The following is a 143,766-nucleotide window of genomic DNA, read 5'->3' on the forward strand; positions in this document are numbered from 1 at the left end:
ATATACTACACCCCTAATGATATAGTGAAGTCTTGTTACCTTCTAGGATCTCTGAGGAATACATTTGAATGTGATTTGACTCGTTGAAACAACGTTTAGGGTGAGATTTTCAGAGATTCCCTTTTTTGCAAATTGAAAGAGTGGAAATACAAAATCGATCGTGCATGATATATGGACCATTTTAGGATATCAAAAAGGATTTGATCTAACAAAATGACACTTCATGTTATCTCTGGGACCCTTTGGATGATAAATCAGAGCAAGATTTCAGAATGTAAGTACGCAATTCACCTTCAGAGGTGAATTTATCAAACCTATCTCGGTGAAAAAAGTGTTTTGTTGTTCGGAGCTCTCCTCAAACAATAGCATGGCATTTTTTCACAGTAATCACTCCTGTAAATTGGACAGTGCAGTTATATTAACAAGAATTTAAGCTATGACCAAGGAGTTAATCAGGGCAATTTTTCCATAAGTTTACTATTGAAATTCATTGTGGAGAGCTCATTTATATATTTTGTGATATGAATACCAAGTATGTCTACCTCACCGTCAGCCCATTTTATAGGTAAACTGCAGGGTAATGTAAAAGTTGTATTTTTTAAAGATCCAATATGTAATATTGTACACTTATCATCATTTGGTTTTAGTCCAGAGAGTCCAGAAAGTCATATAGATCTTCAATGAGACATTGCAGGGATCTAGCTTGCGGACTTATTTAAAACTTGAGTCATCGGCATACATGGATACCTTTGTTTTTAAGCCTTGGATTTCTTATCCTCTAATGTTATTGGATCTGATTTTAATAGCTAGCATTTCGATGGCCATAACGAATAGATATGGTGACAGCGGACAACCTTATTTAACTCCTCTTGACAATTCAAAACTCTCGGAGAAGTAGCCGCTATTTGCTATTTTACACCTGGGGTAGCAATATATTAGTTTTACCCATTTTATAAGAGAATCACCGAAATCGAAAAAAAATCCAGGCATTTATAAATAAAATCCAGTCTTACTTTATCAAAGGCCTTTTAAAAATCCGCTATAAATACCAGGTCTGGCTTCCTAGATGTTTGATGATGTTCTATTATTTCTAGTAATTGTCGTATATTATCTCCAGTGTATAGTCCATGTAAAAAAAACATCCTGTCTGATCAGGATGAACAATATCTGGTAAAACCTTTTTAATTCTAAGTGCTTTGCATTTCACTAGTAAGGGGCCGTCTCCTTTTAAAACTTTTTTAACCTTGGATGCAAGAGAGAAAGAGATTAGAAAGTAGTCAAGGTGACTAGCTTGATTAAGTCTCCTCCATGTATATCTCACTAGGTCAGGGTTTTTTAGTCTCTAAATATCCACTATTTCTAATGTGTCCATAACATTTGTGATTTCCTTAAGGGCACAGTGATGATAGTTTGTAGAGTGATTTCCTTTACGGTCCATTAACTCTTCCCACCATAATGATTTGATCATTTGTTTGCCTGTAAGTTCAATAAATTGGTATAAATATTTTCAAAGAAGTATGGATCAACCTGATTTGGACCATAGAGATTAATGAGCTAAATATCTTTTTCGTCCACTTTCATAATAAAAAATATCCACATTCCTTGCGAATCATTCCTGACTATTTGCTGACTATTTCCTGACTATTTTGTTAATTAATATCATCACAACTTTTGAGTTCCTTTGTCCATGATATAAAATTATTTCACCACCCCATTCCTTTTTACACGCAACTTCATCTAAGGATGTAGAGTGAGTTTCCTGGAAGCACTATATGTTATATTCCTTTTCTTTAAGCAACGTAAAGACTGATCTTTTTTTAATAATCTGCTAAACCGTTAAACCATTACAATTATAACTGGCTATACTTATTTCACCCCTTACCATAACTAGATACTATTCTCAGTATATATTGACCATAATTAGTGCTTGTAAAGTTACTACCATAAGAGGTATTATGACGGTCAAAATTAGAGCTTTCAAATGTTTGATAATTAAAATTCAAGAAATAGGTTCTAGCAATATTTGTTTTATTCCCTTGCCTGTTTGCCTGTGAGCCAATGCCACAGATGTTAGAAAATTGAGACCAGATATTATGTGTCACGTCCTGACCAGTAGAGGGTGTAGTTGGATCAGGACGTGGCATGTTTGTGTTGGTTAAATGTTGGGTGGATGATTGAGACTTCCAATTGAAGGCAGGTGTGTATAGTTGCCTTTGATTGGAGGTCCTATATAGGTGTGTGTGTTTTTCTTTGGGGTTGTGGGTGGTTGTTTTTGCACTGCGTTTCTAGCCTGCAGAACTGTAGCTGTTGTCACTTTGTTTGCATTGTTAAGTGGATGCTTTACTTCTTTATTTTAATTAAAGATGAGTATTCACATACCTGCTGCGCCTTGGTCCATTTCTACAGAAGACAGCCGTTACAGAACCACCCACCAAAGGACCAAGCAGCAGAAGAGGAGGAAGCCACAGGAGAGAAAAAGGGAACAATGGACATGGGAGGACGTCCTGGACGGCAAGGGAGCCTACACCTGGGAAGAGATCCTGGCCGGAAGGGATCGCCTCCCATGGGAACAGGTGGAGGCACTCAGGAGAGTGGAGGCAGCTGGACAGAGGAACCATCGGGAACGTTACGCTGGAACACGGTTGGCTAGGAAACCCGAGAGGCAGCCCCAAGATTTTTTTTGGGGGGGGCACACGGGTAGCTTGGCCAGGCCAGGGAGGAGCAGTAAGCCAGCTACCCGTGACTACAGGGAGGTGCGTACGAGGTGGAGGGCGCCATGTTACGCTGAGGTATGCACCATCTCGCCTATACGGACGCACAGCCCAGTTCGCCCAGTACCAGCGCCCCGCAGGTGCCAGGGCAAGGGGAGCATCGAGCCGGAAGGGGTGATGCCAACCCTGCACTCAAGACCGCCAGTGCGCCCTTTCGGTCCGGTGTTTCCCGCCAGACGCACTAGCATGGAGGTGCGTGTCTCCAGGCTGGCACGTCCTATACCAGCCCCACGCATCAGGAGTCTAGTGTGTCAACCCAGCCTCGCCAGTCAACAGTCGTCAGTGCTGCCCTCCAGTCAACCATCACCAGAGCTGCCCGCCAGTCAACAGTCGTCAGAGCTGCCCGCCAGTCAACAGTCGTTAGAGCTGCCCGCCAGTCAACAGTCGTCAGAGCTGCCCACCAGTCAACAGTCGTCAGAGCTGCCCGCCAGTCAACAGTCGTCAGAGCTGCCCGCCAGTCAACAGTCGTCAGAGCTGCCCGCCAGTCAACAGTCGTTAGAGCTGCCCGCCAGTCAACAGTCGTCAGAGCTGCCCGCCAGTCAACAGTCGTCAGAGCTGCCCGCCAGTCAACAGTCGTCAGAGCTGCCCGCCAGTCAACAGTCGTCAGAGCTGCCCGCCAGTCAACAGTCGTCAGAGCTGCCCGCCAGTCAACAGTCGTCAGAGCTGCCCGCCAGTCAACAGTCGTCAGAGCTGCCCGCCAGTCAACAGTCGCCAGAGAGGTCAGACTGCGCTGAACTGCCGGAGTGGCCAGACTGCCCTGGACGGCCGGAGTGGCCAGACTGCCCTGAGCTGCCGGAGTGGCCAGACTGCCCTGTTCTGCCAGAGTGGCCGGACTGCCCTGTTCTGCCAGAGGTGCCCGCCTGCCCTGATCTGCCAGGGTGCCCGGCCTGTCAGGATCAGCCCGAGTGGTCCTCCTGCCCTCCGGTCCAGCCCGAGTGGTCCTCCTGCCCTCCGGTCCAGCCCGAGTGGTCCTCCTGCCCTCCGGCCCAGCCCGAGTGGCCCGCATGCCCTCCGGCCCAGCCCGAGTGGCCCGCATGCCTTCCGGCCCAGCCCGAGTGGCCCGCATGCCTTCCGGCCCAGCCCGAGTGGCCCGCATGCCTTCCGGCCCAGCCCGAGTGGCCCGCATGCCTTCCGGCCCAGCCCGAGTGGCCCGCATGCCTACCGACCCAGCCCGAGTGGTCCGTCTGCCAGGGTCAGCCCGAGTGGCCCGTCTGCCAGGGTCAGCCCGAGTGGCCCGTCTGCCCGGCGCAGCGATCGGCGCCAACAGAGTGGGCGACGCCGAAGGTGGAGCGAGGTCCACGTCCTGCACCTGAGCCACCTCCAGGATAGGTGGGTTGGGGAGGGAGGGTGTAGCACAGTGCCGTCGGTGACGGCAGCCACCCTCCCTTCCCTCCCTTATTGTTTAGGTGTTCCTTTTTGTTGGGTTTTTTTTTTTTTGTGTGTGTTTTCCTTTTTTTAGGTGCATCCCGGGGTCTGCACCTTGAGGGGGGGGGTACTGTCACGTCCTGACCAGTAGAGGGTGTAGTTGGGTCAGGACGTGGCATGTTTGTGTTGGTTAAATGTTGGGTGGATGATTGGACTTCCAATTGAAGGCAGGTGTGTATAGTTGCCTTTGATTGGAGGTCCTATATAGGTGTGTGTGTTTTTCTTTGGGGTTGTGGGTGGTTGTTTTTGCACTGCGTTTCTAGCCTGCAGAACTGTAGCTGTTGTCACTTTCTTTGCATTGTTAAGTGGATGCTTTACTTCTTTATTTTAATTAAAGATGAGTATTCACATACCTGCTGCGCCTTGGTCCATTTCTACAGAAGACAGCCGTTACATTATGTTTCTAGTAAAACTGATTAGGTGTGTATGATATTGGATGTGATTTAGTGTGTGTGTACGATATCTGTTTAAGAATAAGACTATAATTTGTGATGTCCAAATAAAAAATAACCCCACCAATTTGCATGGTTGAGTGTCTATGTGTGTAACATGTAGTGCGTATAGCCTTAATATTGAGGATGATAATTGCAATCCATATTGTATCAACGTCATAGTTGCATCATAATTACCTTCAACATCATTGAAAAACACAACCCAGCATTTCCATAGCAAATGATGTTTCACATGATCATGAAAGAGGCCTTGCATTACTATAGAGACGGCTTCACTACAGTACAAATGTATCCCGTACAATATGCTATTATTCCCCAATGTCAATATTCTGATATCTTCCCCTTGCTTGTTGTAAACATGTAGACAAAGACATAGAAAAGACAGACAAGAAACATATGAAATTATAGAACAGTCCTCAACATTAGAGAGAGAGGGAGAGAAGAGAGCGAGGTCAAGTCCGTATGTGTAAGCGAGCATGTAATTGAGTACGTATGTGTTCATATCCACTTCATAATCTTCAGATTTTTTTACAGTTTCCATACTTTATTTTCGTAACCTGAAGTCCCTGTAGAATTTAGTACAGCCATGGTGTTATGGAGCTGTCACGGAATAGCTGTCCATCTATAAAGACTTGGTCCACAATGAGAAAGGCACGCTTACCCCTCTACCTCTGTTGCCTCTGTACAGGATACAGCCTCTTGCGACGTTCGTTTATCTCCCGTGGAAATTGGTCATTGAGACCGAATTTGATCCCTTTAAGTTCCCTTCCCCTGCTTTTGATCAACTCCTTTTGTTGGTAGTGTTCAAATTTTGCGATGATAGGTCGGGGACCCTTGGTCTGTCGCTCCGAGCTCCAAGTCTGTGTACTCGGTGGAAAGCCACCTTGTTTACGGTCTCTAGAGGAAGTTTCAAGGTGGATTGCATGAATTCTCTGATCGCACCCTCTGATTATTGGATGCGTCCTCAGGAATCCCAGAAAATATTAGATTTTCACGAATGCTACGGCTTTGTATGTCTAGTAGCGATTCCCTCATCACCCTGTTTTACATGAGTAGACAATCCATTTTGGAATCGTGGATTTTTACCTTGGCAGTGAGTGCCTTGTTCTCCACTTGGAGCGTGAGAATTTCACTCAGGCTAAACTCCAAACACCCCCTCAGCCTTGCAACCTCCTCACACAACTTTTCCAGTGTTGCATGGATTCCAGCCAGAGCACTAGGCTCTACTTCAACGGTAAGTATATCATCCGTGTCTGTAGATGAATATGTCTTTCTTTTTTTGTCGGGTTAGAGTTCTTTTGTGAGGTAGCCATATCTTTCCATGATGGAGTATGTTGTTCCTCCATAGCATAAAGCTGTTGTTACTCGTCGACTTCCCTCAGGATCTCCTTAGTATCCAGGTTGGCTCTTTACTGCAACCAGTTGTTTACAAAAGTTTTTAACAATGCGTCCTTCCCACGACGATGACCGGTGTTTCTGTAGTACAGCCACCTAGCACTGTTGTTTGGTTAGCGGTGTTTCTGTAGTACAGCCACTTAGCACTGTTGATGTTACAAGCCTCAGACTTAATCTTGTGTGTTTGTCTGAAGCACAGTGCTGTTTCCTTGTTGAAGTGCCAGTGTGCATTACGCATGAATGCCAGACATTTATGACAGAGTTTGAAACAAAATTTGCCAACTAGAAGGACCGCTGCGACACCTTCTTTATGATCGGAATCCCGGCAAATGGTCATTACTAGAGTCACAAAGTCATAAACCCTGTCTAGTTCTAAAATGTCTCTTCTTAAAATGAGATTTTAAACCATTAACACATATTATGTTCTCATGAATTGTTACAATATAGCCAATTTAACTTTGTGGCTGTGCTATCTAGTAGAAACCCTGTCAATCTAATTTAGCTTGCTAACTACTCTCCTCCCTAGCTGATAATTTGTCCTCTCGTTCCTTCCTTGATTCTAGCATGCGTTTGTTTACAGTGCCAGATAGCAAGTGAATGAAATCCTCTTTCCTTCCTAATGCGTTTGAGCCAATCAGTTGTGTTGTGAAAAGGTAGGGGTGGTATACAGAAGATAGCCATATTTGGTCAAATACCAAGTCTATAAGAACTGTAAGTCTGTAAGAACAGCTCAAATAAGCAAAGAGAAACAACAGTCCATCAGTCATTTAAGACATGAAGGTCAGTCAATTCGGAAAATGTTAAGAACTTTGAAAGTTTCTTCAAGTGCAGTCGCAAAAACCATCAAGCACTATGATGAAACTGGCTCTCATGAGGACTGCCACAGGAGATGAAGACCCAGAATGACCTCTGCTGCAGAGGATAGGTTTGTTAGAGTTAACTGCACTTCAGATTGCAGCCCAAATAAATACTTTACGGAGTTCAAGTAACAGACACATCTCAACATCAACTTTTCAGGGATGACTGCATGAATCAGGCCTTCATGGTCGAATTGCTACTAAAGGACACCAATAAGAAGAAGAAACTTGGAGGAAGAGTGATGGTGTGGGGGTGCTTTTCTGGTGACACTGTCTGTGATTTATTTTGAATTCAAGGCACACTTAACCAGCATGGCTACCACAGCATTCTGCAGCGATACGCCATCCAATCTGGTTTGCGCTTAGTGTGACTATTATTTATTTTTCAACAGGACAATGACCCAACATTCCTCCAGGCTGTGTAAGGGCTATTTGGAGTGCTAAATCAGATGACCTAGCCTCCGCAATCACCCGACCTCAACCCAATAGAGATGGTTAGGATGAGTTGGACCGCAGAGTGAAGGAAAAGCAGCCAACAAGTGCTCAGCATATGTGGGAACTACTTCAAGACTGTTGGAAAACCATTCCAGGTGACGCTGGTTGAGAGAATGCCAAGAGTGTGCAAAGCTGCCATCAAGGCAAAGGGTGGCTACTTTGAAGAATCTAAAATATATTTTTATTTTAACACTTTTTGGTTACTACATGATTTCATATGTGTTATTTCATAGTTGTGGTATCTTCACTATTATTCTACAATGTAGAAAATAGTAAAAAGAAAGAAAAATCCTTGAATGAGTTTGTGTGTCCAAACTTTTGACTGGTACTGTAGATATTAAATTGTGTTAGATATTTCTGAGCGTAAGGTGCCAGGTCGTACAATCTTGACTTCCTTTGATGTTTAGATGTGCTGGCTGTAATCACCCTCATGAGTCAAACCAATTCATAAAGTGTTAACTTCATACTGATTTGCAAAGTCTTTATTACATTTGTCAAACTGTGTGATGAAGAAACAAGTACTGTATTGCAGTTGAAAATAAGTTAGTTAATAGTTAATCAAAAGAGGAAATAACAAAACTCAAATAAATATTTTAATCTACATTCAATAAATAACTGATAACCGTTTTAGTCAGTGGACAGCACAGCTTGAAACCACATAAAGTACATAGCTAATAAATACATAAACATACATACTGTTCAGCTCAACTGTAACCTTGATTAACAATCAGATGTATAATATAAAATATTGTACAATGCGCAAAAGCCTGTGGATTATTAAGCCCATTATGAATTTTCTTATCATGATAAAAAAAAAATAGATGCAAGCACCCAATGAAGTCTCCTGATTAGCAGATATAGATAGATAATTGGCTGTTCTTGTGATGACAGTTGCCCACTGGTGTTAGTGTTGTCACCTCAGAAGAGTCCGTTTCTGGTTGTGTACTGTACATTGTAAGATCTGCGTCTGTGCCAGCGTCTCCTTACAGCTGCACAGCAGCCACATAGCATACACTGCAAAAGAAAGATGGGGAAGTATGATTCACATGCAAAATATCATTGCACAAAATAAACTGCTTATTTGATGAAATACTATGTAAACTATTTTCATAGTACACATGTGAACACAGGCCTATACGTACACATAGCAGGATCCACAGGGGTACCAGAATGATAGCGATGCCACAAGGAATGATAATGGCCAAAGCCCAGCCAGGAAAACCTCCAACACTTGTGGTATTGAAAGGTGTAGTCAGCAAAAGGGTAGGAAGTGGTGTGGTGCTGATAGTTGTTGTTGGGGCAACAGTGGTGGTCAGAAGACCTAGAATATAAATACAATAACATTTTAGAGGGATTATAAACTTGTAAAATGTCAAAACATAGATATAAAAGTGTTTTCGAATTGAGTATTTTTCATGTTACATGGTGTTTGATAACTCACTGTCATAAAGAAAACATAGAAATGACAACTGTATGGTAACAAAAGCAGCATACCTGAGACTTTTAAGACATCCTGTAGAAAACCACTAGGGTGGCTGACATCTTCCTCTTTGTATACATACGTCACGTTTGCCCTGATTTCAGTGCCATCAGCACTGTGAATGTAAAAATGGATTTTGTGTGAGAGTTGAACATGGTCCCTTCTTTCTGTTTAGCTGTACAAGCAGCAGCTAAATGACATCTGCAGAAATTCTAAAGAGTGCAGTTGAGAAAGATGGGTTGGTTCAAGGTTATGATGTTGTACTTACATGAAGTTGGCGTTGGGAAATTGAAACTGTTTGCCGTCTGGTTCACTGAGAAGTTCACGGAGCTAAAAGGAGACAAAACATCAAGTTGTCAATTACTATCGTGACCTGAACATGACCATGGATGTATCTTAGGTATAGAAGTACAGTATCTTACTAGTGTGTTAATTGAAAGCTGTATCTGGACGTAGGTCTCATTGGTGAATGTGAGTCTATTACTTAGAGACTCCAGGGGTACATTGGTTATTTTGAAACCAAGTTTGATGGCAAATGAAGTATCTGTAAGTTCTGTGAGCACACAAAAATATGGTCACTATAGCAAAATATCAAATGAACTGCTACAATTTAGGAGTTTCAACAACATAAAAAAAAACATTCAAGAAGTATTTAGGTAGCAGGAGCAGTTGAATGTGTACTTATTAAGAAATTATTTTATAGAGTGGAGATAAATGTCTTCATGAAGCCTAATTTCTTAAACTCACTGATATAAGTTGCATTCTGGAAGGTGGTTTGAGTGGTCTTGGATTGAAGAGACAATTGCTGCTTGACGGCACCAAGGACAGCATTCTCAGTGGGGACTGGTGTTTTGAGCTTGAATATCAGTTCAACAAAAACCACGGCTGTGCCAAATCTAAGAGGAAATAATAATACATGGAAAATTACATTTCCTAAAGAAAATGTGTGTGCTGCCTAACTTGTCTTAAAGTATTTATGGTTGTAAAATAAGTTATAGTAGTGGCAGTCACTGCAGTAGTAATGGTAGTGACTGGTTATAATTGGAAAAAGTAGGTAGATGGAAAGATTGATGGATAGGATAGGATAGGATAGCCTGAACATATGAAAGTTGGTTCGGTCTCTCTAGCTTGAACAGTTCAAGAGTTAATATTATTTTTGGTGGGTTATTATATGCTAATTTATACTCATAACGACACAAGCAAGGATATACATGGAAATACAAGGTTCATTGTTGCAAAGGTTCCTTGACTGACAAAGTGTTAATTGAATTGTATGAAATATTTATACAAATGTATCTTGCATACCTAGTTGTTGATGCCATAGAAGTTGAGTTATAAGTTGCAGTTCTGGATGTCGAGTTAGGGAGTACAATTGTGGTTGTACTTGTAGGTGCTGCAGTTGTAGTCGTTGTTGTAGGACCTGCAGTATTAATTGTTGTAATAGGTGTCGTATGACCAACTATTGTTGTCATAGGATTTACAGTTGCTGTAGAAGGTTCTGCAGTTGATGTGGTCATAAGAACAGCAGATGTCATAGGAGCTGCACTGGCTGTCATGGTAGGTTCTGCAGTTGTAGCAGTTGTAGGAGTAGGTTCTGTCGTAGCAGGTTCTGGAGTTGTAGTGGTCGTAGGAGTAGCAGTTGTTGTAGTTAGGGCTGCAGTGGTTGTCATAGGGGCGGCTGCTGTGGTTGAAGTAGATGCTAAAGTTGTTGTAGCAGGAGCTGTAGTTGTGATTGTTGTAGTAAGTACAGCAGGTGTAGTGGTCGTGGGAGCTATATTTGCAGGAATTGCAGGTGTTGTAGTAGCTGCTGTTGTTGTGGTTGTCGTAGGAGCTGAAGTTGTAGTTTTTGTAGAAGGTGCTGCAGTCGTTGTGGTCGTAAGAACAGCAGTTGTTTTAGTAGGAGCTGTACTGGTTGTCGTAGTAGTTTCTAGAGTTGTAGTGGTCGTAGGAGCAGCAGTTGTTGTAGTTAGGGCTGCAGTGGAAATCGTAGGGGCAGCTGCTGTGGTTGAAGTAGATGCTAAAGTTGTTGTAGGAGCTGCAGTCGTTGTGGTCGTAAGAACAGCAGTTGTTTTAGTAGGAGCTGCACTGGTTTTCGTAGTAGTTTCTAGAGTTGTAGTGGTCGTAGGAGCAGCAGTTGTTGTAGTTAGGGCTGCAGTGGAAATCGTAGGGGCAGCTGCTGTGGTTGAAGTAGATGCTACAGTTGTTGTAGCAGGAGCTGTAGTTGTAATTGTTGTAGTAAATACAGCAGGTGTAGTGATCGTGGTAGCCACAGTTGTAGGAACTGCAGGAGTTGTAGTAGGGGCTGTTGTTGTCGTTGTAGTAGCAGCTGAAATTGTAGTAGTCGTTGGAGCAGCAGTTGTTGTAGTTAGAGATGCTGTGGTTGAAGTAGAAGGTACAGTTGTTGTAGCAGGAGCTGTAGTTTTGATTGTTGTAGTAAGTACAGCAGGTGTAGTGGTCGTGGGAGCTACAGTTGTAGGAACTGCAGGTGTTGTAGTAGGTGCTGTTGTTGAGGTTGTCGTAGGAGCTGATGTTGTAGAAGGTGCTGCAGTCGTTGTGGTCGTAAGAACAGCAGTTGTTGTAGTTGGAGCTGCACTGGTTGTCGTAGTAGGTTCTGGAGTTGTAGTGGTCGTAGGAGAAGCAGTTGTTGTAGTTAGGGCTGCAGTAGATGTCATAGGGGCAGCTGCTGTGGTTGAAGTAGAGGCTAAAGTTGTTGTAGGAGCTGCAGTTGTCGTGGGAGCTACAGTTGTTGTAGGTGTTGCTGTTGTAGTTGTCGTAGGAGCTGAAGTTGTAGTTATTGTAGAAGGTGCTGCAGTCGCAGTGGTTGTAAGAATAGCAGCTGTTGTAGCAGGACCTGCAGTGGTTGTCGTAATAGGTTCTGGAGTTGTAGTGGTCGTTGGAACAGCAGTTGTTGTAGTTAGAGCTACAGTGGTTGTCATAGAGGCAGCTGCTTTGCTTGGCGTAGAAGATACAGTTGTTGTAGCAGGAGCTGTAGTTGTGATTGTTGTAGTAAGTACAGCAGGGGTAATGGTCGTGGGAGCTACAGTTGTCGGAACTGCAGGTGTTGTAGTAGGTGCTGTTGTTGTGGTTGTCGTAGGAGCTGAAGTTGTAGTTGTTGTAGAAGGTGCTTCGGTCGTTGTGATTGTAAGAACAGCAGTTGTTGTAGTAGGAGCTGCACTGGTTGTCATAGTAGGTTCTGGAGTTATAGTGGTCGTAGGAGCAGCAGTTGTTGTAGTTAGGGCTGCAGTAGTTGTCGTAGGGGCAGCTGCTGTGGTTGAAGTAGAGGCTAAAGTTGTTGTAGGAGCTGCAGTTGTCATGGGTGTTGCTGTTGTGGTTGTCGTAGGAGCTGAAGTTGTAGTTGTTGTAGAAGGTGCTGCAGTCGCAGTGGTTGTAAGAATAGCAGTTGTTGTAGTAGGAGCTGCACTGGTGGTTGTAGTAGGTTCTGGAGTTGTAGTGGTCGTAGGAGCAGCAGTTGTTGTAGTTAGGGCTGCAGTGTTTGTCGTAGGGGCAGCTGATGTGGTTGAAGTAGATGCTAAAGTTGTTGTGGGAGCTACAGTTGTTGTAGGTGTTGCTGTTGTGGTTGTCGTAGGAGCTGAAGTTGTAGTTGTTGTAGAAGGTGCTTCGGTCTTTGTGGTTGTAAGAACATCAGCTGTTGTAGTTGGAGCTGCACTGGTTGTCGTAGTAGGTTCCGGAGTTGTAGTGGTCGTTAGAGCTGCAGTTGTTGTAGTTAGGGCTGCAGTAGTTGTCGAAGGGGCAGCTGCTGTGGTTGAAGTAGAGGCTAAAGTTGTTGATGGAGCTGCAGTTGTTGTTGGAGCTACAGTTGTTGTAGGTGTTGCTGTTGTGGTTGTCGTAGGAGCTGAAGTTGTAGTTGTTGTAGGAGCTGCAGTCGTTGTGGTCGTAAGAACAGCAGTTGTTGTAGTAGGAGCTGCACTGGGTGTCGTATTAGGTTCTGGAGTTGTAGTGGTCGTAGGAGCAGCAGATAATGTAGTTAAGGCTGCAGTGGTTGTTGTAGGGGCAGCTGATGTGGTTGAAGTAGATGCTAAAGTTGTTATGGGAGCTACAGTTGTTGTAGGTGTTGCTGTTGTGGTTGTCGTAGGAGCTGAAGTTGTAGTTGTTGTAGAAGGTGCTTCGGTCGTTGTGGTTGTAAGAACAGCAGTTGTTGCAGTAGGAGCTGCAGTGGTTGTCGTAGTAGGTTCTGGAGTTGTAGTCGTCGTAGGAGCAGCAGTTGTTGTAGTTAGGGCTGCAGTAGTTGTCGTAGGGGCTGCTGCTGTGGTTGAAGTAGAGGCTAAAGTTGTTGATGGAGCTGCAGTTGTCGTTGGAGCTACAGTTGTTGTAGGTGTTGCTGTTGTGGTTGTCGTAGGAGCTGAAGTTGTAGTTGTTGTAGAAGGTGCTTCGGTCGTTGTGGTTGTAAGAACATCAGTTGTTGTAGTTGGAGCTGCACTGGTGGTTGTAGTAGGTTCTGGAGTTGTAGTGGTCGTAGGAGCAGCAGTTCTTGTAGTTAGGGCTGCAGTGTTTGTCGTAGGGGCAGCTGATGTGGTTGAGGTAGATGCTAAAGTTGTTGTGGGAGCTACAGTTGTTGTAGGTGTTGCTGTTGTGGTTGTCGTAGGAGCTGAAGTTGTAGTTGTTGTAGAAGGTGCTTCGGTCGTTGTGGTTGTAAGAACATCAGTTGTTGTAGTTGCCGCTGCACTGGTTGTCGTAGTAGGTTCTGGAGTTGTAGTGGTCGTAGAAGCAGCAGTTGTTGTAGTTAGGGGTTCAGTAGTTGTCGGAGGGGCTGCTGCTGTGGTTGAAGTAGAGTCTAAAGTTGTTGTAGGAGTTGCAGTTGTCGTGGGAGCTACAGTTGTTGTAGGTGTTGCTGTTGTGGTTGTCGTAGGAGCTGAAGTTGTAGTTGTTGTAGAAGGTGCTTCGGTCGTTGTGGTTGTAAGAACATCAGTTGTTGTAGTTGGAGCTGCACTGGTGGTTGTAGTAGGTTCTGGAGTTGTAGTGGTCGTAGGAGCAGCAGTTCTTGTAGTTAGGGCTGCAGTGTTTGTCGTAGGGGCAGCTGATGTGGTTGAGGTAGATGCTAAAGTTGTTGTGGGAGCTACAGTTGTTGTAGGTGTTGCTGTTGTGGTTGTCGTAGGAGCTGAAGTTGTAGTTGTTGTAGAAGGTGCTTCGGTCGTTGTGGTTGTAAGAACATCAGTTGTTGTAGTTGCCGCTGCACTGGTTGTCGTAGTAGGTTCTGGAGTTGTAGTGGTCGTAGAAGCAGCAGTTGTTGTAGTTAGGGGTTCAGTAGTTGTCGGAGGGGCTGCTGCTGTGGTTGAAGTAGAGTCTAAAGTTGTTGTAGGAGTTGCAGTTGTCGTGGGAGCTACAGTTGTTGTAGGTGTTGCTGTTGTGGTTGTCGTAGGAGCTGAAGTTGTAGTTGTTGTAGAAGGTGCTTCGGTCGTTGTGGTTGTAAGAACATCAGTTGTTGTAGTTGGAGCTGCACTGGTGGTTGTAGTAGGTTCTGGAGTTGTAGTGGTCGTAGGAGCAGCAGTTCTTGTAGTTAGGGCTGCAGTGTTTGTCGTAGGGGCAGCTGATGTGGTTGAGGTAGATGCTAAAGTTGTTGTGGGAGCTACAGTTGTTGTAGGTGTTGCTGTTGTGGTTGTCGTAGGAGCTGAAGTTGTAGTTGTTGTAGAAGGTGCTTCGGTCGTTGTGGTTGTAAGAACAGCAGTTGTTGTAGTAGGAGCTGCACTGGTTGTCGTAGTAGGTTCCGGAGTTGTAGTGGTCGTTAGGGCTGCAGTAGTTGTCGAAGGGGCAGCTGCTGTGGTTGAAGTAGAGGCTAAAGTTGTTGATGGAGCTGCAGTTGTTGTTGGAGCTACAGTTGTTGTAGGTGTTGCTGTTGTGGTTGTCGTAGGAGCTGAAGTTGTAGTTGTTGTAGAAGGTGCTTCGGTCGTTGTGGTTGTAAGAACATCAGTTGTTGTAGTTGGAGCTGCACTGGTTGTCGTAGTAGGTTCTGGAGTTGTAGTGGTCGTAGGAGCAGCAGTTGTTGTAGTTAAGGCTGCAGTGGTTGTTGTAGGGGCAGCTGCTGTGGTTGAAATAGATGCTAAAGTTGTTGTAGGAGCTGCAGTTGTCATGGGAGCTACAGTTGTTGTAGGTGTTGCTGTTGTGGTTGTCGTAGGAGCTGAAGTTGTAGTCGTTGTGGTTGTAAGAACAGCAGTTGTTGTAGTTGCCGCTGCACTGGGTGTCGTATTAGGTTCTGGAGTTGTAGTGGTCGTAGGAGCAGCAGTTGTTGTAGTTAAGGCTGCAGTGGTTGTTGTAGGGGCAGCTGATGTGGTTGAAGTAGATGCTAAAGTTGTTGTGGGAGCTACAGTTGTTGTAGGTGTTGCTGTTGTGGTTGTCGTAGGAGCTGAAGTTGTAGTTGTTGTAGAAGGTGCTTCAGTCGTTGTGGTTGTAAGAACATCAGCTGTTGTAGTTGGAGCTGCACTGGTTGTCGTAGTAGGTTCTGGAGTTGTAGTGGTCGTAGGAGCAGCAGTTGTTGTAGTTAAGGCTGCTGTGGTTGAAGTAGATGCTAAAGTTGTTGTAGGAGCTGCAGTTGTCATGGGATCTACAGTTGTTGTAGGTGTTGCTGTTGTGGTTGTCGTAGGAGCTGAAGTTGTAGTTGTTGTAGAAGGTGCTGCAGTCGCAGTGGTTGTAAGAATAGCAGTTGTTGTAGCAGGAGCTGCAGTGGTTGTTGTAATAGGTTCTGGAGTTGTAGTGGTCGTTGGAGCAGCAGTTGTTGTAGTTAGAGCTGCAGTGGTTGTCGTAGAGGCAGCTGCTGTGGTTGATGTAGAAGCTACAGTTGTTGTAGCAGGAGCTGTAGTTGTGATTGTTGTAGTAAGTACAGCAGGTGTAGTGGTCGTGGGAGCTACAGTTGTAGGAACTGCAGGTGTTGTAGTAGGTTCTGTTGTTGTGGTTGTCGTAGGAGCTGAAGTTGTAGTTGTTGTAGAAGGTGCTGCACTGGGTGTCGTATTAGGTTCTGGAGTTGTAGTGGTCGTAGGAGCAGCAGTTGTTGTAGTTAAGGCTGCAGTGGTTGTTGTAGGGGCAGCTGATGTGGTTGAAGTAGATGCTAAAGTTGTTGTGGGAGCTACAGTTGTTGTAGGTGTTGCTGTTGTGGTTGTCGTAGGAGCTGAAGTTGTAGTTGTTGTAGAAGGTGCTTCGGTCGTTGTGGTTGTAAGAACAGCAGTTGTTGCAGTAGGAGCTGCAGTGGTTGTCGTAGTAGGTTCTGGAGTTGTAGTCGTCGTAGGAGCAGCAGTTGTTGTAGTTAGGGCTGCAGTAGTTGTCGTAGGGGCTGCTGCTGTGGTTGAAGTAGAGGCTAAAGTTGTTGATGGAGCTGCAGTTGTCGTTGGAGCTACAGTTGTTGTAGGTGTTGCTGTTGTGGTTGTCGTAGGAGCTGAAGTTGTAGTTGTTATAGAAGGTGCTTCGGTCGTTGTGGTTGTAAGAACATCAGTTGTTGTAGTTGCCGCTGCACTGGTTGTCGTAGTAGGTTCTGGAGTTGTAGTGGTCGTAGGAGCAGCAGTTGTTGTAGTTAGCGGTTCAGTAGTTGTCGGAGGGGCTGCTGCTGTGGTTGAAGTAGAGTCTAAAGTTGTTGTAGGAGCTGCAGTTGTCGTGGGAGCTACAGTTGTTGTAGGTGTTGCTGTTGTGGTTGTCGTAGGAGCTGAAGTTGTAGTTGTTGTAGAAGGTGCTTCGGTCGTTGTGGTTGTAAGAACAGCAGTTGTTGTAGTTGCCGCTGCACTGGTTGTCGTATTAGGTTCTGGAGTTGTAGTGGTCGTAGGAGCTGCAGTTGTTGTAGTTAAGGCTGCAGTGGTTGTTGTAGGGGCAGCTGATGTGGTTGAAGTAGATGCTAAAGTTGTTGTGGGAGCTACAGTTGTTGTAGGTGTTGCTGTTGTAGTTGTCGTAGGAGCTGAAGTTGTAGTTGTTGTAGAAGGTGCTTTGGTCGTTGTGGTTGTAAGAACATCAGCTGTTGTAGTTGGAGCTGCACTGGTTGTCGTAGTAGGTTCCGGAGTTGTAGTGGTCGTAAGAGCTGCAGTTGTTGTAGTTAGGGCAGCAGTGGTTGTCGTAGGGGCAGCTGCTGTGGTTGAAGTAGATGCTAAAGTTGTTGTAGGAGCTGCAGTTGTCATGGGAGCTACAGTTGTTGTAGGTGTTGCTGTTGTGGTTGTCGTAGGAGCTGAAGTTGTAGTTGTTGCAGAAGGTGCTTCGGTCGTTGTGGTTGTAAGAACAGCAGTTGTTGTAGTAGGAGCTGCACTGGTTGTCGTAGTAGGTTCTGGAGTTGTAGTGGTCGTAGGAGCAGCAGTTGTTGTAGTTAGGGCTGCAGTAGTTGTCGTAGGGGCTGCTGCTTTGGTTGAAGTAGAGGCTAAAGTTGTTGATGGAGCTGCAGTTGTCGTTGGAGCTACAGTTGTTGTAGGTGTTGCTGTTGTGGTTGTCGTAGGAGCTGAAGTTTTAGTTGTTGCAGAAGGTGCTTCGGTCGTTGTGGTTGTAAGTACATCAGTTGTTGTAGTTGCCGCTGCACTAGTTGTCGTAGTAGGTTCTGGAGTTGTAGTGGTCGTAGGAGCAGCAGTTGTTGTAGTTAGGGGTGCAGTAGTTGTCGTAGGGGCTGCTGCTCTGGTTGAAGTAGAGTCTAAAGTTGTTGTAGGAGCTGCAGTTGTCGTGGGAGCTACAGTTGTTGTAGGTGTTGCTGTTGTGGTTGTCGTAGGAGCTGAAGTTGTAGTTGTTGTAGAAGGTGCTTCGGTCGTTGTGGTTGTAAGAACATCAGTTGTTGTAGTTGGAGCTGCACTGGTGGTTGTAGTAGGTTCTGGAGTTGTAGTGGTCGTAGGAGCAGCAGTTCTTGTAGTTAGGGCTGCAGTGTTTGTCGTAGGGGCAGCTGATGTGGTTGAAGTAGATGCTAAAGTTGTTGTGGGAGCTACAGTTGTTGTAGGTGTTGCTGTTGTGGTTGTCGTAGGAGCTGAAGTTGTAGTTGTTGTAGAAGGTGCTTCGGTCGTTGTGGTTGTAAGAACAGCAGTTGTTGTAGTAGGAGCTGCACTGGTTGTCGTAGTAGGTTCTGGAGTTGTAGTGGTCGTAGCAGCAGCAGTTGTTGTAGTTAGGGCTGCAGTAGTTGTCGTATGGGCTGCTGCTGTGGTTGAAGTAGAGGCTAAAGTTGTTGATGGAGCTGCAGTTGTCGTTGGAGCTACAGTTGTTGTAGGTGTTGCTGTTGTGGTTGTCGTAGGAGCTGAAGTTGTAGTTGTTGTAGAAGGTGCTTCGGTCGTTGTGGTTGTAAGAACAGTAGTTGTTGTAGTTGCCGCTGCACTGGTTGTCGTATTAGGTTCTGGAGTTGTAGTGGTCGTAGGAGCAGCAGTTGTTGTAGTTAAGGCTGCAGTGGTTGTTGTAGGAGCAGCTGATGTGGTTGAAGTAGATGCTAAAGTTGTTGTGGGAGCTACAGTTGTTGCAGGTGTTGCTGTTGTGGTTGTCGTAGGAGCTGAAGTTGTAGTTGTTGTAGAAGGTGCTTTGGTCGTTGTGGTTGTAAGAACATCAGCTGTTGTAGTTGGAGCTGCACTGGTTGTCGTAGTAGGTTCCGGAGTTGTAGTGGTCGTAAGAGCTGCAGATGTTGTAGTTAGGGCTGCAGTAGTTGTCGAAGGGGCAGCTGCTGTGGTTGAAGTAGAGGCTAAAGTTGTTGATGGAGCTGCAGTTGTCGTTGGAGCTACAGTTGTTGTAGGTGTTGCTGTTGTGGTTGTCGTAGGAGCTGAAGTTGTAGTTGTTGTAGAAGGTGCTTCGGTCGTTGTGGTTGTAAGAACATCAGTTGTTGTAGTTGGAGCTGCACTGGTTGTCGTAGTAGGTTCTGGAGTTGTAGTGGTCGTAGGGGGAGCAGTTGTTGTAGTTAGGGCTGCAGTGGTTGTCGTAGGAGCAGCTGCTGTGGTTGAAGTAGATGCTAAAGTTGTTGATGGAGCTGCAGTTGTCGTTGGATCTACAGTTGTTGTAGGTGTTGTGGTTGTCGTAGCAGCTGAAGTTGTAGTTGTTGCAGAAGGTGCTTCGGTTGTTGTGGTTGTAAGAACATCAGTTGTAGTTGGAGCTGCACTGGTTGTCGTAGTAGGATCTGGAGTTGTAGTGGTCGTAGGAGCAGCAGTTGTTGTAGTTAGGGCTGCAGTGTTTGTCATAGAGGCAGCTGATGTGGTTGAAGTAGATCCTAAAGTTGTTGTGGGAGCTACAGTTGTTGTAGGTGTTGCTGTTGTGGTTGTCGTAGGAGCTGAAGTTGTAGTTGTAAGAACAGCAGTTGTAGTTGGAGCTGCACTGGTTGTCGTAGTAGGTTCTGGAGTTGTAGTGGTCGTAGGAGCTGCAGTTGTTGTAGTTAGGGCAGCAGTGGTTGTCGTAGGGGCAGCTGCTGTGGTTGAAGTAGATGCTAAAGTTGTTGTAGGAGCTGCAGTTGTCATGGGAGCTACAGTTGTTGTAGGTGTTGCTGTTGTGGTTGTCGTAGGAGCTGAAGTTGTAGTTGTTGCAGAAGGTGCTTCGGTCGTTGTGGTTGTAAGAACAGCAGTTGTTGTAGTAGGAGCTGCACTGGTTGTCGTAGTAGGTTCTGGAGTTGTAGTGGTCGTAGGAGCAGCAGTTGTTGTAGTTAGGGCTGCAGTAGTTGTCGTAGGGGCTGCTGCTGTGGTTGAAGTAGAGGCTAAAGTTGTTGATAGAGCTGCAGTTGTCGTTGGAGCTACAGTTGTTGTAGGTGTTGCTGTTGTGGTTGTCGTAGGAGCTGAAGTTGTAGTTGTTGCAGAAGGTGCTTCGGTCGTTGTGGTTGTAAGAACATCAGTTGTAGTAGTTGGAGCTGCACTGGTTGTCGTAGTAGGTTCTGGAGTTGTAGTGGTCGTAGGAGCAGCAGTTGTTGTAGTTAGGGCTGCAGTAATTGTCGTAGGGGCTGCTGCTGTGGTTGAAGTAGAGGCTAAAGTTGTTGATGGAGCTGCAGTTGTCGTTGGAGCTACAGTTGTTGTAGGTGTTGCTGTTGTGGTTGTCGTAGGAGCTGAAGTTGTAGTTGTTGTAGAAGGTGCTTCGGTCGTTGTGGTTGTAAGAACATCAGTTGTTGTAGTTGTACTTGCACTGGTGGTTGTAGTAGGTTCTGGAGTTGTAGTGGTCGTAGGAGCAGCAGTTGTTGTAGTTAGGGCTGCAGTGTTTATCGTAGGGGCACTTGATGTGGTTGAAGTAGATGCTAAAGTTGTTGTGGGAGCTACAGTTGTTGTAGGTGTTGCTGTTGTGGTTGTCGTAGGAGCTGAAGTTGTAGATGTTGTAGAAGGTGCTTCGGTCGTTGTGGTTGTAAGAACAGCAGTTGTTGTAGTAGGAGCTGCACTGGTTGTCGTAGTAGGTTCTGGAGTTGTAGTGATCGTAGGAGCAGCAGTTGTTGTAGTTAGGGCTGCAGTAGTTGTCGTAGGGGCTGCTGCTTTTGTTGAAGTAGAGGCTAAAGTTGTTGATGGAGCTGCAGTTGTCGTTGGAGCTACAGTTGTTGTAGGTGTTGCTGTTGTGGTTGTCGTAGGAGCTGAAGTTGTAGTTGTTGTAGAAGGTGCTTCGGTCGTTGTGGTTGTAAGAACAGCAGTTGTTGTAGTTGCCGCTGCACTGGTTGTCGTAGTAGGTTCTGGAGTTGTAGTGGTCGTAGGAGCAGCAGTTGTTGTAGTTAAGGCTGCAGTGGTTGTTGTAGGGGCAGCTGATGTGGTTGAAGTAGATGCTAAAGTTGTTGTGGGAGCTACAGTTGTTGTAGGTGTTGCTGTTGTGGTTGTCGTAGGAGCTGAAGTTGTAGTTGTTGTAGAAGGTGCTTCGGTCGTTGTGGTTGTAAGAACATCAGTTGTTGTAGTTGCCGCTGCACTGGTTGTCGTAGTAGGTTCTGGAGTTGTAGTGGTCGTAGGAGCAGCAGTTGTTGTAGTTAGGGGTGCAGTAGTTGTCGTAGGGGCTGCTGCTGTGGTTGAAGTAGAGTCTAAAGTTGCTGTAGGAGCTGCAGTTGTCGTGGGAGCTACAGTTGTTGTAGGTGTTGCTGTTGTGGTTGTCGTAGGAGCTGAAGTTGTAGTTGTTGTAGAAGGTGCTTCGGTCGTTGTGGTTGTAAGAACATCAGTTGTTGTAGTTGTACTTGCACTGGTGGTTGTAGTAGGTTCTGGAGTTGTAGTGGTCGTAGGAGCAGCAGTTGTTGTAGTTAGGGCTGCAGTGTTTATCGTAGGGGCACTTGATGTGGTTGAAGTAGATGCTAAAGTTGTTGTGGGAGCTACAGTTGTTGTAGGTGTTGCTGTTGTGGTTGTCGTAGGAGCTGAAGTTGTAGTTGTTGTAGAAGGTGCTTCGGTCGTTGTGGTTGTAAGAACAGCAGTTGTTGTAGTAGGAGCTGCACTGGTTGTCGTAGTAGGTTCTGGAGTTGTAGTGGTCGTAGGAGCAGCAGTTGTTGTAGTTAAGGCTGCAGTGGTTGTTGTAGGGGCAGCTGATGTGGTTGAAGTAGATGCTAAAGTTGTTGTGGGAGCTACAGTTGTTGTAGGTGTTGCTGTTGTGGTTGTCGTAGGAGCTGAAGTTGTAGTTGTTGTAGAAGGTGCTTCGGTCGTTGTGGTTGTAAGAACATCAGTTGTTGTAGTTGTACTTGCACTGGTGGTTGTAGTAGGTTCTGGAGTTGTAGTGGTCGTAGGAGCAGCAGTTGTTGTAGTTAGGGCTGCAGTGTTTATCGTAGGGGCACTTGATGTGGTTGAAGTAGATGCTAAAGTTGTTGTGGGAGCTACAGTTGTTGTAGGTGTTGCTGTTGTGGTTGTCGTAGGAGCTGAAGTTGTAGTTGTTGTAGAAGGTGCTTCGGTCGTTGTGGTTGTAAGAACAGCAGTTGTTGTAGTAGGAGCTGCACTGGTTGTCGTAGTAGGTTCTGGAGTTGTAGTGGTCGTAGGAGCAGCAGTTGTTGTAGTTAAGGCTGCAGTGGTTGTTGTAGGGGCAGCTGATGTGGTTGAAGTAGATGCTAAAGTTGTTGTGGGAGCTACAGTTGTTGTAGGTGTTGCTGTTGTGGTTGTCGTAGGAGCTGAAGTTGTAGTTGTTGTAGAAGGTGCTTCGGTCGTTGTGGTTGTAAGAACATCAGTTGTTGTAGTTGCCGCTGCACTGGTTGTCGTAGTAGGTTCTGGAGTTGTAGTGGTCGTAGGAGCAGCAGTTGTTGTAGTTAGGGGTGCAGTAGTTGTCGTAGGGGCTGCTGCTGTGGTTGAAGTAGAGTCTAAAGTTGCTGTAGGAGCTGCAGTTGTCGTGGGAGCTACAGTTGTTGTAGGTGTTGCTGTTGTGGTTGTCGTAGGAGCTGAAGTTGTAGTTGTTGTAGAAGGTGCTTCGGTGGTTGTGGTTGTAAGAACATCAGTTGTTGTAGTTGGAGCTGCACTGGTGGTTGTAGTAGGTTCTGGAATTGTAGTGGTCGTAGGAGCAGCAGTTGTTGTAGTTAGGGCTGCAGTGTTTATCGTAGGGGCACTTGATGTGGTTGAAGTAGATGCTAAAATTGTTGTGGGAGCTACAGTTGTTGTAGGTGTTGTGGTTGTCGTAGGAGCTGAAGTTGTAGTTGTTGTAGAAGGTGCTTCGGTCGTTGTGGTTGTAAGAACAGCAGTTGTTGTAGTAGGAGCTGCACTGGTTGTCGTAGTAGGTTCTGGAGTTGTAGTGGTCGTAGGAGCAGCAGTTGTTGTAGTTAGGGCTGCAGTAGTTGTCGTAGGGGCTGCTGCTGTGGTTGAAGTAGAGGCTAAAGTTGTTGATGGAGCTGCAGTTGTCGTTGGAGCTACAGTTGTTGTAGGTGTTGTGGTTGTCGTAGGAGCTGAAGTTGTAGTTGTTGTAGAAGGTGCTTCGGTCGTTGTGGTTGTAAGAACATCAGTTGTTGTAGTTGCCGCTGCACTGGTTGTCGTAGTAGGTTCTGGAGTTGTAGTGGTCGTAGGAGCAGCAGTTGTTGTAGTTAGGGGTGCAGTAGTTGTCGTAGGGGCTGCTGCTGTGGTTGAAGTAGAGTCTAAAGTTGTTGTAGGAGCTGCAGTTGTCGTGGGAGCTACAGTTGTTGTAGGTGTTGCTGTTGTGGTTGTCGTAGGAGCTGAAGTTGTAGTTGTTGTAGAAGGTGCTTCGGTCGTTGTGGTTGTAAGAACATCAGTTGTTGTAGTTGGAGCTGCACTGGTGGTTGTAGTAGGTTCTGGAGTTGTAGTGGTCGTAGGAGCAGCAGTTGTTGTAGTTAGGGGTGCAGTAGTTGTCGTAGGGGCTGCTGCTGTGGTTGAAGTAGAGTCTAAAGTTGTTGTAGGAGCTGCAGTTGTCGTGGGAGCTACAGTTGTTGTAGGTGTTGCTGTTGTGGTTGTCGTAGGAGCTGAAGTTGTAGTTGTTGTAGAAGGTGCTTCGGTCGTTGTGGTTGTAAGAACAGCAGTTGTTGTAGTAGGAGCTGCACTGGTTGTCGTAGTAGGTTCTGGAGTTGTAGTGGTCGTAGGAGCAGCAGTTGTTGTAGTTAGGGCTGCAGTAGTTGTCGTAGGGGCTGCTGCTTTTGTTGAAGTAGAGGCTAAAGTTGTTGATGGAGCTGCAGTTGTTGTTGGAGCTACAGTTGTTGTAGGTGTTGCTGTTGTGGTTGTCGTAGGAGCTGAAGTTGTAGTTGTTGTAGAAGGTGCTTCGGTCGTTGTGGTTGTAAGAACAGCATTTGTTGTAGTTGCCGCTGCACTGGTTGTCGTAGTAGGTTCTGGAGTTGTAGTGGTCGTAGGAGCAGCAGTTGTTGTAGTTAAGGCTGCAGTGGTTGTTGTAGGGGCACTTGATGTGGTTGAAGTAGATGCTAAAGTTGTTGTGGGAGCTACAGTTGTTGTAGGTGTTGCTGTTGTGGTTGTCGTAGGAGCTGAAGTTGTAGTTGTTGTAGAAGGTGCTTCGGTCGTTGTGGTTGTAAGAACATCAGTTGTTGTAGTTGCCGCTGCACTGGTTGTCGTAGTAGGTTCTGGAGTTGTAGTGGTCGTAGGAGCAGCAGTTGTTGTAGTTAGGGGTGCAGTAGTTGTCGTAGGGGCTGCTGCTGTGGTTGAAGTAGAGTCTAAAGTTGTTGTAGGAGCTGCAGTTGTCGTGGGAGCTACAGTTGTTGTAGGTGTTGCTGTTGTGGTTGTCGTAGGAGCTGAAGTTGTAGTTGTTGTAGAAGGTGCTTCGGTGGTTGTGGTTGTAAGAACATCAGTTGTTGTAGTTGGAGCTGCACTGGTGGTTGTAGTAGGTTCTGGAATTGTAGTGGTCGTAGGAGCAGCAGTTGTTGTAGTTAGGGCTGCAGTGTTTATCGTAGGTGCACTTGATGTGGTTGAAGTAGATGCTAAAATTGTTGTGGGAGCTACAGTTGTTGTAGGTGTTGCTGTTGTGGTTGTCGTAGGAGCTGAAGTTGTAGTTGTTGTAGAAGGTGCTTCGGTCGTTGTGGTTGTAAGAACAGCAGTTGTTGTAGTAGGAGCTGCACTGGTTGTCGTAGTAGGTTCTGGAGTTGTAGTGGTCGTAGGAGCAGCAGTTGTTGTAGTTAGGGCTGCAGTAGTTGTCGTAGGGGCTGCTGCTGTGGTTGAAGTAGAGGCTAAAGTTGTTGATGGAGCTGCAGTTGTCGTTGGAGCTACAGTTGTTGTAGGTGTTGTGGTTGTCGTAGGAGCTGAAGTTGTAGTTGTTGTAGAAGGTGCTTCGGTCATTGTGGTTGTAAGAACATCAGTTGTTGTAGTTGCCGCTGCACTGGTTGTCGTAGTAGGTTCTGGAGTTGTAGTGGTCGTAGGAGCAGCAGTTGTTGTAGTTAGGGGTGCAGTAGTTGTCGTAGGGGCTGCTGCTGTGGTTGAAGTAGAGTCTAAAGTTGTTGTAGGAGCTGCAGTTGTCGTGGGAGCTACAGTTGTTGTAGGTGTTGCTGTTGTGGTTGTCGTAGGAGCTGAAGTTGTAGTTGTTGTAGAAGGTGCTTCGGTCGTTGTGGTTGTAAGAACATCAGTTGTTGTAGTTGGAGCTGCACTGGTGGTTGTAGTAGGTTCTGGAGTTGTAGTGGTCGTAGGAGCAGCAGTTGTTGTAGTTAGGGGTGCAGTAGTTGTCGTAGGGGCTGCTGCTGTGGTTGAAGTAGAGTCTAAAGTTGTTGTAGGAGCTGCAGTTGTCGTGGGAGCTACAGTTGTTGTAGGTGTTGCTGTTGTGGTTGTCGTAGGAGCTGAAGTTGTAGTTGTTGTAGAAGGTGCTTCGGTCGTTGTGGTTGTAAGAACAGCAGTTGTTGTAGTAGGAGCTGCACTGGTTGTCGTAGTAGGTTCTGGAGTTGTAGTGGTCGTAGGAGCAGCAGTTGTTGTAGTTAGGGCTGCAGTAGTTGTCGTAGGGGCTGCTGCTTTTGTTGAAGTAGAGGCTAAAGTTGTTGATGGAGCTGCAGTTGTTGTTGGAGCTACAGTTGTTGTAGGTGTTGCTGTTGTGGTTGTCGTAGGAGCTGAAGTTGTAGTTGTTGTAGAAGGTGCTTCGGTCGTTGTGGTTGTAAGAACAGCAGTTGTTGTAGTTGCCGCTGCACTGGTTGTCGTAGTAGGTTCTGGAGTTGTAGTGGTCGTAGGAGCAGCAGTTGTTGTAGTTAAGGCTGCAGTGGTTGTTGTAGGGGCACTTGATGTGGTTGAAGTAGATGCTAAAGTTGTTGTGGGAGCTACAGTTGTTGTAGGTGTTGCTGTTGTGGTTGTCGTAGGAGCTGAAGTTGTAGTTGTTGTAGAAGGTGCTTCGGTCGTTGTGGTTGTAAGAACAGCAGTTGTTGTAGTTGCCGCTGCACTGGTTGTCGTAGTAGGTTCTGGAGTTGTAGTGGTCGTAGGAGCAGCAGTTGTTGTAGTTAAGGATGCAGTGGTTGTTGTAGGGGTAGCTGATGTGGTTGAAGTAGATGCTAAAGTTGTTGTGGGAGCTACAGTTGTTGTAGGTGTTGCTGTTGTGGTTGTCGTAGGAGCTGAAGTTGTAGTTGTTGTAGAAGGTGCTTCGGTCGTTGTGGTTGTAAGAACATCAGTTGTTGTAGTTGCCGCTGCACTGGTTGTCGTAGTAGGTTCTGGAGTTGTAGTGGTCGTAGGAGCAGCAGTTGTTGTAGTTAGGGGTGCAGTAGTTGTCGTAGGGGCTGCTGCTGTGGTTGAAGTAGAGTCTAAAGTTGCTGTAGGAGCTGCAGTTGTCGTGGGAGCTACAGTTGTTGTAGGTGTTGCTGTTGTGGTTGTCGTAGGAGCTGAAGTTGTAGTTGTTGTAGAAGGTGCTTCGGTCGTTGTGGTTGTAAGAACATCAGTTGTTGTAGTTGTACTTGCACTGGTGGTTGTAGTAGGTTCTGGAGTTGTAGTGGTCGTAGGAGCAGCAGTTGTTGTAGTTAGGGCTGCAGTGTTTATCGTAGGGGCACTTGATGTGGTTGAAGTAGATGCTAAAGTTGTTGTGGGAGCTACAGTTGTTGTAGGTGTTGCTGTTGTGGTTGTCGTAGGAGCTGAAGTTGTAGTTGTTGTAGAAGGTGCTTCGGTCGTTGTGGTTGTAAGAACAGCAGTTGTTGTAGTAGGAGCTGCACTGGTTGTCGTAGTAGGTTCTGGAGTTGTAGTGGTCGTAGGAGCAGCAGTTGTTGTAGTTAAGGCTGCAGTGGTTGTTGTAGGGGCAGCTGATGTGGTTGAAGTAGATGCTAAAGTTGTTGTGGGAGCTACAGTTGTTGTAGGTGTTGCTGTTGTGGTTGTCGTAGGAGCTGAAGTTGTAGTTGTTGTAGAAGGTGCTTCGGTCGTTGTGGTTGTAAGAACATCAGTTGTTGTAGTTGCCGCTGCACTGGTTGTCGTAGTAGGTTCTGGAGTTGTAGTGGTCGTAGGAGCAGCAGTTGTTGTAGTTAGGGGTGCAGTAGTTGTCGTAGGGGCTGCTGCTGTGGTTGAAGTAGAGTCTAAAGTTGTTGTAGGAGCTGCAGTTGTCGTGGGAGCTACAGTTGTTGTAGGTGTTGTGGTTGTCGTAGGAGCTGAAGTTGTAGTTGTTGTAGAAGGTGCTTCGGTCGTTGTGGTTGTAAGAACAGCAGTTGTTGTAGTAGGAGCTGCACTGGTTGTCGTAGTAGGTTCTGGAGTTGTAGTGGTCGTAGGAGCAGCAGTTGTTGTAGTTAGGGCTGCAGTAGTTGTCGTAGGGGCTGCTGCTGTGGTTGAAGTAGAGGCTAAAGTTGTTGATGGAGCTGCAGTTGTCGTTGGAGCTACAGTTGTTGTAGGTGTTGTGGTTGTCGTAGGAGCTGAAGTTGTAGTTGTTGTAGAAGGTGCTTCGGTCGTTGTGGTTGTAAGAACATCAGTTGTTGTAGTTGCCGCTGCACTGGTTGTCGTAGTAGGTTCTGGAGTTGTAGTGGTCGTAGGAGCAGCAGTTGTTGTAGTTAGGGGTGCAGTAGTTGTCGTAGGGGCTGCTGCTGTGGTTGAAGTAGAGTCTAAAGTTGTTGTAGGAGCTGCAGTTGTCGTGGGAGCTACAGTTGTTGTAGGTGTTGCTGTTGTGGTTGTCGTAGGAGCTGAAGTTGTAGTTGTTGTAGAAGGTGCTTCGGTCGTTGTGGTTGTAAGAACATCAGTTGTTGTAGTTGGAGCTGCACTGGTGGTTGTAGTAGGTTCTGGAGTTGTAGTGGTCGTAGGAGCAGCAGTTGTTGTAGTTAGGGGTGCAGTAGTTGTCGTAGGGGCTGCTGCTGTGGTTGAAGTAGAGTCTAAAGTTGTTGTAGGAGCTGCAGTTGTCGTGGGAGCTACAGTTGTTGTAGGTGTTGCTGTTGTGGTTGTCGTAGGAGCTGAAGTTGTAGTTGTTGTAGAAGGTGCTTCGGTCGTTGTGGTTGTAAGAACAGCAGTTGTTGTAGTAGGAGCTGCACTGGTTGTCGTAGTAGGTTCTGGAGTTGTAGTGGTCGTAGGAGCAGCAGTTGTTGTAGTTAGGGCTGCAGTAGTTGTCGTAGGGGCTGCTGCTTTTGTTGAAGTAGAGGCTAAAGTTGTTGATGGAGCTGCAGTTGTTGTTGGAGCTACAGTTGTTGTAGGTGTTGCTGTTGTGGTTGTCGTAGGAGCTGAAGTTGTAGTTGTTGTAGAAGGTGCTTCGGTCGTTGTGGTTGTAAGAACAGCAGTTGTTGTAGTTGCCGCTGCACTGGTTGTCGTAGTAGGTTCTGGAGTTGTAGTGGTCGTAGAGCAGCAGTTGTTGTAGTTAAGGCTGCAGTGGTTGTTGTAGGGGCACTTGATGTGGTTGAAGTAGATGCTAAAGTTGTTGTGGGAGCTACAGTTGTTGTAGGTGTTGCTGTTGTGGTTGTCGTAGGAGCTGAAGTTGTAGTTGTTGTAGAAGGTGCTTCGGTCGTTGTGGTTGTAAGAACATCAGTTGTTGTAGTTGCCGCTGCACTGGTTGTCGTAGTAGGTTCTGGAGTTGTAGTGGTCGTAGGAGCAGCAGTTGTTGTAGTTAGGGGTGCAGTAGTTGTCGTAGGGGCTGCTGCTGTGGTTGAAGTAGAGTCTAAAGTTGTTGTAGGAGCTGCAGTTGTCGTGGGAGCTACAGTTGTTGTAGGTGTTGCTGTTGTGGTTGTCGTAGGAGCTGAAGTTGTAGTTGTTGTAGAAGGTGCTTCGGTGGTTGTGGTTGTAAGAACATCAGTTGTTGTAGTTGGAGCTGCACTGGTGGTTGTAGTAGGTTCTGGAATTGTAGTGGTCGTAGGAGCAGCAGTTGTTGTAGTTAGGGGTGCAGTGTTTATCGTAGGGGCACTTGATGTGGTTGAAGTAGATGCTAAAATTGTTGTGGGAGCTACAGTTGTTGTAGGTGTTGCTGTTGTGGTTGTCGTAGGAGCTGAAGTTGTAGTTGTTGTAGAAGGTGCTTCGGTCGTTGTGGTTGTAAGAACAGCAGTTGTTGTAGTAGGAGCTGCACTGGTTGTTATAGTAGGTTCTGGAGTTGTAGTGGTCGTAGGAGCAGCAGTTGTTGTAGTTAGGGCTGCAGTAGTTGTCGTAGGGGCTGCTGCTGTGGTTGAAGTAGAGGCTAAAGTTGTTGATGGAGCTGCAGTTGTCGTTGGAGCTACAGTTGTTGTAGGTGTTGTGGTTGTCGTAGGAGCTGAAGTTGTAGTTGTTGTAGAAGGTGCTTCGGTCGTTGTGGTTGTAAGAACATCAGTTGTTGTAGTTGCCGCTGCACTGGTTGTCGTAGTAGGTTCTGGAGTTGTAGTGGTCGTAGGAGCAGCAGTTGTTGTAGTTAGGGGTGCAGTAGTTGTCGTAGGGGCTGCTGCTGTGGTTGAAGTAGAGTCTAAAGTTGTTGTAGGAGCTGCAGTTGTCGTGGGAGCTACAGTTGTTGTAGGTGTTGCTGTTGTGGTTGTCGTAGGAGCTGAAGTTGTAGTTGTTGTAGAAGGTGCTTCGGTCGTTGTGGTTGTAAGAACATCAGTTGTTGTAGTTGGAGCTGCACTGGTGGTTGTAGTAGGTTCTGGAGTTGTAGTGGTCGTAGGAGCAGCAGTTGTTGTAGTTAGGGGTGCAGTAGTTGTCGTAGGGGCTGCTGCTGTGGTTGAAGTAGAGTCTAAAGTTGTTGTAGGAGCTGCAGTTGTCGTGGGAGCTACAGTTGTTGTAGGTGTTGCTGTTGTGGTTGTCGTAGGAGCTGAAGTTGTAGTTGTTGTAGAAGGTGCTTCGGTCGTTGTGGTTGTAAGAACAGCAGTTGTTGTAGTAGGAGCTGCACTGGTTGTCGTAGTAGGTTCTGGAGTTGTAGTGGTCGTAGGAGCAGCAGTTGTTGTAGTTAGGGCTGCAGTAGTTGTCGTAGGGGCTGCTGCTTTTGTTGAAGTAGAGGCTAAAGTTGTTGATGGAGCTGCAGTTGTTGTTGGAGCTACAGTTGTTGTAGGTGTTGCTGTTGTGGTTGTCGTAGGAGCTGAAGTTGTAGTTGTTGTAGAAGGTGCTTCGGTCGTTGTGGTTGTAAGAACAGCAGTTGTTGTAGTTGCCGCTGCACTGGTTGTCGTAGTAGGTTCTGGAGTTGTAGTGGTCGTAGGAGCAGCAGTTGTTGTAGTTAAGGCTGCAGTGGTTGTTGTAGGGGCACTTGATGTGGTTGAAGTAGATGCTAAAGTTGTTGTGGGAGCTACAGTTGTTGTAGGTGTTGCTGTTGTGGTTGTCGTAGGAGCTGAAGTTGTAGTTGTTGTAGAAGGTGCTTCGGTCGTTGTGGTTGTAAGAACATCAGTTGTTGTAGTTGCCGCTGCACTGGTTGTCGTAGTAGGTTCTGGAGTTGTAGTGGTCGTAGGAGCAGCAGTTGTTGTAGTTAGGGGTGCAGTAGTTGTCGTAGGGACTGCTGCTGTGGTTGAAGTAGAGTCTAAAGTTGTTGTAGGAGCTGCAGTTGTCGTGGGAGCTACAGTTGTTGTAGGTGTTGCTGTTGTGGTTGTCGTAGGAGCTGAAGTTGTAGTTGTTGTAGAAGGTGCTTCGGTGGTTGTGGTTGTAAGAACATCAGTTGTTGTAGTTGGAGCTGCACTGGTGGTTGTAGTAGGTTCTGGAATTGTAGTGGTCGTAGGAGCAGCAGTTGTTGTAGTTAGGGGTGCAGTGTTTATCGTAGGGGCACTTGATGTGGTTGAAGTAGATGCTAAAATTGTTGTGGGAGCTACAGTTGTTGTAGGTGTTGCTGTTGTGGTTGTCGTAGGAGCTGAAGTTGTAGTTGTTGTAGAAGGTGCTTCGGTCGTTGTGGTTGTAAGAACAGCAGTTGTTGTAGTAGGAGCTGCACTGGTTGTCGTAGTAGGTTCTGGAGTTGTAGTGGTCGTAGGAGCAGCAGTTGTTGTAGTTAGGGCTGCAGTAGTTGTCGTAGGGGCTGCTGCTGTGGTTGAAGTAGAGGCTAAAGTTGTTGATGGAGCTGCAGTTGTCGTTGGAGCTACAGTTGTTGTAGGTGTTGTGGTTGTCGTAGGAGCTGAAGTTGTAGTTGTTGTAGAAGGTGCTTCGGTCGTTGTGGTTGTAAGAACATCAGTTGTTGTAGTTGCCGCTGCACTGGTTGTCGTAGTAGGTTCTGGAGTTGTAGTGGTCGTAGGAGCAGCAGTTGTTGTAGTTAGGGGTGCAGTAGTTGTCGTAGGGGCTGCTGCTGTGGTTGAAGTAGAGTCTAAAGTTGTTGTAGGAGCTGCAGTTGTCGTGGGAGCTACAGTTGTTGTAGGTGTTGCTGTTGTGGTTGTCGTAGGAGCTGAAGTTGTAGTTGTTGTAGAAGGTGCTTCGGTCGTTGTGGTTGTAAGAACATCAGTTGTTGTAGTTGGAGCTGCACTGGTGGTTGTAGTAGGTTCTGGAGTTGTAGTGGTCGTAGGAGCAGCAGTTGTTGTAGTTAGGGGTGCAGTAGTTGTCGTAGGGGCTGCTGCTGTGGTTGAAGTAGAGTCTAAAGTTGTTGTAGGAGCTGCAGTTGTCGTGGGAGCTACAGTTGTTGTAGGTGTTGCTGTTGTGGTTGTCGTAGGAGCTGAAGTTGTAGTTGTTGTAGAAGGTGCTTCGGTCGTTGTGGTTGTAAGAACAGCAGTTGTTGTAGTAGGAGCTGCACTGGTTGTCGTAGTAGGTTCTGGAGTTGTAGTGGTCGTAGGAGCAGCAGTTGTTGTAGTTAGGGCTGCAGTAGTTGTCGTAGGGGCTGCTGCTTTTGTTGAAGTAGAGGATAAAGTTGTTGATGGAGCTGCAGTTGTTGTTGGAGCTACAGTTGTTGTAGGTGTTGCTGTTGTGGTTGTCGTAGGAGCTGAAGTTGTAGTTGTTGTAGAAGGTGCTTCGGTCGTTGTGGTTGTAAGAACAGCAGTTGTTGTAGTTGCCGCTGCACTGGTTGTCGTAGTAGGTTCTGGAGTTGTAGTGGTCGTAGGAGCAGCAGTTGTTGTAGTTAAGGCTGCAGTGGTTGTTGTAGGGGCACTTGATGTGGTTGAAGTAGATGCTAAAGTTGTTGTGGGAGCTACAGTTGTTGTAGGTGTTGCTGTTGTGGTTGTCGTAGGAGCTGAAGTTGTAGTTGTTGTAGAAGGTGCTTCGGTCGTTGTGGTTGTAAGAACATCAGTTGTTGTAGTTGCCGCTGCACTGGTTGTCGTAGTAGGTTCTGGAGTTGTAGTGGTCGTAGGAGCAGCAGTTGTTGTAGTTAGGGGTGCAGTAGTTGTCGTAGGGACTGCTGCTGTGGTTGAAGTAGAGTCTAAAGTTGTTGTAGGAGCTGCAGTTGTCGTGGGAGCTACAGTTGTTGTAGGTGTTGCTGTTGTGGTTGTCGTAGGAGCTGAAGTTGTAGTTGTTGTAGAAGGTGCTTCGGTGGTTGTGGTTGTAAGAACATCAGTTGTTGTAGTTGGAGCTGCACTGGTGGTTGTAGTAGGTTCTGGAATTGTAGTGGTCGTAGGAGCAGCAGTTGTTGTAGTTAGGGGTGCAGTGTTTATCGTAGGGGCACTTGATGTGGTTGAAGTAGATGCTAAAATTGTTGTGGGAGCTACAGTTGTTGTAGGTGTTGCTGTTGTGGTTGTCGTAGGAGCTGAAGTTGTAGTTGTTGTAGAAGGTGCTTCGGTCGTTGTGGTTGTAAGAACAGCAGTTGTTGTAGTAGGAGCTGCACTGGTTGTCGTAGTAGGTTCTGGAGTTGTAGTGGTCGTAGGAGCAGCAGTTGTTGTAGTTAGGGCTGCAGTAGTTGTCGTAGGGGCTGCTGCTGTGGTTGAAGTAGAGGCTAAAGTTGTTGATGGAGCTGCAGTTGTCGTTGGAGCTACAGTTGTTGTAGGTGTTGTGGTTGTCGTAGGAGCTGAAGTTGTAGTTGTTGTAGAAGGTGCTTCGGTCGTTGTGGTTGTAAGAACATCAGTTGTTGTAGTTGCCGCTGCACTGGTTGTCGTAGTAGGTTCTGGAGTTGTAGTGGTCGTAGGAGCAGCAGTTGTTGTAGTTAGGGGTGCAGTAGTTGTCGTAGGGGCTGCTGCTGTGGTTGAAGTAGAGTCTAAAGTTGTTGTAGGAGCTGCAGTTGTCGTGGGAGCTACAGTTGTAGGTGTTGCTGTTGTGGTTGTCGTAGGAGCTGAAGTTGTAGTTGTTGTAGAAGGTGCTTCGGTCGTTGTGGTTGTAAGAACATCAGTTGTTGTAGTTGGAGCTGCACTGGTGGTTGTAGTAGGTTCTGGAGTTGTAGTGGTCGTAGGAGCAGCAGTTGTTGTAGTTAGGGGTGCAGTAGTTGTCGTAGGGGCTGCTGCTGTGGTTGAAGTAGAGTCTAAAGTTGTTGTAGGAGCTGCAGTTGTCGTGGGAGCTACAGTTGTTGTAGGTGTTGCTGTTGTGGTTGTCGTAGGAGCTGAAGTTGTAGTTGTTGTAGAAGGTGCTTCGGTCGTTGTGGTTGTAAGAACAGCAGTTGTTGTAGTAGGAGCTGCACTGGTTGTCGTAGTAGGTTCTGGAGTTGTAGTGGTCGTAGGAGCAGCAGTTGTTGTAGTTAGGGCTGCAGTAGTTGTCGTAGGGGCTGCTGCTTTTGTTGAAGTAGAGGATAAAGTTGTTGATGGAGCTGCAGTTGTTGTTGGAGCTACAGTTGTTGTAGGTGTTGCTGTTGTGGTTGTCGTAGGAGCTGAAGTTGTAGTTGTTGTAGAAGGTGCTTCGGTCGTTGTGGTTGTAAGAACAGCAGTTGTTGTAGTTGCCGCTGCACTGGTTGTCGTAGTAGGTTCTGGAGTTGTAGTGGTCGTAGGAGCAGCAGTTGTTGTAGTTAAGGCTGCAGTGGTTGTTGTAGGGGCACTTGATGTGGTTGAAGTAGATGCTAAAGTTGTTGTGGGAGCTACAGTTGTTGTAGGTGTTGCTGTTGTGGTTGTCGTAGGAGCTGAAGTTGTAGTTGTTGTAGAAGGTGCTTCGGTCGTTGTGGTTGTAAGAACATCAGTTGTTGTAGTTGCCGCTGCACTGGTTGTCGTAGTAGGTTCTGGAGTTGTAGTGGTCGTAGGAGCAGCAGTTGTTGTAGTTAGGGGTGCAGTAGTTGTCGTAGGGACTGCTGCTGTGGTTGAAGTAGAGTCTAAAGTTGTTGTAGGAGCTGCAGTTGTCGTGGGAGCTACAGTTGTTGTAGGTGTTGCTGTTGTGGTTGTCGTAGGAGCTGAAGTTGTAGTTGTTGTAGAAGGTGCTTCGGTGGTTGTGGTTGTAAGAACATCAGTTGTTGTAGTTGGAGCTGCACTGGTGGTTGTAGTAGGTTCTGGAATTGTAGTGGTCGTAGGAGCAGCAGTTGTTGTAGTTAGGGGTGCAGTGTTTATCGTAGGGGCACTTGATGTGGTTGAAGTAGATGCTAAAATTGTTGTGGGAGCTACAGTTGTTGTAGGTGTTGCTGTTGTGGTTGTCGTAGGAGCTGAAGTTGTAGTTGTTGTAGAAGGTGCTTCGGTCGTTGTGGTTGTAAGAACAGCAGTTGTTGTAGTAGGAGCTGCACTGGTTGTCGTAGTAGGTTCTGGAGTTGTAGTGGTCGTAGGAGCAGCAGTTGTTGTAGTTAGGGCTGCAGTAGTTGTCGTAGGGGCTGCTGCTGTGGTTGAAGTAGAGGCTAAAGTTGTTGATGGAGCTGCAGTTGTCGTTGGAGCTACAGTTGTTGTAGGTGTTGTGGTTGTCGTAGGAGCTGAAGTTGTAGTTGTTGTAGAAGGTGCTTCGGTCGTTGTGGTTGTAAGAACATCAGTTGTTGTAGTTGCCGCTGCACTGGTTGTCGTAGTAGGTTCTGGAGTTGTAGTGGTCGTAGGAGCAGCAGTTGTTGTAGTTAGGGGTGCAGTAGTTGTCGTAGGGGCTGCTGCTGTGGTTGAAGTAGAGTCTAAAGTTGTTGTAGGAGCTGCAGTTGTCGTGGGAGCTACAGTTGTAGGTGTTGCTGTTGTGGTTGTCGTAGGAGCTGAAGTTGTAGTTGTTGTAGAAGGTGCTTCGGTCGTTGTGGTTGTAAGAACATCAGTTGTTGTAGTTGGAGCTGCACTGGTGGTTGTAGTAGGTTCTGGAGTTGTAGTGGTCGTAGGAGCAGCAGTTGTTGTAGTTAGGGGTGCAGTAGTTGTCGTAGGGGCTGCTGCTGTGGTTGAAGTAGAGTCTAAAGTTGTTGTAGGAGCTGCAGTTGTCGTGGGAGCTACAGTTGTTGTAGGTGTTGCTGTTGTGGTTGTCGTAGGAGCTGAAGTTGTAGTTGTTGTAGAAGGTGCTTCGGTCGTTGTGGTTGTAAGAACAGCAGTTGTTGTAGTAGGAGCTGCACTGGTTGTCGTAGTAGGTTCTGGAGTTGTAGTGGTCGTAGGAGCAGCAGTTGTTGTAGTTAGGGCTGCAGTAGTTGTCGTAGGGGCTGCTGCTTTTGTTGAAGTAGAGGCTAAAGTTGTTGATGGAGCTGCAGTTGTTGTTGGAGCTACAGTTGTTGTAGGTGTTGCTGTTGTGGTTGTCGTAGGAGCTGAAGTTGTAGTTGTTGTAGAAGGTGCTTCGGTCGTTGTGGTTGTAAGAACAGCAGTTGTTGTAGTTGCCGCTGCACTGGTTGTCGTAGTAGGTTCTGGAGTTGTAGTGGTCGTAGGAGCAGCAGTTGTTGTAGTTAAGGCTGCAGTGGTTGTTGTAGGGGCACTTGATGTGGTTGAAGTAGATGCTAAAGTTGTTGTGGGAGCTACAGTTGTTGTAGGTGTTGCTGTTGTGGTTGTCGTAGGAGCTGAAGTTGTAGTTGTTGTAGAAGGTGCTTCGGTCGTTGTGGTTGTAAGAACATCAGCTGTTGTAGTTGGAGCTGCACTGGTTGTCGTAGTAGGTTCTGGAGTTGTAGTGGTCGTAGGAGCAGCAGTTGTTGTAGTTAGGGCTGCAGTAGTTGTCGTAGGGGCTGCTGCTGTGGTTGAAGTAGAGGCTAAAGTTGTTGTGGGAGCTACAGTTGTTGTAGGTGTTGCTGTTGTGGTGGTCGTAGGAGCTGCAGTTGTTGTAGTTAGGGCTGCAGTGGTTGTCGTAGGGACAGCTGCTGTGGTTGAAGTAGATGCTAAAGTTGTTGTAGGAGCTGCAGTTGTCGTGGGAGCTACAGTTGTTGTACGTGTTGCTGTTGTGGTTGTCGTAGGAGCTGAAGTTGTAGTTGTTGCAGAAGGTGCTTCGGTCGTTGTGGTTGTAAGAACAGCAGTTGTTGTAGTAGGAGCTGCACTGGTTGTCGTAGTACGTTCTGGAGTTGTAGTGGTCGTAGGAGCAGCAGCTGTTGTAGTTAGGGCTGCAGTAGTTGTCGTAGGGGCTGCTGCTGTGGTATAAGTAGAGGCTAAAGTTGTTGATGGAGCTGCAGTTGTTGTAGGTGTTGCTGTTGTGGTTGTTGTAGGAGCTGAAGTTGTAGTTGTTGTAGAAGGTGCTTCGGTCGTTGTGGTTGTAAGAACAGCAGTTGTAGTTCGAGCTGCACTGGTTGTCGTAGTAGGTTCTGGAGTTGTAGTGGTCGTAGGAGCTGCAGTTGTTGTAGTTAGGGCTGCAGTGGTTGTCGTAGGGACAGCTGCTGTGGTTGAAGTAGATGCTAAAGTTGTTGTAGGAGCTGCAGTTGTCGTGGGAGCTACAGTTGTTGTAGGTGTTGCTGTTGTGGTTGTCGTAGGAGCTGAAGTTGTAGTTGTTGCAGAAGGTGCTTCGGTCGTTGTGGTTGTAAGAACAGCAGTTGTTGTAGTAGGAGCTGCACTGGTTGTCGTAGTAGGTTCTGGAGTTGTAGTGGTCGTAGGAGCAGCAGTTGTTGTAGTTAGGGCTGCAGTAGTTGTCGTAGGGGCTGCTGCTGTTGTTGAATTAGAGTCTAAAGTTGTTGTAGGAGCTGCAGTTGTCGTGGGAGCTGCAGTTGTTGTAGGTGTTGCTGTTGTGGTTGTCGTAGGTGATGAAGTTGTAGTTGTTGTAGGAGGTGCTTCGGTCGTTGTGGTTGTAAGAACAGCAGTTGTAGTTGGAGCTGCACTGGTTGTCGTAGTAGGTTCTGGAGTTGTAGTCGTCGTAGGAGCTGCAGTTGTTGTAGTTAGGGCTGCTGTGGTTGTCGTAGGGGCAGCTGCTGTGGTTGAAATAGATGCTAAAGTTGTTGTAGGAGCTGCAGTTGTCGTGGGAGCTACAGTTGTTGTAGGTGTTGCTGTTGTGGTTGTCGTAGGAGCTGAAGTTGTAGTTGTTGTAGAAGGTGCTTCGGTCGTTGTGGTTGTAAGAACAGCAGTTGTTGTAGTAGGAGCTGCACTGGTTGTCGTAGTAGGTTCTGGAGTTGTAGTGGTCGTAGGAGCAGCAGTTGTTGTAGTTAGGGCTGCAGTAGTTGTCGTAGGGGCTGCTAATGTGGTTGAAGTAGAGGCTAAAGTTGTTGATGGAGCTGCAGTTGTCGTTGGAGCTACAGTTGTTGTAGGTGTTGCTGTTGTGGTTGTCGTAGGAGCTGAAGTTGTAGTTGTTGCAGAAGGTGCTTCGGTCGTTGTGGTTGTAAGAACATCAGTTGTTGTAGTTGGAGCTGCACTGGTTGTCATAGTAGGTTCTGGAGTTGTAGTGGACGTAGGAGAAGCAGTTGTTGTAGTTAGGGCTGCAGTGTTTGTCGTAGGGGCAGCTGATGTGGTTGAAGTAGATGCTAAAGTTGTTGTGGGAGCTACAGTTGTTGTAGGTGTTGCTGTTGTGGTTGTCGTAGGTGCTGAAGTTGTAGTTGTTGTAGAAGGTGCTTCGGTCGTTGTGGTTGTAAGAACATCAGTTGTTGTAGTTGGAGCTGCACTGGTTGTCGTAGCAGGTTCTGGAGTTGTAGTGGTCGTAGGAGCAGCAGTTGTTGTAGTTAGGGCTGCAGTGGTTGTTGTAGGGGCAGCTGATGGGGTTGAAGTAGATGCTAAAGTTGTTGTGGGAGCTACAGTTGTTGTTGGTGTTGCTGTTGTGGTTGTCGTAGGAGCTGAAGTTGTAGTTGTTGTAGAAGGTGCTTCGGTCGTTGTGGTTGTAAGAACATCAGTTGTTGTAGTTGGAGCTGCACTGGTTGTCGTAGTAGGTTCTGGAGTTGTAGTGGTCGTAGGAGCAGCAGTTGTTGTAGTTAGGGCTGCAGTGTTTGTCATAGAGGCAGCTGATGTGGTTGAAGTAGATCCTAAAGTTGTTGTGGGAGCTACAGTTGTTGTAGGTGTTGCTGTTGTGGTTGTCGTAGGAGCTGAAGTTGTAGTTGTAAGAACAGCAGTTGTAGTTGGAGCTGCACTGGTTGTCGTAGTAGGTTCTGGAGTTGTAGTGGTCGTAGGAGCTGCAGTTGTTGTAGTTAGGGCAGCAGTGGTTGTCGTAGGGGCAGCTGCTGTGGTTGAAGTAGATGCTAAAGTTGTTGTAGGAGCTGCAGTTGTCATGGGAGCTACAGTTGTTGTAGGTGTTGCTGTTGTGGTTGTCGTAGGAGCTGAAGTTGTAGTTGTTGCAGAAGGTGCTTCGGTCGTTGTGGTTGTAAGAACAGCAGTTGTTGTAGTAGGAGCTGCACTGGTTGTCGTAGTAGGTTCTGGAGTTGTAGTGGTCGTAGGAGCAGCAGTTGTTGTAGTTAGGGCTGCAGTAGTTGTCGTAGGGGCTGCTGCTGTGGTTGAAGTAGAGGCTAAAGTTGTTGATGGAGCTGCAGTTGTCGTTGGAGCTACAGTTGTTGTAGGTGTTGCTGTTGTGGTTGTCGTAGGAGCTGAAGTTGTAGTTGTTGCAGAAGGTGCTTCGGTCGTTGTGGTTGTAAGAACATCAGTTGTAGTAGTTGGAGCTGCACTGGTTGTCGTAGTAGGTTCTGGAGTTGTAGTGGTCGTAGGAGCAGCAGTTGTTGTAGTTAGGGCTGCAGTAATTGTCGTAGGGGCTGCTGCTGTGGTTGAAGTAGAGGCTAAAGTTGTTGATGGAGCTGCAGTTGTCGTTGGAGCTACAGTTGTTGTAGGTGTTGCTGTTGTGGTTGTCGTAGGAGCTGAAGTTGTAGTTGTTGTAGAAGGTGCTTCGGTCGTTGTGGTTGTAAGAACATCAGTTGTTGTAGTTGCCGCTGCACTGGTTGTCATAGTAGGTTCTGGAGTTGTAGTGGTCGTAGGAGCAGCAGTTGTTGTAGTTAGGGGTGCAGTAGTTGTCGTAGGGGCTGCTGCTGTGGTTGAAGTAGCGTCTAAAGTTGTTGTAGGAGCTGCAGTTGTCGTGGGAGCTACAGTTGTTGTAGGTGTTGCTGTTGTGGTTGTCGTAGGAGCTGAAGTTGTAGTTGTTGTAGAAGGTGCTTCGGTCGTTGTGGTTGTAAGAACATCAGTTGTTGTAGTTGTACTTGCACTGGTGGTTGTAGTAGGTTCTGGAGTTGTAGTGGTCGTAGGAGCAGCAGTTGTTGTAGTTAGGGCTGCAGTGTTTATCGTAGGGGCATTTGATGTGGTTGAAGTAGATGCTAAAGTTGTTGTGGGAGCTACAGTTGTTGTAGGTGTTGCTGTTGTGGTTGTCGTAGGAGCTGAAGTTGTAGTTGTTGTAGAAGGTGCTTCGGTCGTTGTGGTTGTAAGAACAGCAGTTGTTGTAGTAGGAGCTGCACTGGTTGTCGTAGTAGGTTCTGGAGTTGTAGTGATCGTAGGAGCAGCAGTTGTTGTAGTTAGGGCTGCAGTAGTTGTCGTAGGGGCTGCTGCTTTTGTTGAAGTATAGGCTAAAGTTGTTGATGGAGCTGCAGTTGTCGTTGGAGCTACAGTTGTTGTAGGTGTTGCTGTTGTGGTTGTCGTAGGAGCTGAAGTTGTAGTTGTTGTAGAAGGTGCTTCGGTCGTTGTGGTTGTAAGAACAGCAGTTGTTGTAGTTGCCGCTGCACTGGTTGTCGTAGTAGGTTCTGGAGTTGTAGTGGTCGTAGGAGCAGCAGTTGTTGTAGTTAAGGCTGCAGTGGTTGTTGTAGGGGCAGCTGATGTGGTTGAAGTAGATGCTAAAGTTGTTGTGGGAGCTACAGTTGTTGTAGGTGTTGCTGTTGTGGTTGTCGTAGGAGCTGAAGTTGTAGTTGTTGTAGAAGGTGCTTCGGTCGTTGTGGTTGTAAGAACATCAGTTGTTGTAGTTGCCGCAGCACTGGTTGTCGTAGTAGGTTCTGGAGTTGTAGTGGTCGTAGGAGCAGCAGTTGTTGTAGTTAGGGGTGCAGTAGTTGTTGTAGGGGCTGCTGCTGTGGTTGAAGTAGAGTCTAAAGTTGCTGTAGGAGCTGCAGTTGTCGTGGGAGCTACAGTTGTTGTAGTTGTTGCTGTTGTGGTTGTCGTAGGAGCTGAAGTTGTAGTTGTTGTAGAAGGTGCTTCGGTCGTTGTGGTTGTAAGAACATCAGTTGTTGTAGTTGTACTTGCACTGGTGGTTGTAGTAGGTTCTGGAGTTGTAGTGGTCGTAGGAGCAGCAGTTGTTGTAGTTAGGGCTGCAGTGTTTATCGTAGGGGCACTTGATGTGGTTGAAGTAGATGCTAAAGTTGTTGTGGGAGCTACAGTTGTTGTAGGTGTTGCTGTTGTGGTTGTCGTAGGAGCTGAAGTTGTAGTTGTTGTAGAAGGTGCTTCGGTCGTTGTGGTTGTAAGAACAGCAGTTGTTGTAGTAGGAGCTGCACTGGTTGTCGTAGTAGGTTCTGGAGTTGTAGTGGTCGTAGGAGCAGCAGTTGTTGTAGTTAAGGCTGCAGTGGTTGTTGTAGGGGCAGCTGATGTGGTTGAAGTAGATGCTAAAGTTGTTGTGGGAGCTACAGTTGTTGTAGGTGTTGCTGTTGTGGTTGTCGTAGGAGCTGAAGTTGTAGTTGTTGTAGAAGGTGCTTCGGTCGTTGTGGTTGTAAGAACATCAGTTGTTGTAGTTGCCGCTGCACTGGTTGTCGTAGTAGGTTCTGGTGTTGTAGTGGTCGTAGGAGCAGCAGTTGTTGTAGTTAGGGGTGCAGTAGTTGTCGTAGGGGCTGCTGCTGTGGTTGAAGTAGAGTCTAAAGTTGTTGTAGGAGCTGCAGTTGTCGTGGGAGCTACAGTTGTTGTAGGTGTTGCTGTTGTGGTTGTCGTAGGAGCTGAAGTTGTAGTTGTTGTAGAAGGTGCTTCGGTGGTTGTGGTTGTAAGAACATCAGTTGTTGTAGTTGGAGCTGCACTGGTGGTTGTAGTAGGTTCTGGAATTGTAGTGGTCGTAGGAGCAGCAGTTGTTGTAGTTAGGGCTGCAGTGTTTATCGTAGGGGCACTTGATGTGGTTGAAGTAGATGCTAAAATTGTTGTGGGAGCTACAGTTGTTGTAGGTGTTGCTGTTGTGGTTGTCGTAGGAGCTGAAGTTGTAGTTGTTGTAGAAGGTGCTTCGGTCGTTGTGGTTGTAAGAACAGCAGTTGTTGTAGTAGGAGCTGCACTGGTTGTCGTAGTAGGTTCTGGAGTTGTAGTGGTCGTAGGAGCAGCAGTTGTTGTAGTTAGGGCTGCAGTAGTTGTCGTAGGGGCTGCTGCTGTGGTTGAAGTAGAGGCTAAAGTTGTTGATGGAGCTGCAGTTGTCGTTGGAGCTACAGTTGTTGTAGGTGTTGTGGTTGTCGTAGGAGCTGAAGTTGTAGTTGTTGTAGAAGGTGCTTCGGTCGTTGTGGTTGTAAGAACATCAGTTGTTGTAGTTGCCGCTGCACTGGTTGTCGTAGTAGGTTCTGGAGTTGTAGTGGTCGTAGGAGCAGCAGTTGTTGTAGTTAGGGGTGCAGTAGTTGTCGTAGGGGCTGCTGCTGTGGTTGAAGTAGAGTCTAAAGTTGTTGTATGAGCTGCAGTTGTCGTGGGAGCTACAGTTGTTGTAGGTGTTGCTGTTGTGGTTGTCGTAGGAGCTGAAGTTGTAGTTGTTGTAGAAGGTGCTTCGGTCGTTGTGGTTGTAAGAACATCAGTTGTTGTAGTTGCCGCTGCACTGGTTGTCGTAGTAGGTTCTGGAGTTGTAGTGGTCGTAGGAGCAGCAGTTGTTGTAGTTAGGGGTGCAGTAGTTGTCGTAGGGGCTGCTGCTGTGGTTGAAGTAGCGTCTAAAGTTGTTGTAGGAGCTGCAGTTGTCGTGGGAGCTACAGTTGTTGTAGGTGTTGCTGTTGTGGTTGTCGTAGGAGCTGAAGTTGTAGTTGTTGTAGAAGGTGCTTCGGTCTTTGTGGTTGTAAGAACATCAGTTGTTGTAGTTGTACTTGCACTGGTGGTTGTAGTAGGTTCTGGAGTTGTAGTGGTCGTAGGAGCAGCAGTTGTTGTAGTTAGGGCTGCAGTGTTTATCGTAGGGGCACTTGATGTGGTTGAAGTAGATGCTAAAGTTGTTGTGGGAGCTACAGTTGTTGTAGGTGTTGCTGTTGTGGTTGTCGTAGGAGCTGAAGTTGTAGTTGTTGTAGAAGGTGCTTCGGTCGTTGTGGTTGTAAGAACAGCAGTTGTTGTAGTAGGAGCTGCACTGGTTGTCGTAGTAGGTTCTGGAGTTGTAGTGATCGTAGGAGCAGAAGTTGTTGTAGTTAGGGCTGCAGTAGTTGTCGTAGGGGCTGCTGCTTTTGTTGAAGTAGAGGCTAAAGTTGTTGATGGAGCTGCAGTTGTCGTTGGAGCTACAGTTGTTGTAGGTGTTGCTGTTGTGGTTGTCGTAGGAGCTGAAGTTGTAGTTGTTGTAGAAGGTGCTTCGGTCGTTGTGGTTGTAAGAACAGCAGTTGTTGTAGTTGCCGCTGCACTGGTTGTCGTAGTAGGTTCTGGAGTTGTAGTGGTCGTAGGAGCAGCAGTTGTTGTAGTTAAGGCTGCAGTGGTTGTTGTAGGGGCAGCTGATGTGGTTGAAGTAGATGCTAAAGTTGTTGTGGGAGCTACAGTTGTTGTAGGTGTTGCTGTTGTGGTTGTCGTAGGAGCTGAAGTTGTAGTTGTTGTAGAAGGTGCTTCGGTCGTTGTGGTTGTAAGAACATCAGTTGTTGTAGTTGCCGCTGCACTGGTTGTCGTAGTAGGTTCTGGAGTTGTAGTGGTCGTAGGAGCAGCAGTTGTTGTAGTTAGGGGTGCAGTAGTTGTCGTAGGGGCTGCTGCTGTGGTTGAAGTAGAGTCTAAAGTTGCTGTAGGAGCTGCAGTTGTCGTGGGAGCTACAGTTGTTGTAGGTGTTGCTGTTGTGGTTGTCGTAGGAGCTGAAGTTGTAGTTGTTGTAGAAGGTGCTTCGGTCGTTGTGGTTGTAAGAACATCAGTTGTTGTAGTTGTACTTGCACTGGTGGTTGTAGTAGGTTCTGGAGTTGTAGTGGTCGTAGGAGCAGCAGTTGTTGTAGTTAGGGCTGCAGTGTTTATCGTAGGGGCACTTGATGTGGTTGAAGTAGATGCTAAAGTTGTTGTGGGAGCTACAGTTGTTGTAGGTGTTGCTGTTGTGGTTGTCGTAGGAGCTGAAGTTGTAGTTGTTGTAGAAGGTGCTTCGGTCGTTGTGGTTGTAAGAACAGCAGTTGTTGTAGTAGGAGCTGCACTGGTTGTCGTAGTAGGTTCTGGAGTTGTAGTGGTCGTAGGAGCAGCAGTTGTTGTAGTTAAGGCTGCAGTGGTTGTTGTAGGGGCAGCTGATGTGGTTGAAGTAGATGCTAAAGTTGTTGTGGGAGCTACAGTTGTTGTAGGTGTTGCTGTTGTGGTTGTCGTAGGAGCTGAAGTTGTAGTTGTTGTAGAAGGTGCTTCGGTCGTTGTGGTTGTAAGAACATCAGTTGTTGTAGTTGGAGCTGCACTGGTTGTCGTAGTAGGTTCTGGAGTTGTAGTGGTCGTAGGAGCAGCAGTTGTTGTAGTTAGGGGTGCAGTAGTTGTCGTAGGGGCTGCTGCTGTGGTTGAAGTAGAGTCTAAAGTTGTTGTAGGAGCTGCAGTTGTCGTGGGAGCTACAGTTGTTGTAGGTGTTGCTGTTGTGGTTGTCGTAGGAGCTGAAGTTGTAGTTGTTGTAGAAGGTGCTTCGGTCGTTGTGGTTGTAAGAACATCAGTTGTTGTAGTTGGAGCTGCACTGGTGGTTGTAGTAGGTTCTGGAATTGTAGTGGTCGTAGGAGCAGCAGTTGTTGTAGTTAGGGCTGCAGTGTTTATCGTAGGGGCATTTGATGTGGTTGAAGTAGATGCTAAAATTGTTGTGGGAGCTACAGTTGTTGTAGGTGTTGCTGTTGTGGTTGTCGTAGGAGCTGAAGTTGTAGTTGTTGTAGAAGGTGCTTCGGTCGTTGTGGTTGTAAGAACAGCAGTTGTTGTAGTAGGAGCTGCACTGGTTGTCGTAGTAGGTTCTGGAGTTGTAGTGGTCGTAGGAGCAGCAGTTGTTGTAGTTAGGGCTGCAGTAGTTGTCGTAGGGGCTGCTGCTGTGGTTGAAGTAGAGGCTAAAGTTGTTGATGGAGCTGCAGTTGTCGTTGGAGCTACAGTTGTTGTAGGTGTTGTGGTTGTCGTAGGAGCTGAAGTTGTAGTTGTTGTAGAAGGTGCTTCGGTCGTTGTGGTTGTAAGAACATCAGTTGTTGTAGTTGCCGCTGCACTGGTTGTCGTAGTAGGTTCTGGAGTTGTAGTGGTCGTAGGAGCAGCAGTTGTTGTAGTTAGGGGTGCAGTAGTTGTCGTAGGGGCTGCTGCTGTGGTTGAAGTAGAGTCTAAAGTTGTTGTATGAGCTGCAGTTGTCGTGGGAGCTACAGTTGTTGTAGGTGTTGCTGTTGTGGTTGTCGTAGGAGCTGAAGTTGTAGTTGTTGTAGAAGGTGCTTCGGTCGTTGTGGTTGTAAGAACATCAGTTGTTGTAGTTGGAGCTGCACTGGTGGTTGTAGTAGGTTCTGGAGTTGTAGTGGTCGTAGGAGCAGCAGTTGTTGTAGTTAGGGGTGCAGTAGTTGTCGTAGGGGCTGCTGCTGTGGTTGAAGTAGAGTCTAAAGTTGTTGTAGGAGCTGCAGTTGTCGTGGGAGCTACAGTTGTTGTAGGTGTTGCTGTTGTGGTTGTCGTAGGAGCTGAAGTTGTAGTTGTTGTAAAAGGTGCTTCGGTCGTTGTGGTTGTAAGAACAGCAGTTGTTGTAGTAGGAGCTGCACTGGTTGTCGTAGTAGGTTCTGGAGTTGTAGTGGTCGTAGGAGCAGCAGTTGTTGTAGTTAGGGCTGCAGTAGTTGTCGTAGGGGCTGCTGCTTTTGTTGAAGTAGAGGCTAAAGTTGTTGATGGAGCTGCAGTTGTTGTTGGAGCTACAGTTGTTGTAGGTGTTGCTGTTGTGGTTGTCGTAGGAGCTGAAGTTGTAGTTGTTGTAGAAGGTGCTTCGGTCGTTGTGGTTGTAAGAACAGCAGTTGTTGTAGTTGCCGCTGCACTGGATGTCGTAGTAGGTTCTGGAGTTGTAGTGGTCGTAGGAGCAGCAGTTGTTGTAGTTAAGGCTGCAGTGGTTGTTGTAGGGGCACTTGATGTGGTTGAAGTAGATGCTAAAGTTGTTGTGGGAGCTACAGTTGTTGTCGGTGTTGCTGTTGTGGTTGTCGTAGGAGCTGAAGTTGTAGTTGTTGTAGAAGGTGCTTCGGTCGTTGTGGTTGTAAGAACATCAGCTGTTGTAGTTGGAGCTGCACTGGTTGTCGTAGTAGGTTCTGGAGTTGTAGTGGTCAAAGGAGCAGCAGTTGTTGTAGTTAGGGCTGCAGTAGTTGTCGTAGGGGCAGCTGCTGTGGTTAAAGTAGGGGCTAAAGTTGTAAGAGCTGCAGTTGTCGTGGGAGCTACAGTTGTTGTAGGTGTTGCTGTTGTGGTTGTCGTAGGAGCTGAAGTTGTAGTTGTTGTATAAGGTGCTTCGGTCGTTGTGGTTGTAAGAACAGCAGTTGTTGAAGTAGGAGCTGCACTGGTTGTCGTAGTAGGTTCTGGAGTTGTAGTGGTCGTAGGAGCAGCAGTTGTTGTAGTTAGGGCTGCAGTAGTTGTCGTAGGGGCTGCTGCTGTGGTTGAAGTAGAGGCTAAAGTTGTTGTGGGAGCTGCAGTTGTCATTGGAGCTACAGTTGTTGTAGGTGTTGCTGTTGTGGTTGTCGTAGGAGCTGAAGTTGTAGTTGTTGTAGAAGGTGCTTCGGTCATTGTGGTTGTAAGAACAGCAGTTGTTGTAGTTGCCGCTGCACTGGTTGTCGTAGTTGGTTCTGGAGTTGTAGTGGTCGTAGGAGCAGCAGTTGTTGTAGTTAGGGCTGCAGTGGTTGTTGTAGGGGCAGCTGATGGGGTTGAAGTAGATGCTAAAGTTGTTGTGGGAGCTCCAGTTGTTGTTGGTGTTGCTGTTGTGGTTGTCGTAGGAGCTGAAGTTGTAGTTGTTGTAGAAGGTGCTTCGGTCGTTGTGGTTGTAAGAACATCAGTTGTTGTAGTTGGAGCTGCACTGGTTGTCGTAGTAGGTTCTGGAGTTGTAGTGGTCGTAGGAGCAGCAGTTGTTGTAGTTAGGGCTGTAGTGGTTGTCGAAGGGGCAGCTGCTGTGGTTGAAGTAGATGCTAAAGTTGTTGTAGGAGCTGCAGTTGTCGTTGGAGCTACAGTTGTTGTAGGTGTTGTGGTTGTCGTGGGAGCTGAAGTTGTAGTTGTTGTAGAAGGTGCTTCGGTCGTTGTGGTTGTAAGAACAGCAGTTGTTGTAGTAGGAGCTGGAGTTGTAGTGGTCGTAGGAGCAGCAGTTGTTGTAGTTAGGGCTGCAGTAGTTGTCGTAGGGGCTGCTGCTGTGGTTGAAGTAGAGGCTAAAGTTGTTGATGGAGCTGCAGTTGTCGTTGGAGCTACAGTTGTTGTAGGTGTTGCTGTTGTGGTTGTCGTAGGAGCTGAAGTTGTAGTTGTTGTAGAAGGTGCTTCGGTCCTTGTGGTTGTAAGAACAGCAGTTGTTGTAGTTGCCGCTGCACTGGTTGTCGTAGTTGGTTCTGGAGTTGTAGTGGTCGTAGGAGCAGCAGTTGTTGTAGTTAGGGCTGCAGTGGTTGTTGTAGGGGCAGCTGATGGGGTTGAAGTAGATGCTAAAGTTGTTGTGGGAGCTACAGTTGTTGTTGGTGTTGCTGTTGTGGTTGTCATAGGAGCTGAAGTTGTAGTTGTTGTAGAAGGTGCTTCGGTCGTTGTGGTTGTAAGAACATCAGTTGTTGTAGTTGGAGCTGCACTGATTGTCGTAGTAGGTTCTGGAGTTGTCGTGGTCGTAGGAGCAGCAGTTGTTGTAGTTAGGGCTGTAGTGGTTGTCGAAGGGGCAGCTGCTGTGGTTGAAGTAGATGCTAAAGTTGTTGTAGGAGCTGCAGTTGTCGTTGGAGCTACAGTTGTTGTAGGTCTTGTGGTTGTCGTGGGAGCTGAAGTTGTAGAAGGTGCTTCGGTCGTTGTGGTTGTAAGAACAGCAGTTGTTGTAGTAGGAGCTGGAGTTGTAGTGGTCGTAGGAGCAGCAGTTGTTGTAGTTAGGGCTGCAGTAGTTGTCGTAGGGGCTGCTGCTGTGGTTGAAGTAGAGGCTAAAGTTGTTGATGGAGCTGCAGTTGTCGTTGGAGCTACAGTTGTTGTAGGTTTTGCTGTTGTGGTTGTCGTAGGAGCTGAAGTTGTAGTTGTTGTAGAAGGTGCTTCGGTCGTTGTGGTTGTAAGAACAGCAGTTGTTGTAGTTGCCGCTGCACTGGTTGTCGTAGTAGGTTCTGGAGTTGTAGTGGTCGTAGGAGCAGCAGTTGTTGTAGTTAGGGCTGCAGTGGTTGTTGTAGGGGCAGCTGATGTGGTTGAAGTAGAGGCTAAAGTTGTTGATGGAGCTGCAGTTGTCGGAGCTACAGTTGTTGTAGGTGTTGTAGGAGCTGAAGTTGTAGTTGTTGTAGAAGGTGCTTCGGTCGTTGTGGTTGTAAGAACATCAGCTGTTGTAGTTGGAGCTGCACTGGTTGTCGTAGTAGGTTCCGGAGTTGTAGTGGTAGTAAGAGCTGCAGTTGTTGTAGTTAGGGCTGCAGTGGTTGTCGAAGGGGCAGCTGCTGTGGTTGAAGTAGATGCTAAAGTTGTTGTAGGAGCTGCAGTTGTCGTGGGAGCTACAGTTGTTGTAGTTAGGGCTGCAGTAGTTGTCGTAGGGGCTGCTGCTGTGGTTGAAGTAGAGGCTAAAGTTGTTGATGGAGCTGCAGTTGTCGTTGGAGCTACAGTTGTTGTAGGTGTTGCTGTTGTGGTTGTCATAGGAGCTGAAGTTGTAGTTGTTGTAGAAGGTGCTTCGGTCGTTGTGGTTGTAAGAACAGCAGTTGTTGTAGTAGGAGCTGCACTGGTTGTCGTAGTAGGTTCTACAGTCGTAGCAGTTGTAGGAGTAGGTTCTGTCGTAGTAGGTTCTGGAGTTGTAGTGGTCGTAGGAGCAGCAGTTGTTGTCGTCAGAGCTTCAGGTGTCGTGGGAGCTACAGTGGTCATTGTAGGTGTTACCTTTGTAGTGTCCGTAGGATCTACAGTCGTAGTAGGGGCTGTAGTTGTAGTAGTAGTAGGAGCTACATTTGTTGCTGTAGGAGCTACAGTTGTCGTTGTAGGTTCTACTGTTGTAGTGGTCGTTGGAGCTACAGTTGTATTAGGAACTGCAGTTGTGGGTGTTGTATTAGGTACTGCAGTTGTCGTTGGAGCTGCAGTTGTCGTTGGAGCTGCAGTTGTCGTAGGAGCTACAGTTGTTGCCATAGGAGCTGCAGTTGTTGTTGTCGTAATAAGATCTGCAGTTGTAGGAGATGCAGTTGTGGAAGATGCAGTTGCGGTAGAAACTCCATGGATAATCCAACATAAGAACACTGTGGTTTGTGAGATGAAGGGTTAAATTGTTTATTGCACACAATATCAATATTTCCAAGATTACTCTTCATCAGGATGGTGCAATTTTTATCAATATTCTGCTTATTTTCATATAAAATAAATAATTATAATATGTAGCCACACTCCTTTTTTTTCAGAAAATAAATAATGATGTAAAAATGTTCAAATGTAATTGATTGTCAAGAATATTACCTACAATGCCTTAAGTGTTCATACCACTTGACTTATTCCACATTTTGTTGTGTTACAGCCTGAATTTAAAATGTATTAAAAAAAAAAAAAATCTTACCCATCTACACACAATAAGCCATAATGACAAAGTGAAAACATGTTCAAGAAAATGTTTTTATATGTATTGAAAATAAAATACAGGAATATCTCATTTACATAAGTGTTCACACCTGAGTCAATACTTTGTAGAAACACCTTTTGTCAGTCTAAGAGCTTTCCACACCTGGATTGTGCAACATTTGCTCATTTTTATTTTCAAAATTCTTCAAGCTCTGTCAAATTGGTTGTTGATCATTTCTAGACAACCATTTACATAGATTTTCAAGTAGATTCAAGTCAAAACTGGAACATTCACACTGTCTACTTGATTACGAACTCCAGTGTAGATGTGGCCTTCCTTTTTAGGTTATTGTCCTGGTGAAAGGTGAATTCATCACCCAGTGTCTGGTGGAAAGCAGACTCAACCAGATTTTCTTCTAGGATTTCGCCTGCGCTTAGCTCCATTCCATTTATTTTTTATCCTTAAAAACTCCCCAGTCCTTAATGATTATAAGCATACCCATAACATGATGCATCTACCACTATGCTTGAAAATATGGAATGGTACTCAGTAATGTGTTGTATTGGATTTGTCCCAAACATAAAACTTTGTATTCAGGACAAAAAGTGAATTGCATATTCTGTATAGGTTTCTGTCTTTTCACTCTGTCAATGTCACAATTGTCGTAGGGTAAAGTGGACCAAGACGCAGCGGGGAAATGTGCACTCATCTTCTTTTTATTACATGGATAAGAAGGTGAACCAAAACAACATGTACGCAAAAAAACACAACGACTAATAACAGGCCGGTAAGGCACAAAGCTATACACAGCACAATCTCCCACAAATACTAAAACAAACACATACCTATTTATAGAACCCTCAATCAGAGGCAACGGGAAAACACCTGCCTCCAATTGAGGGTTCAACCCCCAATAAACTAAACATAGAAATGCAAAGAACTAGACTAAATATAGAAACACATTAACATAGAACAGTGCCCAAAACCCCGGAATAATAAATCAAACACACCACTAAACACACAACCACCCCGAACCACATAAAATAAATACCCCCTGCCACGTCCGGACCAAACTACAATAACAAATAACCCCTATTACTGGTCAGGACGTGACAGTACCCCCCCCCCCCCCCCCCAAAGGTGCAGACCCCAGATGCACCTCACACAAATAAACAAAAAAAACTAAAATAAATCCCCTAAACTAAAGGGAGGGAAGGGAGGGTGGCTGTGCTACACCCCCCCCCCCCCCCTCCCCAACCAACCTATACTGGAGGTGGCTCAGGCTCAGGTCTACTTCCCCCACCCAACCTGTCCACCCCTGCTGAATGCTCAGGGCTGTAGAGTGTCTCTGGGAGCTCCGGACCGTAGGGCGACTCACCCGGTTCCGGACCGTAGGGCGACTGAATACTTATGAACTCAAGACATTTCAGCTTTTCATTTTTTATTAATTTCTTTGAAAAAATTGAAAAACATGACTCCACTTTGACATTATCGGGTATTGAGTCGAGGTCAGTGACATAAAAATCTCAATTTAATCCGTTCTAAATTCAGGCTGGAATTCAACAACGTGGAAAAAGTGAAAGGGTGTGAATACTTTCTGAAGGCACTGTATAATACCTTACTGAGATTAACACACTTGAGTTGTATTTTTTGTTTGTTTACAAGATATCACATTTTTCATTACAGTAAGTAGTGTGTTAATATAATTGAAGTAATATATAGCAGTGTGATTATGTTTACCTCTTACACTTTAGTAATTTTCCCTTTTAATATGTATGTATTTAATCGAGGTGTGACATTTGACAGTAGATTAGGCAACATTTCAAATTTCCCACACTAAATGTCAAAATATATAACATATGCATTGTAACATCATATGCAAAAAAAAATACATCATTGCTCATTAGTATAATTACATTTTATGTCACCATCCTGCCTTTTTGATCATTTATATTTTGATTTCGGATTAATACACATGAAGTTAGCATTTAGTAAAACATTAGTTGGAAACATCACCACAGAATGAAATTCAGTGTACTACATACCCATGGTGAAAGTAGCTGTCACTTTCTGTGCCTTCATTTTGAACCCAGTTGATGCAGTTGTTTTCTGAACAGAAAGGAAAATATCAATTTTATTGACTCCATTCAAGTTAAACTTAATGTGTAACTTGGTAAGGAAACGTATGCACTTGAACTCATTTAGGTGTGCCAGATCAAGAGGCAGGGGCGGAAATCGCGGGGGGGACGGGGGGGACACGACCCCCCCATCCTGGGAAAAATATGATTTGTCCCCCCCAATATATCACTGAAACATAACTATGTAATTTAAATAATATTAATAATACGCAATGAAAGCAATTGTGCTGAATATAGACATTTAATAGCACGTTTTTATGTTTCAAAAGATTGCGAACCCCCACCCTTTTCCTCACAATGGTTTGATCCACTGGCAAGGTAACAGAGGGGTCGTATCTACTGTCTGAAAGGCACTCAATGAACGTAACAGACGTGAGGTTAATCCAGTCAATAGCGCACACACACTAGCTGAATATGCAGAGCTAGCGCACAAATATTAACTATTAAGCTAGCTAGTACCTATTCCATTTATGTGGCCTCGTCAAAGATGGAATCTTTGCTATCGTCAATTTATTCCGAGATCAGCATGCAGATGATGTAAGTTAGTGCTTCAAAGTCCCTGTGATAAGGTTAGCGATAAACTGAAGTCCAAACTGAACAGAACTACACTCTCTTCTACCATTCTCTTAAATATATTTAATGGTCTCGTTGCAAAAGCTAAATTGTCGCAAGGGAACTTTTATTTATTTATTTTATTTAACCCGGGTAGCAAAGATTATAGCAAACACCACTGAAACTGAATTGGTGCTCGCTAGCTTTGCAAATTCAGCTATTGTTGGAAGCCAGCCAATATGAAACAAACTATTAAAATTACAAAAGGTTGCAGCATATGTTGTGTAAATGGTGAACTCATACAGCTGTCAACTCTTGTCATTTTAATCCGTTTCACATTTGCTAGCTACCTTTTAGATCGAAGCCCAAATAGAATGATAAAAGATAAGATGATAGAAGCCCATCTCCTACTGTAAATAACCTACACACTGTGTGTGTGTGTAGCCAGCCAGCCAGGTAGAAAAATGGCAGAAAAATAAAAGACGGACCTCAGAGTATTTTTCAGTACACCAAAACGCAAAGTAAGAACCCTAGTAGCCTAATATCTCAAAGACTAGTTGATAAAATGTTCATAAGAAAGAAATGAAATTCTAATGGAAATGTTTCACAATGATGTCATTAGGCAGAGCAGGCAACAGATGGCACACAGACAGCAGAGTTGGGGACAGATATGCAGGGACAGACTCGCAGAGACAGGGAGTCTCAGGTAAGTTTGTTGAGTCTTTGTTTGGCAACATTATGAAAGGTTCTCCATTTTTTTGACTTGTAAAATAGGAACATAATTGGAAAATGCCATGGATACCCCCACTCTCAACTTAAACTGGTGACTGAACTAAGATTTGTTAAAGGCAATGGTATTGCTGTTGTGAGTAGTTGTGTAGTTTTGGGTACCGGTAGTTAGGAGTACGGCAAACACCTTATTTCTTTGGTTCCTCAATATACATTTACCATATTACAATGTAGGCTATGTGTTACAGCACTACTTTTGGTGTCCCCCTCAGGAATTGCTCTTGAGAAAATTTCATGTAATTGTCCCCCCCAAAGTTGATATCAGATTTTCGCCCCTGTCAAGAGGTATAAAGATCTCAAAAAGTGTTCTATAATTTTTTGTGAAGTAGGCTCTATAACTGCTGTAAAAATGGATTTATACGCCCTAGTGAAATTATATAGGAAAATCTACATTTGTGTTGTATTTTTTCTATGAGAAATCTGCATTTTACTGCAGCACGTCAATGATGTTACTTCATAAAAGAAGAAAAGTCATTTCTAGTTTTCAAACAGTCTACCAGCACCCAGCAATTCACTCTGAAACCTATACATATTCTGTGACAGTAATAGGTTCAGTTCATCAAAAGTGGAGTGTTTTTCCAAATATAACACATAATACATCAAATAATATAGTAAAATCTACATTAGGGTTGCATTTTCTCAAGAGAAATCAGCCTTTTACTGCTTAAAAAATATATGTATTTAAACTTGGCTATCATAAAGCTCATAAATCCAATTTCTATATTCTTTAAAAGGAAAGGTGGTAAATTTAGATGGGAGACATGTTTGTGTCATTCATTATGACAGCACAGGACTTGGCTACATGTTATTGTATTCGTATAAAGAAGACAGGGGGATAGATAATTATGCTTAATATCCTCTCACACATAACAATACTGTAAGCGTACTTAATTATTGTCACGTCGTGGCCAGTATAAGGGTTAATTGGTATAGTAGTTTGGTCAGGACGTGGCAGAGGGTATTTGTTTTATGTGGTTAGGGGTGGTGTTTTTCTAAAAAGGGTATTTGATTTAAGTATTCCGGGGTTTTTGGGCACTGTTTGATTTTCATGTATTCTATGTGCCTATTTCTATGTTTGGGGTTCATTGGGGTTGGGACTCTCAATTGAAGGCAGGTGTTGTCTATTTGCCTTTGATTGAGAGTCCCATATATGAGGGTGTGTTTGTGTTTTGTGGGAGATTGTTTTTGCACTGCGTTAGGATAGCCTGCAAAACTGTTGCACTGTCATTGTTTATTGTTTTTGTATAGTGTTCACTTGAGCGATTAATTAAATTCAAAGATGAACACGACATCCGCTGCGTATTGGTCTACATTTTCAGACGACGATTTCGCTATATCGTCAGAAGACGAAGACAGCCGTGACAATTATTTTGAAAGGAATCCACATCCATACATTATACTGATGAATGTATATCACTTAAATCATGTAACCGTTACTTCATAAAAGAGGAAAAGTAATTTCAAGTTTCCAAACGGTCTGACAGAAATTCTGAATCCTATATATATTCTGTGACAGTAATAGTTGTAGTTCATTAAGTGGATGGGTTTTCATAAATAACACATACATAACCATAATCTTCATAGTTCATACATAACCATAATCTTCATAGTTTCAATGTTTTTTCATAGTTTCAACCCATTTGGGTTTCTCTTCCTCATGTGACATGTGTACATAACTGTGCAAATAAAATATGTTTAAAAAAAATCTAAGCTTTTCCATGTATATATTACATTATACAGTAAAGGTCATTACTTACCTACAGAAAACACTTTACTGCCAGTCTCCTTATTTCTGTAATTTCTCCAAAATATCAATTGAGGAAGGAATTGGTCAATGACAATAAACCATCACAATATCTAGCTTCTATCCACTCTAAAATGTTATTATCCTTGTAGTTGTGTTTGCCATTTCAAGCTTACAATTGAACTGTTCATATGTATACTGTCATGCCAATGCATTTCTAGTTTCTATTTATATTACTCTAGGGCGGTTTTGATGCCACAAATTCTTCACCTTTCAAGTGACGTAAATATTTTGGGAGGCACAAAATATAAGATAAAGATTATGAAAAAAGGGAGGGACAATGGATGGGCGGGTGAATGCATGTGAAAGGTCTTGTGGATAATACTGTTTTTGTTTTTTCCCAAGATACTGACGTGGTATTGAAAACTGGTCAGGTGAAAAAAAACTGGTTAGGTGTTATGACAAAAAATTTTGGGAGGGACAAAAGATAATATGAAAAAAGGGAGGAACAAAATATGGGCAGGTAAATCTGTTTGCGAGTATGATAACAATTTTGTTTTCCCAGTTACTGACCTTATTGTTTTGAAAACTGGTCAGGAACAATTACAATTTTTCAACATTTTCTATAGTCAAAAACACTTTTATTTAGTCAGTGGCCTAAGGTTATAATTTAGCCTTTTTCTATTTAACAGTCCTACACTCACACACCTGCTAATTCGTATATATATTATTAACATAACCTAGCTTTTTCTTTTAACAGTAGATTCAGTTTATGAATCTCTAACAAAAGAGATGTCAAGGTTCTTTGTAGTCAGCTGCTAACTATGACCGAGGGCCACAATGACCCCACATGGTGAACCCAACAATGGAGAAAATCATCTTGGATTTCCAGATTTCAGTTGGACTTCATTAATTGTATTAATAAGAATAATATATTTGTATGGCACTTTTTTTTCAGACGCTAAAATTATTTAACATTGATTACTTAAACTGAAGGTTGACACCAAAACATCCGTGTACCTGCTGAAAAGCAATGCATTTTTAAAAATAATAATTCTGACATTCTGTCTATTACTTTTGTGTGCAAACGACGCTTTATTTTTTGGACTTCGCAGATAATATTTTATGAGAAATTAATATAACTCTTTATCTTGTGGCTGAGTAAAAAAAATGTATTAAAAAAGTGATTGGGCAGAGTCTTTAAATGGACAATCCGGGATTGGTAAATATGAATTCCTGCATCCATAACAGTCTATGAATTTGAGTGGTTACATTTCCCCAGGTCAGGGGACAACCTAAGGATGTGAGCCCTACAAAATGGCTATTGAGAGACCATTTTGAGACCGCCAACCTATGTTGAACTCCGAACCAAACATATTGCAGGAACCCCAATTGTAACAATCCGCAACAATTTATATTTATCAGATGTGAATTGTACAACCTACTCTTACACTCTTTGGATATGTGAACTGTGATTTCATGTTATCATTTACTGTTGTCTTAGCTGTTGCTGTCCATCAGATTACTAATTCTGTGACTAGCCAAAGCCTTTATAATCATGGTTGATTGAACACCGGTTTGGTTTGTTATAATATTACACATCAGAAGATTGCATGTTTATTTAAAGACTTGTATCTCTGCCTGACAAACACTATAATGATGAGAAAGGTGTTCAAATATTTTTTAAATTTGTTCTATTGAACATGAAACTACACTACAATAAAGGCATTTCAATATTTTGAAGACTGCCTTGGTCCTCATAATTTTTACTTAATTGATGGTCATTCCTTGCATCCATGAATTTGAGAGTGGTTACATTTATCCAGCCTCATTCCCCAGCTGTTTACTAAAGTGGTGGGATGACTGCTTTGTTATATAATAATATACAGTATATAGATAATATTGCTTTTGTTTTTTCCCAAAGATACTGGCGTTTCACCGATCAGGTGAAAGAAAACTGTTTAGGTGTTCTGAAGAAAACTTGTGGGAGGGTCAAACGATAATGTGAAAAAGGGAGGGACAAAAGATGGGTAGGTGAATCTCTTTGAGAGTATAATTACAATTGTTAGTTCCCCAGTTACTGACCTTCTTGTATTGAAAACTGGTCAGGTGACAAACATTTTTCAAGGTTTTCTGTAGCCCAAAACTTGCTTAATTACTCTTAATTTACTTAACTTTTGAGCCATTAATTTGATTTAGTCAGTGGCCTAAAGTGATCACTCAGCCTTTTTTATTTAACAGTCCTACACTCACATACTTGCTAATTCCAATATATTTTAACTAACATAACGTAGCTGTTTCTTTTAAAAGGTAGATTCAGTTTATGAATCTCTAACAAAAGAGATGTCAAGGTACTTTGTAATCAGCTGCTAACAATGATTGAGGGTCACAATGACCCCACATGGTGAACCGAACAACAGAGGAAATCATCTTGGATTTCCAGATTTATAGTTTTATAGTGAGTTGAACTTGTGTTAATAAGAATAATATACACTGTACAAAAAAATAAACGCAACATGCAACAATTTCAAATATTTTACTGAGTTACACAGTTCATATAAGGAAATCAGTTAATTGAAATAAAATCATTAGACCCTAATCTATGGATTTCACATGACTGTGAATACAGATATGCATCTGTTGGCCACAGATACCTTAAAAAAGGTAGCGATGTGGATCAGAAAACCAGTCAGTATCTGGTGTGACCACCATTTGCATCATGCAGCTCAATACCACTCCTTCACATAGAGTTGTGGACACCTACACCACCCGATGTCACAGGAAGGCCAAAAAGATCATCAAGGACAACAACCACCCGAGCCACTGCCTGTTCACCCCGCTATCATCCAGAAGGCGAGGTCAGTACAGGTGCATCAAAGCGGGGACCGAGAGACAGAAGCTGTTTTTCAATCTCAAGGCCATCAGACTGTTAAACAGCCATCACTAACATTGAGTGGCTGCTGCCAACATACTTAATCAACTCCACCCACTTTAATAATGGTAAAATTGATGTAATCAATTTATCACTAGCCACTTTAAATTATATAATGTTTACTTACCCTACATTACTCATCTCTTATGTATATACTGTACGCTATACCATCTACTGTATCTTGCCATCTGATGTAATTAAATGTATCACTAGCCACTTTAAACAATGTCACTTTATATAATGTTCTCATACCCTACATTGCTCATCTCATATGTATATACTGTACGCTATGCCATCTTGATGTAATGTATCACTAGCCACATTAAACAATGTCACTTCATATAATGTTTTCATACCCTGCATTGCTCATCTCATATGTATATACTGTACTCTATACCATCTACTGCATCTTGCCTATGCCGTTCGGCCAGCACTCATTTATATATTTTTATGTACATAATCATATTCATTCCTTTACACTTGTGTGTATAAGGTGGTTGTTGTGAAATTTTTAGGTTATATTACTTGTTAGATATTACTGCATGGTCGGAACTAGAAGCACAAGCATTTCGCTACACTTGCATTAACACCTGCTAACCATGTGTATGTGACAAATACATTTGATTTGAGTTGATCAGGCTGTTGATTGTGGCCTGTGGAATGTTGTCACACTCTTATTCAATGGCAGTGTGAAGTAGCTGGATATTGACGGGAACTGGAAGACGCTGTCGTACACAACGATCCAGAGCATCCCAAACAAGCTCGATGGGTGACGTCTGGTGAGTAAGCAAACTCTAAAACGATGTTGGAGGTGGCTTAGGGTAGAGAAATGAACATTAAATTATCAGGAAACAGTTCTGGTGGATGTTCCTGCAGTCAGCATGCCAATTGCATGCTCCCTCAAAACTTGAGACATCTGTAGCATTGTGTTGTGTGACAACACTGCACGTTTTAAAGGCCACTCTAATTTTCCCCAGCACAAGGTGCATCTATGATAATGATCATGCTGTGATATGCCACACCTGTCAGGTGGATGGATTATCTTGGCAAAGGATAAATGCTCACTAAAAGGTAAGTAAACACATTTGTGCACAACATTTGAGTGAAATAAGCTTTTGTGTGTGTATAGAACATTTCTGGGATATTTTATTTCAGCTCATTAAAACCGCTTAAGGATCGGACCCTTTTTTTCAATTTTCACCGAAAATGACATACCTGTAGCTCAGGCATTGAAGCAAGGATATGCATATTCTTGATACCATTTGAAAGAAAACACTTTGAAGTTTATGGAAATGTAAAATGAATGCAGGAGAATATAACACATTAGCTCTGGTAAAAGAAAATACAAAGAAAAAAAACAACAATATTTTGTATTTTTTTGTACCATCATCTTTGAAATGCAAGAGAAAGGCCATAATGTATTATTCCAGCCCAGGCTCAATTTAGATTTTAGCCACTAGAAGGCAGCAGTGTATGTGCAAAGTTTTATACTGATCCAATGAACCATTATAATTTCTGTTCAAAATGTTCTATCAAGACTGCCCAAATGTGCCTAATTGGTTTATTAATAACTTTTCAAGCTCATAACTGTGAACTCTCCTCAAACAATACCATGGTATTATTTCACTGTAATAGCTACTGTAAATTGGGCAGTGCAGTTAGCTTAACAATATCAGATATGTCTATGTCCTGCGAAATGTTCTTGTTACTTACAACCTCATGCTAATCGCATTAGCCTACGTTAGCTCAACCGTCCCGTGGGGGACCCACCAATCCTGAAGAAGCTTTAAACATGGTACCAACACTTTACATGTTGCATTTATCATTTTGTTCAGAATGTATACAGTGCATTAGGAAAGTAGTCAGACCCCTTGACCTTTTCCACATTTTTTTACGTTACACCTTCATTCTAAAATGGATTAAATAAATAAAAAATCATCAATCTACACACAATACCCCATAATGACAAGGCGAAAACTGTTTAAGTATTCAGACCCTTTGCTATGAGACTCGAAATTGATAATCCTTGAGATGTTTCTACAACTTAATTGGAGTCCACTTGTTGTAAATGAAATTGATTGGACATGATTTGGAAAGGCACACACCTGTCTATAAGGTTCCACATTTGACAGTGCATGTCAGAGCAAAAACCAAGCCATGAGTTCAAAGGAATTGTTTGTAGAGCTCCATGACATGATTTAGTCGAGGCACAGATCTGAGGAAGGGTACCAAAACATTTCTGCAGCATTGAAGGTCCCCAAGAACACAGTGTCCTCCATCTTTCTTAAATGGAACCACTAAGACTTTTCCTAGAGCTGGCCACCCAGCCAAACTGAGCAATAGGGGGAGAAGGTCCTTGATCAGGGAGGTGACCAAGAACCCGATGGTTCCAGAGCTCCAGAGTTCATCTGTGGACATGGGAGAACCTTCCAGAAGGACAACCATCTCTGCAACACTCCACCAATCAGGCCTTTATGGTAGAGTGGCCAGACGGAAGCCACTCCTCAGTAAAAGGCACATGACAGCCCGCTTGGAATTTGCCAAAAGACACCAAAAGGACTCTCAGACCAACAAGATTATCTGGTCTGATGAATCCAAGATTTAACTATTTGGCCTGAATGTCGAGTGTCACGTCTGAAGGAAACCTGGCACCATCCCTACGGTGAAGCATGGTGATGGCAGCATCATGCTGTGGGGATGTTTTTCAGCGGCACGGACTGAGAGACTAGTCAGGATAGAGGGAAAGATAAACAAAGCAAAGTATTTTGGTATTTCATTAGGATCCCCTTTAGCTTTGCAAAAGCAGCTACTCTTCCTGGGGACCACACAAAACATGACATAATATAGAACATTAATACACAAGAACAGGTCAAGGACAGAACTACGTTATAAAAAAATAAATGTAAAAAAGGCACACGTAGCCTACATATCAATACCAATACATACACACTAACTATCGACGTCAAATAGGGGAGAGGCGTTGTGCTGTGAGGAGTTGCTTTATCTGTTTTTTTTAAACTAGGTTTGCTGTTCACTTGAGCAATATGAGATGGAACGGAGTTCCATGCAATAATGTCTCTTTATAATACTGTACACTTTCTTGAATTTGTTCTGTATTTGGGGACTGTGAAAAGACCACTGGTGGCATGTCTGGTGGGGTAATTGTGTGTGTCAGAGCTGTGTGCAAGTTGACTACGCAAACAATTTGGGATTAATATTTATTATAAAAAGAAGTGATGTAGTCTGTCTCTCCTTAACTCTTAGCCAAGAGAGACTGGCATGCATAATATTTATATCAGGCCTTCTGATTACAATGAAGAGCAAGACGTGTCGCTCTGCTCTGGCCAGCTGCAGCTTAACTAGGTCTTTCCTTGCAGTACTCGAGCACACGACTGGACAATAATCAAGATAAGACAAAACTAGAGCCTGCAGAACTTGCTTTTTGGAGTGTGGTGTCAAAAATGCAGAGCATCTCTTTATTATGGACAGATCTCTCCCCATATTTACAACCATTGAATCTATATGTTTTGACCATGACAGTTTACAATCTAAAAGGTAACACCAAGTAATTTAGTCACCTCAACTTGTTCAACAGCCACACCATTCATTACCAGATTCAGCTGAAGTCTAGAACTTAAGGAATGATTTGTACCAAATACAATGCTCTTATTTTTTTTTTGAGATGTTCAGCACCAGTTCATTACTGGCCACCCATTCCAAAACAGACTGCAACTCTTTGCTAAGGGTTTCAGTGACTTCATTAGCTGTGGTTTCTGATGCGTATATGGTTGAATCATCAGCATACATGGACACACATGCTTTGTTTAATGCCAGTGGCAGGTCATTGGTAAAAATAAATAGAGTATAGGTTCTAGAGAGCTGCCCTGCGGTACACCACACTTCACATGTTTGACATTAGAGAAGCTTACATTAAAGAAAACCCGTTGAGTTCTATTAGATAGATAGTTCTGAATCCATGATATGGCAAGGGTTGAAAAGCCATAACACATAAAAAAATGTCAACAACAGGATACAATATCAAAGGCTGCACTGAACTCTAACAGAAAAAAATCTAATCAAATGTTCTTGGTCACATACACATGGTTAGCAGATGTTATTGCGAGTTTAGCGAAATGCTTGTGCTTCTAGTTCCGGCAGTACAGCAATATCTAACAAGTGATCTAACAATTCCACAACAACTACCTAATAGACAGAAATCTAAGTTAAGGGATGGAATAAGAATATATACATATAAATATATGGATGAGCAATGACCGAGTGGCATAGGCAAGATGCAATAGATGGTATAAAATACAGTATATACATATGGGATGAGAAATGCAAGATATGAAAACATTATTAAAGTGACTAGTGATCCATGTATTAAAGTGGCCAATGATTTCAAGTCTGTATGTAGGCAGCAGCCTCTCTGTGTTAGTGATGGCTGTTTAACAGTCTGATGGTCTTGAGATAGAGACTGAAAAATAGCTTCTCGGTCCCAGCTTGGATGCACCTGTACGGACCTCGCCTTCTGGATGGTAGCGGGGTGAACAGGCAGTGGCTCGGGTGGTTGTTGTCCTTAATTATCTTTTTGGCCTTCCTGTGACATTGGGTACTGTAGGTGTCCTGGAGAGAGGTTGCTTGCCCCCGGTGATGCATTGTGCAGGCCGCACCACCCTCTGGAGAGATCGGCGGTTGTGGGCTGTGCAGTTGCCTACCAGGCGGTGATACAGCCCGATACAGTGCTCAATTGTGTGTCTGTAAAAGTCTGAGGGTTTTACGTGACAAGCCATATTTCTTCAGCCTCCTGAGGTTGAAAAGGCGCTGTTGCGCAGTCTTCACCACACTGTCTCTGTGGGTGGACCATTTCAGTTTGTCCTTGATGTTTATGCCGAGGAACTTAAAACGTTCCACCTTCTCCACTGCTGACCTGTTGGATGTGGATAGGGGGGTCCTCCCTCTGCTGTTACCTGAAGTCCACGATCATCTCCTTCGTTTTGACGATGAGGGAGAGGTTGTTTTCCTGACACCACACTCCTCTAGGCTCAGATTAAAGATATGACAGATAGGAGTGGCTATAGTCAGCTACCATCCTCAGTAGCGTTCCATCTAATTTGTTAATGCCAGGAGGTTTGTCATTATTGACCGTTAACAATTATTTTTCCACCTCGACCACACAAACTTTACAAAATTCAAACTTGCAATGTTTTTCTTTCATCATTTGTTTTTTTTAATGCATGAATACGATGGCTCACTGTTCATTGCTGGAATTTCCTACCTAAGATTGCCCACTTTGCAAATGAAGTAATCATAAAAATAATTAGCAACATCAAATGGTTTTGTGATGAATAAGCCATCTGAATAGATGAAAGATGGAGTTGAATTTGTCTTTCTGCCCATAATTTCATTTTAAGTACTCCAAAGTTTTTTCCACCCCTCTTTACATCATTGATCTTGGCTTCTTTTTCAGTTTCTTCTTTTTTTGTCACATAATTAGTTACATAATTTCTCAATTTGCAGTAAGTCAGCCAGACTTATTAGCCACTCCTTTTGCTCCATCTCTTTCAACCAAAATTGCTTCAATTCCTCATCAATCCATGGAGCCTTAACAGTTCTCACAGTCAGTTTCTTAAAAGGTGCATGTTTATCAATAATTGGAAGAAGCAATTTCATAAATTCATCAAGTGCAGCGTCTGGATGCTCCTTATTAATCACATCAGACCAATAAATATTTTTAACATCATCCACATAAGTCACAGCAAAATCTTTTCTATGATCTCTTATACAGTATTTTAGACCCAGCTTTTGGAACTTTGTCCTTCCTGGATATAGCCATTATATTGTGATCACTGCATCCAATGGGTACGGATACAGCTTTAGGACAAAGTTCTACAGTATTAGTAAAAATGTGATCGATACATGTGGATAATCTTGTCCCTATAGTGTTTGTAAACACCCTGATAGGTTGATTAATAACCTGAACCAGATTACAGGAACTGGTTACAGTGAGAAGCTTCCTCTTGAGCAGACAGCTTGATGAAAACCAGTCACTATTCAGGTCCAAGAAAGTAGACCCATCTGTTTATATCACATACACTATCAAGCATTTCATAAATTATTTAGATACAGACTGTTAGCACTTCGTGGCCTATAGCAACACCCCAAAATAAAAGGCTTTAGATGTGCCAAGTGAACCTGCAATCACAACACTTCATTAACACTTGACATAAGATCTTCTCTAAGCATTACAGGGATATGGCTCTGAATATATACAGCACCACTTCCCCCATAAGCGTTTCTGTCTCTTCTATAGATGTTATATCCTTGTATTGCTACTGCTGTATCATCAAATTAATTATCTAAGTGAGTCTCAGAAATGGCTAATATATGAATCTTATCTGATGTTAGCAAGTTAGAGTTCATTAACCTTATAAGGCTACTGTAACGGCTGTCGTCGGGAATAGAGGACCAAAACGCAGCAGGAATGTGGATGCTCATCTTGTATTTATTTTAAATCAAGAGAACACCAAAATAACAAAACGAAGAACGCACGAACAACAAAACAGTCTTGTCATGCTCACACAGGCAAAACAAGAAACAACCTCCCACAACACCAAACAATTACCCATATATAGGACTCTCAATCAGAGGCAACGAGAAAGCACCTGCCTCCAATTGAGAGTCCAACCCCCCATCAACCTAAACATGGAAATACAAAACATAGACCAAAACCCGGAAATAATAAATCAAACCCCCTACTACATACACCACCACGCCGAAACACATAAACAAAATACCCTCTGCCAAGTCCTGACCAAACTACAATAGCAAATAATCCCTAAACTGGTCAGGACGTGACATTACCCCCCTAAAGGTGCAAACCTCGGATGCACCTTACACACACAAAAAAAAAACATAATCCCCAAAAACAAACAAAAATCCCCCTAAACTAAAGGGAGGGAAGGGAGGGTGGCTGCCGTCAACGATGGCACCTGTGCTACACCCCCCCCCCTCCCCAACCCACCTAAACTGGAGGTGGTTCTGGCTCAGGCCTACTGCCCTCCAGACTGCAGACAGACTTGCTCAGTTCCGGGCCGTAGGCAGACTCCCCTCGTTCCGGATCGTAGGCAGACCCATTCCGTTCCAGATCGTAGGCAGACCCATTCCGTTCCAGATCGTAGGCAGACCCATTCCGTTCCAGATCGTAGGCAGACCCATTCCGTTCCAGATCGTAGGCAGACCCATTCCATTCCACGCTGTAAGCAGACTCATTTTGTACACAGTTAATCACATTTAGCTCCGGATCGTCAACAGACTTACTCAGTTCCGGGTTGCTGATAGATTCCCTTGGTTCCGGGCCGCAGGCAGTCTCCCTCGGTTCCGGGCCGCAGGCAGTCTCCCTCGGTTCCGGACTAGACACTGGTGCCGGATACTCTGGACTGCACACTGGTGCCGGATACTCTGGACTGCACACTGGTGCCGGATACTCTGGACTGCACACTGGTGCCGGATACTCTGGACTGCACACTGGTGCCGGATACTCTGGACTGCACACTGGTGCCGGATACTCTGGACTGCACACTGCTGCCAGATATTCTGGACTGCACACTATTGCCGAACTCTCGAGGCTGGGCTGACGCACTGGAAGCCTGATGCGTGGTACTGGATGTGCCAGTCTGGGGACACGCACCTGAGGGCTAGTGCGGTGAGCGGGAACAGGCCGAGTCGGACTGGGTTGACGCACTGGAAGCCTGATGCGTGGTGGTGGTACTGGAGGTATCAGCCTGGGAACATGCACCTCAGGGCTAGTGCGGGGAGCGGGAACAGGACGAGTCGGACTGGGCTGACGCACTGGACCGTAGAGGCTTACTGGCGATCTCGAGCGCAGAACTGGCATCGCTCTTACTGGCTGGATGCCCACTTCCCCCTGGCAAATGCGGGGCGCTGGTACTGCGCGTACCGGCCTAAAAATACTTGGCCTCGCCACAGTACCCATTACGCCGAAGCACGGTACCTGTCCAGTCACTGGTTGCCCAAAAAAGGTACGGGGATTTGGCCTGGGGCTCACTCCTCGCCCAGCCAAACTACCCGTGTGCCCCCCCCAAAAAAAAATCTTGGGGCTGCCTCTCGGGCTCCCTTAAATCCTCCACAGCCCTGGAAATGCCTCTCCTCAACTCTGCCCATGTCTCCTTTTCCCGACAGTCCATATCATATTCCCATCGCTCCCTTCTCCGCTGCTTGGTCCTATTGTGGTGGGAGATTCTGTAACGGCTGTCGTCGGGAATAGAGGACCAAAACGCAGCAGGAATGTGGATGCTCATCTTGTATTTATTTTAAATAAAGAGAACACCAAAATAACAAAACGAAGAACGCACGAACAACAAAACAGTCTTGTCATGCTCAAACAGGCAAAACAAGAAACAATCTCCCACAACACCAAACCAAACAATTACCCATATATAGGACTCTCAATCAGAGGCAACGAGAAAGCACCTGCCTCCAATTGAGAGTCCAACCCCCCATCAACCTAAACATAGAAATACAACAAACCAGAAAGAACATAGACCAAAACCCAGAAATAATAAATCAAACACCCTACTACATACACCACCACCCCGAAACACAAACAAAATACCCTCTGCCACGTCCTGACCAAACTACAATAGCAAATAATCCCTAGACTGGTCAGGACGTGACAGCTACATATATTAATATGGGCAATTATCAGCCCTTTCCTGGGTAGCTTATCAGAGATAGACAAAGAGCAAACAAAGCAAGAGAAAAAAAATAAACATTCAGGAGTCCATTAATCAATTGGTGTGTGTGTGTGTTGCGGGGTTGAATCTATGAACCCACAGACTTGGCTCTCTCATCCCTTCCAGGCTTCTGGGAGGGAGGGTGGACAATGAGCCTGTTATGCGGATGTAAGCAATGTCCCCACGCGCTCTGACAGCTTTCATGACTGGGATAAGTTATTTTCTCTTCTGCCGCACAGCTTCAGGATAGTCCTTGTTGAGGAAGATATACGTTCCTCAGACTTCATCCAGGTCTCATGTGGGGATTCTGCAATTCCGTCCACAACCATTTCATTCCGCCTTGATTGTCCCTCAAGATTTACCCGTCATTGTTATCATGGATTCACACACAGAACTGATGTCCTCTCTCAATGACTTATGATTGCTGTCATCTTGCCGTTCTCCTGTTTCACCTCATCGAGCTGACCCTGGGAGAACTGCAAACTGTTCTTCAGGTCCTGGACTCTTTTTTTGTTTAAAAGATCCTTCAACTGTGAGAGAGAGACACCACTGTCCTCAACAATACTCCCGCCGGCTTTTGTCTTTGTCATGGTAGCTAGCAACGTAGGTTACGCTGTTACTTCTCGCAGTTCCAGACATGGCAGGTCACAGGGAAGATTGAACACAACAAACAGCAGGGATCTAGATAGCCACAAACCTGGGACAAAATCGTGGTCCCAGCCACAATGGCTAACCGCGTCATAGGCTACAATGAAGTCCTCAATGAACCCTGCTAGCTTGATAGGCAGCTATTAAGCAGCTAGGCTAGTTGCTACGCCAAATAGCTCCTCAGACCCGGCCTTGGTCGGCAGGATCACTGGACAGAGAGTAGCAGTCCCAGTAACTGATGTCAAATGCATCGCGGGATCCAAACTAAAAAGTTAGTTAGCTACTAAGAAACTTCCCAATACACTTTCAACACAACAAACTTTTCAAAACAACAAACTGAGCTCTCCCACATTCCGCGTTCAACAGGAAGTGTTCAACAGGAACTTATAGAGAGACTTATAGAGAGATCCTTGATGAAAACCTGCTCCAGAGCGCTCAGGACCTCAGACTGGGGCAAAAGTTCACCTAAGCACACAGCCAAGACAATGCAGGAGTGGCGTCGGGACAAGTCTCTGAATGTCCTTGACTGGTACCCAGGTCCTTGGACTGGTACCCAGGCTAACTGCTTTAAATTTTGAACGCATTTATTTTAATTGTTAGAGCGGCCACTTGAGTATCTGGTCAATATATTGGATAAAATGCGGCCCAGCCAGAGCCCGGACTTGAACACAATCGAACATCTCTGGAGAGACTGGAAAATAGCTGTGCAGCAACACACCCCATCCAACCTAACAGAGCTTGAGAGGATCTGCAGAGAAGAATGGGAGTAACTCCCCAAAATACAGGTGTGCCAAGTTTGTAGTATCATACCCAAGGCGACTTGAGGCTGGAATCACTGCCTAAGGTGCTTCAAAGTACCGAGTGAAGGGTCTGAATACTTATGTAAATGTGATATCAGTTTTTTTAGGTTTTATACATTTGCTAAAATTTCAAAAAATATATTTTTGCTTTGTCATTATGGGGTATTGTGTGTAGATTGATGAGGGAAACAACAACTTAATCAATTTTAGAATAAGGCTGTAACGTAACAAAATGTAGAAAAAGTCAAGGGGTCTGAATACCTTCCAAATGCACTGTATATAGACATAAACTGTACACATTCAGTACCGATCTAAAGTTTGGAGACACCTACTCATTCAAGGGTTTTTCTTTATTTGTACTATTTTCTACATTGTAGAATAATAGTGAAGACATCAAAACTATGAAATAACACATATGGAATCACGTAGTAACCAAAAAAACGTGTTAAACAAATCTAAATATACTTTATATTTGAGATTCTTCAAAGTTTCCACCCTTTGCCTTGACAGCTTTGCACACTCTTTGCATTCACTCAACCAGCTTCACGAGGTAGGTGTGCCTTGTTAAAAGTTAATTTGTGTAATTTCTTGAAAGACAAGCTCACTTTTATGAGTAGACTAAAACAACTGGACACACACACAACACACAAAAAGGAGAGGAAGGTAATGTTTTCCGGGATGTTCTTCCTCAGAGGGAGCAGAGGGAGTGTAGCAGGTTAGCGCCCTCGCACACTCACCTCTTCAGGACAGAGGGTACGACATGTTCCGCCTCCTCACCACCTACACATATCTCCTCCCTCATCCCTTCTTTCTCCCCATCTTACCAGTAACGGCTGTACCACAGGGAGTGTTCTCGATAGCTCCATTGCGGTGTGCATGCAGTATAAGGGTTGCTCACTGCCGCTCTGGCCCTCTCCACAGTCACCTTAAAAACTCTCTCAGCCAACCTCTCAGACACTGTCACCGGAGAGTCTTCATACACACTGCTGCATCTCGGCATCTCTTTTTTTGTTAATCTGCAAAAAACGAGATAACAACAACCTATGTGTTTTATGTAAGAATGAAAAAGAAAGAAAAACGTGCCTTTTTCACGTTGCTGACGTTTCCATTTTACATCAGAAAACCATTGTCTAAGATGTACACGGACCGGGTCACAACCTTGAGTATCTGGCATGACAATAAAAAAAGTAACCACGGGAAGTATGTTGGCCATTTTAATTCATAAACATTAGGCCTATACTCTCTGTAAAATTCACACAATTACCCTGTATTTATAAACACTGTAAAAATCACATGATTTTATTATGTGATTTTATTATGCAAATGAAATCACTCACAATTGAAATGACCTGAATGTCAAGCCTTGCACTGGTACCCAGGCTAACTGCTTTCTATTTTGAACACATTTATTTTAATTGTTAGAGTGACCACTTGAGTATCTGGTCAATATATTGGATAAAATGCGGTCACACATGATAACCTACATTTATTAGTTGGAGGACATGTTTAATGTTGCCTTGTTAATCAGAACAACGAAAATGTGTATTCCACCTGTCATAGTACCCAACCCTCTGACATACTATCCACGCAACAGTCTGGGAGCATCAGGTAAGCCTCAGAGCAGTACCCAGGTAGCAGTTCAGGGGTTTATGTGCCTTGCTCAAGGACACAATGGCAGAAGGGGTTGGAACCAGACATGGATAAATAGTATATTTCAAATACTCTAATGAGCTGTGGTCGATGATTGAGCTTGCCTGGCACAATGGGACCATTGTAATAGTCCCAAAAGAGCAAACAACATCTTTCTGGCACTCTACTCCAGACATGCTCAATACTATTTGAACTCAGGTCAGAGCAATTGATGACATTGTAATGTGTTCAGTAACCTTGCCTGATACCTGAAGACATGTATTAGCTCCAATCAAATCAATCACATTTATTTTATAAAGCCCTTTTTACATCAGCGGTGGTCAGGAAGCACTTTACAGATACCCGGCCTAAAACCCATTGAGCCAGAAGCTTATGCCTTGGCTTTAGCTCAGCAGAGTCTAATACAGCCTTGTGGTGCACAGGACTAATCCTGTCAGCAACACCGGCAACAATACTACAACTTAATACTGTAATGGAAAAAAATACTTATTCTGCTTTCTTTTGAATTATTTTTAAATATTAGGTTGTTATGGCACCTTTAACATTCACAAAGTGTTATCCAAATTATTTAGTTAAGAAATTCGGGTGAGTTTCTTTCAAAATGTGAGTATCACTTTTGAACCTGTACATCCCTGAGAGTGATGCCTGACTCAACATGTCTAATTGTTACTATCAGAACCTTCTTGACTAATAAGGACTGTTTATAGGGATGTAATGTCTGTGCATTTCCGTTGTACTTGCTAAGTGCAAACACAACACAAGTTTGAGAGAGTATGTTTATCTTCGAGGGTGTGACTTTTTAGGGTGTGACCAGATTTAAGACTCATATTGTATACCAACCTACTTAGAGACAGTGCAGGGAAAGAAGATATTTGTGTTCATATGACATTTCACAAATCCCGAGGCATGGTCCGTGTCCAATATCTGTCTTGCCTACTACTTACTAAAAGTACATACTTCTGTGTACTAATCGTACTACATATTATTTAGAACATACTGTTTAGTAAAAACATATGCAGTAAGCAATGAATATCAACACACTAGGCTTACTCATACTGCAAAGGCATCTAATGCGTGATTTCCTGCCATTTGTTCATTTTGGTATCATCAGCTGTTGAATCTATGCATTTAAATTATACACGTTTTACCAGTGTCTGCAATGTGTTTCATGAGACACTCGTTCTACAACACCTTGCTATGAAAGTAGCTTGCAACTTGAAGTTTGAAATTTAATGTAAAGACAAAACATTTTCTGCTGTAATATTGATGTGGTTATAAAGACAGTATGCCTACACTACTTAGCAAAAATACAAATAAGTTGTGTGTAAAGGAGAACCACAGATAGAACAAGTAGCATACAAATCTTCGGTACAACTTCAGCTGTCCCAGAAATAGCAATGTATTCAATTCTATTTCTATTGTATATTCTAAGGATTTGGCTGTCTAACCACATACCGACATTCACAGGTCTCTGGGTGAGGTTCTGTCTTCATGTACGTACGTGTATGTACGTGCAGTCAGGTGGCAGGAGGGGTGTAGTGCATGACACTTCATCCTGGATATGACAGAGTTTGCCTCAACCCATGGGTCCAGCAGAAGCCTACAAAGTAATATCAGAATAGTGCAAATTGCTGAACTTGTGTAGATATTCTAAACAAAGTGTTTTGATAACTTTCAAGTGCAACGGTTCCATGTAGAATAAACCATCCTTAGTGTTCTGCTAATACAACAATGTGCAAATATTGCAATTGTCTTTCATAACCAATACTGATACAGTACCTATCAGCATTTTTTTCTGGTGGTAGACGTTAGTCGTCATCCCTTCATTCGGTGTTACATATAAGATGCAACGCAGGATCTGACATGTTTGAAGAACACACAGATTTTAAATCGGTCATTAGTATTGTCATTCCCAACTAATACAGATACTGCAGCTGTAAGCATTTTTTTCTCATGGCATATGTTATTCGTCATCCCTTTCGTATGGTGTCCCACATAAGACAGTTCCCTGACATGCTTGAAGAACACATTCATTTTTAATAGGTCAATAGCCAGTGATGCTGACGCCGTCACTATTTCCGTGTTTAAAACAACTGGGAACTGGGCACTCAGAAAAGAATGGGAGAAACTCCCCAAATACAGGTGTGCCAAGCTTGTAGCGCCATACCCAAGAAGACTCGAGGCTGTAATTGCTGCCAAAGGTGCTTTAACAAAGTACTGAGTAAAGGGTCTGAATACTTCTGTAAATGTGATATTTCAGGTTTTTATTTTTTACAAATAGCAAAAAAAATCTACAAAACTGTTTTTCTTTGTCATTATGGGGTATTGTGTGTAGATTGATGAGGGAAAACATTTATTAAATACATTTTAGAAGAAGTCTGTAACGTAACAAAATGTGGAAAAGGTCAAGGGGTCTGAATACTTTCCGAATGTACTGTGTAGCGAATGTGCCCACTCTGGTATTGGCACGTGTGCTCTAGCTAACAGTTAGCTGATACTTTGTGGGTATAGCCTACATCAGGGGTATTCAACTTTTATTCTACGAGGTCCAGAGCCTGCTGGTTTTTTGTTCTACCCGATAATTAAGTGCACACACCTGGTGTCCCTAAATCAGTCGCTGATTAGAGGGGAACAATGAAAAAATGCAGTGGAACTGGCTTCAAGGTCCAACGGCAGCATCGATCATCATGTCACCAGAATAAGACCTTTGATATTTATTGAAAGGAGAATCATGCTCATCACTGTGCACTTTCACCACACTGTGAAGTTCATCATAACTTATTTAATTTGTAGCCTAATAAACTGCATACTTTCCCGAGTTGTATTGGGAGAACCACAGAACATATCATCACATGAATCCAAGTTTACTTATTTAACGTACTTTACTCGCATAAAAAGGAACCACAGCTCACACAGCCGCGAGCTGCCCAGTGACACGAGCCTAACAGACGAGCTAAATTAATTATATGCTCGCTTCGAGGCAAGCAACACTGAAGCATGCATGTTAGCATCAGCTGTTCCGGACGACTGTGTGATCACACTCTCCGTAGCCGATGTGAGTAAGACCTTTAAACAGGTCAACAATCACAAGGCTGCGGGGCCAGACGGATTACCAGGACGTGTACTGCGAGCATGCGCTGACCAACTGGCAAGTGTCTTCACTGACATTTTCAAACTGTCCCTGACTGAGTCTAATACCAACATGTTTCAAGCAGACCACTATAGTCCCTGTGCCCAAGAACACTAATGTAACCTTCTTAAATGACTACCGACCCGTAGCACTCATGTCTGTAGCCATGACGTGCTTTGAAAGGCTGATCATGGCTCACATCAACACTATTATCCCAGAAACCCTAGACCCACTCCAATTTGCATACCGCCCCAACAGATCCACAGATGATGCAATCTCTATTGCACTCCACACTGCCCTTTCCCACCTGGACAAAAGGAACACCTATGTGAGAATGCTATTCATAGCCTTCCCTGTAGCTCAGTTGGTAGAGCATGGTAGAGCATGGTGTGTGCAACGCCAGGGTTGTGGGTTCGATTCCCACGGGGGGCCAGCACGATTCCCACGGGGGGCCAGCACAAAAAAAAGAAGAAATGTATGCATTCACTACTGTAAGTCGCTCTGGATAAGAGCGTCTGCTAAATGACTAAAATGTAAAATGTAAACTCAGCGTTCAATACCATAGGACCCTGGGACTAAACACCTCCCTCTGCAACTGGATCCTGGACTTGCTGATGGGCAGCCCCCAGGTGGTAAGAGTAGGTAACAACACATCTGCCATGCTGATCCTCAACATGTGGGCCCCTCAGGGGTGTGTGCTCAGTCCCCTCCTGTACTCCCTGTTCACTCATGACTGCATAGCCAGGCACGACTCCAACACCATCATTAAGTTTGCTGACGACAACAGTTGTAGGCCTGATCACCGACAACGATGAGACAGCCTATAGGGAGAAGGTCAGAGACCTGGTCATGTGGTGCCAGGATTAGAGGTCGGCCGATTATGATTTTTCAACGCCGATACCGATTATTGGAGGACCCGAAAAAGCCGATACCGATTAAATCGGACAATTTTATTTATTTGTAATAATGACAATTACAACAATACTGAATGAACACTTATTTTAACTTAATATAATACACCAATAAAATCAATTTAGCCTCAAATAAATAATGAAACATGTTCAATTTGGTTTAAATAATGCAAAAACATAGTGTTGGAGAAGAAAGTAAAAATGCAATATGTGCCATGTAAGAAAGCTAACGTTTAAGTGCCTTGCTCAGAACATGGGAACATATGAAAGCTGGAGGTTCCTTTTAACATGAGTCTTCAATATTCCCAGGTAAGAAGTTTTAGGTTGTAGTTATTATAGGAATATTTCTCTCTATACGATTTGTATTTCATATACCTTTGACTATTGGTTGTTCTTATAGGCACTTTAGTATTGCCAGTGTAAAGGTATAGCTTCCGTCCCTCTCCTCGCTCCTACCTGGGCTCGAACCAGGAACACATCGACAACAGCCACCCTCGAAGCAGCGTTACCCATGTAGAGCAAGGGGAACAACTACTCCAAGTCTCAGAGCGAGTGACGTTTGAAATGCTATTAGCGCTCAACCGCTAACTAGCTAGCCATTTCACATCGGTTACACCAGCCTAATCTTGTGAGTTGACAGGCTTGAAGTCATAAACAGCGCAATGCATTGCGAAGAGCTGCTGGTAAAACGCACGAAAGTGCTGTTTGAATGAATGCTTAAGAGCCTGCTGGTTCCTACCACCGCTCAGTCAGACTGCTCTATCAAATCATAGACTTAATTATAATATAATAAACACACAGAAATACGAGCCTTAGGTCATTAATATGGTCGAATCCGGAAACTATCATCTCAAAAACAAAACTTTTTTTCTTTCAGTGAAATACGGAACCGGTCCGTATTTTATCTAACGGGTGGCATCCCTAAGTCTAAATATTCCTGTTACATTGCACAACCTTCCATGGTATGTCATAATTACGGAAAAATTCTGGCAAATTAGTTCGCAACGAGCCAGGCAATGAACGCAAGAGCAGTGACACAATTTCATGTTAGCAGGCAATATTACCTAAATATGCAGGTTTAAAAATATATACTTGTGTATTGATTTTAAAGAAAGGCATTGATGTTTATGGTTAAGTACATTGTTGCAACGACAGTGCTTTTTTTGCAAATGCGCTTGTTAAATCATCACCCGTTTGTCGAAGTAGGCTGTGATTCGATGAGAAATTAACCGGCACCGCATCGATTATATGCAACGCAGGACACGTTAGATAAACTAGTAATATCATCAACCATGTGTAGTTAACTAGTGATTATGTTAAGATTGATAGTTTTTTTATAAGATAAGTTTCATGCTAGCTAGCTAGCAACTTACCTTGGCTTCTTGCTGCCCTCGCGTAACAGGTAGTCAGCCTGCCATGCAGTCTCCTTGTGGAGTGCAATGTAAGGCAGGTAGTTGGAGCGTTGGACTAGTAACCAGAAGGTTGCAAAAGCGAATCCCCCCTGAACGAGGCAGTTAACCCCCGTTCCTAGGCCGTCACTGAAAATAAGAATGTGTTCTTAATCTGACTTGCCTAGTTAAATAAAAGGTGTAAAAAAATGTTTTTTTAATTAAAACATTTGTAAAAAATAATATACATATTTTTTTAAATCGGCAAATCGGTGGCCAAAAATACCAATTACCGATTGTTATGAAAACTTGAAATCGGCCCTAATTAATCGCCCATTCCGATTAATCGGTCGACCTCTAGCCAGGATAACAACCTCTCCCTCAACGTGATCAAGACAGAGGAGATGACTGTGGACTACAGGAAAAGGAAGACCGAGCACGCCCCCATTCTAATAGAAGAGGCTGTACTGGAGCAGGTTGAGCGCTTCAATTTCCTTGGGTGTCCACATCACCAACAAACGATCATTGTCCAAACACACCAAGACAGTCATGAAGAGGGCACGGCAAAAACTATTCCCCAATGGGTCTACAGATCCTCAAAAAGTTCTACAGCTGCACCATCGAGAGCATCCTGACTGGTTGAATCACTACAGAGGGTAGTGCATACGGCCCAGTACATCACTAGGGCCAAGCTTCCTGCCATCCAGGACCTCTATCCAGGACCCGTTAAACCTCTGTGAAGTGGATTATTTCGATAGAACTCCTCCCTGCTTATAGGATGGCTACTTGCCACAGTAATCAAAACACATGTACAGGTAGAAATGTATTCAGTTAGAGAAAACGTGTCATCTTGCGAAGAGCAACATCCCCAGTCAGTGTGTCAGTGTTTTGACCAATGATAGAATTTTTTTGTTGCACACATCCCAACTAACGATTTGCAGTGACCCAATCGTAACAAATCCTAACTTATATTTATCAGATGTGAATTGTACAACTTACTCTTACACAACACTATTTGGATATGTGAAATGTGATTTCATGTTTCTGATTATTTATTGTTGTCTTAGTCGTTGCCATCCTCCAATAACTAGCCACACCCTAAACAGTCATGGTTGATTTAAAACTGGGTTTGGTTTGTCATTAGATTTCATATAATAAGACGGCATGATAATTTAAGAGTTGACTCACTCCCTGACATTTCCCTGACTTTTACTATGACGCTGAAAGGTGTTCTGGTTTCATTGAATCTGTTCTATTGAACATGCCATTACATCCATGATAAGGAACATCCTCCTTGTTTTATGTGTGAATGTCATGGTATGACATGAAAGATGAACAATACGTGCTTAGTTTATATTATAATTTTGTAGATGCTTTTATTGAAAGCGAACCACAGTAGAGCATGCATACATTTTTGTATGGAGGACTCCAGTGGGAACCGACACTGGCATTGCAAGCTCCACACTCCACATAATGGCTCTTGGAAAACTTGTAATGTTAGCTTTCACCAATTCAGACATATAAGAATGCATTTTCAATGTATTTGGACCGGGCCTGTATGTTGAACAATAACTAACCAGAACCTGATCATTTGGCCCCCTCTTGCTGTAGAGACAAAATATGACTACAATAGTGAAGTATTCTGACTGAAGTCGTAAGCTCTGCTGATCCGCTACTGCGTAGCATCCCAGCGGTGCCAAAAGCCCTGATCTGCCCTAGAAAGCCTATGTAAATTACAATCGTCAGAACGGCCAAAGTTGTTGTGATTCTATCAACAACGACAAGAAACTGCCATGTGGGGAATCGTAAGTGACTTGTTTCAGATTGTTCTCGATCAGTGATGCCAATTTACCAATTTTGTTGCTAGATTTAGCAACTTTTCAGACTACCCTGGCAACTTTTTTTCAAACAGCACCTAGCAGCAAATGTAGCTACTTTTAAAAATGTATTTGGAACTTTTAGCAACTTTTGAAAAGTGACTCAAACGCTAAAATGCATGCAATTTCCCTCTAAAATGGCACAAAACCGATGTTCTCTGTCACACACTCAGTCACAACACACGTGCCTGGCTGCAAAAGTGCATTGTGAGTGACGTCAGCAGCAGGCGCTCAGCTCGTGCACAGGCAGCAGCAATTTCATCAAATTGCAAATCATTGTTGGCTGACTGCAGCAGCAGCAGTACTGCTTCGACGAGCCAAACCCAATGAATATAGTTGCTCAGGAATGTTTGATCTTGAACATAACTTACAACATCAATCAACATGTCTCAATCAAAATTGTACAGCCAGAAGTACAGAAAAGAGTGGGAGTCTGTACCTGAACAAATGTCAAATCATATTTTTTGCCGAGTGGCCAGTCAATTTGAGTAACGTTATTGTGTATTCAACGTAATGACACAGTTTTACGTTATCACACATTGATATCACAACGTCATTTAACAACTTTTAGCAACAAATCAACCTGCCTCTAGCAACTTACCCTGAAAATTAGTTGGCAACACTGTTCTCGATACCATGTCTTGTTTTGAGGTGTGTTGACTGATTTCATGTCAATATAACGTTAAATATGTCTACATTTGGCTAGCTAGCTAAACAACTGTAACGATGTTTTGAGAGACAAGTGCTCATTGTCCAAACGTATTTTTTGTTGCACGTTGATAAACTGTGGTTCTTAAACTTTTTCAGCCTGGGACCCAAATTAGAAATTCTGTTTTCCTGAGACCCAAGCTTATGAAAATATGCAACTATACGTAAATACTGGTACATTTCATTGCCCTTAAGCCAAAAACAAATAACAATGAAATACCCTTATAAATAGCTGTGTATACTTAATTTTTCCCATTAAAAACACTCTCTACATCTGTCTAGGTTGAAACTGTTGTTGTTAAAATACAATAAATAATGTTACATTTTAACTGGAATAAACTCATTGATCACATCACAGGTTGAGTATTTGATAGTGCAACCCTAAGTAACTGTACAGATAAAAAAAATAAAAAAAAAATCAGGCCTACTGTACATCTTACTGTAGAAAGTATTGTTGAAAAAAAGTCTAGGTTAGAACTGTTGCTGTTAAAATACAATATAGCTTTTTTATTCTGAACTGTAATAAACTGATTGATCAAATCACACAGGTTGTCTATTCTGGGTTTTTGACAGCGCAACACGGAGGTCATGTTCAGCATTGAGTCTGTTTCTGTACTTGTTTTTTAAATCAAATCAAATTTATTTATATAGCCTTTCGTACATCAGCTGATATCTCAAAGTGCTGTACAGAAACCCAGCCTAAAACCCCAAACAGCAAGCAAAGCATGTGAAAGAAGCACGGTGGCTAGGAAAAACTCCCTAGGAAAAACTCCCTAGAAAGGCCAAAAACCTAGGAAGAAACCTAGAGAGGAACCAGGCTATGAGGGGTGGCCAGTCCTCTTCTGGCTGTGCAGGGTGGATATTATAACAGAACATGGTCAAGATGTTAAAATGTTCATAAATGACCAGCATGGTCAAATAATAATAATCATAGTAGTTGTCAAGGGTGCAACAAGCACGTCTGGTGAACAGGTCAGGGTTCCATAGCCGCAGGCAGAACAGTTGAAACTGGAGCAGCAGCACGGCCAGGTGGACTGGGGACAGCAAGGAGTCATCATACCAGGTAGTCCTGAGGCATGGTCCTAGGGCTCAGGTCCTCCGAAAGAAAGACAGAAAGAGAGAATTAGAGAGAGCATATTTAAATTCACACAGGACACCGGATAAGACAAGAGAAATACTCCAGATGTAACAGACTGACCCTAGCCCCCCGACACATAAACTACTGCAGCATAAATACTGGAGGCTGAGACAGGAGGGATCAGAAGACACTGTGGCCCCATCCGATGATACCCCCGGACAGGGCCAAACAGGCAGGATATAACCCCACCCACTTTGCCAAAGCACAGCCCCCACACCACTAGAGGGATGTCTCCAACCACCAACTTACCGTCCTAAGACAAGGCCGAGTATAGCCCACAACGATCTCCGCCATGGCACAACCCAAGGGGGGGCGCCAACCCAGACAGGAAGACCACGTCAGTGACTCAACCCACTCAAGTGACGCACCCCTCCCATGGACGGCATGGAAGAACACCAGTAAGCCAGTGACTCAGCCCCTGTAAAAGGGTTAGAGGCAGAGAATCCCAATGGAAAGAGGGGAACCGGCAAGGCAGAGACAGCAAGGGCGGTTCGTTGCTCCAGCCTTTCCGTTCACCTTCACACTCCTGGGCCAGACTATACTTAATCATAGGACCTACTGAAGAGATAAGTCTTCAGTAAAGACTTAAAGGTTGAGACTGAGTCTGCGTCTCTCACATGGGTAGGCAGACTATTCCATAAAAATGGAGCTGTATAGGAGAAAGCCCTACCTCCAGCCGTTTGCTTAGAAATTCTAGGGACAATTAGGAGGCCTGCGTCTTGTGACCGTAGCGTACGTGTAGGTATGTACGGCAGGACCAAATCGGAAAGATAGGTAGGAGCAAGCCCATGTAATGCTTTGTAGGTTAGCAGTAAAACCTTGAAATCAGCCCTTGCCTTAACAGGAAGCCAGTGTAGGGAGGCTAGCACTGGAGTAATATGATACATTTTTTTGGTTCTAGTCAGGATTCTAGCAGCCGTATTTAGCACAAACTGAAGTTTGTTTAGTGCTTTATCCGGGTAGCCGGAAAGTAGAGCATTGCAGTAGTCCAGCCTAGAAGTAACAAAAGCATGGATAAATTTTTCTGCGTCATTTTTGGACAGAAAGTTTCTGATTTTTGCAATGTTACGTAGATGGAAAAAAGCTGTCCTTGAAACAGTCTTGATATGTTCTTCAAAAGAGAGATCAGGGTCCAGAGTAACGCCGAGGTCCTTCACAGTTTTATTTGAGACGACTGTACAACCATCCAGATTAATTGTCAGATTCAACAGAAGATCTCTTTGTTTCTTGGGACCTAGAACAAGCATCTCTGTTTTGTCCGAGTTTAAAAGTAGAAAGTTTGCAGCCATCCACTTCTTTATGTCTGAAACACAGGCTTCTAGCGAGGGCAATTTTGGGGCTTCACCATGTTTCATTGAAATGTACAGTAAGTATGCCAGAGTTGAGAACCCTGACTCGCGTAGATACAGTACCAGTCAAAGGTTTGGACACACCTACTCATTCCAGGGTTTTTCTTTATTTGTGCTATTTTCTACATTGTATTGTAATAGTAGAGACGTCAAAACTATGAAATGACACATATGGAATCATGTAATAACCAAAAAAAGTGTTAAATCAAAATATATTGTATTTTTGAGATTCTTCAAATTGCCAACCTTTGCCTTGATGACAAATTTGCACACTTTTGGCATTCTCTCGACCAGCTTCACCTGGAATGCTTTTCCAACAGTCTTGATGGAGTTCCCACATATGCTGAGCACTTGTTGGCTGCTTTTCCTTCACTCTGCAATCCGACTCATCCAAAACCATCTTAATTTAGTTGAGGTCGGGGGATTGTGGAGGCCAGGTCATCTGATGCAGCACTTCATCACTCTCCTTCTTGGTAAAATATCTCTTGCACAACCTGGAGGTGTGTTGGGTCATTGTCCTGTTGAAAAACAAATGATAGTCCCACTAAGCTCAAACAAGATGGGATGGCGTATTGCTGCAGAATACTGTGGTAGCCATGCTGGTTAAGTGTGCATCGAATTCTAAATAAATCACAGACAGTGTCACAAGCAAAGCACCATATTACCTCCTCCTCCATGCATTACGGTGGGAAATACACATGCAGAGATAATCCGTTCACCCACACCACGTCTCACAAAGACACGGCAGTTGGAACCAAAAATCTCCAATTTGAACTCCAGACTAAAGGACAAATTTACACCGGTCTAATGTCCACTGCTCGTGTTTCTTGGCCCAAGCTAGTCTCTTCTCCTTATTGGTGTCCTTTAGTAGTGGTTTCTTTGCAGCAATTCGACCATGACGGCCTGATTCACAGAGTCTCATCTGTTGATGTTGAGATGTGTCTGTTACTTGAACTCTGTGAAGCATTTATTTGGGCTGCAATTTCTGAGGCTGGTAACTCTAATGAACGTATCCTCTGCAGCAGAGGTACTCTTGGTCTTCCATTCCTGTGGCAGTCCTCATGAGAGCCCGTTTTTATTTTAACTTTATTTAACTAGGCAGGTCAGTTAAGAACAAATTCTTATTTTCAATGACGGCCTAGGAACAGCCTTATTCAGTGGCTCAGTTGGTAGAGCATGGTGTGTGCAACGCCAGGGTTGTGGGTTCGATTCCCACGGGGGGCCAGTACAAAAATTAAAAAAATGCATGAAATGGTATGAAATGTTTGTATTCACTTCGGTAAGTCGCTCTGGATAACAGCGTCTGCTAAATGACTAAAATGTAAAATGCAGAACAACAGAAGTTTACCTTGTCAGCTCGGGGATTCGAACTTGCAACCTTTCGGTTACTAGTCAAACGCTCTAACCACTAGGGTTAGTGATCGGTTGAAGAGCATGCATTTAGTTTTACTTGCATTTAAGAGCAGTTGGAGGCCACGGAAGGAGAGTTGTACGGCATTGAAACTCGTCTGGAGGGTAGTTAACACAGTGTCCAAAGAAGGGCCAGAGGTATTCAGAATGGTGTCGTCTGCGTAGAGGTGGATCAGAGAATCACCAGCAGCAAGAGCGACATCATTGATGTATACAGAGAAGAGAGTCAGCCCGAGAATTGAACCCTGTGGCACCCCCATAGTGACTGCCAGAGGTCCGGACAACAGGCCCTCCGATTTGACACACTGAACTCTGTGTCAAAGAATAAAACCAGTTAATTTAGTAAATCTAGCCAAACCTGAGACATAGACCTAATGCCTGAGCCTTATGTAAAAATAGTATTAGTTAGCTTGTCCCCTATAACAACAGAAGTAGTTGTTGAACCAGACGAGGCAATCATTTGAAAAACCAAGGCTGTTGAGTCTGTCAATAAGAATGTGGTGATTGACAGAGTCGAAAGCCTTGGCCAGGTCGATGAATACGGATGAGTAGGTGTTCTAAAACTTTTGAGCGGTAGTGTATTTGGATAAACTCTTCAGAGTTGTGTTCTGTGGGTGTAACTGAGTAGACTGATACCCCATTTCATTGCTTCACAATCCAACCTTGTTTAACATTGTCTAGTCTAAATATGGCATGATTCCACCAATTCTAAACTTCTGCATCACTTTCAAAGAGGTACTTTTATTTTGAAGGTAAACCTCAAATTACACTATTGTGCCTAATCCTTATTGTGGCTAGCTTCACAACATATAACCCGGTCCGGTCGAGCATCACTAGCCAGATTAACCTAGCTGGCTGCTTTTAACGCTAGCTTTGGGCAACAGGGTTAAGTAGCTGCCTAGCTATTTATTTTCATGAACTGAAGTTTAATTTCATTAGGTGAACAACAAGTGGCTACCTAGATAATACTTACTCACAAGGATTCCTAAATCCTTGCTAAGAATAATGAAAATGACTGCAGTTTCAACTGGTCATTGTTTTCAGGCTGGTTGTATTGGTGCTAGCTAGATACCAAGCTAAAGCTAGCTAGCTACCCCAGAAGCTTGTTTGCCAGCTTTGACAGTGCTACTGATAGTAGTGGTAGCGCTTGGCTTGCACGTGCAAATTCAGAACACACAACATTCTATAATAGAACTGTGTTATTTGACGTGTCAAATTAAAAGCTTATTTAATGTGGCAAATCGTGTTATTGCCAAATAGAATTTTTGGACATGTATCTTTTTTGACACGCAAAGACCCAAACGGCGTTTATGTCGTGAAGCTAATAGCAGTGACACTGTAATTCTGGTAGGGCAACATCTGAAAATTAGCGCACTGGTAGTGTGTACCGGTGCTCGACCAGTCGCGAAAGCCAACATCACCCACGACAGAGAACGGTTGATTGTCAAGGGAAATTAATTCCATTATCTTGGTGTTAATGGATTTCACATTTGAGTTGTCTCCCTGAAATGTTCTTACTCATTCAAATGACTGCTCGACTTGTTGACTGCTCGATCCACACAGCAGACATTGTGGGCTAGGTTAGGAATGCTGTGTTGCACGTGTAGCACCAAATTTTCTGTGGCATCATTACGTCATGTACCTACGTTATATAGGTATGCACATCAGCTTTGACATCGGATTTGCACATAGGCGTTAAACTAGACATCAGGCCGATACCGATGTTGGCATTTTTAGCTAATAACATCCGATTCCGACATGTTCACCGATATATCGTGCACCCCTACTGTACAGCATTACCTATTGATTGTTGATCAATAACATGGGGTATCAATTTACTAAGTGACACCCACAGAACATAACTGTGAAGAGTTTAAACAAATATTAGCATTGTAGCTCTTATTGCGTCACTGGCTGTGGGAAATCAACTCTCAGTCAGCTTATTGTGCGTATTGACATTCATATTGCACTGTACATTGTGGATCAATAAAATGGGATATCGGTCTACTAATGGAAACCCACAGAAAACAACTGCGAAGAGATTACACAAATATTTGCGTTGTAGCTCATATTGCGGGACTCTGAAACGAGCCACATTTATTGTACCAGTCAACCTATTATGTGTTCGTTGAACACTTCTCCAGAGGACAAACAATACAACATGGATGTTTTGGAGTCTGATAACTCTGAGGAGGACTTCGGTACGGAGTAGTATACCCCATTTCATTGCTCCACATTCCATTGCTCCACATTCCAACACTCCAACCTTGTTTCGCATTATCTAGTCTAAATATGGCATGATTCCACTATTTGTTTCCATTTGCATCACTTTCAGAGGGACTTTTATTTAAAAGGCGAACCGCAAATTCCACAACACATAACCCGGTCTGGTCAAGCGGCACTAGCCAGATGAAGCCAGCTAGCTGCTTATAATGTTAACTTGGGGCAACAGGGTTAAATAGCTGGCTAGCTTGTTTAGTTCGTTATCTAGCTAGCTAGTTATTTTAATGAACTGAAGTTCGATTTCAATAGGACAACAAGTGGTTGCCTAGGTAATATTTAGTCACATGGATTCCTAAATCATTGCTAAGAATATTGAAAATGACTGCAGTTTTGTCTTGTCATTGTTTTCAGGCAGGTTGCATTGGTGCTCGCTAGGTACTAAGCTAAAGCTAACTACCCCAAAAGTTGCTAATAATATCTGTATCAAAAGATATTTGCTAACATTTTTGATCCTGCTTGTTTGACCCTGATCTTATTTCAAATGCTAATACAGACGTCCCATTCGGTCAAACAAATAATGCCTTATTACCAACGCGGTATCGTAACTACATTGTGGCCTAGGAGTGTGCTTGTTTGCAATCTTTTATTTTTTACAGCAGCTTTGACAGTGCTACTGATCGTAATGTTGGCGCTTGGCTTGCACGTGCAAATTTAGCACACACAACATTTCTATAATCTAACTTTTTTATTTGACATGTCAAATGAAAACCTTATTTGACTGGTCAAATAGTGTTATTTGTCATGGTTTTTTTTTTGTTTTTTTACACGCAAAGACCCAAATGGCTTTCCATAGTCAACAATCTAAGTCAACTGCCAACCCTGTCTGTTTTGCCAAATAGTTGCTTAGGCGTCGGTTGTGTTGCTAAACAACCATTAAGGTTGACTCTCAGGCAGGATGAAAATGACTAAAACGACCATGATCCTTTGCTAGTTATGGCCATTTTCACCATGATTCTTAGCAATTTTTTTGTGCCATTCAGCAACATGACGCCTGAGATAGTGGAGAAAGGAATCACGTTAGGCAATGAATAATTAAATATAAAACGTCCACACAGCACACTGTCGACCAATTGTGTTCTCATTGTCATGCAGCATCATGTGGCTGCTAAACTAATCACCCAATCCCTTCTCAAAGTCAGGGTATGAGTCAAGAAAACTGCCTATTTTCAGTGATAGTATGTAATGTCACGATTCCAAAACTATACAATATTGCAGAGAACAAGTTACATCTCGGAAAAGATTTGCAATGGTGTACTTCTTGTTTACAAAATTCATGCTAATGTTGGGTTTTTGAGCTCGCGCCTAATTGACTCCATTTTACTCCTTGACGGAGAGCTCTACTTGTCCTAGAATCGCCCTGAATGTACCGCTCAGCCCATTGACGACGCATGGGCAACAAAGGGCGTTAATGAGTTTCCCATCTCCTCAAGTGTCTCTGGTTTCCCATATCCTCAAAAGTATCTCTGATGATGCGCAGCCATCGGGAGTTTTCCATAGGAATATGTGGATGACGTCAGCGCAATCACCATCTAATGGTTTTAATGTCTATGGATCTTTTGTCCCTTCATCATTTCTTCTCATGAACCTTTCAAGACACTGAGTAAAGTGGGAAAGAATGTATCAATAATTTGGGTTAGAAAAAATAAATGTGTGTTTAAAACAATAATATCTGGTGTTGAGTACTTCAAGACATTGACTTTAATGTTCCAAAATGACTTTTATGATAGGTAGTCAAAATAATGCAGATATTTTGGGTTCACATTTATTGTTTACTTTTTTCAGACTAAAATGTGTTTAACACAAGGTAATATCTCTGACATTTTTAAAGTAATTCCCCCCTCCATCTTTAACTTTTAACCTTAAAACTCTTACATCTAGACGTTCCGCTAGCGGAACACCTGCTCCAATATCCAATGATGGGCGTGGCGCGAAATACAAAGTCCTCGAAAATCCGAAAACTTCCATTTTTCAAACATATGACTATTTTACACCATTTTAAAAACTCTCCTTTATCTAACCACACTGTCCGATTTCAAAAAGGCTTTACAACGAAAGCAAAACATTAGATTATGTCAGCAGAGTACCCAGCCAGAAATAATCAGACACCCATTTTTCAAGCTAGCATATAAAGTCACAAAAACCAAAACCACAGCTAAATGCAGCACTAACCTTTGATAATCTTCATCAGATGACACTCCTAGGACATTATGTTATACAATACATGCATGTTTTGTTCAATCAAGTTCATATTTATATCAAAAAACAGCTTTTTACATTAGCATGTGATGTTCAGAACTAGCATACCCACCGAAAACTTCCGGTGAATTTACTAAATTACTCACGATAAACGTTCACAAAAAACATAACAATTATTTTAAGAATTATAGATACAGAACTCCTTTATGCAATCGAGGTGTCCGATTTTAAAATAGCTTTTCGGTGAAAGCACATTTTGCAATATTCTGAGTAGATAGCTCACCATCACGGGCTAGCTATTTTGACACCCACCAAGTTTGGCCCTCACCAAACTCAGATTTACTATAAGAAAAATTGGATTACCTTTGCTGTTCTTCGTCAGAATGCACTCCCAGGACTTCTACTTCAATAACAAATGTTGGTTTGGTTCCAAATAATCCATAGTTATATCCAAATAGCGGCGTTTTATTCGTGCGTTCAAGACACTATCCGAAGGGTGACGCGCCCGACGCGTTTCGTGACAAAAAAAATCTAAATATTCAATTACCGTACTTCGAAGCATGTCAACCGTTGTTTAAAATACATTTTTATGCGATTTTTCTCGTAAAAAAGAGATAATATTCCGACCGGGAAACCTTGTTTTCGTTCAAAGACTAAAAAATAAAAACATGGTGTCGGCTCTTGCACGTGCCCCCAGTCTCATTGTCCTCTGATCGACCACTATCCAAATGCGCTACTGTTTTTCAGCCATGGCCTGCAGAGTCATCATTCCCCGTTCTGGCGCCTTCTGAGAGCCTATGGGAGCGTTAGAAAATGTCACGTTACAGCAGAGATCCCCTGTTTTGGATAGAGATGATCAAGAAGGCCAAGAAATGGTCAGAGAGGGCGCTTCCTGTTTGGAATCTTCTCAGGTTTTGGCCTGCCAAATGAGTTCTGTTATACTCACAGACACCATTCAAACAGTTTTAGAAACTTTGGAGTGTTTTCTATCCAAAGCTAATAATTATATGCATATTCTAGTTTCTGGGCAGGAGTAATAATCAGATTAAATCGGGTACGTTTTTTATCCGGCCGTGAAAATACTGCCCCCTATCCATAAAAAGTTAATAAGTCATATGTTAGAATTACAATAACACAAACAGAATTTGTGTTATAAGCAGTTAAGAGGCCATTTTTTTCTGAGCGCCAAAACGGGACTTTTTCAAATCCTCCTACACAGTCACATGCAGATGAGATATTTCGATTTCATTTCTATACAGTATCAGAAACAGCAGATTCTTAGGTTTCGAAAACACTTACCATTGCCAAATCAGTCACAAAATTGAATCAATGAGCTCAAAATATTACTTTTTCCGAGAATATCCTCTGTTCCATGCGCTCCACATTTCAGCATGCCAGCAACAGACAGCCTGCAATAACAAACTAATGAAAATGTATTTGCGTTCTTGGAAATATATATTTTTTGTTTTATAATGTTAGCCAAGACCTTAATAAACACAACCAAAGTATTATTTTGAAAATTGATTTATTAGACTGAAAATGGATGTATTAATGTAACGACCCTGGGTTTATAAGTGGGGATAGAGGCGATAGCGCGCCGGACTTCGGGCTAGAAGGTCGAGGGTTCGAGACCTGCTCCCTGCTGTTTCATTACACTGGTGTCAGATGTGGGATCGGACCTTGCATCCAAGACAGTGCATGTGCTTGGCCAGTGAGCGCGTTCCTATAAGACGTAGTCACAAGCTAGCACGAGGACGCCCTATTTAAAAGGAGGGAGTAGTGTAACGACCCTGGGTTTATAACTGCGGATATCAACTCTGCGGCTTGAGCTTGCTTTTGCGGCACAGTTGATAGCGCGCTGGACTTTGGGCTTTCGAGACCTGCTCCCTGCTATTTCATTACATTAGACTGAATGTTCAGTCAAAATTGGCCTGAATGGGGATCCAGAGGCCAGGAATTTCTATTATTAAAAGGAAACATTTTCATTATTTAATAAATGGCCTTAATATTGGTTCCAAAGTAGTACGAGTCAAATGAGTAAACAAGCTGGTAATGTATGCATTAATTTCATAAGCTCTGCTTTTTTTAATCAAAAGTTTCGATTTATTCACTGTCAAATCTATAGTTTATATTTGTCCCAAAAAATGATCTCCCTTGAGGTTTCTGGAGCATCTGTTTCGATTTTGGTTAGTATCCTTAGATGCCATCTTAAAGCTCCATTCTGCTACGAAAACAATAATATGGGGTCCCATCAATTGTTTTGGTATAGAGCTAGGAACGGTCCTAGGGAATTGTAACCACTGTCAAATTAATAGACGGCACTCAGAATATTTTTACTTTGAAACTATACATCGTTCGGTTCGTAAACATTCGATTTGTAACACTCACAGGACACAGATATAATCCTCGTGTATGGTTGTCAATCTAAGCAGGTATGGAAATTGAAGGTGAAGAAATAAAATTGAGTGTAGAAAGTGAATTAGGACTGAAGGGATGACAGATTAATGTGGTTACATTTAAAATGAATCTCTCTTACCGTTTGCAGTGGTGTTGAAGGAGTGGCCACAGAGCAGTTCAGTAGCTGCTTTCTTCTTGCTGAAGGTGCTCATCTCATCCTCCAATGTCCACCTCTTCTCAACCATCTTATTTTTATTTCTGCAGCCCTCTTCAGCTGCTCCTACTTACTGGTACCTAGCAACTGAAAACCCAGAAAAAATGTGTTTTACCTGGATCTTGCGAAACAATTGTATTTTTTTTAATTTTTTTTTACGTAGGAAGCAGGTTTGAGAAGTTAGCGAGGTAACTTTAGTCAACTGAGTTCAATTTTGGATAACCGGTCATACGAAAGTGGCTCACCTTTTAGCCAGGTACATTCATATCTAACCTGCTCCGGGGAATGCTAATGGTACTTTCATGACAACTGGGAACGAGTTTAAATCATGACGTCAGTGATCTTCAGGTCGGGAAGTCAACTCTAGAAAGATCCTGAGTGTCCGATTTGGAATTCCGAGTTCATTTTTTTCCCCAGTGCCAGTTGTTATGAACGCGGCATAACTCACGGTTAACTCCATTTATCGCGAATTAAATGACTGAGCCACGAGATGAAGACCGATAAAATCAGATTACCTCCCTCTTGCAAAGATTGCGTCATCATCCCCTTAATTTGAGGAAGAAGACTGATTACATATTTTAATGAAATGTTTTTTGTGTTAAAAAGTATTAATGTTAAAATATCACGTTACACATTTAGCAATGTCAGAATGCATTTTATACTTCACGCACAATAAGAATCTTGTATGACTTAGCCTAATAAATTATTGTCTCTATTTTATGATAGGAGTGGGGGGAAAGGTGCTTGTGCATTGATAAGCACACCAAAGTCGGCATTACTGATAAGTAATGAAATAAAGACATCACTTCTGAAAGCCTATTTCACAAAAGCCTGCTGAATTTGCACATGAACATTTGTCATTTTTATTTCAGCACAAATGAAAACGTGGCACTGACGCTCCCAATGGATTGATGTTTCAGCATTGCCTCAATGAAGAGTTCGGCGTTCGACTACTTATGTGCGACATGCCTTCTATGAGCTTATAATATAAACAACAAGGCTAAAGGTACGGTTTACTTCACTTTTAATCATGTCAATCATGTCAGCACATGTAACAGCAGTTTACAGCCCATTTTTTAATTCTTATTCTTCCTCTCCCCAATTCACTTAAACTATATTTCTTTATTTCCCATGGGCTTCACCAGAGTACCCCCTAGTGGCTGGAATACAACTGTATTAAGCCCCTTACAACACCCCCCCAGCAAAAACAAAATGTTGTCCCAAACATTTCACTGGCCTCAAAACAAACAGAGGATGTAAGTACTGGTCATGAGAACAACTGAGAAAACTGGCCTAACAGCCATATAACTATCTAGACATGTCCAGTCTACCTTTATGGGCAACGACGCAACCCCCACTAAACATTATCACACTGTGATTAGTAAAGGTAACAAGAAAATATATACACATCTGAACATCTGCTAGTTGTTATCCTGATAAGAGCTTGGCAGCCCTAAAGCGTTATAGGTTAGAATGTCTCTGGGCCTCCTCTGCTGGGCTGAACGGCGGGGCAAGGTCATGGGTGACCCCAATGAATCAGTGTCCACTTCATCATGAGATGATTGAGTCTCTGAGCCCTCAGCTGTTTCCATATTTACCCCCGTCCTCTCCGGGCTGTCTCTGAGGACTGGCTGGCACTCCTTCACAGTGAAGTTTCTATCAGTCTGACCCCGTTCCTCACTATTATCTGATACTAGCTATGTGCTACTCTGTCTGCTCTCTTCATCCCTACGTGGCCTATTGATGAAAACTGGATAAGAATCCTCATCTGAGCTCTCAGACTCAGCGCTCTCCCCATTTTTCTACTTTTGCTGGGGTGGTTCCCTTCTCCACAGACCCCTACAGGGTGTTTCAACAAGTTCCTCAAATGGTAGGGAATTACACGACATGAGCACACTGCGATGCAGAACCCAGGCCCTGCCTGTACCCCTCTCGGGTTTGACCTTAAGAACGGCTGTCGTCACCTTTCCTGGTTTACCACCACGTGTATTTGGTCCTCCCAGTGTGATTTGAGCTTTCCTGGCCCCCCACGTTCTGACATGTTCCTCACCAGTACACGATCCCCAGAGACCAGAACCTAACTCATTTTCTTCCGATCGTAGTAGGCTTTTCCCTTTGCTGTTGATTTCTCCATGTTTCTAATGGCAATGTCATAGTCTTCCGTCATCTGTTGCTGCCACTTCTTAGCGTAATCCTGGTATGATTTCTCCTGTTCCTTTATCTGTCAACAGGTAGCAGTGGAGCCCTTCGAAATAGCAGGAAATATGGGGAAAACCCAATAGCATCACTGGTGGTACAAATATATGCATGAACGACCTTGTTCAGATAATCACCCCAGTTGGCCTTTTTCTCTTCATCTAGTTTGCACAACATTGACAACAGTGTACGGTTAAATCTCTCCACCGGAATCCCCTGTGGATGATATGGAGTGTAGGTAGGGGTAGTCAGGTGGCCAGGCGTGGAAAAATGCTTATTGAAATTATCGATTATCGTAGATTTATCTGTGGTGACAGTGTTTCCTATCCTCAGTGCAGTGGGCGGCTGGGAGGAGGTGCTATTATTCTCCATGGACTTTACAGTGTCCCAAAACTTTTTGGAATTAGTGCTACAGGAAGCAAATTTCTTTTTGAAAAAGCTAGCCTTAGTTTTCCTAACTGACTGAGTATATTGGTTCCTGACTTCCCTGAAAAGTTGCATATCGCGGGGGGCTATTCGATGCTAATGCAGAACTCCACAGGATGTTTTTGTGCTGGTAAAAGGGCAGTCAAGTCTGGGGTGAACCAAGGGCTATATCTGTTCTTAGTTTCACATTTTTTGAATGGGGCATGCTTATTTAAGATGGAGAGGAAAGCACTTTTGAAGAGCAACCAGGCATCCTCTACTGACGGGATGAGGTCAATATCCTTCCAGAATACCCGGGCCAGGTCGATTAGAAAGGCCTGCTTGCTGAAGTGTTTTAGGGAGCATTTGACAGTGATGAGGGGTGGTCGTTTGACCACAGTTCCAGTACGCACGCAGGCAATGAGGCAGTGATTGCTGAGATCCTGGTTGAAGACAGCAGAGGTGTATTTAGAGGGCAGGTTGGTCAGGATGATATCTAAGAGGGTGCCCATTGTTACGGATTTAGGGTTGTACCTTGTAGGTTCCTTGATGATTTGTGTGAGATTGAGGGCATCTAGCTTAGATTGTAGGACGGCCGGGGTGTTAAGCATGTCCCAGTTTAGGTCACCTAACAGTACGAACTCTGAAGATAGATGGGGGGTGATCAATTCACATATGGTGTCCAGGGCACAGCTGGGGCCCGAGGGGGGTCTATAACAAGCGGCAACGGTGAGGGACTTGTTTCTGGAAAGGTGGACTTTTAGAAGTAGAAGCTCAAATTGTTTCGGCACAGACCTGGATAGTATGACAGAACTCTGCAGGCTATCTCTGCAGTACATTGCAACTCCACCCCCTTTGGCAGTTCTATCTTGTCAGAAAATGTTATAGTTAGGGATGGAAATGTCAGGATTTTTGGTGGCCTTCCTAAGCCAGGATTCAGACATGGCTAGGGCATCCGGGTTGGCGAAGTGTGCTAAAGCAGTGATTAAAACAAACTTAGGGAGGAGGCTTCTAATGTTAACATGCATGAAACCAATGCTTGAAACCAAGGAATAGATTCAAGGCATAATGTACAGACGGGTATGGTAGGATGTGAGTACAGCGGAGGTAAACCTAGGCAATGAGTGACGATGAGAGAGGTTTTGTCTCTAGAGGTACCATTTAAGCCAGGTGCGGTCACCACGTGTGTGGGGGGGTGAAACATAAGGGCTAGCTTAGGCATATTGAGCAGGGCTGGAGGCTCTACAGTGAAATAAGACAACAATTACTAACCAAAACAGCAATAGACAAGACATATTGACATTAGGGAGAGGCATGTGTAGCCGAGTGATCATAGGGTCCAGTGAGTAACTAGGCGAGCTGGTGGCACGGCAATTCAGACAGCTAGCAGGCCGGGGCTAGCAGATGTGCCTCAGGGGAATGTCGCAACGGGAGAGTCTGTTGAAACCCCCTCGGATGGTTACGTCGGCAGACCAGTCGTGATGGATCAGCCGGGCTCCGTGTCGGCAGTTACAGTTGAAGTCGGAAGTTTACATACACCTTAGCCAAATACATTAAAACTCAGTTTTTCACAATTCCTGACATTTAATCTTAGAAAAAATCCCTGTTTTAGGTCAGTTAGGATCACCACTTTATTTTAAGAATGTGAAATATCAGAATAATATTAGAGAAAATGATTTACTTCAGCTTTTATTTCTTTCATCACATTCCCAGTGGGTTAGAAGTTTACATACACTCAATTAGTATTTGGTAGCTTTGCCTTTAAATTGTTTAACTTAGGTCAAATGTTTTGGGTAGCCTTCCACAAGCTTCCCACAATAAGTTGGATGAATTTTGGCCCATTCCTCCTGACAGAGCTGGTGTAACTGAGTCAGGTTTGTAGGCCTCCTTGCTCGTACACTCTTTTTCAGTTCTGCCCACAAATTTTATATAGGACTGAAGTCAGGGCTTTGTGATGGCCACTCCAATACCTTGACTTTTTTGTACTTAACCTGTTGGGGCTAGGGGGCAGTATTTCCCCTGCCGGATAAAAAACATACCCGATTTAATCTGGTTACTACTCCTGCCCAGAAACTAGAATATGCATATAATTAGTAGATTTGGATAGAAAACACCCTAAAGTTTCTAAAACTGTTTGAATGGTGTCTGTGAGTATAACAGAACTCATATGGCAGGCCAAAACCTGAGAAGATTCCATTCAGGAAGTGACATGTACGTGTCCATGAGTCTCACCTTTCCAAAGGGGTCACATTAGTGTTTAGCCCAAACTGATCGGACGCTGCTGACAGAAGTCGGTAGATCAGCTGTACCGATTTCAGTCGAGTCCCAAGACGCTTTTTGGGGTCATAGAGCAAAACACTGTTGTGTTCGTGAGAGTCTCATCTTTCCATGTTCGGATGCTACAGACGATTTTGTGAGAAGACTGATTTTCAGGACGTTTCATGGTCTGACAAACACCGCTCCAGCTCTGTCCCCTTTCACCGCAGATGCGGAAGTGCGACATAGGCGGATGCGGTGGATTGAGACGAATCCAATGCAAAAAAAACTGAAAGATTTGTATGGGGATTTTTGTATTATGCTAATTAGATTTCCGCAGGGCGTGGACATCGACCTTAGGGGTTAACAAATGACATCAATAAGCGATCAAACGTCCCACCTTGCCCAGGGAGGTTAAGCCATTTTGCCACAACTTTGGAAGTATGCTTGAGGTCATTGTCCATTTGGAAGACCCATTTGCGACCAAGCTTTAACTTCCTGGCTGATGTCTTGAGATGTTGCTTCAATATATCCACATCATTTTCCTTCTTCATGATGCCATCTATTATGTGAAGTGCAGCAGTCCCTCCTGCAGCAAAGCACCCCCACAACATGATGCTGCCACCCCCGTGCTTCACGGTTGGGATGGTGTTCTTCGGCTTGCAAGCCTCACCCTTTTTCCTCCAAACATAACGATGGTCACTATGGCCAAACAGCTCTATTTTTGTTTCACCCATGTGCAGTTGCAAACCGTAGTCTGGCTTTTTTTATGGCGGTTTTGGAGCAGTGGCTTCTTCCTTGCTGAGTGGCCTTTCAGGTTATGTCGATATAGGACTCGTTTTACTGTGGATATAGATACTTTTGTACCTGTTTCCTCCAGCATCTTCACAAGGTCCTTTGCTGTTGTTCTGGGATTGATTTGCACTTTTCGCACCAAAGTACGTTCATCTCTAGGAGACAGAACTCATCTCCTTCCTTAACGGTAAGACGGCTGCGTGGTGCCATGGTGTTTATACTTGCGTACTATTGTTTGTACAGATGAACATCGTACCTCCAGGGATTTGGAATTTGCTCCCACGGATGAACCAGACTTGTGGTGGTCTACAATTTTTTTACAATTTTTTCTTTCGTGGCAGATTTCTTGTCATTTTCCCATGATGTCAAGCAAAGAGGCACTGAGTTTGAAGGTAGGCTTTAAAATACCTCCACAGGTTCACCTCCAATTGACTCAAATGATGTCAATTAGCCTATCAGAAGCTTCTAAAGCCATGACATCATTTTCTGGAATTTTCCAAGCTGTTTAAAGGCACAGTCAACTTCTGACCTACTGGAATTGTGATACAGTGAATTATAAGTGAAATAATCTGTCTGTAAACAATTGTTGGAAAAATTACTTGTGTCATGCACAAAGTAGATGTCCGCAGGGTTCTCCAGAGGGTGGTGCGGTCTGCACAACGCATCACTGGGGGCAAACTACCTGCCCTCCCGGACACCTACAGCACCCGATGTCGCAGGAAGGCAAAAAAGATCATCAAGGACAATAACCACCCGAGCCACTGCCTGTTCACCGCGCTTCCACCCAGAAGGCGAGGTCAGTACAGGTGCATCAAAGCTGGGCCAGAGAGATTGAAAAACAGCTTCTGTCACAGAGGCGGCTGCCTATCTACAGACTTGATATCATTGGCCACTTTAATAAATTAAACACTAGTCACTTTAATAATGCCACTTTAAGAATGTTTACATATCTCGCATTACTCATCTCATATGTATATACATTATACTGTATCCTTCACTATATATTCTTTACTATCTACTGCATCTTAGCCGCGCTGTCACTGCTCATCCATATATTTTATACTTATATATTATTATCCCATTCCTTTACTAGATTGTGTGTATTAGGTTTTGTTGTGGAATTTACTAGATTGTGTGTATTCCACAACAAAACCTAATACACACAATCTTAGATATTAGGTTTAGTTGTGGAATTATTAGATATTACCTGTTAGATACTGCTGCGCTGTCGAATCTAGAAGCATAAGCATTTCGCTACACTCGCAATAACATCTGCCAACCATGTGTATGTGACCAATTTCATTTGATTGAAGTAATTATTAAATAAAGAGTGAGGGAGATAGTGTGTGTGTGTTGGTCACTAATAAAGTGAACATCCCATATGCTTTGAGATCACATATTTTGTTGCTGCCAATTAACAGCCGATCTGAAAACAGTTTATTTTGCTCTTCAGCTTTCCTTGTCTAAAGCGGCTCCTATTGCTATCTGCGTTCCCAGCGAATGACCTGCCACTTTCGCAAAACACATTAAAACTGACTTTTTTTCATTGATGCTACATTTTACTAGAAACTTTTGGGCTATTCTTCATCGCATTAGAACCCTTTGGGTGAAGTTAAGTTGGTATTTAGGACTGCTTTAAATCGTAACTGCAGGTCTTTTATAGAAAAAGCCAATCCCAGGAGCTATGGAGCTTTAGTTTTTATCCCAGGCTCTGATTTATTTGATTTCAGAGGAAGTTTTGTTATGCGTGCTTATAGCACAGCACTGCTGAATGATTTAGTAGGAAGAGAGAGCCTAGTCAGTGAGAGAAAGTCAAAAGCCAAATTCTTGTCTCATCCCTTAATTGGTGAAGGAGGAAAAAAGTCAGACTCCAAACGATTTAATATCCCAATAAATAAATTTTTGTCGCAAATGAGACTTTAGTGTAACCATTTGTCACGATATGTGCGACATAGAGTATCACTCTCTTAATTGGTCAACAAAATGTTTGTTGCTGGACTCCACCCTCTCCTTTGAACACATAACACAGACTGTCAAGTCCTAATTCTTCCACCTCTGCAATATTGCCAAAGTCAGGTCCTCCCTCACCTGTCCTGCTGCTGAAACCCGCATACATGCATTCATCTCCTCCCGTCTTGACTACTGCAACTCACTACTCTCCGGCATCAACTCAAGCTCCCTCCATAAGCTCCAAATGTTTCAAAAATCTGCAGCCCAACTCCTCACCCACACTAAGTCCTGGCAGCACATCACCCCTGTCCTCTGTGATGTCCACTTGCTCCTTGTCTCCCAACGCATTGATTACAAGATCCTCCTTCTGACCTACAAAGCCCTTCACCACCTTGCTCCCCTTACCTCTAAGACCTTCTTCTCCCCTACCAACCCACACGCTCACTCCATTCCACCACTGCAGTCCACCTTGCCATCCCCAGGTCGAAGCTCCAGAGCTTCAGCGACAGGGCCTTTTCCACAGTTGCTCCTAGGCTCTGGAACTCCCTCCCTCCAGCCATCTGTGACAGCGAGTCCATCACTGTCTTTCACTCCCTCCTAAAGTCCCACCTCTTTGACAAGGTCGACCCTTAAGCGAGTCCATATACTACAAAGACACTACTCTCTTGACCATACTGAGCTGCACCTAACCCAAACCCTTACCCTACCCCTTACCCTAAACTGGGTTCGTATCCAAATCCCAACCCTCCCCTACCCATACACTGATACATCACATTTCTCTTCTTTCAGCCCACCCCTATCTTTATTCATGTTTTTCTTTGGTCTGATGTTTTGTTTTGACTAAATTTGGTTGTTTTACAATTGTAAAGTGACTTTGGGTCCTTGAAAAGCTCTATATAAGTACATGATTGTATCATTATTATTATTATTATAAATTTGCCATGTGAGGATTATTTTATCTAATAGAAGTTTTGCAATGGTTAGGTGGTTACAAATGCAATGATACAGTATAAGTGGATGCAAGTGGCATTTTGGCCTGTTGCCTGTTGTCATAGAGACTCATCATGGATATAACCCCTTTCAGCATGGACATTTCCGTTGAGGGATTCCATCATTTTAAAGTAGTCAACTGGGTGGGGATTCCTGAGTTTGGACCAATCAGCCAATGAAGATAACCTCAATGGCACTGCCCATGCTGTTACAGATGCTATAATGGCACAGATACAAAGATGAGTCCTATATCTATCTCTATGACCTGTTGTTCACATGCCTATCTGCCCTCTCATTGGCTAGAATTGTCCCAGCTGATCTTGCCTCCTCCCGCCTGCCTTCCATCTTTGAGGCCATGTATTTCCATTGCTAGTGGTCACTCGAATATCTTGTCAATATAATAGCCCATCTTTGATCAAACCCATCATTCTCTTAGGCAGTAGTTCCCAACTCCGGTCCTCAACTACCCCAAACCGGACACATTTCTGTTGTGGCCCCGAACAGCGCACCTGATTGTACTTGGCAACTAATCATCAACCCCTTGACAAGTTGAATGAGATGTGTTTGACTGGGGCTTCAACAATAATGTGTACTGTTGGGGGTATTCGAGGACCAGAGTTGGGAATCAATGCCTAAGATGAAGCAAATCAAAGCCCCACCTACAGTCAATATTTTTGGAAGCCAAATACCCCAGGATCCCTGAGTTCTAATTGTAATACTCCAGGGGCTTTATTGTTTGTGAAAATAATCCTGCTCTCCAAGAAATGGTAGAAACAGTAAACATGCTAAATAAATCGTGTTTTTTTTCTCCCCTTTTTTTTCTCCCCTCGTCTCCGAGGCACCATGCAGTGCTGTCTTTTTGAAAGCAAACCTGAGCGGATGGGCCAACAACGCCTGTTTCATCTAGTCATCCAGGGCCTGACGAGATCTGACTGGCCCGGTACCGAGTGAGATCTCAAGAGTCAACGCTCGCCACGGCAATCCATCGGCCTCCATAAACAAACGGAGCCAAACGTCATCAGATGTTGGCGTTGTTGCTTGTTCTGAGCAGTGGAAGGTGTGGTGGTAGATTTAGCTTTGATTTTAGAAGAGTTAGATGTAAATATGTGAAGTGGAGACTAATTAAATTTGAAGTTAAGTCAGTCTTTTGGATGCTCAACGTCAGTGTGGCCATATATTCTGTCAATTTCCATAAAACACCAGTGTTGTATTATGTGGATGAGCCACACAATTTCTCTATTTGTATTCTTGAAAGACTGGCTATTGGAAGGGTCCGTGTCCGAAATCTAATGTGGCACCTACTTTTTGGAGAGAACCCTTGAGGCGGAACGGGTGTAGTAACAATCAAACCTCATCCTTCAAATGTAAGGTCTAATTCCCGACCATTAAACCAACCTCTCAATAACACCTTATTCTCCACATCACAAACCCTCCACAGCATCCCGACTACAGACAGACACATCCAGAAGCTTTTAAACCACAATCCCTCAGTTCATCTATAAAGAAACAGAACGGCCCCATTTAAGTTGCAGAGTGCTTGCCAAAAGTCTCCTTGGAGACAAATCTGTAATTTAAAATAAGCATTCGCCCATTAAGGTAAGTAAATAAATAAATAAAGGAAGGAAGACCGCAAGGTATGCAAATGAGGGTGACGACAGAGTACTTTGAGGCAACATTTGTGATGCGGCAGCGATTCATCACCGAGGTTGGAAATACACTCTCCATCCTTAGCATATTCTAATAAAGCCCTGCTATGCAAATGAGGCTGCCCTTCTTCTTCACTTCCACCGTTAAGTTCATCTTCCAAACAGGAGGAATGGGTGCAATGAAAGGTTTGTGTGAGCACAAACACAAACATGTATGCACGGACCACGTAAGCGAGCGCACACATTGATACACACACATGGTACATGTGTATGTATCAATGTGTGCCTATGGTGCACATACATACACACACACACACACGACAGATGGCAAGCGTGCAAAAAATACACCTCGATGCATACTGTGGTAAACCGTGGGGTGTTGGGTTGAGCGTGCAGAAATTGACACGCAGACAGGGAGCCTTTGGTCCACAAAACAACTTTACTAAGACGGAAAATAAAGATATCAAAGAAATCACTTTGGTTTTGCTCGGTCTTTCTTCTCTCTCTTAACTGGTGTCCGTCTCTCCCCCTTCTCTCTCACGGTGTGCCATCGAGCTCCTTTTATTTAGCCTCCACGGCTGGTTGGCACTTTCCTCTAATTACCTCCACTTATAGATGTCCGTGTCGGGGTGCCCAGCTCCCGTATCCCCAGCAGAGGGAGCCAACGTCGTCTCACGTACCTCCCCTCTATTACCATCCCCCGGGGTAGACCTCCTGGGATTCCACACACACAGCCCCTTAGCTCTAACTGGGAGGGAGGCATGCTCAGGGCTAGGTTTGCATCCCTCCTGGATAGGGCGTCCGCATTTCCGTGCTGGGCCCCTGACCTGTGGATGACAGAGAAAGAGAATCGCTGTAAGGACAGGAACCAGTGGGTGACACGCTTATTCGTGTCCTTACCTCGTGCCATCCACACGAGAGGGGCATGGTCAGTGATCAGGGTGAACTTCCTCCCGAGGAGGTAATATTTGAGGGTGTCGAGTGCCCACTTCACGGCGAGGCACTCCTCGACAATTGAGTATGTCTTCTCCCTCAGGAGGAATTTCCTGCTGACATACATGATGGGGTGCTCCCCATCTTCCTGCTCTTGGGACAAAACGGCCCCTACCCCGGTGTCAGACGCGTCTGTCTGGACGAGGAGGTTCTTTGAGAAGTCCGGGGTGACGAGTACCGGGTGCGAACATAGCACATCCTTCAGGGCCTGGAACGCCTCCTCTGTGTCCTCCGTCCATTGCACCGTCTGGGGTAGTCGTGCCTTTGATAGATCTGTGAGGGGAGAAGCTATTGCGGGAAAGTTAGGTACAAATCTACTGTAGTACCCTGCTAACCCCAGGAATGACTTTACCTACCTCTTAGTTCGGGGGACCGGCCATCCCCTAATGGAAGCGATTTTTGGGGGGGGATTTCACATTTCCCCACCCGATCTGATATCCCAGGTACTCCACTCCGGTGTAGCCCAGCTTGCACTTGTGGGGGTTCGCGGTCAGACCTGCATCCCTTAGCGCATCAATCACGGCCTGTAACTTACGCAGATGTGACTCCCAATTGTCACTGTGCACAATTATGTCATTCAGATACGCCGCTGCGTACTCACTGTGCGACCGCAGGACTCGATCCATGAGTCGCTGAAAGGTCGCTGGTGCCCCATGAAGCCCGAAAGGCAGAACCCGGTAGCGCAGTACTCAGATTATTGCAAAGTGTGCATTCCCAGTAAAGTTATTTTGAAATCTGTCAATGCGGTTGCATTCAGGAGATGTTAATCTATAATTCTTTGAATAACAGTTTAATATTTTATCAACGTTTATAATGAGTATTCTTGTAAATTGTTGTGCTGATTCACCGTAGGTTTTGGGGGAAATACATTTTCTGAACGTCACGCGCCAATGTAAAATGCTGTTTTTGGATATAAATATGAACTTGATAGAACAAAAAATGCATGTATTGTCTAACATAATATCCTAGGAGTATCATCTGATGACGATTGTCAAAGGTTAGTGCATAATTTTGGCTGGTTTTCTGCTTTTGGTGACGCCTGTCCTTGCATTGAAAATGGCTGTGTGTAATTTTTTGTCTATGTACTCTCCTAACATAATCTAACTTTATGCTTTCGCCGTAAAGCCTCTTTGAAATCTGACAATTTGGTTGGATTAAGGAGATGTTTATCTTTCAAATGGTGTAAAATAGTTGATTGTTTGAGAAATTGAACTTATTTGATTTTTGCTGTTTTGAATTTCGCGCCATGCTAGCTTGTCAAGCAATCCCGTCAGTGGGATTCTATCCCCAAGAACACAGTTACCCCGATAGTTACTGTTAGATGCTCTGACTCAACCTGTTCTCTCTTTTTACAGTCTCAGTGATTATGGCCTACTTTATTGCAGTGTTTACACGGTGCCTCACAATCTCAAGCAAAATGACCTGGCTTGCTACATTTGTAACATTTAGGTCCCTCTCTGTCTTCTCTCTTCAGAGTTCTTTGTCTTTTCTCACCTCCACCCTTCTCTACCTCTATCCACTTTCTCAATAAGGTAGCTAAATCCTGTACTCCTTTCTGTGTCTCTTCTTCTCTCCCTCCCTCGGCTCCCTGAGGACCAGCATATGGAGGAGGGGGTAACGGGACGTGCGGCACCTGGTTTGGCTGCCTCCGTTTCATTACCACCACCTCGTCTGGATTTTCCCTCTACCCCTGGTCTGCCAGGGAGGGGTATAATTTGGGTTTAGGTGGTTTCTCTGTGGGAGCCGTGAGAGTCCTCTCTGTCTGCTCCTGGCTACCTAATTCTTCGTCCTTAGTAGCTCCTTTTTTCTTGGCCCCCTCCGCTCTTTTTCTAGCTTCAGCCAGCCAAATACGAGCGGTATCAAGCCCTTCTGTTCGTTGCTTCTCTATCTTGTCCGCACAGATCCTATTTATTTGTTTAATCATTGATTCCAGTTTTTCTCTATTTAAACATCCATCAAATTTGTACTTCTTCCTCCATTTCGGGCCAAAATAGATGTTTCTTTTATCTTTTCCCTGCATATATCTCTCATCTCTGGTAAATACCGGAATACCCTTAGAGGATTTACTACCCATGTTCGTTCAATTACTATCGTTGTTATTATGCTTCTTCTCACAATCTATGTGTACGTGCTATTAATCTCTATGTGTGTGCTTTCTACCATTATTATCCTTAACCTATGTTGAAAAATACCTACCGTTAATCTTTCCTAGAATTTTAGAATAATTATTTGTATGAATCCTGATATATTATTTATATCTCACACGTATACAACAATAAGTTATACTTATTTTTATGTCCTTCCTTGCGACTTTTGACTGAACAATATATCTATCTCACATGCAAACAATTATCTTCTTAAACTATGTGTGTGCTTCTAAAACTCTGATTCAATTACCTTTCCTTCTTCTCACAATCTATGTGTCTCACAATTGAAGTGTATGTCACTACTCCCTATGCGTGTACTAACACTCTTATGCTCAAAATCTATGTGTATCTCTTGACCTATGTGTGCTTTTCCTTTCTTGAAACTTTATCTATAGAGGTGTCTTTCGATCGGACATTAGGTCTCATACGTATACAACTATAAGCTATTTTCCAGGGGTCGTAAAGCCCTAGTTAGCAGCCTATTTTTCTGTTGTTCCTTGCAATTATTGACTTGTTAATATCCCGTATCTCACTCCGCTATATTAGGTTTCCCTCCTTCATTGGATAATCAGACCTAGATGTGCGCCTCCTAAAGATCTGACCATCCCCTCCTAGGCGTATTTAGACAGGCGACCTATATTAATATAATCATGTCTCTGACCTCTCTCATAATTATATTATTATTATGTCGCCTTCCAATTTACGTTTTTGTGCCAATGTCTTTCAAGCAATTGTACGTTTAAGGTCTCAACATTTAGCTAGTTTATATTGGTAGTGGCCACAGATACCTTGGAGTCATTCCGGACCCCTCCTCCTCCTATTTCAATTTATACCCGATTCCTATCTTCCATTTGCACAGAATACTTGGTTCCCTTTAAAACATTTTTTCTCCACAGAAAATTCTAAAGACAGGTCACCAGATATAAACTCCTTCGGATATTCCAGCGTCTAACACCCAGAGTACATTAAAATCCTTTATAATCGCTCCCGCCTTTCACTCTCATTTCATCATTTAATGCAATCATACAGGTGCTCTCCCCTAATCCGTGAATAAAGCGCACTAACCTTGTTTTTTTGCAGCTGAGGTTTCAATGTTGGTAGGATCTCGTCACCGCTTCTGTCGCAAACCAGTTTGCCACCAGCCTGTGAAGAACCCTCAGCAAGGGGCCAGGTCTTTAATCTACGGATATTTCATCCGCCCGTGCATGGTTTCGCTGTCTTCCTGGACCGACAGAAGCAGGTATTGAGTTCTGGCTTTCGAAGGACCAAGCTGTCGGAAGTATTTTGTATCCCAACGATAATAATTAACAATCGATAAGCTTTGACTAATCCCCAAGGTTTGTAAGACACTGGGTTAATAATAATTAGGCAAAGACTCAGCTTATGCAAAAGGTTCGTACAGTTTATTCAGAGAAGTCCATTACACTGAAGTCCATTACACAGACATTCATTTTATGCTCAATCCCTACTTACGCACATACCTCCACACAAACAGTAGATGTCCTACACACATACATACACACGAACAGTAGGTGAGTTGTATCCCTCCCCAGAGTTCTCACCACTGTTAATCACGACCCAGCACTGTCTGTTCCTTTCCCCCGAGATTAGAGGAACCTTGAGAGTTACTCCCTTTCTTCTCTAAGTTCTCGCTAGGTCAGGTCAAACACAGTCTAATTGTTCTTGCTATTTTCTTAGGCACACTCATACACACATACATTTCTCTTCCTCCCGGGTCTCTACTAGACCTTATGGGACTTACGTTTAGTACTTTAATTATTCATTATACATAACTACTAATTACTAATTAGTTACATTTCAGGGTTGGATTCTTTAATCATTTACCTTTAAACCAATTATTCCCTTATCAATGTGTGACTAGACCATTGTGTTACTATGTAGTAATGTTGGTCAAGTTAAGAGGGAGAAATGTATGATTGAGAAAACAGAGGCTGGTAGACTACACATGATAACTCTGAAAAAGCTGACAACAGGAGGGCCCTTCCAAGGCCTCTCTAATCTAGGGAGGGGAGGAACAGCGAGAAACTGCCAAGGCTGGTAGAAAAGTGATAAACCTGTGTGTGTGTGTGTGTGTGTGTGTGTGTGTGTGTGTGTGTGTGTGTGTGTGTGTGTGTGTGTGTGTGTGTGTGTGTGTGTGTGTGTGTGTGTGTGCGTGCGTAGAGGGGGTAATAAAGACTGTTCAAATTTTGGTTGACTTTAGAACGTTCTCTGAATAAACGACAAACATTTTGCAGAATCTGAGACTTTGCCAAATTATTATTAAACCCAGGGTCTTACAAACCTCGGGAATTAGTCAAACCTTAAATGATTGTTAGTTATCATCATTGGGATTGAAAATTCTCGTGACACTTACTGACCTCGTTCCGGGCCCGGAAGTCATTACAGAAGCAGACGGTTCCGTCCAGTTTCGGAAGCAGCACTATGGGTCTAGACCACTCACTGCGTGACTCCACCAGTACCCCCATTTCTAACATTGTCATCACTTCCCGCTGGACTGCCACCCTCCGGGCTTCTGGTATCCGGTATGGCTGTTTACTCACTTTTTCTCCCGGAAGGGTGTGGATCTGATGTTCCACGAGGTCCGTGCGCCCCGGCACCTCGGAGAACATGGCCGTATTCTGCTGGACCAACTCTCTGAGTTCTTGTCGTTGGGTCGGGCTGAGATCTTCCCCATTGCCACTTCGACCGAGGGAGGGCCCTACTGTGGCCGGGTCCACGTTAAGCACAGCGCCTCACGTGCGTGCCATTTCTTCAGTAAATTCACATGGTAAAGCTGGAGGGGTTTTCTCCGCCCCGGTTGCCGGACCTTATCCTCTTGACGGGCTCGTCCCGTATGCGGGACGGACATCCAGCGAAAAAATCCTATCGCCATTAGCATAACGAAATTTAATATATATCTTTTTTCAAATATAGGACTATGTTATATCGTTTTATAGATACACCTCTCCTGAATCTAACCACGTTGTCCGATTTCAAAAAGGCTTTACAGCAAAAGCAAAACATTAGATTATGTTAGAGGAGTATATCGTAAAAGTAGCCACATAGCCATTTTCCGACCAACCACATGCATCACAAATAACCAAAAAACAGCTAAATGCAGCACTAACCTTTTACAAACTTCATCAGATGACACTGCTAGGACATCATGTTACACAATACATGCATTCTTTTGTTCGATAAAGTTCATATTTATATATAAAAACAGCATTTTACATCGGCGCGTAACGTTGACAAACTATTTTCCCTCAAATGCATCCGGTGAAACAGGGCTACAATTTACTAAATTACTATTCGAAAAGATTTTTAAAATGTAATATTGTCATTCTAAGATTTATAGATGAATATCTCTTGAAAGCACCTGTAATGCCAGATTTAAAAATAACTTTACTGGGTAATCACACTTTGCGATAAAAGGGGATGCGATACTCAGAAAATAGGCTAGCAATACAGGTCAGCGCCATCTTGGAACAATCGCATATCAAATCTAGTCTTGTATACTATTGTCAATAATCCCTTACCTTTGATTATCTTCATCAGAAGGCACTTCCAGGAATCCCAGGTCCACATCAAATGTATTTTCTTTCGAAAAAGTTAATCCTTTATGTCCCAATAGCTTGTTGTTGTTAGCGCGTTCTGAAGGCTGCTCCAAAAGTACCATCGGCCGCGGGACTTCTCTCTCAACAAAATGCATTTTTTTAAAAAAGTTCGTTCAAACATGTCAAACGTTGTATAACATAAATCTTTAGGGCCTTTTTCAACCAGAGCTCCAATAAGATTCAAGGGGGATGATTGCATTGTCTTTCAAAACGTTTCGAAAGGGGAGGGTAGCCAGGGGCGCCGGCGTCATAATGGTGATGGCCCTCCTCATCTGACCACGTTCCACAGACTCTCATTCTGTCAGGTTTCACAGTAGAAGGCTCAAACCACTTTGTAAAGACTGGGGACATCTAGTGGAAGCAATAGGAAGTGCTCAATAAACCATAGCTCACGGTGTGATTTATAGGCAAAGTGATGAAGTTGAGTCCGCAATTCAGAATTCCACATCCTGTTACGATCTGTCTCGGGGTTTTGACTGCCATATGAGTTCTGTTATACTCACAGACACCATTCAAACAGTTTTAGAAACTTTAGGGTGTTTTCTATCCAAATCTACTAATTATATGCATATCCTAGCTTCTGAGTTTGAGTAGGAGGCCGTTTAAAATGGGCACGAATGTTTTTCAAAAATCGCTGTAGCGCCCCCTATCCTAGGCGAACGACGAGGATTTATAGTTGACGTTGCCTACCTGCTCAACGATGTCGTAGGGCCAATGCCACGTAGCCAGGAATTTACTTTCCATGGTAGGGATCAGCACTGAGACCTTCTCACGGGTTGGAACTCTCTTGGTTGGGCCCCCCGGTTGTATACACACTCCTGGGCACGTTGCGCCTGGGCAATGTGCTCTCTCCACTGGCCAAATCGCCGTCATCCTCTCCCTCATCTCCTCCACATGTTCTACTACGCTGCAAAGGGGGGTCAGCTGCTCTTCCCAGGCCTCCTTGGCTAGGTCCAGCAGCCCGCGGGGCTGACGGCCATACAGGAGCTCAAAGTGGGAGAACCCCGTGGATGCTTGGGGTACCTCGTGCACTGAAAACATCAGGTGGGGCAATAGCTGGTCTCAGTTCCTCCCATCTCTCTCGATGACCTTCTTCAGCATCCGTTTCAGGGTCTTATTGAGGGGTTCCACCAGCCCGCCGGTTTATGGATGGTACACACTGATCCTCACCTGTTTGATTCATAACAGATTGCAGACATCCTTCATCACACGAGACATGAACGCAGTGCACTGGTCCGGCAGGATTTCCCGCGGAATACCCACCCTGCTAAATAAATGGAAGAGCTCCCGTGCGATACCTTTTGCTGCCGCCGTGCGTAGCGGGATTGCTTCAGGATACCGGGTGGCATAGTCCCCTCGCGGTCTTCACCAACGGATCCACCAGATCCATTGCCACCCGCTCGAATGGCCCTCCTATAATGGGCAAGGGAACAAAAGGGTTTCGATAATATACCCTCGGAGCTGTGATCTGGCACTCCGGGCAACTACGGCAGTAGTCCTCCATGGCGTGCTTGACTCCGGGCCAGTGGAACCAGTTTCTGATCCGCTCCCTGGTTTTCTCCATCCCCAGGTGTGCCCCAAGCAGGTGGGTGTGGGCAAGCTGCAACACAGTCCTAACATACTGGCTGGGTATGAGTAACAAGTCTTTGGTCTCCCCATTATGCTTTACTACCTGATACAATAAGTTATGCTTGGTTGCGAAGTGGGGGTAGCGCCAATCATTTACCCCAGGTAACAGTACGCCATCCACCGCAATCAGCGTTCTGGAGATTGGGGTCTTCTAATTGGGCCGTCCCAAACTGACCCGTGAGGATTCCCGTGTCGGGAGGTCCCACTCAGGCCTCCACCTCCATAAAGGGGAGCCTGAGGCCTTCCTCGCATGGTGGATCGCTTGCAGGAGCGGGGTCGCCTCCCTCCTCCGGGTCTGATCCGTGCCCAGTGGACCCCTCTTGTGGCGGGGGTTGGGTTGCACAGGCCACTGTCTTTTTTCCTTTTCTTCCTATCTCCCGTGCTCACCTCCCCAGGTCCCTCCTCCGCAGTGCCTGGAAGAGAGGGCAGTCTAGACCAAGGAGAAGGGACACGGGCAGGTTAGGAACAGCTCCCACGTGCATCTGGCACTCCCCCTTTGGGGTGGTTATCCTCACGGGCACCGTTGGGTACCTCTTTGTGTCCTCGTGTACACAGGACACTGTCACCTCCTCGTCCCATGGTTCCTCCTTCCCCTCTTGTGTGAGCCACTGCGGGTGGGCCAGGGTCACCATCCTACCGGAGTCCAGCAGAGCGCTGGTGTCGATGCCATCGATTCGTACAAGAACCATCGGAGGGGCCGTCTCGGTGTGCACCCAACAGGAGGTGACGTAACTCGCCATCCGGGTTATCCCAGAGCTGGGGGGTAGCGGAGGGCATTGCCTCTTCCCGGCTGGGACAGCTCCACGCGAGGTGCCCCGGCTCACCGCACTCATAGCAGCGTCTCTGATCAGGGTCCAGCAGCTGCCGATGTCGTCGGTTTGGGGTCACCCTCCCGCTTCACAGGCTTGGCTGGTTCCGTCCAGGCCCCCTTCAGCTCCTTGCCTCTCTTTGTGTTGGTCATCCCCCTCGCCGCGTCTCCTCTCTCTGCTCGGGCCCCTCTCAGCAGGTCCTGGGTGTTCTGGTGAATCTCCACTGCTGTCAGCAACTCCTTCAGGCTCTGGGGGTTCTGCATGCTCACCATCTTCTTCATCTCGTAGGACAGGGCCCGAAGGTATTTATCCAGGACAAGCTTGTCGAGCATCGGGAGGGACGGTACTTCCGTCAGTAGCCAGCCCTTGGTCAGCCGCAAAAAGGTCGCTCATCTGAGCACGGGGGACAGGGTGGGGTCAAAGGCCCAGTCGTGGACCACTTGTGCACAGCGTGCGAGATTGAACCCATAATGGCTTAGTATCTCCTGTTTGAGTCCCTCATAATTCGCGGCCTGGTCAGTGTTCAAATCAAAGTAGGCCTTCTGGGCCTTCCCAGAGAGGTAGGGTGCCAACAAGCTGGCCCACTTGGGCTTGGGCCATCCTTCCCGCTGTGCCGTCCTCTCCAAGGTGCAAAGATACGACTCAACGTCATCTTCCTCCCTTAACCTGTCTGGGCTAGGGGGCAGTATTTTCACGGCCGGATAAAAAACGTACCCAATTTAAACTGGTTACTACTCTTGCCCAGAAACGAGAATATGCATATTATTAGTTATTATTAGATTTGGATAGAAAACACTCTAAAGTTTCTAAAACTGTTTGAATGGTGTCTGTGAGTATAACAGAACTCATATGGCAGGCAAAAACCTGAGAAGATTCCAAGTAGGAAGTGGCCTGTCTGCAATGTTGTAATTCTCCTTTTGCTTGTCTATCGAAACTACAGTATCCGTGGGGTTATGTTGCACTTTCTAAGGCTTCCATTGGCTCTCTAAAGCCGCCAGAAAGCGGATTGGGGCGTCTCCTCTCTCTGGGCAAAGTATAGTAACTCAGTTTGTCAGCGGTCTGCCTGAGTACAAAGGGAATGGAAATGCGCGTTCACGAGACCTCGGCATTTTTTATTTTCCTCTTTGAATGAATACAGTATTGTCCGGTTGGAATATTATCGCTATTATACGAGAAAAATACCATAAAAATGTATTTTAAACAGTGTTTGACATGCTTCTAAGTACGGTAATGGAACATTTTGAAATTTGTTGTCTCGAAATGAGCTCGCACGTTACCCTTTGGATAGTGACCTGAACGCACGAAGAAAACGGGGGTATTTGCACATAACTAGGGATTATTTGGAACAAAAACAACATTTGTTGTGGAAGTAACAGTCCTGGGAGTGCATTCTGACGAAGAACAGCAAAGGTAATCCAATTTTTTTTATAGTAATTCTGAGATTAGGTTGCCTCGAACTTGCCGGGTGTCAAATTAGCTAGCCGTGATGGCTGAGCTATGTACTCAGAATATTGCAAAATGTGCTTTCGACAAAAAGTTATTTTAAAATCTGACATAGCGATTGCATAAAGGAGTTCTGTATCTATAATTCTTAAAATAATTTATGTATTTTGTCAACGTTTATCATGAGTAATTTAGTAAATTCACCGGAAGTTTTGGGTGGGAATGCTAGTTCTGAACATCACATGCTAATGTAAAAAGCTGTTTTTTGATATAAATATGAACTTGATTGAACAAAACATGCATGTATTGTATAACATAATGTTCTAGGAGTGTCATCTGATGAAGATCATCAAAGGTTAGTGCTACATTTAACTGTGTTTTTGGTTTTTGTGACATGTATGCTTGCTTGAAAAATGGCTGTGTGATTATTTGTGGCTATGTACTCTCCTAACATAATCTAATGTTTTGCTTTCGCTGTACAGCCTTTTTGAAATCGGACAATGTGGTTAGATTAACGAGAGTCTTATCTTTCAAATGGTGTAAAATAGTCGTATGTTTGAAATATTGAAATTATTGCATTTTTGAGGTATTTGTATTTCGCGCCACGCGATTCCACTGGCTGTTGAATAGAGTGGGACGCTAACGTCCCACCTAGCCCATAGAAGTTAACTGAACCAGGAACTGATTCGGGTCAGATTCCTGAGCCCTCCCAACCTTCAACTGGGCTACCTCCGCTACCAGTCTGCGGTTTTGTTGGTGCTGCTCCTCCAGTGCTTGCTCCTGGAAAGCCTGTTGCTTCTGCTGGCTGAGGATGAACTGAGCCACCAGCTCCTCCGTGGTCATCGCCGCACACTCGACCCCACGGCACCCAAAGCTACTGAGTTGCCCGCATTCTCCACCATATGTGGTAAACTGTGGGGTGTTGGGTTGAGCTTGCAGAGATTGACACAGAGACAGGGAGGCTTTAGTCCACAAAACAACTTTACTAAGACGGAAAATAAAGATATCAAAGAAATCACTTCGGTTTTGCTCGGTCTTTCTTCTCTCTCTTAACTGGTGTCCGTCTCTCCCCCTTCTCTCTCGCGGTGTGTCATCGTGCTCCTTTTATTTAGCCTCCACGGCTGGTTGGCACTTTCCTCTAATTACCTCCACTTATAGCTGTCCGTGTCGAGGTGCCCAGCTCCCGTATCCCCAGCAGAGGGAGCCAACGTCGCCTCACGTACCTCCCCTCTATTACCATCCCCCAGGGTAGACCTCCTGGGATACCACAATACATTAATAAAACAAATGCTGTGAGTCACCAATCAATAATAAAAAAATCAAAAAGCACAAAGTAATTCTTATTTATACTATATATTTCAGTCTAAAACGACATGTGTTAGCTTCCTAACTAAGTATGATACTGTACTTAAGAAGGACTGTCTTTCACCTATACTAATATATAAATAAATATAAAATCAAACCAGGCTCAGTGTAAGAAGAAGGGAAAGTAATTGACAGAGAGCCAAACAGCCCAGTTGCACATACCCTTACAATGACTTTGAACCTCTGGGGCTTGTAAAAGTGAGACTTAAATATTGAAATATTGACATGAAAGATGCTGCCTGCCACACAGCGGTGCATGGAGGGAGATGGGCATGAGGGCTGAGGGACCTATTCATGGATATCACGTACATGTAAACAAAAACACACAAGCGAATACATTTACATTTTTACATTTACGTCATTTAGCGGACGCTCTTATCCAGAGCGACTTACAAATTGGTGCATTCACCTTATGATATCCAGTGGAACAACCACTTTACAATAGTACATCTATATCTTTTTGGGGGGAGGGTGGGGGGGGGTTAGAAGGATTACTTAATCCTATCCCAGGTATTCCTTAAAGAGGTGGGGTTTCAGGTGTCTCCGGAAGGTGGTGATTGACTCCGCTGTCCTGGCGTCGTGAGGGAGCTTGTTCCACCATTGGGGTGCCAGAGCAGCGAACAGTTTTGACTGGGCTGAGCGGGAACTGTGCTTCTGCAGAGGTAGGGAGGCGAGCAGGCCAGAGGTGGATGAACGCAGTGCCCTTCTTTGGGTGTAGGGACTGATCAGAGCCTGAAGGTACGGAGGTGCCGTTCCCCTCAAAGCTCCGTAGGCAAGCACCATGGTCTTGTAGCAGATGCGAGCTTCAACTGGAAGCCAGTGGAGTGTGCGGAGGAGCGGGGTGACGTGAGAGAACTTGGGAAGGTTGAACACCAGACGGGCTGCGGCGTTCTGGATGAGTTGTAGGGGTTTGATGGCACAGGCAGGGAGCCCCGCCAACAGCGAGTTGCAGTAATCCAGACGGGAGATGACAAGTGCCTGGATTAGGACCTGCGCCGCTTCCTGTGTGAGGCAGGGTCGTACTCTGCGAATGTTGTAGAGCATGAACATACAGGATCGGGTCACCGCCATGATGTTAGCGGAGAACGACAGGGTGTTGTCCAGGGTCACGCCAAGGCTCTTAGCACTCTGGGAGGAGGACACAATGGAGTTGTCAACCATGATGGCGAGATCATGGAACGGGCAGTCCTTCCCCGGGAGGAAGAGCAGCTCCGTCTTGCCGAGGTTCAGCTTGAGGTGGTGATCCGTCATCCACACTGATGTGTCTGCCAGACATGCAGAGATGCGATTCGCCACCTGGTTATCAGAAGGGGGAAAGGAGAAGATTAATTGTGTGTCGTCTGCGTAGCAATGATAGGAGAGACCATGTAAGGATATGACAGAGCCAAGTGACTCTCTCTCACTGCCTTACATAAATACATGGGGCCCCCACTCACACATTTTTACACACTCATGTGAACTAACACACTTCCTCACAGATATACACTCACCACAATACCTCACACACACAAACCAACGCTCTCTCTCCCTTTCCCTTGCTTAACTCACTCCATCCCCCCACACACACACCCACCCACCCAAATGTGTTAGGATGTGGACCAGCAAAATATTTGGTTGGCACCCCCCTTTGGTTGTGGGTAGTATGGGTGATTCATATAAATTATATAAAGGATGATTCATATTCATATTTGCATGCTGTTGAGACTGAAATAAGGTATATTAGAAAAACATATTATAAATACATTAGAAATCGTTCACAATTTTGAGAAGAGAGAAATTCTTTGTCCCGAGAGGTGAGGCGACAAGAACATTTAAATGTGAGAAATTAATATCACAGATTTGATTTGGCTGAATGCTAGTATTATAGATTGAGAGAGAGAGGATAGCGAGATGTCCGAACTCTCCTTACAACAAAAACATGTGAAAATAGAATTTTCGTAATAGCTGTTTTTCACGTTGAGTTTAAATTTCAAGGTTTTTTTTAAGGTTTCCAACATCTCTCTCTCAATCCATAATATTTGCTTTCAGCCGAATCAAATCTGTGATATGCAGTTTCACGTGAAAATGTTCATGTGAAAATCTCACGTTCACATGTGGAATTGCAAGTTAACATGTGATAATCAATGTGAAAATCTCACGTTCACATGTGGAATTGAAAGATAACGTGAAAATCAAACTCCACATGGGAAAATCTCACTTACACGTATTGATTTTCATGTTATTACATTTTCACATGTAAAAACAATCACGTCACTCTGTCCACACATTTCAGGGCTGCGTTGAAACAATGACAGGTAAATGACACAAGACCAGCTCAGTTAAATCCCTACCATTGTGACAATGAGTCGTCATAATGCTGCATCAAATGTACATGATCTTATTGGCAAACACAATGTAAGTAATTTAATTGATGTACCCCTAATTGCACCGAATACATCTGTTTATCCTACAGCTATTGTAAGCAGTAATCATGAGCCTATAAACCAGAGTTCCACTGTTAGCACTGAGGTGGTGTGCAATAGTAGGAAGACCACTTTATGCAGCTCACCCTGCACTATCAGCTCCAATGTAAATAACATGAGTAAATCTACCTCTGATAAGCTTCCCAGTAAAGCATTAAAAACAATCGAGCAACCCAGAAAAGTGCTAAAAATAGCCCATATAGTCTAAGAAACAAGGTTCAAGAAGTCAATAACTTGCTTGTAACAGATGACATTCATATTCTGACTATCTCTGTAACACACTTAGAAAGTACCTTTGATAATACAGTGGTAGCTGTATGGTTATAACGTCTACCAAAAAGACAGAAATGCCAACGGAGGCGGTGTTGCGGTCTATATTCAGAACCACATTCCTGTAAAGCTTAGAGACGATCTAATGTTAAATACTGTTGAAGTAATATGGCTACAGGTTCATCTGCCTCACCTAAAGCCCATTCTTGTGGGAAGCTGCTATAAACCACCAACTGCTAACAGTCAGTATCCGGATAATATGTGTGAAATGCTTGATTGTCAAGTGTCAGTGTGTGGCGGGTCGGACGAAGTCAGGCGCAGGACACAGAACTGAGTAAAAACGTAACTTTACTCGAAAATAAACCAACAATAATTTCCACACTGGGAAACACACCAGCTCACAGAAATACCGACCACTTAACAACGAACAAACACGCACAAAGACCATGGGGAAAACAGAGGGTTAAATAATGAACATGTAATTGGGGAATTGAAACCAGGTGTGTAAAACAAAGACAAAAAAAAATGAAATGAAAATGAAAAGTGGATCAGCAATGGCTAGAAGGCCGGTGACGTCGACCGCCAAACGCCGCCCGAGTAAGGAGAGGGACCGATTTCGGCGGAAGTCGTGACATTGATAATGTATGTGATATCAACAGAGAAGTATATTTTCTGGGTGATTTAAATATTGACTGGCTATCATCAAGCTGCCCAATCAGGAAAAAACTTCAAACTCTTAACAATGCCTTCAACCTGGATCAGGTTGTCAGTCAACCTACCAGGGTAGTTACAAACAGCACAGGAATTAAACCATCAACATGTATTGATCAGAACTTTACTAACGCTGCAGATATTTGCTTTAAAGCAGTATCCAAATCCATAGGATGTAGTGATCACAATATAATAGCCATATCTAGGAAAACCAAAGTTCCAAAGGCTGGGCCTAATATAGTGTATAAGAGGTCATACAATACGTTTTGTTGTGATTCATATGTTGATGATGAAAATAATATTTGCTGGTCTGTGGTGTGTAATGAGGAGCAACCAGATGCTGCACTTGACACATTTATGAAACTACTTTTTCCATTTACTAATAAGCACGCACCCATTAGAAAATGACTGTAAAAACTGTTAAATCCCCTTGGATTGACGAGGAATTGTATGGTTGAGAGGGATAAGGCACAAGGTATGGCAATTAAGTCTGGCAGCCCAACAGAATGACAAACATACTGCATATTAAGAAATCATGTGACTAAACTAAATAAAAATGAACTACACTATGAAACAAAGATAAATTATATAAAGAACAATAGTAAAAAGCTTTGGGGCACCTTAAATGAAATTTTTGGCAAAAAGTACAACTCGGCTCCTTCATTCATTGAATCAGATGGCTCATTCATCACAAAGCCCACTGATAGCCCACTTTAATGCCTTTTTCATTGGCAAGATAAGCAAACTTAGGCCAGCAACAAATGCAGACACTACACATCCAAGTATATCGGACCAAATTATGAAAGACAGGAATTTCATAATTTGAATTCCGTAAGTCAGTGTGGAAGAGGCAACAAAAATTATTGTTGTCTATGAACAATGACAAGCCACCGGGGTCTGACAATCTGGATGGAAAATTCCTGAGGATAATAGCAGACGATATTGCCACATCTTCAATTTAAGCCTACTAGAGAGTGTGTGCCCTCAGGCCTGGAGGGAAGCTGAAAGTCATTCCGCTTCCCAAGAGTAATAAAGCCCCCTTCACTTGCTCAAATAGCCGACCAATCAGCCTGTTACCAACCCTTAGTAAACTTATGGAAAAAATGGTGTTTGGCCAGATACAATGCTATTTCACAGTAAACAAATTGACAACAGAATTTCAGCATGTTAATAGGGAAGGACACTCAACAAGCACAGCACGTACACAAATGACTGATGATTGGCTGAGAGAAATTGATGATAAAATTATCGTGGGGGTTGTCTTGTTAGATTTACAATGATTACTACAATGATTGAAATGACTGCAACACTCAACAAAGAGCTGCAGTTAGTTTCAGAGTGGGTGGCAAGGAATAAGTTATCCCTAAATATTTCTACAACTAAAAGTAATGTATTTGGAACAAAACACACACTAAACCCTAAACTTCAACTAAATCTTGTAATAAATAATGTGTAAATTGAGCAAGTTGAGATGACTAAACTGCTTGGAGTAACCCTAGATTGTAAACTGTCATGGTCAAAACATATTGATGCAGTAGTTGCTAAGATGGGGAGAAGTCTGTCTATAATAAAGCGATGCTCTGCCTTCTTAACAACACTATCAACAAGGCAGGTCCTACAGGCCTTAGTTTTGTCGCACCTTGACTACTGTTCAGTCATGTGGTCAGGTGTCACAAAAAAGGACTTATGAAAATTGCAATTGGCTCAGAACAGGGCAGCACGGCTGTCCCTTGGATGTACATATGTGGTAGTGGTGGAGTAGGGGCCTGAGGGCATACAGTGTGTTGTGAAATCTGTGAATGTATTGTAATGTTTGGAAAAATATATAAACTGCCTTAATTTTGCTGGACCCCAGGAAGAGCAGCTGGTGCTTTGGCAGCAGCTAATGGGGGATCCATAATAAATACAAATACATGTAAAACTCACATTTGCAGTTTCACATGTAAGAAACATTCATTGCCGAAAATGTAACTTTCACATGTGGTGGTGAAATAGTGTTATTCTCCTTGCATGTGAAAAGCTGGTGTTAATGTGTTGCAAGAGTAATGTTTCCACATATGTGACTCACCACCTGGATTCGGTCTTAAGTATTAAAATTTGAAATTGTGTTTTTTACGTTGGATTAAAGTAAAGACTCACAGCTACAACATAGTATATCATACACTGCATTTGAGGAACAATGGGAAAGTAATTCTGCTTTTAATGTTGATCAACTTGTAAACTCATTTTTGAGAAAATGACCTTAGAATGTTTTGGTATCTACTGAAGAGCTCTTCTTTGTCTACACCCATTCAGCATCATTCACACCCTCTTAAGCTTTAGCCCCACCCATCTACTTTCGCTCTCGGAGTGCAAACTTGAAGCTCTGGCCGATGATTGGATAACATGAAAACAGCCTAACCAGCTCTGCTGGCAACAATTTCATTATGCTTTTTTGCAAACGTTTACTGACACCGGCCATATTCAATGGATGTTGTACACACATCACTTAATGTTAGCAAACGAGCCAGCCAGCTAACGTTAGCTAGTTAAACAACAATGAACAGTGCCAACAACGCCACAGTGCTGGGAAATAACCAACCAGGTTCAATGGTAGCTAGCTAACATGAGGATCTCATTAGCTAGCTAACAGTACACTTTAGCTTGAAATGAAACCACTTTCTGCCAATGTAGAAACGTGTACAATCTGAAAATGTAGCTAGCTAACGCTAGACTAGCTTACCTGTATACATTATCATGCATGATGGATGTGTCTCCCTGTCAGGAATGCCATACCACGGTTGCCCTTAGTTTGAAGATGTAATCCGGAGACAGGTGTTTTCTCCATCTCTTTAGCTATCATACTCTAATTCCACTGATTTCAAAACTTGATCCTCCAGAAAGTGGAGAGCAACACTTATTCAGCTCCACTTCACAATACATTTTTTTAAAAGCAGTGTTCTACAGGATTACCTACACAGACTAACGAGCTCAAATAGACAGAAGCAGTCTATATGGCAGACCAATCCGAACTCATCCCTCGGCATGTCCAGCCCATTCATTATCTCAGCCAATCATGGCTAGTGGGAAGGTTGCGGGCTTTTTCTGTGGCTTAACCAACAAGGCTTGTTATTTAACAATTTTATTCGTATTTACAAATTGCATACAAGTTAGTTATAAAGGCACATGAAAGTTTACATGATCGAGAAGGCATTTCTGCCAAAAAACTCATTTTGATTTTAAAAAATGTTTTACGTTCAAACGGCTCTCCTATGAAGACGTGACTTGCGACATACGCCTAGTTTCCTGAATCGGGTCACACATAGAATTTCAAATTCTTCAATTCCATTCTGTAAAAAGGTTACTTAGCTTACCTGAGTATAATGATTCAAGTGTGTTAAAAATACATATTTCTTATTCATGAGAAAAATGTGAAAAATCTATGTGAAACTTCACACATGTCTGTTTTTCCCTTGTGACACTTTTCACGTGATTTTTTCATGTGATTTCTTTTGTAAGGGTTTTTTCCACACACCTTGTTACGAAATGGCACAGCCTATTAAAAACAAATTAATCAATGTCTATTAAATTATTAATATCTTAACATCTCAATATTTCAATTTATAAATACCTTGATTCTATTGTGATTATTTGACTACTAACCGAATTGAATTCACAAACTTAGCAAAAATAAACTAAGAAACACCAAAAAGTGTATGTTGAGCATAATGTGCTAGAAGACACATTAACCTAATAAACATTTTTTAAAGTCATTTAAGTTAAGTGAAACTGGAAAATCACACAGTGTGAAAAGTCACGGTAATTAAAAATGTAAATAGAAAGCTTCTGCCCTCTCCTCAGTCGATTATTACCGCGAGACATTAAGATAACAAAATACAGGGGGACAAATAACAGCTGTGTAGGAGAAAGAATGACAATTATCTGCTCAATTCTCTAAATGTGCCTTTTGTTTAACAGTAATAACCATATTTCATGCTGTCTATTTCTATTTAATTGCTCACCCGGATGGTTGGCTGCCCAGCAATCGTCGGTACCCCTACATAGCTCAGTGCGAGGGTAGAGACACACACACACACACACCAATTCGACGGATGGACACTGGCTGGATGTCCTTTGGGTGGTGGACTATTCTTGATACATAAGGGAAACTGTTGAGCGCAAAAAAAACAGCTGCTTTGCAGTTCTTGACATAAACTGGTCCACCTGGCACCTACTACTATTAAAGGCACCTAAATCCTCTCTGGGATAAGGTCTAGTTTCCTGAATTTCCACCTGACTGACATGCCCAAAGTAAACTGCCTGTTACTCAGGCCCAGATGCCAGGATATGCATATAATTGATAGCATTAGATAGAAAACACTTTGAGGTTTCTAAAACTGTTAAAATAATGTCTGAGACTATAACAAGATAAAAATGTCGGGCAAAAATCCAAAGACAATCCAACCGGAATTGTTTTTCTTTTGAGCTCGCAGGCTCTTATAATGGGTTTCTATTGTTTCTATGTAAATCCATCTCCCAGATTGCAATTCCTATGGCTTCCATTAGATGTCAACTGTCTATATTCAAGGTTTCAGGCTTGTTTTTGGAAAAATTAACAAGTATTTGTAGGTTTTTTTGGGGGACTAGAGGGAGCGCTTACGGATTTTCCTACCCTATTGAACATACTACTTTCCGTATGAAATATTATAGTTTATTTACATTTTAGAGTACCTGAGGATTTAATAGAAAAGTTGTTTCACTTGTTTGGACGATGTGTAGTGGTAGCTTTTTGGACTCCTTTGTCAGCATGTTGAACGAGTGGATTACTGAATTCAATGGCGCCAACTAAACTGACTTTTTGGGATATAAAGAAGGATTTTATTGAACAAATGACCATTCATGTTGTTGCTGGGACCCTTGGGATTGCAATCAGAGGAATATCTGCAAAGGTAAGTGATTTATTTAATCGCTATTTGTGATTTTGTGAAGCCTGTGCTGGTTGAAAAATATGTTGATGTGGGGCACCGTCCTCAGACAATCGCATGGTATGCTTTTGCTGTAAAGCCTTTTTCAAATCTGAAAACACAGTTAGATTAACAAGAAGTTAAGCTTTTAACCTCTTACATCTAGACGTTCCACTAGCGGAACACCTGCTCCAATATCCAATGATGGGCGTGGCGCGAAATACAAAGTCCTCGAAAATCCGAAAACTTCAATTTTTCAAACATATGACTATTTTACACCATTTTAAAGACAAGAATCTCCTTTATCTAACCACACTGTCCGATTTCAAAAAGGCTTTACAGCGAAAGCAAAACATTAGATTATGTCAGCAGAGTACCCAGCCAGAAATAATCAGACACCCATTTTTCAAGCTAGCATATAATGTCACAAAAAACAAAACCACAGCTAAATGCAGCACTAACCTTTGATGATCTTCATCAGATGACATTTTTACATTTACATTTACATTTTAGTCATTTAGCAGACGCTCTTATCCAGAGCGACTTACAGTAGTGAATGCATACATTTCATACATTTCGTTTCATTTCATGTATTTTTTTTTTGTACTGGCCCCCCGTGGGAATCAAACCCACAACCCTGGCGTTGCAAACACCATGCTCTACCAACTGAGCCACAGGGAAGCCATGACACTCCTAGGACATTATGTTATACAATACATGCATGTTTTGTTCAATCAAGTTCATATTTATATCAAAAAACTGCTTTTTACATTAGCATGTGACATTCAGAATTAGCATACCCACCGAAACTTCCGGTGAATTTAATAAATTACTCACGATAAACGTTCACAAAAAACATAATTATTTTAAGAATTATTGATACAGAACTCCTTTATGCAATCGCTATGTCCGATTTTAAAATAGCTTTTCGGTGAAAGCACATTTTGCAATATTCTGAGTTGATAGCTCGCCATCACAGGCTAGCTATTTTGACACCCACCAAGTTTGGCCCTCACCAAACACAGATTTACTATAAGAAAATGTTTTATCCGGCCGTGAAAATCCTGCCCCCTATCCATAACAAGTTAAATGACATAAGACACTTGTATGTTCATGAAAGTTTAATATTACAAATATTTATTTGAATTGCGCGCCCTCCAATTTCCCCAGATGTTGTCAACTTTTGGTCCCGCTAGCGGGACACCTATCCCTATTAAAACTTCTTAGGGATAGCCCCGTTTTAAAATGTTCACCTAAATGACATACCCAAATCTAACTGCCTGTAGCTCAGGCCCTGAAGTAAGGATATGCATATTCTTGGTAACATTTTAAAGGAAACACTTTGAAGTTAGTGGAAATGTGAATTGAATGTTGGAGAATATAACACAATAGATCTGGTAGAAGAAAATACAACAACAAAAAACTAAATGTTTTTTTCTACCACCATTTGAAATGCAAGAGAAAGGTCCTAGTTCTAGCCGTCACTCCGGTTGTAATTCCGATAAGTGTTCACAAGATGGCAGCAGTGTATGTGCAAAGTTTCAGATACCTTGAAGTATGAGTGAACTACAAGACTTTTAGTGTGAAGTCCCCAGGTTCATTTGGGGAAATTGTGAAGGAAACATTCGCAGTCATATTACATTTTTCTGCAAGAATATTGTCAAATCTGTATACTTGGACTTTGATTTAGCTTTCCAAGTATTAGTAGCCATATTATAAGTTCAACATTTGCAAAACAATCAGTTTTCATAACTTCATAACTTTTTGTCCAAAATGAAAAGGCATGCTGTCATACAAGGTTAGTAGCTACATTTTACGACATATACATGATTTCCAGATACTTCCGAAAAGCCCAGCTCATTGACTATCTAGCTAGATTTGTTTGAGCCCGATTGGTGCTTATTTGACAAAGATACAGTTGTTCAAGTGATGGCCGCCCGCGTCATCGGCGTGCCATGAAGGCGTCGCTCTCTGACCAAATATGGTGTCCTATGGGATATACTACACCCCTAATGATATAGTGAAGTCTTGTTACCTTCAAGGATCTCTGAGGAATACATATGAATGTGATTTGACTCGTTGAAACAAAGTTTAGGGTGAGATTTTCAGAGATTCCTTTTTTTGCAAATTGAACGAGTGGAAATACAAAATTGATCGTGCATGATATATGGACCTTTTTAGGATATCAAAAAGGATTTGATCTAACAAAACGACACTTCATGTTATCTCTGGGACCCTTTGGATGATAAATCAGAGCAAGATTTCAGAATGTAAGTACGCAATTCACCTTCAGAGGTGAATTTATCCAACCTATCTCGGGGGAAAAAAGTGTTTTGTTGTTCGGAGCTCTCCTCAAACAATAGCATGGCATTTTTTCACAGTAATAGCTCCTGTAAATTGGACAGTGCAGTTATATTAACAAGAATTTAAGCTATGACCAAGGAGTTAATCAGGGTCATTTTTCCATAAGTTTTCTATTGAAATTCATTGTGGAGAGCTCATTTATATATTTTGTGATATGAATACCAAGTATGTCTACCTCACCGTCAGCTCATTTTCTAGGTAAACTGCAGGGTATCGTAAAAGTTTTATTTTTTAAAGATCCAATACGTAATATTGTACACTTATCATAATTTGGTTTTAGTCCATAGAGTCCAGAAAGTCATATAGATCTTCAATGAGACATTGTAGGGATCTAGCTTGCGGACTTATATAAAACTTGAGTCATCGGCATACATGGACAGCTTTGTTTTTAAGCCTTGGATTTCTTATCCTCTAATGTTATTGGATCTGATTTTAATAGCTAGCATTTCGATGGCCATTACGAATAGATATGGTGACAGCGGACAACCTTGTTTAACTCCTCTTGACAATTCAAAACTCTCTGAGAAGTAGCCGCTATTTGCTATTTTACACCTGGGGTAGCTATATATTAGTTTTCCCCATTTTATAAGAGAATCACCGAAATCAAAGAAATCCAGGCATTTATAAATAAAATCCAGTCTTACTTTATCAAAGGCCTTTTAAAAATCTGCTATAAATACCAGTCCTGGCTTCCTAGATGTTTGATGATGTTCTATTATTTCTAGTAGTTGTCGTATATTATCTCCAGTGTATAGTCCATGTAAAAAACATCCTGTCTGATCAGGATGAACAATACCTGGTAAAACCGTTTTAATTCTAAGTGCTTTGCATTTCGCTAGTATTTTAGCATCACCACATTGAAGTGTAAGGGGCCTCCATTTTTTTTTAGATAGACTGGATCTTTATATTGGCCATCTGGGTCTTGTTCTAATAATAGTGAAATCAGACCTTCCAGCTGAGTACCTGACAAACTACCATTTCTATAGGAATAGTTAAAACAATCTAACAATGGAGCTTTTAGTATATCAAAAAAGGCTTGATACAGTGCCTTGCAAAAGTATTCATCCCCATTGGCGTTTTGCCTATTTTGTTGCATTACAACCTGTAATTTAAATTGATTTTTATTTGGATGTCATGTAATGGACATACACAAAATAGTTCAAATTGCTGAAGTGAAATGAAAAAAATATTTGTTTCAGAAAATTCTAAAAAAATAAATAAATAAGAAAAGTGGTGGGTGCATATGTATTCACGCCCTTTGCTATGAAGCCCCAAAATAAGATCTGGTGCAAACAATTACCCTCAGAAGTCACATAATTAGTTAAATAACATCCCCATGTGTGCAATCTAATTGTCACATGATCTGTCACATGATCTCAGTATATGTACACCTGTTTTGAAAGACCCCAGATTCTGCAACACCACGAAGCAAGGAGCACCGCCAAGCAAGTGGCACCATGAAGACCAAGGAGCTCTCCAAACAGGTCGGTGAAAAAGTTGTGGAGATGTACAGATCAGGGTTGGGTTATAAAAAAATATCAGAAACTTTGAAGATCTCACGGAGCACCATTAAATCCATTATTACAAAATGTGAAGAATATGGCACAACAACAAACCTGCCAAGAGAGGGCCGCCCACCAAAACTCACAGACCAGGCAAGGAGGGAATTAATTAGAGAGGCAACAAAGAGACCAACGATAACCCTGAAGAAGCTGCAAAGCTCTACAGCTGAGATTGGAGTATCTGTCCATAGGACCACTTTAAGCCGTACACTCCACAGAGCTGTGATTTACAGAAGAGTGGCCAGAAAAAAATCCATTGCTTGAAGATAAAAAAAAGCAAACACGTTTGGTGTTCCCCAAAGGGCATGTGGGAGACTCCCCAAACATATGAAAAAGGTACTCTGGTCAGATGAGACTAAAATGTAGCTTTTTGGACATCAAGGCAAATGCTATGTCTGGCGCAATCCCCACACCTCTTATCACTCCGAGAACATCATGTTTTTCATCGGCAGAGACTGGGGAAACTGGTCAGAATTTAAGGAATGATGGATGGTGCTAAATACAGGGAAATTCTTGAGGGAAACCTGTTTCAGTCTTCCAGAAATTTTAGACTGGGACAGAGGTTCTCCTTCCAGCAGGACAATGACCCTAAGCATACTGATAAAGCAACACTTGAGTGGTTTAAGGGGAAACATCTAAATGTCTTGGAATGGCCTAATCACAGCCCAGATCTCAGTCCAATTGAGAATCTGTGGTATGACTTAAAGATTGCTGTACTCCAGCAGAACCCATCCAACTTGAAGGAGCTGGAGCAGTTTTGCCTTGAAGAATGGGCAAAAATCCCAGTGGCTAGATGTGCCAAGCTTATAGAGACATACCCCAAGAGACTTGCAGCTGTACTTGCTGCAAAAGGTGGCTTTACAAAGTATTGACTTTTGGGGTGGGGGTGGGGAGGTTGAATAGTTATGCATGCTGAAGTTTTTACTTTTTTTGTCTTATTTCTTGTTTGTTTCACAATAAAAAATATTTAGCATCTTCAAAGTGGTAGGCATGTTGTGTAAATCAAATGATACAACCCCCCCCCAAAATTAATTTTAATTCCAGGTTGTAAGGCAACAAAATAGGAAAAATGCCAAGGTGGGTGAATACTTTCGCAAGCCAATGTATACCTCTACCGGTATGCCATCAAGCCCTGGAGTTTTTCCAGACTGAAAGGATTTAATAGCCTCAAAAAGTTATTCCTCTGTAATTTGGCCTTCGCACTGATCTTTCTGTACATTTCTTAATTTTCAATTTTCTTTTACTATTTTACTATTTGGAAAGAATTCCTTACCATCATCTTCATTGAGTAGGAGAGGTTGAGACGGAAAAGAGAACATCTGCATAAAATATTTAGCTTCCTCTTTTAAAATATAATTTGGAGAATCATAGATGACTCCGTCTTCAGTGACAAGTTTCTGCAAATTCTTTTTGCCAGCGTTCCTGTGTTGAGATACAGGAAGACATTTGTGCATTTTTCTCCATATTCCACCCAGTTTCCTTTATTTTTGTAATAGATTACATTAGATTGTTCTTGAATAAGTTCCTCAAGTTCTTTTGGTTTTTCCTCTAACTTTTCCTCTAACAAGACTAACAAGGGCTAACATGAACTTATAGTACAGGTAGATAGCAATAAAAACAATACTACAGAGATTCAAAATATCTCTGTAGTATTGTTTTTATTGCTATCTACCTGTACTATAAGTTCATGTTAGCCCTTGTTAGTCTTGTCTCTTTAGCCAGAAACTGCTTTTTTATTATTGATGAATATTGAATTGAATGACCTCTGACGGTACATTTCAAGGTATCCCAAACAATAAGGGGATTTGCTGAACCTATATTCTACTGGAAAAATTCAGTTATAAATTATTTTGTCTTAGTTAAAAATAAGTTGTCCTCCAGTAAACTTTGATTACATTTCAGATATTCCCGTCCACATGGAAATTCTATAAGAGTTACGTGAAGGCCAATTAGATGATGATCCGATCGCATTCCGTCTCCTTTTAAAACTTTTTTAACCTTGGATTCAAGAGAGAACGAGATTAGAAAGTAGTCAAGATGACTAGCTTGATTAAGTCTCCTCCATGTATATCTCACTAGGTCAGGGTTTTTTAGTCTCTAAATATCCACTATTTCTAATGCGTCCATAACATTTGTGATTTCCTTAAGGGCACAGTGATGATAGTTTGTACAGTGATTTCCTTTACGGTCCATTAACTCTTCCCACCATAATGATTTGATCATTTGTTTGCCTGTAAGTTCAATACATTGGTATAAATATTTTCAAAGAAGTATGGATCAACCTGATTTGGACCATAGAGATTAATGAGCTAAATTTATTTTTCGTCCACTTTCATAATCAAAAAGATCCACATTCCTTGCGAATCCTTCCTGACTATTTGCTGACTATTTCCTGACTATTTTGTTAATTAATATCATCACAACTTTTGAGTTCCTTTGTCCATGATATAAAATTATTTCACCACCCCATTCCTTTTTACACGCAACTTCATCTAAGGATGTAGAGTGAGTTTCCTGGAAGCAGTATATGTTATATTCCTTTTCTTTAAGCAACGTAAAGACTGATCTTTTTTTATAATCTGCTAAACTGTTACAATTATAACTGGCTATACTTATTTCACCCCTTACCATAACTAGATACTATTCTCAGTATATATTGACCATAATTAGTGCTAGTAAAGTTACTACCATAAGAGGTATCATGACGGTCAAAATTAGAGCTTTCAAATGTTTGATATTTAGAATTCAAGAAATAGGTTCTAGCAATATTTGTTTTATTCCCTTGCCAGTTTGTCTGTGAGCCAATGCCACAGATGTTAGAAAATTGAGACCAGATATTATGTTTGTAGTAAATCTGATTAGGTGTGTATGATATTGGATGTGATTTAGTGTGTGTGTACGATGTCTGTTTAAGAATAAGACTATAATGTGTGATGTCCAAATAAAAAATAACCCCGCCAATTTGCATGGTTGAGTGTCTATGTGTGTAACATGTAGTGCGTATAGCCTTAATATTGAGGATGATAATTGTAATCCATATCGTATCAACGTCATAGTTGCATCATAATTACCTTCAACATCATTGAAAAACACAACCCAGCATATCCATAGCAAATGATGTTTCACATGATCATGAAAGAGACCTTGCATTACTATAGAGACGGCTTCACTACAGTACAAATGTATCCCGTACAATATGCTATTATTCCCCAATGTCAATATTCTGATATCTTCCCCTTGCTTGTTGTAAACATGTAGACAAAGACATAGAAAAGATAGACAAACAAGAAACAAATTAAATTATAGAACAGTTATCAACATTAGAGAGAGAGAGGGAGAGAAGAGAGCGAGGTCAAATGTGTATGTATAAGTCCGTATGTGTAAGCGAGCATGTAATTGAGTACGTATGTGGTCATATCCACTTCATAATCTTCAGATATTTTTACAGTTTCCATACTTTCTTTATTTTCGTAACCTGAAGTCCCTGTAGAATTTAGCACAGCCATGGTGTGATGGAGCTGTCACGGAATAGCTGTCCATCTATAAAGAGTTGGTCCACAATGAGAAAGGCAAGCTTACCCCTCTACCTCTGTTGCCTCTGTACAGGATACAGCCTCTTGCGACGTTCGTTTATCTCCCGTGGAAATTGGTCATTGAGACCGAATTTGATCCCTTTAAGTTCCCTTCCCCTGCTTTTGATCAACTCCTTTTGTTGGTAGTGTTCAAATTTTGTGATGATAGGTCGGGGACCCTTGGTCTGTCGCTCCGAGCTCCAAGTCTGTGTACTCGGTGGAAAGCCACCTTGTTTACGGTCTCTAGAGGAAATATCAAGGCGGATTGCATGAATTCTCTGATCGCACCCTCTGATTATTGGATGCGTCCTCAGGAATCCCAGACAATATTAGATTTTCACGAATGCTATGGCTTTGTATGTCTAGTAGTGACTCTCTCATCACCCTGTTTTACATGAGTAGACAATCCATTTTGGAATCATGGATTTTTACCATGGCAGTGAGTGCCTTGTTTTCTCCTTGGAGCGTGAGAATTTCCCTCAGGCTAAACTCCAAACACCCCCTCAGCCTTGCAACCTCCTCACACAACTTTTCCAGTGTTGCATGGATTCCAGCCAGAGCACTAGCCTCTACTTCAACGGCAAGTATATCATCCGTGTCTGTAGATGAATGTCTTTCTTTTTTTGTCGGGTTAGAGTTCTTTTGTGAGGTAGCCAGATCTTTCCATGATGGAGTATGTTGTTCCTCCATAGCATAAAGCTGTTGTTACTCATCAACTTCCATCAGGATCTCCTTAGTATCCAGGTTGGCTCTTTACTGCAACCAGTTGTTTACAAAGGTTTTTAAAAAATGCGTCCTTCCCACGACGATGACCGGGGTTTCTGTAGTACAGCCACCTAGCACTGTTGTTTGGTTAGCGGTGTTTCTGTAGTACAGCCACTTAGCACTGTTGATGTTACCAGCCTCAGACTTAATCTTGTGTGTTTGTCTGAAGCACAGTGCTGTTTCCTTGTTGAAGTGCCAGTGTGCATTACGCGTGAATGCCAGACTTTTATGACAGAGTTTGAAGACAAAATTTGCCAACAAGAAGGACTGCTGCACCACCTTCTTTATGATCAAATCCCCGTCAAATGGTCATTACTAGAGTCACAAAGTCATAAACCCTGTCTAGTTCTAAAATGTCTCTTCTTAAAATTAGATTTTAAACCATTAACACCAATTATGTTCTCATGAATTGCTACAATATAGCCAATTTTAACTTTGTGGCTGTGCTATCTATTAGAAACCCCGTCAATCTAATTTAGCTAGCTAACTAGTCCCCTCCCTAGCTGATAATTCATCCTATCGTTCCTTCCTTGATCAAATCAAATCAAATGTATTTATATAGCCCTTCTTACATCAGCTGATATCTCAAAGTGCTGTACAGAAACCCAGCCTAAAACCCCAAACAGCAAGCAATGCAGGTGTAGAAGCACGGTGGCTAGGAAAAACTCCCTAGAAAGGCCAAAACCTAGGAAGAAACCTAGAGAGGAACCAGGCTATGAGGGGTGGCCAGTCCTCTTCTGGCTGTGCCGGGTGGAGATTATAACAGCACATGGCCAAGATTTTCAAATGTTCATAAATGACCAGCATGGTCAAATAATAATAATCATAGTAGTTGTCGAGGGTGCAACAAGTCAGTAACACAAGAGTAAGTGTCAGTTGGCTTTTTCATAGCCGATCTTTGAGAGTATCTCTACTGGCTCCTGCTGTCTCTAGAGAGTTGAAAACAGCAGGTCTGGGACAGCTAGCACGTCCGGTGAACAGGTCAGGGTTCCATAGGCAGAACAGTTGGAACTGGAGCAGCAGCACGGCCAGGTGGACTGGAGACAGCAAGGAGTCATCAAGCCAGGTAGTCCTGAGGCATGGTCCTAGGGCTCAGGTCCTCAGAGAGAGAGAGAGAGAGAGAGAGAGAGAGAGAGAGAGACTGGCCCCATCCGATGAAACCCCCGGACAGGGCCAAACAGGTAGGATATAACCCCACCCACTTTGCCAAAGCACAGCCCTCACACCACTGGAGGGATATCTCCAACAACCAACTTACCATCCCGAGACAAGGCCGAGTATAGCCCACAAAGATCTCCGCCACGGCACAACCCAAGGGGGGGCGCCAACCCACACAAGAAGACCACGTCAGTGACTCAACCCACTCAAGTGACGCACCCCTCCCAGGGACGGCATGGAAGAACACCAGTAAGCCAGTGACTCAGCCCCTGTAATAGGGGTAGAGGCAGAGAATCCCAGTGGAGAGAGGGGAAACCGGCCAGGCAGAGACAGCAAGGGCGGTTCGTTGCTCCAGCCTTTCCGTTCACCTTCACACCCCTGGACCAGACTACACTTAATCATAGGACCTACTGAAGAGATGTGTCTTCAGTAAAGACTTAAAGTTGAGACTGAGTCTGCGTCTCTCACATGGGTAGGCAGTTTATTCCATAAAAATGGAGCTCTATAGGAGAAAGCCCTGCCTCCAGCTGTTTGCTTAGAAATTCTAGGGACAATTAGGAGGCCCGCGTCTTGTGACCGTAGCGTACGTGTAGGTATGTACGGCAGGACCAAATCGGAAAGATAGGTAGGAGCAAGCCCATGTAATGCTTTGTAGGTTAGCAGTAAAACCTTGAGATCAGCCCTTGCCTTAACAGGAAGCCAGTGTAGGGAGGCTAGCACTGGAGTAATATGATCAAATATTTTGGTTCTAGTCAGGATTCTAGCAGCCGTATTTAGCACTAACTGAAGTTTATTTAGTGCTTTATCCGCGTAGCCAGAAAGTAGAGCATGGCAGTAGTCCAACCTAGAAGTAACAAAGGCATGGATTAATTTTTCTGTGTCATTTTTGGACAGAAAGTTTCAGATTTTTGCAATGTTACGTAGATGGAAAAAAGCTGTCCTTGAAACAGTCTTGATATGTTCTTCAAAAGAGAGATCAGGGTCCAGAGTAACGCCGAGGTCCTTCACAGTTTTATTTGAGACGACTGTACAACCATTCAGATTAATTGTCAGATTCAACAGAAGATCTCTTTGTTTCTTGGGACCTAGAACAAGCATCTCTGTTTTGTCCGAGTTTAAAAGTAGAACGTTTGCAGCCATCTACTTCCTTATGTCTGAGACACAGGCTTCTAGCGAGGGCAATTTTGGAGCTTCACCATGTTTCATTGAAATGTACAGCTGTGTGTCATCCGCATAGCAGTGAAATTTAACATTATGTTTTCGAATTACAACCCCAAGAGGTAAAATATATAGTGAAAACAATACTGGTCCTAAAACGGAACCTTGAGGAACACCGAAATTTAAAGTTGATTTGTCAGAGGACAAACCATTCACAGAGACAAACTGATATCTTTCCGACAGATAAGATCTAAACCAGGCCAGAACTTGTTCATGTAGACCAATTTGGGTTTCCAATCTCTCCAAAAGAATGTGGTGATCGATGGTATCAAAAGCAGCACTAAGATCTAGGAGCACGAGGACAGATGCAGAGCCTCGGTCTGACGTCATTAAAAGGTAATTTACCACCTTCACAAGTGCAGTCTCAGTGCTATGATGGGGTCTAAAACCAGACTGAAGCATTTCGTATACATTGTTTGTCTTCAGGAAGGCAGTGAGTTGCTGCGCAACAGCTTTTTCTAAAATGTTTGAGAGGAATGGAAGATTCTATATAGGCCGATAGTTTTTTATAATTTCTGGGTCAAGATTTGGCTTTTTCAAGAGAGGCTTTATTACTGCCACTTTTAGTGAGTTTGGTACACATCCGGTGGATAGAGAGACGTTTATTATGTTCCACATAGGAGGGCCAAGCACAGAAAGCAGCTCTTTCAGTAGTTTAGTTGGAATAGGGTCCAGTATGCAGCTTGAAGGTTTAGAGGCCATGATTATTTTCATCATTGTGTCAAGAGATATAGTACTAAAACACTTTAGTGTCTCCCTTGATCCTAGGTCCTGGCAGAGTTGTGCAGACTCAGGACAACGGAGCATTGGAGGAATATGCAGATTTAAAGAGGAGTCCGTAATTTGCTTTCTAATGATCATGATCTTTTCCTCAAAGAAGTTCATGAATTCATTACTGCTGAAGTGAAAGCCATCCTCTCTTGGGGAATGCTGCTTTTTAGTTAGCTTTGCAACAGTATAAATTTTTTTTCGGATTGTTCTTATTTTCCTCAATTAAGTTGGAAAAATAGGATGATCGAGCAGCAGTGAGGGCTCTTCGATGCTGCACGGTACTGTCTTTCCAAGCTAGTCGGAAGACTTCCAGTTTGGTGTGGCGCCATTTCCGTTCCAATTTTCTGGAAGCTTGCTTCAGAGCTCGTGTATTTTCTGTATACCAGGGAGCTAGTTTCTTATGACATATATTTTTAGTTTTTAGGGGTGCAACTGCATCTAGGGTATTGCGCAAGGTTAAATTGAGTTCCTCAGTTAGGTGGTTAACTGATTTTTGTCCTCTGACGTCCTTGGGCATGCAGAGGGTGTCTGGAAGGGCATCAAGGAATCTTTGGGTTGTCTGAGAATTTATAGCACGACTTTTAATGCTCCTTGGTTGGGGTCTGAGCAGATTATTTGTTGCGATTGCAAACGTAATAAAATGGTGGTCCGATAGTCCAGGATTATGAGGAAAAACATTAAGATCCACAACATTTATTCCATGGGACAAAACTAGGTCCAGAGTATGACTGTGGCAGTGAGTAGGTCCAGACATGTTGGACAAAACCCACTGAGTCGATGATGGCTCCGTTAGCCTTTTGGAGTGGGTCTGTGGACTTTTCCATGTGAATATTAAAGTCACCAAAAATTTGAATATTATCCGCGATGACTACAAGGTCCGATAGGAATTCAGGGAACTCAGTGAGGAACGCTGCATATGGCCCAGGAGGCCTGTAAACAGTAGCTATAAAAAGTGATTGAGTAGGCTGCATAGATTTCATGACTAGAAGCTCAAAAGACGAAAACGTCGTTGTTGTTGGTTTTTTTTGTAAATTGACATTTGCTATCGTAAATGTTAGCAACACCTCCGCCTTTGCGGGATGCGCGGGGGATATGGTCACTAGTGTAACCAGGGGGTGAGGCCTCATTTAACAGAGTAAATTCATCAGGCTTAAGCCATGTTTCAGTCAGGCCAATCACATCAAGATTATGATCAGTGATTAGTTCATTGACTATAACTGCCTTTGAAGTGAGGGATCTAACATTACGTAGCCTTATTTTGAGATGTGAGGTATCACAATCTCTGTCAATAATGGCAGGGATGGAGGAGGTCTTTAAACTAGTGAGATTGCTAAGGCGAACACCGCCATCTTTAATTTTGCCCAACCTAGGTCGGGGCACAGACACGGTCTCAATGGGGATAGCTGAGCTGACTACACTGGCTGTGCTAGTGGCAGACTCCACTAAGCTGGCAGGCTGGCTAACAGCCTGCTGCCTGGCCTGCACCCTATTTCATTGTGGAGCTAGAGGAGTTAGAGCTCTGTCTATGTTCGTAGATAAGATGAGAGCACCCCTCCAGCTAGGATGGAGTCCGTCACTCCTCAACAGGCCAGGCTTGGTCCTGTTTGTGGGTGAGTCCCAGAAAGAGGGCAAATTATCTACAAATTCTATCTTTTGGGAGGGGCAGAAAACAGTTTTCAACCAGCGATTGAGTTGTGAGACTCTGCTATAGAGCTCATCACTCCCCCTAACTGGGAGGGGGCCAGAGACAATTAATCGATGCCGACACATCTTTCTAGCTGATTTACACGCTGAAGGTATGTTGCGCTTGGTGACCTCTGACTGTTTCATCCTAACATCGTTGGTGCCGACGTGGATAACAATATCTCTATACTCGCCAGTTTTAGCTTTAGCCAGCACTGTCTTTAGATTAGTCTTAACGTCGGTAGCCCTGCCCCCTGGTAAACAGTGTATGATCGCTGGATGATTCGTTTTAAGTCTAATACTGCGGGTAATGGAGTCGCCAATGACTAGGGTTTTCAATTTGTCAGAGCTAATGGTGGGAGGCTTCGGCGTCTCAGACCCCATAACAGGAGGAGTAGAGACCAGAGAAGTCTCGGCCTCTGACTCCGACTTGCTTAATGGGGAGAACCGATTGAAAGTTTCTGTCGGCTGAATAAGCGACACCAGTTGAGCATTCCTACAGCGTTTCCCTCCAGAAGCCATGATAAAGTTGTCCGGCTGCGGGGACCGTGCGAGGGGGTTTATACTAACGTTACTATCTGTACTTACTGGTGGCACAGACGCTGTTTCATCCTTTCCTACACTGAAATTGCCATTGCCTAACGATTGCGTCTGAAGCTGGGCTTGCAGCACAGCTATCCTCGCCGTAAGGCATGCGTTTGTTTACAGTGCCAGATAGCAAGTGAATGAAATCCTCTTTCCTTCTTAATGCGTTTGAGCCAATCAGATGTGTTGTGACAAGGTAGGGGTGGTATACAGAAGATAGCCATATTTGGTCAAATACCAAGTCTATATTATGGTAAGAACAGCTCAAATAAGCAAAGAGAAACAACAGTCCAACAGTCATTTAAGACATGAAGGTCAGTCAATTCGGAAAATGTCAAGAACTTTGAAAGTTTCTTCAAGTGCAGTCGCAAAAACCATCAAGCGCTATGATGAAACTGGCTCTCATGAGGACTGCCACAGGAGATGAAGACCCAGAGTTACCTCTGCTGCAGAGGATATGTTTGTTAGAGTTAACTGCACCTCAGATTGCAGCCCAAATAAATACTTTACAGAGTTCAAGTAACAGACACATCTCAACATCAACTGTTCAGAGATGACTGCATGAATCAGGCCTTCATGGTCGAATTGCTGCAAAGAAACCACTACTAAAGGACACCAATAAGAAGAAGAAACTTGGAGGAGGTGTGATGGTGTGGGGGTGCTTTGCTGGTGACACTGTCTGAGATTTATTTAGAATTCAAGGCACACTTAAGCAGCATGGCTACCACAGCATTCTGCAGCAATACGTCATCCCATCTGGTTTGCGCTTAGTGTGACTATTATTTATTTTTTAACAGGACAATGACCCAACATTCCTCCAGGCTGTGTAACGGCTATTTGGAGTGCTAAATCAGATGACCTAGCCTCCGCAATCACCCGACCTCAACCCAATAGAGATGGTTAGGATGAGTTGGACCACAGAGTGAAGGAAAAGCAGCCAACAAGTGCTCAGCACATGTGGGAACTACTTCAAGACTGTTGGAAAACCATTCCAGGTGAAGCTGGTTGAGAGAATGCCAAGAGTGTGCAAAGCTGCCATCAAGGCAAAGGGTGGCTACTTTGAAGAATCTAAAATATATTTTTATTTGAACACTTTTTTGGTTACTACATGATTTCATATGTGTTATTTCATAGTTGTGGTATCTTCACTATTATTCTACAATGTAGAAAATAGTAAAAAGAAAGAAAAATCCTTGAATGAGTTTGTGTGTCCAAACTTTTGACTGGTACTGTAAGATATTAAATTGTGTTAGATATTTCTGAGCGTAAGGTGCCAGGTCGTACAATCTTGACTTCCTTTGATGTTTAGATGTGCTGGCTGTAATCACCCTCATGAGTCAAACCAATTCATAAAATGTTTAACTAATACTGATTTGCAAAGTCTTTATTACATTTGTCAAACTGTGTGATGAAGAAACAAGTACTGTATTGCAGTTGAAAATAAGTTAGTTAATAGTTAATCAAGAGAGGAAATAACAAAACTCAAATAAATATTTTAATCTACCTTATTATACATTCAATAAATAACTGATAACCGCTTTAGTCAGTGGACAGCACAGCTTGAAACCACATAAAGTACATAGCTAATAAATACATAAACATACATACTGTTCAGCTCAGCTGTAACTTTGATTAACAATCAGATGTATAATATAAAAAATTGTACAATGTGCAAAAAACTTGCGGATTATTAAGCCCATTATGAATTTTCTTATCATGATAAAAAAAATAGATGCAAGCACCCAATGAAGTCTCTTGATTAGCAGATATAGATAGATAATTGGCTGTTCTTGTGATGACAGTTGCCCACTGATGTTAGTGTTGTCACCTCAGAAGAGTCCGTTTCTGGTGGTGTACTGTACATTGTAAGATCTGCGTCTGTGCCAGCGTCTCCGTACAGCTGCACAGCAGCCACATAGCATACACTGCAAAAGAAAGATGGGGAAACATGATTCACATGCTAAAATATCATTGCAGAAAATAAACAGCTTATTTGATGAAATACTATGTAAACTATTTTCATAGTATACATGTGAACACAGGCCTATACGTACACATAGCAGGATCCACAGGGGTACCAGAATGATAGTGATGCCACAAGGAATGATAATGGCCAAAGCCCAGCCAGGAAAACCTCCAACACTTGTGGTATTGAAAGGAGTAGTCAGCAAAAGGGTAGGAAGTGGTGTGGTGCTGGTAGGTGTTGTTGGGGCAACAGTGGTGGTCAGAAGACCTAGAATATTAATAAAATAACATTTTAGAGGGATTATAAACTTGTAAAATGTCATAACATAGATATAAAAGTGTTTTCGGAATTGAGTATTTTTCACATTACATGGTGTTTGATAACTCACTGTCATAAAAAAACATAGAAATGACAACCGTATGGTAACAAAAGCAGAATACCTGAGACTTTTAAGACATCCTGTAGAAAACCACTAGGGTGGCTGACATCTTCCTCCTTGTATACATACGTCACGTTTGCCCTGATTTCAGTGCCATAAGCACTGTGAATGTAAAAATGGATTATGTGTGAGAGTTAAATATGGTCCCTTCTTCCTGTTTAACTGTACAAGCAGCAGCTAAATGAAATCTTCAGAAATTCTAAAGAGTGCAGTTGAGAAAGATGGGTTGGTTCAAGGTTATGACGTTGTACTTACATGAAGTCGGCGTTGGGAAATTGAAACTGTTTGCCGTCTGGTTCACTGAGAAGTTCACGAAGCTAAAAGGGGAAAACATCAAGTTGTCAATTACTATCGTGACCTGAACATGACCATGGATGTATCTTAGGTATACAAGTACAGTATCTTACTAGTGTGTTAATTGAAAGCTGTATCTGGATGTAGGTCTCATTGGTGAATGTGAGTCTATTACTTAGAGACTCCAGGGTTACATTGGTTATTTTGAAACCAAGGTTGATGGCAAATGAAGTATCAGTAAGTTCTGTGAGCACACAAAAAGAAGGTCACTATAGCAACAGATCAAATGAACTGCTACAATTTAGGAGATTCAACAACATTAAAAAACATTCAAGAAGTATTTACATTGCAGGAGCAGTTGAATGTGTACTTATTAAGAAATTATGTTATAGAGTGGAGATAAATGTGTTCATGAAGCCTAATTTCTTAAACTCACTGATATAAGTTGCATTCTGGAAGGTGGTTTGAGTGGTCTTGGATTGAAGAGACAATTGCTGCTTGACGGCACCAAGGACAGCATCCTCAGTGGGGACTGGTGTTTTGAGCTTGAATATCAGTTCAACAAAAACCACGGCTGTGCCAAATCTAAGAGGAAATAATAATACATGGAAAATTGCATTTCCTAAAGAAAATGTGTGTACTTGCTAGCATGTCTTAAAGTATTAATGGTTGTAAAATAAGTTATAGTAGAGGCAGTCACTGCAAGAGTAATAGAATGACTGGTTATAATTGGAAAAAGTAGGTAGATGGAAAGATTGATTGATGGATCGGATAGGATAGCATGAACATATGAAAGTTGGTTCGGTCTCTCTAGCTTGAACGGTTCAAGAGTTAATATTATTTTTGCTGGGTTATTATATGCTAATTTATACTCATTTAAATTGTTTTAGTTTAGAAAGTTTAGAAAATGTTAAAATAATTTGAAAAAGTATGTCTTAAATCTAGTGGTCTTGCCTTCAGCAAGCACATTAATAATAATGGATTGGATTTATATTGCGCCTTTTGACCGATTGATGTACTCAAAGAGCTTTCCTAAAGAAAGGTTGACATTTTGGATGCTTTTATTAAAAACATCAGTAGTTAACGACACAAGCATGGATATACATGGTTCATTGTTGCAAAGGTTCCTTGATTGACAAAGTGTTAATTCAATTGTATGAAATAATTATAATAAATGATCTTGCTTACCTAGTTGTTGATGTCACTGAAGTCAAAAGGGTAGGAAGTGGTGTGTTGCTGATAGTTGTTGTTGGGGCAACAGTGGCGGTCAGGAGACCTAGAATAGAAATGAAAATACATTTTAGAGGGATTATAAACTTGTAATATGTCACATAACATAGATATATAAGTGTTTTCGAGATTGAGTATTATACACATTACATGGTGTTTGATAACTCACTGTCATAAAAAAAACATAGAAATGACAACCGTATGGTAACAAAAGCAGCATACCTGAGACTTTTAAGACTTCCTGTAGAAAACTACTAGGCTGGTTGACATCTTCCTCTTTGTATACATACGTCACGTTTGCCGTGATTTCAGTGCCATCGTCACTGTGGATGTAAAAATGGGTTTTGTGTGAGAGTTAAACATGTTCCCTTCATCCTGTTTAGCTGTACCAAGCTAAATGAAATCTGCAGAAATTCTAAAGAGTGCAGTTGAGAAAGATGGGTTGGTTCAAGGTTATGACATTGTACTTACATGAAGTTGGCGTTGGGAAATTTAAACTGTTTGCCATCTGGTTCACTGAGAACCTTATGGAGCTAAAAGGGGACAAAACATCAAGTTGTCAATTACTATCATGACCTGAACATGACCATGGATGTATCTTATGTATAGAAGTACAGTATCTTACTAGTATGTTAATTGAATCCTGTATCTGGGTTTCGGTCTCATTGGTGAGTGTGAGTCTATTACTTAGAGACTCCTGGGTTACATTGGTTATTTTGAAACCAAGGACGATGGCAAATGAAGTATCTGTAAGTTCTGTGAGCACACAAAAACATTGTCACTATAGCAACAAATCAACTGAACTGCTACAATTTAGGAGTTTCAACAACATTAAAAAACATTCAAGAAGTATTTAGATAGCAGGAGCAGTTGCATGTTTACTTATTAAGAAATTATTTTATAGACAGGAAATTAATGTCTTCACGAAGCCTAATTTGTTGAACTCACTGATATAAGTTGCATTCTGGTAGGTGGTTTGAGTGGTCGGGAATTGAGGAGACAGTTGCTTCTTGACGGCACCAAGGACATCATCCTCAGTGGGGACTGGTGTTTTCACCTTGAAAATCAGTTCAACAAAAACCCCCACTGTGCCGAATCTAAGAGAAAATAATAATAAATGGAAAATTACATTTCCTACAGAAAATGTGTGTACTTGCTAGCTTGTCTTAAAGTATTCATGGTTGTAAAATAAGTCATAGTATTGGCAGTCACTGCAGTAGTAATGGTAGTGACTGGTTATAATTGGGAAAAGTAGGTAGATGGAAAGATTGATTGATGGATAGGATAGGATAGGATAGCCTGAACATATGAAAGTTGGTTCGGTCTCTCTAGCTTGAACGGTTCAAGAGTTAATATTATTTTTGCTGGGTTATTATATGCTAATTTATACTCATTTAAATTGTTTTAGTTTAGAAAGTTTAGAAAATGTTAAAATAATTTGAAAAAGTATGTCTTAAATCTAGTGGTCTTGCCTTCAGCAAGCACATTAATAATAACGGATTGGATTTATATTGCGCCTTTTGACCGATTGATGTACTCAAAGAGCTTTCCTAAAGAAAGGTTGACATTTTGGATGCTTTTATTAAAAACATCAGTAGTTAACGACACAAGCATGGATATACATGGTTCATTGTTGCAAAGGTTCCTTGATTGACAAAGTGTTAATTCAATTGTATGAAATAATTATAATAAATGATCTTGCTTACCTAGTTGTTGATGTCACTGAAGTCAAAAGGGTAGGAAGTGGTGTGTTGCTGATAGTTGTTGTTGGGGCAACAGTGGCGGTCAGGAGACCTAGAATAGAAATGAAAATACATTTTAGAGGGATTATAAACTTGTAATATGTCACATAACATAGATATATAAGTGTTTTCGAGATTGAGTATTATACACATTACATGGTGTTTGATAACTCACTGTCATAAAAAAAACATAGAAATGACAACCGTATGGTAACAAAAGCAGCATACCTGAGACTTTTAAGACTTCCTGTAGAAAACTACTAGGCTGGTTGACATCTTCCTCTTTGTATACATACGTCACGTTTGCCGTGATTTCAGTGCCATCGTCACTGTGGATGTAAAAATGGGTTTTGTGTGAGAGTTAAACATGTTCCCTTCATCCTGTTTAGCTGTACCAAGCTAAATGAAATCTGCAGAAATTCTAAAGAGTGCAGTTGAGAAAGATGGGTTGGTTCAAGGTTATGACATTGTACTTACATGAAGTTGGCGTTGGGAAATTTAAACTGTTTGCCATCTGGTTCACTGAGAACCTTATGGAGCTAAAAGGGGACAAAACATCAAGTTGTCAATTACTATCATGACCTGAACATGACCATGGATGTATCTTATGTATAGAAGTACAGTATCTTACTAGTATGTTAATTGAATCCTGTATCTGGGTTTCGGTGTCATTGGTGAGTGTGAGTCTATTACTTAGAGACTCCTGGGTTACATTGGTTATTTTGAAACCAAGGACGATGGCAAATGAAGTATCTGTAAGTTCTGTGAGCACACAAAAACATTGTCACTATAGCAACAAATCAACTGAACTGCTACAATTTAGGAGTTTCAACAACATTAAAAAACATTCAAGAAGTATTTAGATAGCAGGAGCAGTTGCATGTTTACTTATTAAGAAATTATTTTATAGACAGGAAATTAATGTCTTCACGAAGCCTAATTTGTTGAACTCACTGATATAAGTTGCATTCTGGTAGGTGGTTTGAGTGGTCGGGAATTGAGGAGACAGTTGCTTCTTGACGGCACCAAGGACATCATCCTCAGTGGGGACTGGTGTTTTCACCTTGAAAATCAGTTCAACAAAAACCCCCACTGTGCCGAATCTAAGAGAAAATAATAATACATGGAAAATTACATTTCCTACAGAAAATGTGTGTACTTGCTAGCTTGTCTTAAAGTATTCATGGTTGTAAAATAAGTCATAGTATTGGCAGTCACTGCAGTAGTAATGGTAGTGACTGGTTATAATTGGAAAAAGTAGGTAGATGGAAAGATTGATTGATGGATAGGATAGGATAGGATAGCCTGAACATATGAAAGTTGGTTCGGTCTCTCTAGCTTGAACGGTTCAAGAGTTAATATTATTTTTGCTGGGTTATTATATGCTAATTTATACTCATTTAAATTGTTTTAGTTTAGAAAGTTTAGAAAATGTTAAAATAATTTGAAAAAGTATGTCTTAAATCTAGTGGTCTTGCCTTCAGCAAGCACATTAATAATAACGGATTGGATTTATATTGCGCCTTTTGACCGATTGATGTACTCAAAGAGCTTTCCTAAAGAAAGGTTGACATTTTGGATGCTTTTATTAAAAACATCAGTAGTTAACGACACAAGCATGGATATACATGGTTCATTGTTGCAAAGGTTCCTTGATTGACAAAGTGTTAATTCAATTGTATGAAATAATTATAATAAATTATCTTGCTTACCTAGTTGTTGATGTCACTGAAGTCAAAAGGGTAGGAAGTGGTGTGTTGCTGATAGTTGTTGTTGGGGCAACAGTGGCGGTCAGGAGACCTAGAATAGAAATGAAAATACATTTTAGAGGGATTATAAACTTGTAATATGTCACATAACATAGATATATAAGTGTTTTCGAGATTGAGTATTATACACATTACATGGTGTTTGATAACTCACTGTCATAAAAAAAACATAGAAATGACAACCGTATGGTAACAAAAGCAGCATACCTGAGACTTTTAAGACTTCCTGTAGAAAACTACTAGGCTGGTTGACATCTTCCTCTTTGTATACATACGTCACGTTTGCCGTGATTTCAGTGCCATCGTCACTGTGGATGTAAAAATGGGTTTTGTGTGAGAGTTAAACATGTTCCCTTCATCCTGTTTAGCTGTACCAAGCTAAATGAAATCTGCAGAAATTCTAAAGAGTGCAGTTGAGAAAGATGGGTTGGTTCAAGGTTATGACATTGTACTTACATGAAGTTGGCGTTGGGAAATTTAAACTGTTTGCCATCTGGTTCACTGAGAACCTTATGGAGCTAAAAGGGGACAAAACATCAAGTTGTCAATTACTATCATGACCTGAACATGACCATGGATGTATCTTATGTATAGAAGTACAGTATCTTACTAGTATGTTAATTGAATCCTGTATCTGGGTTTCGGTCTCATTGGTGAGTGTGAGTCTATTACTTAGAGACTCCTGGGTTACATTGGTTATTTTGAAACCAAGGACGATGGCAAATGAAGTATCTGTAAGTTCTGTGAGCACACAAAAACATTGTCACTATAGCAACAAATCAACTGAACTGCTACAATTTAGGAGTTTCAACAACATTAAAAAACATTCAAGAAGTATTTAGATAGCAGGAGCAGTTGCATGTTTACTTATTAAGAAATTATTTTATAGACAGGAAATTAATGTCTTCACGAAGCCTAATTTGTTGAACTCACTGATATAAGTTGCATTCTGGTAGGTGGTTTGAGTGGTCGGGAATTGAGGAGACAGTTGCTTCTTGACGGCACCAAGGACATCATCCTCAGTGGGGACTGGTGTTTTCACCTTGAAAATCAGTTCAACAAAAACCCCCACTGTGCCGAATCTAAGAGAAAATAATAATACATGGAAAATTACATTTCCTACAGAAAATGTGTGTACTTGCTAGCTTGTCTTAAAGTATTCATGGTTGTAAAATAAGTCATAGTATTGGCAGTCACTGCAGTAGTAATGGTAGAGACTGGTTATAATTGGGAAAAGTAGGTAGATGGAAAGATTGATTGATGGATAGGATAGGATAGGATAGCCTGAACATATGAAAGTTGGTTCGGTCTCTCTAGCTTGAACGGTTCAAGAGTTAATATTATTTTTGCTGGGTTATTATATGCTAATTTATACTCATTTAAATTGTTTTAGTTTAGAAAGTTTAGAAAATGTTAAAATAATTTGAAAAAGTATGTCTTAAATCTAGTGGTCTTGCCTTCAGCAAGCACATTAATAATAATGGATTGGATTTATATTGCGCCTTTTGACCGATTGATGTACTCAAAGAGCTTTCCTAAAGAAAGGTTGACATTTTGGATGCTTTTATTAAAAACATCAGTAGTTAACGACACAAGCATGGATATACATGGTTCATTGTTGCAAAGGTTCCTTGATTGACAAAGTGTTAATTCAATTGTATGAAATAATTATAATAAATTATCTTGCTTACCTAGTTGTTGATGTCAATGAAGTCAAAAGGGTAGGAAGTGGTGTGTTGCTGATAGTTGTTGTTGGGGCAACAGTGGCGGTCAGGAGACCTAGAATAGAAATGAAAATACATTTTAGAGGGATTATAAACTTGTAATATGTCACATAACATAGATATATAAGTGTTTTCGAGATTGAGTATTATACACATTACATGGTGTTTGATAACTCACTGTCATAAAAAAAACATAGAAATGACAACCGTATGGTAACAAAAGCAGCATACCTGAGACTTTTAAGACTTCCTGTAGAAAACTACTAGGCTGGTTGACATCTTCCTCTTTGTATACATACGTCACGTTTGCCGTGATTTCAGTGCCATCGTCACTGTGGATGTAAAAATGGGTTTTGTGTGAGAGTTAAACATGTTCCCTTCATCCTGTTTAGCTGTACCAAGCTAAATGAAATCTGCAGAAATTCTAAAGAGTGCAGTTGAGAAAGATGGGTTGGTTCAAGGTTATGACATTGTACTTACATGAAGTTGGCGTTGGGAAATTTAAACTGTTTGCCATCTGGTTCACTGAGAACCTTATGGAGCTAAAAGGGGACAAAACATCAAGTTGTCAATTACTATCATGACCTGAACATGACCATGGATGTATCTTATGTATAGAAGTACAGTATCTTACTAGTATGTTAATTGAATCCTGTATCTGGGTTTCGGTCTCATTGGTGAGTGTGAGTCTATTACTTAGAGACTCCTGGGTTACATTGGTTATTTTGAAACCAAGGACGATGGCAAATGAAGTATCTGTAAGTTCTGTGAGCACACAAAAACATTGTCACTATAGCAACAAATCAACTGAACTGCTACAATTTAGGAGTTTCAACAACATTAAAAAACATTCAAGAAGTATTTAGATAGCAGGAGCAGTTGCATGTTTACTTATTATTTTATAGACAGGAAATTAATGTCTTCACGAAGCCTAATTTGTTGAACTCACTGATATAAGTTGCATTCTGGTAGGTGGTTTGAGTGGTCGGGAATTGAGGAGACAGTTGCTTCTTGACGGCACCAAGGACATCATCCTCAGTGGGGACTGGTGTTTTCACCTTGAAAATCAGTTCAACAAAAACCCCCACTGTGCCGAATCTAAGAGAAAATAATAATACATGGAAAATTACATTTCCTACAGAAAATGTGTGTACTTGCTAGCTTGTCTTAAAGTATTCATGGTTGTAAAATAAGTCATAGTATTGGCAGTCACTGCAGTAGTAATGGTAGTGACTGGTTATAATTGGAAAAAGTAGGTAGATGGAAAGATTGATTGATGGATAGGATAGGATAGGATAGCCTGAACATATGAAAGTTGGTTCGGTCTCTCTAGCTTGAACGGTTCAAGAGTTAATATTATTTTTGCTGGGTTATTATATGCTAATTTATACTAATTTAAATTGTTTTAGTTTAGAAAGTTTAGAAAATGTTAAAATAATTTGAAAAAGTATGTCTTAAATCTAGTGGTCTTGCCTTCAGCAAGCACATTAATAATAATGGATTGGATTTATATTGCGCCTTTTGACCGATTGATGTACTCAAAGAGCTTTCCTAAAGAAAGGTTGACATTTTGGATGCTTTTATTAAAAACATCAGTAGTTAACGACACAAGCATGGATATACATGGTTCATTGTTGCAAAGGTTCCTTGATTGACAAAGTGTTAATTCAATTGTATGAAATAATTATAATAAATGATCTTGCTTACCTAGTTGTTGATGTCACTGAAGTCAAAAGGGTAGGAAGTGGTGTGTTGCTGATAGTTGTTGTTGGGGCAACAGTGGCGGTCAGGAGACCTAGAATAGAAATGAAAATACATTTTAGAGGGATTATAAACTTGTAATATGTCACATAACATAGATATATAAGTGTTTTCGAGATTGAGTATTATACACATTACATGGTGTTTGATAACTCACTGTCATAAAAAAAACATAGAAATGACAACCGTATGGTAACAAAAGCAGCATACCTGAGACTTTTAAGACTTCCTGTAGAAAACTACTAGGCTGGTTGACATCTTCCTCTTTGTATACATACGTCACGTTTGCCGTGATTTCAGTGCCATCGTCACTGTGGATGTAAAAATGGGTTTTGTGTGAGAGTTAAACATGTTCCCTTCATCCTGTTTAGCTGTACCAAGCTAAATGAAATCTGCAGAAATTCTAAAGAGTGCAGTTGAGAAAGATGGGTTGGTTCAAGGTTATGACATTGTACTTACATGAAGTTGGCGTTGGGAAATTTAAACTGTTTGCCATCTGGTTCACTGAGAACCTTATGGAGCTAAAAGGGGACAAAACATCAAGTTGTCAATTACTATCATGACCTGAACATGACCATGGATGTATCTTATGTATAGAAGTACAGTATCTTACTAGTATGTTAATTGAATCCTGTATCTGGGTTTCGGTCTCATTGGTGAGTGTGAGTCTATTACTTAGAGACTCCTGGGTTACATTGGTTATTTTGAAACCAAGGACGATGGCAAATGAAGTATCTGTAAGTTCTGTGAGCACACAAAAACATTGTCACTATAGCAACAAATCAACTGAACTGCTACAATTTAGGAGTTTCAACAACATTAAAAAACATTCAAGAAGTATTTAGATAGCAGGAGCAGTTGCATGTTTACTTATTAAGAAATTATTTTATAGACAGGAAATTAATGTCTTCACGAAGCCTAATTTGTTGAACTCACTGATATAAGTTGCATTCTGGTAGGTGGTTTGAGTGGTCGGGAATTGAGGAGACAGTTGCTTCTTGACGGCACCAAGGACATCATCCTCAGTGAGGACTGGTGTTTTCACCTTGAAAATCAGTTCAACAAAAACCCCCACTGTGCCGAATCTAAGAGAAAATAATAATACATGGAAAATTACATTTCCTACAGAAAATGTGTGTACTTGCTAGCTTGTCTTAAAGTATTCATGGTTGTAAAATAAGTCATAGTATTGGCAGTCACTGCAGTAGTAATGGTAGTGACTG

At 42.9% G+C, this 143,766-nt stretch overlaps 1 protein-coding gene and 2 long non-coding RNA genes across 3 annotated transcripts; all 3 read right to left on the reverse strand.

Annotated features, from left to right (window-relative positions):
- Positions 1 to 7,946: 7,946 nt before the first annotated feature.
- LOC145860393 (uncharacterized) lies at positions 7,947 to 9,422 on the reverse strand. The gene is made up of 5 exons (XR_014380424.1): positions 9,298 to 9,422; positions 9,144 to 9,205; positions 8,890 to 8,990; positions 8,538 to 8,716; positions 7,947 to 8,409 (listed from the first exon to the last, which is right to left on the reverse strand). It is a non-coding gene; the product is annotated as an uncharacterized LOC145860393 (long non-coding RNA).
- A 930-nt stretch (positions 9,423 to 10,352) lies between these two features.
- On the reverse strand, positions 10,353 to 87,344 carry LOC145860421 (uncharacterized). The gene is made up of 5 exons (XM_082961412.1): positions 87,239 to 87,344; positions 25,657 to 26,618; positions 17,416 to 17,464; positions 12,757 to 16,256; positions 10,353 to 10,373 (listed from the first exon to the last, which is right to left on the reverse strand). Exons 1-5 carry the CDS (start codon positions 87,342 to 87,344, stop codon positions 10,353 to 10,355), a joined length of 4,638 nt encoding a protein of 1,545 aa, XP_082817538.1.
- Positions 87,345 to 132,987: 45,643 nt separating this feature from the next.
- On the reverse strand, positions 132,988 to 133,707 carry LOC145860395 (uncharacterized). The gene is made up of 2 exons (XR_014380426.1): positions 133,673 to 133,707; positions 132,988 to 133,543 (listed from the first exon to the last, which is right to left on the reverse strand). It is a non-coding gene; the product is annotated as an uncharacterized LOC145860395 (long non-coding RNA).
- Between the last annotated feature and the right edge of the window lie 10,059 nt (positions 133,708 to 143,766).

This window comes from Salmo salar, chromosome 14 (assembly GCF_965601325.2).
Source record: "Salmo salar chromosome 14, fSalSal1, whole genome shotgun sequence".
NCBI classification, from domain to species: Eukaryota; Metazoa; Chordata; class Actinopteri; order Salmoniformes; family Salmonidae; genus Salmo; species Salmo salar.

Coding starts and splice junctions, on each gene's coding strand:
- LOC145860421 (XM_082961412.1), bottom strand. CDS start 87,344: ATGGTTGAGAAGAGGTGGACATTGGAGGATGAGATGAGCACCTTCAGC. Junction 17,465..25,656: donor CAGCAACACCTACAACAACT/GTAGCTCCCACA, acceptor TACTTCAACCAG/AGCAGCAGCCCCTACGACAA. Junction 16,257..17,415: donor CCCTAACTACAACAACTGCT/GCTCCTACGACC, acceptor CTACAACTTCAG/CTCCTACGACAACCACAACA.